Source organism: Podarcis tiliguerta (assembly GCF_965153285.1).
Source record: "Podarcis tiliguerta genome assembly, chromosome: 2".
NCBI classification, from domain to species: domain Eukaryota; kingdom Metazoa; phylum Chordata; class Lepidosauria; order Squamata; family Lacertidae; genus Podarcis; species Podarcis tiliguerta.
In genome coordinates this window covers 119,794,415-119,938,593 of record NC_139535.1, presented here as the reverse complement: position 1 = coordinate 119,938,593, position 144,179 = coordinate 119,794,415, and the positions used below count along the sequence as shown (strand labels likewise).

At 45.5% G+C, this 144,179-nt stretch overlaps 1 protein-coding gene across 6 annotated transcripts; it reads right to left on the bottom strand.

Moving 5' to 3' along the window:
- Nucleotides 1-23,220: 23,220 nt before the first annotated feature.
- COL5A3 (collagen type V alpha 3 chain) lies at nucleotides 23,221-140,383 on the bottom strand. 6 transcript variants are annotated; one of them, XR_014508261.1, is made up of 67 exons: nucleotides 140,252-140,383; nucleotides 115,267-115,434; nucleotides 114,783-114,996; nucleotides 113,077-113,239; nucleotides 108,324-108,446; nucleotides 106,109-106,240; nucleotides 102,366-102,485; nucleotides 100,441-100,632; nucleotides 97,078-97,125; nucleotides 95,775-95,816; nucleotides 94,064-94,126; nucleotides 93,746-93,820; nucleotides 92,984-93,067; nucleotides 91,515-91,571; nucleotides 88,074-88,127; nucleotides 86,842-86,895; nucleotides 86,687-86,740; nucleotides 85,684-85,737; nucleotides 85,551-85,604; nucleotides 84,116-84,160; nucleotides 82,181-82,234; nucleotides 79,722-79,766; nucleotides 77,438-77,491; nucleotides 76,624-76,668; nucleotides 76,216-76,269; nucleotides 69,803-69,847; nucleotides 69,017-69,070; nucleotides 65,614-65,658; nucleotides 64,675-64,728; nucleotides 64,339-64,446; nucleotides 63,177-63,230; nucleotides 63,034-63,087; nucleotides 61,262-61,306; nucleotides 56,654-56,707; nucleotides 55,631-55,675; nucleotides 55,281-55,334; nucleotides 53,712-53,765; nucleotides 50,579-50,632; nucleotides 49,186-49,293; nucleotides 47,106-47,195; nucleotides 46,141-46,194; nucleotides 45,720-45,827; nucleotides 43,879-43,986; nucleotides 43,573-43,626; nucleotides 43,341-43,394; nucleotides 42,508-42,615; nucleotides 41,474-41,527; nucleotides 41,328-41,381; nucleotides 39,667-39,720; nucleotides 38,441-38,494; nucleotides 38,092-38,199; nucleotides 37,247-37,300; nucleotides 36,788-36,841; nucleotides 35,641-35,694; nucleotides 33,499-33,552; nucleotides 32,863-32,970; nucleotides 31,002-31,055; nucleotides 30,374-30,427; nucleotides 30,250-30,286; nucleotides 30,034-30,087; nucleotides 29,579-29,614; nucleotides 28,888-28,941; nucleotides 28,510-28,768; nucleotides 27,661-27,773; nucleotides 27,360-27,428; nucleotides 26,919-27,155; nucleotides 23,221-24,753 (listed from the first exon to the last, which is right to left on the bottom strand). XR_014508261.1 is itself a non-coding variant. In XM_083428176.1 (67 exons), exons 1-67 carry the CDS (start codon nucleotides 140,322-140,324, stop codon nucleotides 24,607-24,609), a joined length of 5,358 nt encoding a protein of 1,785 aa, XP_083284302.1. In that variant the 5' UTR covers nucleotides 140,325-140,383; the 3' UTR covers nucleotides 23,221-24,606. The 6 variants fall into 6 exon arrangements, 5 of the variants coding, with proteins under 5 accessions (XP_083284302.1, XP_083284306.1, XP_083284303.1 ...); XM_083428176.1 differs by having other exon boundaries at nucleotides 30,179-30,286; XM_083428180.1 differs by having other exon boundaries at nucleotides 30,179-30,286; nucleotides 106,109-106,226; nucleotides 140,252-140,376.
- Between the last annotated feature and the right edge of the window lie 3,796 nt (nucleotides 140,384-144,179).

Below are 144,179 nucleotides of genomic sequence, written 5' to 3'. Positions count from 1 at the left end.
TTCTAGTGCCCTTCCCCTTACTGGCTACACCTTCCCTTCCTTTCCTCCCATTCCTCGCAGTTAAGACCAAGTTGCCTGATTCTGCTGCAATAGAAATCCAGAGGTGTTTGCTGGCTTCCTCCAAGGACAAACACAGCTTCTTGTGAAAGAAACCTCAGATGCTGGTTAGTGCTGTTTACATATACTGTACTTTCCCACTGATGAATCCTTAAAAAAACATAAATTGGTCCTACAAACAGATAAACTCAAGTGCATCCCTTCAGTTTAAAAACAAGCAAACACCAAAAGCCTTTATTTTTGCAGATTGTGGGTGCAAATATATAAGCAGTACAGGGATGAAGATATCTCGCTTGGAATCTCAGCCAACAAAATTGTACATAAACTTTGCCTCCTTCATGTGCATTTTTGAGATCATAGGGTTTGGATTGTTTGTCGCTTTCCTCACTCCCCAGAAAAGCTGGGTGCTTTGCTTTGAAGGAGGAGGTTTCTAGTCCTCATGGTTATAAGCGGAAGTTATTTTTCTAATATAGTCATCTAACTGGGGCTTCCCAGTTCTAGAACTTCAGTAAATATTGCTTTTGCTAGTTGAGGTTTAAGAAGTTAAGCAGAATCCTTTGCCCAAAGAAAATACTGTTTTAGTCTTCATTGGCTTTAACAAACTTAAATTTTAAGCATGTATTTGTAGCACTGAGGACTGTTTGGGTTTCCCTTTTTCTCAGACTATTCAGTTCTGCACCTGACACCAGGCTTCCTCCTTGTGCAGTGCAAATCACAGACCTGCAAACAAATATGATACAGTTGCCAGGCTTTTCATTTTCCCTCTTTGAGCACATCTGGCCCCATTAGCCAGATGTGCTATTCAGAACTGTAAAGGAGGAGCTCCTCTGGCTTTCACTTTTCATCCGAACGCCACTGCAGCCAGTGACCAGTTTATCAATCAGTAAGGGGAAAGTGACAGCCTGGAGATTAATCTCCATCCTACTAACTTTGCTGCTGCAGAAGTAATGGCCTTGGGAGTCTCTCCAGCACTGAAGATGGAGCTGTCTCTGCCGGTGGAGGCAGCAGCTGCTGGGAACTGACAAGTTGATTTGTATGGATCATAATTTGAGCCGGAGAAAACAGCTCCCCTGCTCCCCCCTCCCCATTCCTCCCCAGCTGCTCCCATGCCTTTGAAAGGGAAATTGAGGCGGGAGGGTGGGGAATACGTATGGATTTCCCAGAGGAGAGGGGGCTGGGTCGAGTACCATGGATAGCTCCTCAGTCCCAGAGTGGTGCTGTGCCCTGGATGGAAGCAGTAAAGATGTCGTGGTGAGGAAAAGGTCTTTCATTTCTCGTTTTTCATTCATTTCCCAATGACTGAGATTTACAGGCAGAGCAGTGTATGTGCACCCTGTGCCAAATAAAACACAAGTTCCACACCAAGGTGACCCATATTCTGTGACTGGAATACATAATGCAGAGCAAGGTGGTCTGTGTATGTGCTTATTTTGCAAAAGTTAGTCTGTTCCCTGAAAGTTGAACTTCAAGGCATTGAGAACAATGGGGATCTGGTCCCATTAGTTGGGATTAGAGGGCGCTCCTCTCAGCTGTCCATATGATGCTTCCTACAGGCTACAGAGACCTGCCCTTTCTGCCCAATTGCCTCTCCTTCCAGCCCCTCTTCACCAACCGCCTAGCAGTTTCCAGGCAAGTATGCATGCAGTTGTTGTTGTTTAGTCGTTCAGTCGTGTCCGACTCTTCATGACCCCATGGACCAGAGCACACCAGGCACTCCTGTCTTCCACTGCTTCCCGCAGTTTGGTCAAACTCATGCTGGTAGCTTCGAGAACACTGTCCCACCATCTCGTCCTCTGTTGTCCCCTTCTCCCTGTGCCCTCCATCTTTCCCAACATCAGGATCTTTTCCAGGGAGTCTTCTCTTCTTATGAGGTGGCCAAAGTATTGGAGCCTCAGCTTCACGATCTGTCCTTCCACTGAGAACTCAGGGCTGATTTCTTTAAGAATGGATCAGTTTGATCTTCTTGCAGTCCATAGGACTCTCAAAAGTCTCCTCCAGCACCATAATTCAAAAGCATCCATTCTTCGGCGATCAGCCTTCTTTATGGTCCAGCTCTCACTTCCATACATCACTACTGGGAAAACCATAGCTTTAACTATACGGGCCTTTGTTGGCAAGGTGATGTCTCTGCTTTTTAAGATGCTGTCTAGGTTTGTCATTGCTTTTCTCCCAAGAAGCAGGCGCCTTTTAATTTCGTGACTGCTGTCGCCATCTGCAGTGATCATGGAGCCCAAGAAAGTAATATCTCTCACTGCCTCCATTTCCTCCCCTTCTATTTGCCAGGAGGTGATGGGACCAGTGGCCATGATCTTTTTTCTTCATTTCAATTGTTCCTAACCCGTGTTTTTCGTCCTTCATTTCCAGTCCTTCTAGCAAAGGCAGCCACACCATACAAGACTAGAACCAGCTAGCATGCCGTAGGGCAGGAGTGGGGGAGATTTCTCCAGGTGGTGTCCACAGTCCCACAGGGGTCATCAATCGGTTCAGGAGTGCATGCAGAAAATGAAGCACATTTGAAACACACTCCCCCCGCCTAATAAGTCTGGCTGTGGTAGTTTGTTAAGGGTTGCTGGGAATCATAACTGTGAGGAGTAAACTACAGTGTCCAGAAAGAATGTGTTTCAAATGTGCTTTAAAAGTACAGTGTGTATCCAGCTCAGGGGTACCAGTGTGGTGTAGTGGTTAGAGTGTTGGACTAGGCCTTGGGAGACCTGGGTTCAAATCCCCATTCAGCCATGAAGCTCACTGGAGCATACATCTCTCCCTGCCAACCGCCTGCCCCCCCCCCCATGTCTGCATGGAGGAACCCGGTTTCTTTTCATTTCTTAAGGAAGGACAAAGCATGTGCTTTTTAAATAGAAGGTTTTAAAAATTCTCTGCACGTTAGGAACTCAGGTGGTGTCACTTTGGGAAGCTCCTGAGTGAATTTATAACCTTGCTGATGCCTGAAGGCAGGGGGAAGGGAAGCCCTGCAGAGATGGCAGGAAGAGCTGCATGTCATCTGTTCCCCCCAATGTTTTGTGCAAAGGGAAACCCTGGAGGTTGGGGAATGAATAGTCCACATACATTTGCATAAGTAACAAAACATTGGGACTCTGGGCTGCTATCAGTACAATCATTTTATTTCATGGAGGAATACTATGTGTGGAATGGCAAAAATAAAAAATCTGTATGATTTTCTTGGCGGGGGCAGTCTGCAAGCAAAACACTGAAGATACTTCAAGCTTTTTACTAGAGCGCTTTATTTATTTACAGGGACCATCTGCCATTTTTATAAGGTGATAGAAATACATCAAGGACATTTTAACCACATCAGCATCGCAGTCAAACTTTTGTTTGATTTATTTAAGCAATGGGATATGAACACTTGACACAGGATGGGGCCACCATGGGATTCTGTCTTGCCTGTGCACGGAGAAGAAACTGCCATGGGTAGTGTGCTTAGCACACTTGCAGAATTGTCCTCAATCCACTTCCACGTACATCAGCAGCAGCCACACTGGTGATATGCCAGCTTCCTGCTCAGAGGCAGAATGCCACAGAATAATACCAGTTGGTGGGAAGCAGCAATGGCAAAGTGCTGTGCACTCAGGTCCTGCTTGTGAGCTTCTCGTAGGCATCTGGGCTCCCATCTGCACTTTACATTTAAAGCAGTATCATGCCACTTTAAACAGTCATGGTTTCCCCCCAAACTACCTTGGGGCTGTCGTTTGTTAAGGGTGCTGTTAGGAAGCCTCCTATTCCCGTCAGAGAGTTTTCAGAAGGAGTCCCAAGGGACTCTGGGAAAGATAGCTGCCCCAGGTTCCTTCTTTCTCACCCCTCCTCCATCCTGGGGCTTCAGACAGAGAAAGAACCCACAGTGATCACTCCGTAACTAAAATAAAATTCCATCATCTCTCTTTGGGTCATACTAGGGCTTATAGCTCTAGGGCTAGGGCTTATATGACACTAGGGCTTATAGGAGCCGGCTCCTAGGGGCTGTGGGGGCTTCGACTCCCACAATAAAATATTTCAGGGGGCTGAGCCCCCACAAAGTTTATGGGCATTCCCATTCAAATCATGTGTGTGCACTGCATCATAGCTTACCTGGGCTCCCACAATATATTATTCAAGTTGGCACCCCTACTAGGGGTAGATTTCAATGCTGTGACAAGACAATTGTTCCAGTGACAGAGACATTTCTGCTTGCCAAATGTAACAAACTCTCCTCCCCTCCTGTGCTATTTTGGGGGTCCTCCCAACCCCCAAGAGATGATTCCACAGGCTGGTGCACATGGGGGGAGGAGAGGGCAGAAAACTTCATCGCGCTAGTGGGACCCTTTGCTCTGGCATTTACTAGCACAACTATGTGTTTGAATCCCCACCCCCACCCCCCATTTGCTGCTACACCTTTGTAATGCCTCCAGGTTCTCTGATCAGAAGGGGGAGGGGCAGGCTGGCAAGCATGCAGGAGTCAAGTGGATGCAGCAGTAATTATTGAACTCATTAACTTTAGAATTATTAACATAACTAGTTAATGAACAATTATCACAAATCAAACACAACCCATCCCAAACCTCTCTTGAATACTTGGCAACAGTGAGTTTGTTGAATGGATGAATAAATATTGACAGTCAGCTGTTGTTAGTTAGTGGCAGTTTCTGTCACAGGTTCTTCCATCAGTTCATTTTTCCTCATTTCCTCTCTTTTCTCCGCTTTCCTCTCTTATTTACTTTCTTCCTCAGATCTCCATCTTCAGTTTTTTCTGAAGCACATGGAAGGTACACACAGGTAATACGCATGCAAAGCAACAATGGCAACCTTCCGTCCTCCCAGTGCTGTTGGACTCCAATTCCCAAATTCCCAGCAGCCCCCTCCCAGCACAGCGAAAGGTCAGGGGCAGTAGGAGCTGGAGTCCAGCAACATCTGGAGGGTCAAAGGTTCACTGTCCCTGTTTTAAAGAAGCGCAGCAGGGGTGGAAAGTGCCTGACAGGAAAACTAAGAAGGAATTATTCAGGTAAACTCAGAAATGAAGCTTCTTCAGCAGGATATCTGCAGGTGCCCAAGAAGTTTCTGCCAAATATTATTTCTCCCAAGTATTATTTATTTACAAATCTATAATCAGCACCTGCATAAAAAGTATAGCAAGGTGGGGTACAACATATAAGGATAAAATCAACAAAAGATCCATAGGAGTATAAACAAGAACATTAATAAATATCAGTTCATCAGCTGTCAGGCCCTCCTTCCATTTTTTTTGAGTAGGAAGTGAAGGTGGTTCCTTTCACTGTTGCTTTTCCACTTTCTCCCACTTTGTACCCTAACCATCTATTTAAGAGTCATGGTGACAGTTCACCTTCTGAAGAAGCCAATTATTTAAAAAGCCCTTTCAGCTTTTACAAATGTAACTGCTCTCCTTGACCCATTTTCCTCACAGCTGCAGATGCTTGCTGTCCCCCTCCCTCCTAGATCAAACGGGATGTTTCTCTCTCTTTCTCTCTTTCTCTTTCTCTCTCTCTTTCTTTCTTTCCATATCCCCTTCCCATCCCCACTGACCAGGGTTTCTCTTTATTGCAAAGGGGCTGATTTGTAAGATCTGATTCAGAAGGATCATCTGGACAATCCTAGTTCAGCCTAGAGCTGCCACCTGCCCCCATAATGCCCCTGTGGGATGGCGCTGGCCAATGTGGTGCCTCCATGCTGGCCAGGGCAGATCAGAGTTGGAGTGCAACAGCCTCTTGAGGGCACCACATTGGCTACCGCTGCTCTGGGATCACAACCCAGGAGCGTTCTTCAAATTCTGGTTTATTTACTCCTGGAGGAAGGAATCACAAGTGAAATATTGTGGTGCAAATATTTCTCTGAGTGGAATAGGGGTTTTCTAGCAACTCTCAGAACCCTTAACAAACTATACGACCCATGATTAGGGGAAAGCCAGGACTGTTTGTTTCTAGAGATATCCAAGAGCTCTAAATGTGTGACTTGTGGACAAAACACAGAAAGTTATAGGATAAGCGTGGAGTGTCTCCTTTTTCCAAAGCTGTGAGAGTATTTTCCCTTATACTAAAACTGCACACACAAGCTTTCCTTGCACCTCTCTTAAAAACGCAGGCTGGCCAAATAACTGCCGCATGTACTGGGATTTGGCCCATGGAGTATCTGCTAACCATCACTGTCAGAAATATTAGGCTGGTGTGGGTGAAGTTCACAGTTCTCTAGAGAAATGCTGTGATCATGAATGGCACAGTGTCTCGACTGAAATATCCTGGGAGTCAGATAAATAGGATGCTGGTCAGTCTCTCTTCTCACATATACACACCCCGAGCAATCAAATATTGTTTCAAGATCTTGACAAAATGAGACTCCAGGGCTGATCCAGGGCGCTTGGCTACCTGAGGTGAGAGGCAAATGGCACCCCCACCTCCAACTCAAGGGGCAAAGTAAGCAAGGCCAGCCCATCTGATCTGAGACAGAAAATCACCACAAAGACCTCTCCCTGACACAATACTAAGAAGGAACACAGCTGACAGTCAGCTACCTGTGGCTGCAACCCACTTTGCCTAATAGCAGAGCTGACCCTGCAAGAGTCAAGGATTTATCAGAGGCTTGAAGCACTAAAAGAAAGATGGAAGCAACACTCTTGGTAAGTGGCTCCATTGTCAAACTGAACATTCCATGATGATGTTTCTCCTAATATTCCACACAAATCCTCTAGATCCAGCCCTTCAGAAGCTCAAGGCCACCAACTTAATGGCATAGAACAATAGAATTGTGCAGTTGGGGGGGGACCCCCAGGGTCATTTATTCCAACCCCCTGCAATGCAGGAATCTCAACTAAAGCATCCATGACAGATGGCCACCCAACCTCAGAATGGAAGAGAAGTGAAGTCCCACATGTTCCATCAGGCATGAAAGGAAGGTGGAATGCAGCTGCTGGATCTTCTGCAGCCTTTTTACTTTTAAATGGAAATGCAACATCTCCAGACTGCAATTGAGAAACGTTTCTTCTATCTATTTGCCCTTTTTAAACAATATATGATCAAGCTGCTAGGGACTATGTTTGCATTAAAGTTTTAGCCTCCATGAAAATTTGTATACGCTTCATTATTTTTGTAACATGCCATGGTGTCTGGTTATTGTTGACAAGTGATTGCACTGGAGTGTTTATTGGATCTGACATTAATCTAGTGAATGATTGTTTTATGATAACTTTAAAATGTTATAGTGGTTATATAATCAAACTGAACCATTTGTTGGGTTGTCATGTTATGTTTTGAAATGATGCATTGCTTTGCTTTTTTGTACTGTTGGGTGAGCCTCTTTGAGCATATTTATTTGGAAAGGTGGCATATAAATATACTTATATAATAGATAAATAAATTCTATCTGTTGTGATTGGATTTGAAATGACTCTCCCCTGCATGGAAGTCATCATGGTTTGTTGAAGTCAATGAATAATGAACGTGCATGCATGAACCAGCCCTTACTTGGTTTCTATCCAAGTCCCCCAAACACAGGAGTTTATCCCAGGTCATTGGATTTCCTTAAAACAGGAATAGGGAACCTGTGGCCCTCTAGATGTTACCACTCTGCAACTCCCATCTTCCCTGACTATTGACCATTCCAGCTGGAGCTGATGGGAGTTGAAGTCCAACATCTAGAGCAGGGTGGCCCAGCTTTTCATACCAAGTGGGCTGCAAGAGTACTTCAACACAGAACCTGCAGGTGGCACACTGCCTTGTCACGTGGGTGGAGGGAGTGAGGCTAAAAATTGACACCCCTCCAGCCAACTAAGCCAACTAAGTGAGGCACTGGGTTTTGGAAAAGAGGTACGAGGCTCTTGCAGGGTTCTAGAGTCCTCCCACCTCTGTCCAAAGCTGGGAAAGCCCTAACCTGGCTTTGGGAAGGAGTCAGGACTCTAGGACCCTGTCAGAGCCCTCATGCTTTCTTCCAAAAGCCCAGTGCCCCACTTACCTGCCTTTGGGAAGGCAGTACGACAGTGTCAGATGTTGCTGAGGGCCACCCAAAAAGGCCTCAAGGGACATATGTGGTTCTCAGGCCACGTGCTGGACCACCCTGATCTAGAGGGCCACAGTTTCCCCACCCCTGACTTAAAAGAACAGCCAGCCCTGCAACAGTAGAGCTGCTGGTGCCTTTAGTGGTTGGTGCCTTCAAGCATTTTATAGAGTGAGAGAACAACAGCAGGCGCCAGGGATTTGAAAAGGGACACCTTGTAAGTAGGTAAAGCAATATAAGAAGTGTCCCTAGGTCAAAGGACCTTGAGAAAGGTCTGCTTTTCTCCTCCTTGTGTGCTGCTAGGTTGGGAAGGTTTCCTTTTAATGGGTTGTCATGACTCTGACTGAAGCCTGATGGACTCTGGCCTGCTGCTGAAATATCTGCTGCCACTTCCAATCTGTCTGCCCATTACTCAAGTGTCATGGCAATCACAGGAGATCTCCTGTCTGGGGCAGAGGTCTGAATCATTGTGTCTGGGATTGACGGAAATGCAGGTTTAGCCAGGGTGTCAAAGGAATAAACTGTGATGTCTGAAGAAGAAACAACCATGATAAGAGTGCAAAAGCAAGAAAAGAAATGGGCTTTTGATTATTCCAGAATGACATATTTTCATGCAGCACTGCATCAGATTTGGGGGGCTTCAACTCTCCATTGCGATCTTCCTGAAGAGAGATCACCATGTGTGTCCTCAGGGCTAACAATTCTTGGGCAGCTTGTGACTGGCAGCTTGGAACTGTCTTCAAGCTATGTGACTTTTTCTGTGCTTTTTTAAGGGAATGCACTGTAGCTTAGCGGTAGGGACCACAATATTTGCATGCAAAAGGTCCCTGGTTCAATTCATGGCATCTCCCAGTACAGCTGGTAAAGGCCCCAGGACGAACCTAGAAGAGTCACTGCCAGTCAGATGGACTAATGGGCTGACTTAGTATCAGTCAGATGCAGATGTTCTGATAGGTATGGACCTGTTCATTTGCAAGCTGCAGAGCCCCCTCCATTCCCCTCTGCTTGCAAAAGCATGGCAAATGCTTAATTGCTCCCATTCCCACAGCCTAATTTTTATTTTATTTAAACAATTCACAAGGATACAATACACAAAATAAATATCAGTTAAAACTATAAAATAAAGCTTCAATTAAAACGTCTGCTGGAATAATAATAAAAAAGTCTTCAGGGGACAACGGAAGCTCAGTATATAGCAGACCTGTCTGACCTCAGCTGGAAGGGAGTTCCATACGGTTGGGCCCATAATACTAAATGGCCCCTGCTGGAGGAGCCATGCATCTGAGCCGTGGGGGACCACTACAGTGAATCCTGCCAAGACCTCAGTGATCAGGCAGGGATATAGGGGCTTAGGCAGTCCTTGATCAATACAAGAATATTGACATGACCCAGTTGCATAGGGGTAGCTGGAACAAACATTTGAGCACCCGAGTTATGTGCTGGTGATAGTCTGCTGCCATCAGCAGTACAGCCACAGTTCTTTGAACCAGCTGAAGCCTCTGCATTGAGGATATTTAATGTAGAGTTGGCATGCATCCATAATTTCTCATACATATCTGGAGTAGTGCAGGTGGCAGCAGTGTTTGGCAGAAATCGGCAAAAATGTCCAGGAAAATCTGGACGTATGGCAACCCATGTCGGTTCCATAAAAATAGCTCAAAAACATAAATTTACTTTTCTGTTGTTCCTGGTGGTGGAAGGAAAGCAATCTGTACATGCTCACCAAATATATTCTTCTGTAGCCAGCTTTAAGGGGAGCAGGAAGAAGGAAGAGCCCCAGCCAGAAAATATTTTATGGGAAACTGAAGTTCTGGGGCCTGAAGATGAAACTCTGAAGCTAATTCTTGTTGTGTTCTGAAGGCAAAAGTGACTTAACTAAAGAACGTTGTTCTATGCCTTCTCCCAAACAGTGGAATATACTGAGCAGCCTTTTAATTTCTTTTGGAAGAGAGAACACAAGAGCTATAAATAATCTGTATACTGTTACAACATTTATGTAAAGGTTGGGGGGGTTGCCCCTCCAGCAGACATCATACACACCACACCAACTACCAAAATCAACACAATCACTCCTGCAAATGTCCCCGCAAAACACTTCATCACAGTTTTTTCCTATGTCTATTCAAAGGGCCTCTGCTGCACATTACCAAATCCAACAATTCACTGATAAATGTATCTATGCACTGGCTCACTGGGAAAACTTTAGAAAGTCATATAAAATCACTCCAATATAGATTTGCGCCATTCCAACTTTGTTCTGTTCAGGAAGTGAATGGCTACCAAAGGGGGAGTCTGGGATGTGAGCAGCCATAATCCCTCAAGCCTGAGACCAGGTACTCAGCAGCCTCTTGCACAAGAGATCATCACTGGCATCCTGGCAGATGGGTGGCAGACAGGCAGTCATCCCACAGACAATAGTCAGGACAAAGGAGTGTGATTATCTTGACCAAGAAAACAGAAACTTGTAAATATTCTTTTGTATCACTTAATGGGTATGAGGTGGGGGACAAGGGAGGGTTGGGGGCAAAACCTGATGAACCGGTTTCTGCCAGAGACCCCTCCCTGTTCGTGACATATGTATGATGTATCTATGATGTATGCATGATGCTTCACCAGAGGTGTTTATGGGGGAAAGGGAATACTTATAAAAGAGGGAGCAGGATTTCTTCCTGCTTCTTCCATGTGGTGGGTGGAAGTCCTGTTGCAACAGTCCTTGAATAAAGACCAGGCCTACAGGCTGCTGTTTTGCTCCTCTATTCCTGGCTGGTGTCTTTGTCTGGCAATCCAAGTGAGCCCAAGGATTTTTCTATAACAGTACAGGTATTTGAACAATGTATAACATATGAAAAGGTTAAAGTCCACAAAGGTTTTTTGAATCATGTGGTAAGAAAATCGCTATACATGGTGTGGGCGAAATATAAGGACTTGTTAGAGCCTAAAACACCATGGTGGCTATCCTCGATAGAAGCATTCTCAGTCAAGGGGGGGGGGGCATGAGAGGAAATTGGGCAACTTACAAAGTTTTATTGGAAGAGAAGGAAAATAGGCTAAAACTTTAAAAAATTGAAGAAATTCAAACCCACTTAACAGACTGGCTACAATATTTCCAGCTAAATCAGACATTTTAAAAAGACAAACAGAAGGGCTTCTCCACAGAATTATCAAGATTCAGGAAAGAATTAATTCAAGCTAAAGAAAAGTCACTCTCTAAAATGTACAGACTCCTCCTAGCCTGGGAAGTCAAGGAGGAAGAAGTAAAATCAGTAATGGTCCAATGGGCCATAAAGATTTGGGCTACAACATCCAATTGGAAGCATGGAAAAGATTATGGAGGGAGGACTTGAAATTCACTGTGTACTACAATCTGAAAGAGAATTTCATGAAAATGCTTTACCATTGGTACCTTATACCTTCAAAACTGGCCAAAATGTATAAAACTAGGTCAAGCATTTGTTGGAGATGCAGAGAGGCAGAAGGCACGATGATCCACATGTGGGTGGACTTGTAAAAAAATAAGATAATTTTGGGATATAATATATAATGAGCTTAAGAAAATGTTTAAATTTTCTTTCCAAAAAAAAGCCAGAAGCCTTTCTGCTGGGTATAATGAGTAATGATATTCCAAAAAGTCTAAGGAGAATTTGTATGTATGCAATAGCTGCAGCAAGAATCATAATAGCAAAAGAATGAAAAGGGGAATCCATTCCTACTAAGTTGGACTGGCAGACGAAAATGCTAGAATACGCAGAGCTAGCAAGAATGACAGGAAGACTTAGAGATGTTACAGAACAAACATTTAATAGAGAATGGGATACTTACAGAGTATACCTAAAAGAACATTGTAAAAATTTAAATTCTTTGGCAGGTTTGAATCGACCCCTGCATGACGGTAGGAAATTTTACAAAACCTATATAATTGAGACAATTTAGGAGAGACAATGGAAACTGCACAGTCGAAAATGTAACTTAGGAACCACATTGGGGTGATTGGAAGTCATAATGGAATCTGTCCCCCCCCTTGGTAATATGTATCAAATTTGGATTGTTTTTGTCGATTATTTTTCTTTGTAAAATTAATAAATCATTAAACAGAACAATGTATAGGTGGGGTGGGGGAAACCACCATGGCCCGTGGGAAGAGCCTGAGCTCCAGATCTCCTTCCCTTCTCCACCCCCACCTTTTAAAAAACCACATAAAAATGCTTGCAGAGCATATTGCCAAAGGCAGTGCCAGTAAGATCCCAGACACCCAACACTTTAATTTATTCAGAGATCTGCATTTCTACCTATAGAGTGGTACCTCGGGTTACATATGCTTCAGGTTACATACACTTCAGGTTACAGACTCCGCAAACCCAGAAATAGTACCTCGGGTTAAGAACTTTGCTTCAGGATGAGAACAGAAACAGTGCCCCGGCGGTGCGGCGGCAGCAGGAGGCCCCATTAGCTAAAGTGGTGCTTCAGGGTAAGAATAGTTTCAGGTTAAGAACGGACCTCCGGAACAAATTAAGTACTTAACCCGAGGTACCACTGTACGGATACATCTTCATATGCAAGTTTGTGCCAATAGACCCTGAGTCATTTTGGTACCCCCAACACTCATGCCATGAGGGCACAGGAGCAAGAACACAGACTGCACTAGTCATAGAAGAGCAGCATCTTCTGTGCCATCAAACTGCACTCAAAGACCCTTCTTCAGCCAACAGGCTCCAGCCTCCCTAGGATGGAATGCAACTTGCGCCCCATATCTTTGGAATAACCAACTGCCAATTCATGACCTTTTTTGCCCCATCAACAAGAAGATTGGCTGTCCCAAACCTAGAGAGGGTCATTCATCTCCATTTTGCACAAAAGAAGAGTGTGCCATAGGCCTCTTGGGTGAGAAAAAAACATGGAGGATAAGTAAACCCTGTATCTCACTTTGTCTCTACAGAATAGGATTAGTGCAGTCTCGTAAAGATTTTAGCAGAAGCTGTAAGATTATCCCCCTTTAGCAGGAGTTATCAGTGTGGAAGCATTAATATTTTTTTTACACAAATCCAGAGTTGGCTGCAGAGTCTGGCTCACATTAACCATTTGCTAGCAAGCCTGTTCCCTGGCAGTCAAGGGGAGGGGTGGCAAACCTTGTGGTCTCCAGATGCAGAAGAGCTACAGCTCTCATCATCCCTGACCACTGTCCATGCTGCCAAAGGCTAGTGGGAAATGGAGCTCAACAACATCTCGAGGACCACAGGTGCCTCATCCCTGGTCTGGAAGAACAGCTCATGACTAACACCCCCTTGTTCCAGGCGCTTCCAAAAGAAGTTCATACAGGATAGAGGGAAGAGCTACATATTACAGCAAATTTCGCAGATTGGATGAATGTCAACATTAACCCATTTTGGACATTCATGGTTACATATATATAGTTGGATTTTTAAGGGGAAACAGACCCCACCCCAAATCCCCCAGAAAATTCCCTGAAAATCTTCCAGATTTGCATTCACTGAAACCAAATACCCTTCGATGAGATGAAAAACAGCACCTTAAAGGCTAACAGATTTATGATAGCATAAACTTTCATGGACTAGAATCCATCAGATTGAGTGGGCTCCAGTCCACAAAAAGCTCATGCTATAATAAATCTGTTCATTCTGCTGTGACAGACTAAGGCTGCACTCCTAACCCCACTCAGCTGGGAGTAAGCCCCACTGAATTCAATGACTAATTTCAGAGTAGACATGGTTAGGACTGCAGCCTAAGGCAACTACTCCTCCAGAGGGTGATTTTTAAATTTATTAGCAAATGTTTCCACCTGGTTTCTGAGTGAGGAGGGTTTGCTCCCAGATTTATTTTTTTTAATATAAGGCTGAGGAAACTTTTTCAGCCCAAGTCCACATTCTATTGTGGCAAACTCTGCAGGGTTTGGGAACAGGCAAGTGGCAGCTGGGGCCACAGCCAAAAGTGGGGAGAGCAACAGAAGTGTCTTTTGCCTTCATACAGGAAGCTAGTGATGCAAAAGGCAGAGGCACACACACACACACACACACACACACACATTTTCCCTTTCTTGAGAATCTAGCCATTGATCTGTATGAAGAATAAGCAGCCTCCCCACACACTGCTCCTTGCCTTTTCATCCATGCAAAAGAATCACTTTGCCCATTTCCAATTCCTTGCTAAGTAGCAGAAGCACTGCCATCAGGTGTACAGAGAGGCAGTGGTATGGGTATGTGTGTGGATGTCTTTAACACACACACACACACACACACACACACAGTTTCCTTCCCTTTTTGTTTAATTCTGCAAAGAATCACACCATGGCCTTTTCCTTTTAGATTTTGATTGCCCCAATGATTTCTCTATGTTCTTCCTACATAGGCTGGGACCAGGAACAGAGAGATTCGTTTCCTGTGCCCATAACCGGTGGGGCTGAATCTCCAGGACTCCAGCAGGGATAAAGACACCCAAAAGAACTATGATGATCATTCTGACTGAATAAAATACAGTATAACCTGCACAGTTCTGATTTAAGCTCCAGGTGGATTTCATCCCAGTTGGAGTAGAACACTACTTGGGTACTTGATCTAAAATTAGATTCTGAGCAACAGGAAATCCACATCTACCTTGTGAAGAACCGACATTGTTTAATGTTTCTTCCTGCTAGGAACTTGCTCATCTTCCCTTTGCGTTTTGGGTCTCTAATCTGAAAGGAGTCTCTGGGTCTTAACAATGGATATATTCAAGAAGGTCTGGTATTTTTGCTTTCCTTCTTCAAGGCTTTAATATCCCCAGACAATAAGCTAGTGCCTGTTCCTGCCATTGGACCACAGGAAGCTTAGAAGAGGAAGAGACCCTTCTGCATATTCATCGGGCCCCCAACAGTGGGTATGGGTCAGAGCTTGTTGGTCATCATCATCAGATTTCCTCCTCTGCACAAGGCTTCAAAATTCCATTTCGGGAACAAATCTGGTCTTTCAGGTTTAGGCTAAGGTGGGGGGGGGGGGACAAAATTTAGGCACTTGATTTGTAAGAAAACACACAGACAGAAAATGACCACCTGCAAGCCTTGGTGCAGGTTAGTCATGGCACACCTGCCTACCTTGTTAGTGCCTTGTTAGTGTCTGAGCAAATTCTAGGCATTGTGCATGTGTGAGAGAGGGAGGGTGGGAGGGAGAGAAGGGAACCATAATGCACTGTAAAGTTTTCACAAAATGTTTTTGGGATCCACTATGTACATAAAGGAATAGGTGCAGAACACCTGGATACCTGATAGCCACAGCAGGGGAAGGAGAAGATCGCTCTAGAGAAACCTCCTCTTTTTTTTTACTGCTTCAACAGAAGTTATATAGAGCACTTTTCAAAATCTGCACGGGCTAATTTATAAGTACCAATGCAAGTGTAGAACTGAAACGTCCCAGAAGGCAAGCTAACAAACTTCCCACCCAGATCAGCCCAGATAAATGCTTCCATTAGTTTGAATCGCACCGTAAGTCACCCTGTGCCAACACTTCCTCTTCATTTTCCAATAGATCCTGTTTCAGATTAATTGAAGTCTCTTTCAGTCATGACCATTCAACTACCCACTATACAACTCTAGATAAAAGTAATCTTAAATTCATTTATTTTCCCCAAATTAATACTCTACCCAGTAACCCAGAGCACCCACAAATTTAGTTTCTCCTCGCATTCATCAACCACCCAGAAGCATTTCAGTTACTTCAAAAAGAAAAATAATTGGGGACTAGACCCCACAAGCCCATCCTTAGCCCATTCTTGTACTCCACATCCCACCCAATTCCTTATATACTTTCAAGCATATCTTTATCGCCACAATAAGATCTGGTTTGGTCTCCTTTTTATTGCTTGTATTCTCCTGGGTCCATCTGCAGCAGAGCAAAAGCATTCAGTCCAGGGGCCCAGGGGCAGAGCAAGCGAGCGGGGTGGGGCAAGCCGGGGCAGGATGCTCCACAAAGAGTCTGCCTGCCTCCTCCCACTCAGCCGCCCTACAGCTGGGGGAGAGGCAGCGGGCGGACCGTTTGAGCAGTGCGGAGCCTGCGGGCGCCCAAGCCACCGTATCACTTCCAGGATAGACGCGTGGCTCAAGCGCTCTGCAGGCCCCGCAGTGAGTGCCACCCAGCATTTTGTCACCCCTCTCAGTGGTGACACCCAGGTCAGACTGCCCCCACCGCACCCCCTTCCTTCGCCCCTACAGGGGCCAATACAGCATCTTCACTTGCTGAAAACAGACTCTCTCTAATACAGCTCTTTATGGCCACTACTGGCCTGTCTTTATTACGTCAAGAAGATAGGCAATCTGGGCTCCAGAAACATAAAACAAGCCACTCTGGAAGTCTGAAACAATCAGATGCTGCAGGCTTGGTAGGGAAGGAGAATGAATTTGGGTTTCCTTTGGGCTGATCCGGGCAAAAGGTTCTCTTCTAAGCATGCTGCTAAACAATCCAGAAAGTCGCATCCATAAAAAAGGAGTGCAATATTTATTAAGTGAAATATTTTATTACTACAAGGGAGGAGAAAGAAAATGTAGTGCAATACTTAATAAAAGGGAGGGTAGTTTCAGCAGGTGTCAGATTCCTTTCATCATAGCTTGGTTGGTGTGGAATTACCAAAGCAGGCCGACAAATGTATTGTTCCATGAGAACCTTTGTGCAAAGAGCTCCAGAGGGCACAGACTGCATACAATCAGGGCTTTCCAAGTCTTGGGCAGTCTGAGAAGCCCATGTCTTCCCCATGTAAAGATTAGTCTAACTCAGAAGGGTATAGCCAACAAAGCTCTACTCAAAGTAGACCCATTGAAACAAATAGCAGTTCACAAATGACAGGGAGCACAAACCACAGGGGCCTTCTGGTCTTCTGCCGCTTAAGGCAGATTGGAAGGCATGGGAGCCCTGTGGTTTGTGCGTCCTGTCATTTGTGAACTGCTTCTCCTTTTCGAATCTTAAGAGAGAGTTCCTGAGAAGCTATTATTGGTGGTTGGGTGCTGGGAAGTTGTGTGCTGATGGTGATGCAGTTCTGAGTTCCCACATGGACAGAAGGCTCAGAAATCATCAGCATGCAAGAATGTTACCTGCTGCCTTCATCCTGCTCAGGAATACAAATTTCACTCGGCCCTTGGCTTTGGTTTGCACATTAATAGCCATTCCCACCCCCCACACACTTGCAGCTAGCGGAAGTTCTTGAATATTCAACGCCTGCCAGACTTTCCACTGCAAATGTTTGGGGAAGGTGATTGGCCTGTGAACTTGCACAGGTTTGGGAAAATGTGTTGAGCAAGCAACTTCTATTTTGGATGTGCGGGGGGGGGGGGGGGGAATCACCCTGAACAGTGCAGCTGAAAGATTTATGAAGGTCAGTCTTGATCTTTTCTTCCCCCATAATACAGGAACCATTCTCTGTCAGGACTGAGAATGGACACAGGTGTCTGGGTGGCTTCTCTGCTTGCTAGCCCAGAGAGAGTTTCAAAGTGATGTCAGAGTTCAGCATCAGCCCATCTGAGGGGGTGGGGAGAAGAGGAAGAAGAAGAGTTTGGATTTGATACCCCGCTTTATCACTACCCGAAGGAGTCTCAAAGCGGCTAACATTCTCCTTTCCCTTCCTCCCCCACAACAAACACTCTGTGAGGTGAGTGGGACTGAGAGACTTCAGAGAAGTGTGACTGGCCCAAGGTCACCCAGCAGCTGCATGTGGAGGAGCGGAGACGCGAACCCGGTTCCCCAGATTACGAGTCCACTGCTCTTAACCACTAAGCTACAGTTCCCAGAGTGGCTGAACCATCAATCCCTCTTCCAAGGAGCTCTGGAAATTGTAGCTCTGTGAGCAGAATAGGGGCCTCCAAACATCTCTCAGCACCCATAACAAACTACAGCTCCCAGAATTACTTTTAAAAGAGGACTCAGTATTCTACTTATTATATTTGTATTTGTTGTAGCCACTATTTTATTGTATTAAGAAAAACTTAAAATCTTATGGTAAACCCAGAATTCTTTGGGGAAGCCATGGCTGTGTAAAGTAGTGTCAAAGAGCTCTTAATGAATGGTGTGAATGAGGCCTGGGACAGAGGACTTGACCTGGTTTAAGGCAGCTTCTGTTGCTCACAGCATCACTTGTGGAAGTGTTAGAGGTGTCTCTGTAATTGCACAGAATTCCCAATGCCAAATATGGGTTCATTGAGTGGCATCTAATAGCACATCTATAACCTAACATTTAAAGCACTATTGCACCACTTTTGCAATCATGGCTTCCTAAAAACAAGCCAACATGGGAACTGTAGTTTGTCATGGTTGCTGGGAATTGTAGTTCTGTGAGAGGGTCTCCTAACAATTCTCAGCACCCTTAACTAACTACCGTTCCCAGGATTCTTTGTGGGAAGCTGTTAAGTGGTATAGGTAAAGGGACCCCTGACCATTAGGTTGTAGTCTCTGCCTGCTTCTCTGAAAAATGGGGTATCCCATTAAAGGGATCAAGGGTGATGCTTCTGTCCAGATGTCCAGGCGGGGGCAAGGATGACAGCACACCCCAGGAGCAATCCAGCGAGCGAGCCACTCCTTGATGCAGCTCAAGAACTCCCTCACTTCTGAATGACCCCAAATAAATATCCTTCCAGCAGGCCGGTCAGAAATGGTTGGTTCTACCCAATGCCTGTAGCCAATAATGTTGTCTTATTTGACCCAAATACTAGTTGTCATGTTTCATTATTTATTGGTTTTAAGGTGGTCTGTAGGATGGGGGCGCCTGGGCACGCAAGGTGTCTCCCAAGAGAAGGAATGCTGCAAAACAGTAGCTCTTGTTGCAGAAGCATGGGGGGGGGGTCCTCTGGGGACAGACTGTCATTGTATGCCCTAAAATTAAATCCAACTTTAAGAGTGAAGCATGTCACATTTCAATACAGGAAAAAAACCCAACCATTGCGTCTCTGAACTAGCAGGAATTTGGGAAATGTTGCTTTAACTACTCCGTTGTACCCATAGCCAAGGGATGGCTCATGTAGGAATTCACTGAATTTTGATATTTGGGTCAAAAGTAGCACTGCAGGGTAGAAATATTCCCCATCCCAACCTTCTTAATTTTTAAAGCATATTCACATTTTTCTGATTCTGATTGCTGCTCTCGCTTCTGTTATCTGGTCTGCCCTGACGCCATTCGCCCCCTGCTTTCTCTTTACTGCTTCTTTATTCTTTTTGCATGAGTCCTGGTTCCATCATGTGAATGGGACATGTGGCAACAGACACATCTAATCAGATCTAGTTAGGGGACAACTTCACTGAGGACAAAGTCAGTTGAAGAGCTAGTGAGGACAATCTAAATGAAGGCAAATATTTTCTCCTCGAGCGTTGGGTGTGGGGGAGCAGTATCCGCTGCTGCTGGAAGTGTTAATGAAATAGAGCGAGCACTTCCAGTTCAGATCTAGGAAGAATCCCATATGTGAATCAGCTGCTTCAGCAGCTCCTTCAAACATTCCTGGTTATTGATAGCTGATAAAATGGTGATTCCCTCCCCTTCTCTTTCTGTGAATGCCTATGTGGAATCAAAGTAGTACAGTGGATGGAGTGTTGCATTTGGACCAAAGATTTGTGTTCAAATCCACTCCCAATCCTGATGCTCAACCTGTGTGAGCCTGAGTAAGTCATCTCTCAGATTAGCCTGCTTTATATGATTGTTGCAGAGATGAATAGGGTGACCTCCATGTCCAATTCTCTTGTGACAGAAGATAATAATGGGTGCAATTATGGAAAATTATTCATATTAATGAGTGTAGGGCTAGAGCAACCTCCCCCAAAGTATTGCCCTCCAGATATTGATGGACTACAACACCCATCAATGCCAGCCAGCATAGCCAGTAGCCAGGGATGATGGGAACTGCAGTCCAACAATGCCTGAAAAGCCACAGGTTCTTTATCCCTGCACTAAGCCTCAGTAACTAAGAGGAGTCCTTGTGTGAGTGGATGTGGAAGTCAGATCATGCTGCAGTCAAGAATTATTTAAAATTTCAAGGGGGAAAGTGTCAGATTAGTTGCACAATGACAGTCCTCTGCTTTGGAAAGACTGTTTTAAAACATCCTTGTTCTATGCATGACTGGAGTGATCAGACACACAATTTAAAATGCCCCTGATGTGCTTAGGGTCAGGTGTCATTTTTTAAAGGGAAGCATGTCATTATAAGTCAGGATTTGATAGCACAGAAAGAGTCTGGTTTTTAAAGGCTTGAAAGGGAATCTCTCTCAGACAGCCTTTGTCATACATGGCCAGGGTCACTTTGGATTGTGAATGGCAGGAGTAACCAGGTATCCTGAATGGAAACACTGGATGTTTTACCAGTTTCCTTACCGCTGATTTCCCCCTCTTCCCACCTGCATGAAAAGTTGAAGCTTATAGTCCTCTTCCAATGTCATATAAATGAGGCTTTTTCTTAACTAGATGCCATTAGGGGTTATGTATTGATGGACTGGACTTAGAACCCACACCACCCCCAAGCGGGCAAGTAGGCGGTGACCATTTTAGACTTATCCAATTGACATCTGATCACCTCTGCAGGGGTCCTTTTGGACCCAAAAGAGGGCGTAATGAGGCATAATGGGGGGTGGGATGAGGCATAATGGGGCACTCTTATGCACACTTCGCTGACCAGGACCAGGAACAGAACCCCTGTGTGGAATGGTTGCTGCCTGTATATATAGCAGTTTGGGGTTGTTCAACTGGCAAGAGGAACCTGGGAAGGTAGAAACTGGAAAGAGGAACCTTGAGATGTAACTTGGAGGAAAAGATTGAACCCCCCTCCTGCAGACCTGATCCAAATGGGTCACCCACAGATGCATCTGCTATTAACAAACACAAACTGTGGATAACATGAATCAACAGTGTGATGCAGCAGCGAAAAAGCTAATGCTATTCTAGGCTGAATCAACAGCAGTCTAGTGACTGGGAAGTAATAGTACTGTTCTGCCTTCGTCAGACCACACCTGGAATACTGTGTCCAATTCTGGGCACCACAATTTAAGATGGATGTTGACAAGCTGGAAGGTGTGCAGAATAGGAGCACTTGAAGGAGCTGGGTATGTTTAGCCTGGATAAGAGGAAACTGAGAGGAGATAGGAAAGCCATCTTCCAATATCTCAAGGGCTGTCACATGGAAGATGGAGCCAGCTTGTTTTCTCTTGCTCTGGAGGGTAGGACGCAAACCAATGGCTTCAAGTTACAAGATAGGAAATTCTGACTAAACATCAGGAAGAACTTTCTGACAGTAAGAGCTGTTTGACAGGGGAATGGCATCCCTGGAGGTTGTCGACTCTCCTTCTTTGGAGATTTTAAGCAGAGGTTGGATGGCCATCTGTCATGGATGCTTTAGTGGATTTTCCTGCATTGCAGGTGGTCAGACTAGATGATCCTTGGGATCCCTTTCAACTCTACCATTCTATGATTCTATGCCCATAAGCCTCACTCCCAATTCCCTCACACATGATATCCACATACACACATTGTCCTGGCCAATCCCTGTGTTGAAAAGGGAAGATCTGCAAGTCCCTTCAATCCATATTGCTTATATGCCAGAAGAACATTATGTTCAGTGAAGAATCCTGATTTTGTAAGTGTCCCAGATCACCTGGAAATTTCTACCTGTATTCAAGGAAATGCAAATACAGGGCTGTTTGGGGATGCGCAAGGGCACTGGGGGTGGGCGCACCTCATCCGCAAATACAATGTTCATGTGCTCAGGAAGATGACTGAACACAACTGCCTCTGCCTCTGACTGGAAGCACTGCCGTCGTCTCTCTCTTTAAAAAAAATTACACTTTGTAAGGTCATGTCCTGGTGTTAAAAAGAAAAATGAGCTCTTCTGAATCCTGATTGCAATTAAGCCCCAAGAATTGCCAAAAATGAATAAAATGAGTAAGTTCAGGAAAGTGAAGGAAGTGACAGAAAAGAAATACTAGAATTTAGGCCTCTATCTACTGAAATATTCATGTCACAGTTAACTGCTAAAACTAACATAGAAAGCCAAGCTTGGAGAGATGGATTTGTCCTACATCACATCTTTTGTAAGAGAGGCATTCTGCAGTGAAGCTTGCCATGGGGAGGGTGGGAATCGGGGAGAATCCTAAGTTTTAGCATGTTTGTTCTTGCCTGCTCATAGCCACTGTTCCCCATATGCTGCTTCCTCCCACTGCTTTCGCTGCCAATAGGGAATCCTGCCACAAATATGACATTGACCTCACAGTGCTATTTAGCCAATCAGATCTGGCCATGGACTGACATCACAGAGAGCATATAAAGCCCTCAATTTACCTCCCGCTGAATAGGAGAAGGACAGACAGAATTTAACTCTCTTCCTAACAGCGCTCCCTGCTGTGACATTTGTCTACTGGCATTTCACTTCTCCTAAATCCTCTCTGGTTGTGCATAGTTACCCATGGGGGGGGGGACTGAAAAAAGGAGCAGGTGCATTGTTTGTGTAAATAACTCCGAGGTGTACTTTGGTAATTTTTGGTAATATGGCACCCTGAGCGAGGCCAAAATTTGGCACCCCCAAGTGGATCTTTTCAATTATGGATCTTCTCAATTTTGCACCCACCTCAGCTTGGTGCCCTGGAGGGTGGGAACTACCCACACCACCCTAAATCTTGCACCGTCCTGTTCCATTTTAGTTCAGCACTTGCGCTCATCTCCCAAGGAAGCTATTTTAGCCATGGACTTAAACTTATCTGTCAAGTCCCGCCAAGACAAGTGGTGCTGATGCAGCAAGTATAGCCACCCTCTGAACTCTGGGAGGGAAAAGCCCAGGGGCACGGGATCTTTGGTCCTCCAGGTATGGTTGCACTTCACCCCCATCAGCCCTAGCCGCTGTGGCCAATGAGCAAGGAGGGTCAGAGTTGGAGTCTAGCAATATCTGGAGGAAAAAAGGTTCCCTATCCCTGACTTAGAAAATAGCCCCGCGTCTTGAGAAAGGAAAACACATCTGCTTTTAATCAAACAGAATCCTTGTTACCAAGCAAAAGAAGAGGGAAGCCATGAGGTCACCTGCGATGTTTTTGTCATTCCAGAAAGCCAACAGGCAAGGAAACCATCCTGGAAGCCTTTCTATCTAGCTTTGAGTTCTGTTTTTGCACCTAGGCAGTCTTGGCTTGGCTGGTGTCTCTTGAATAGCCAGCTGGCACAAAAACAGTGGGGCAGTCACACGCTCTGAGGATTTTAATACAGATTGTTAGATGATACAATAACACACACGCACACACGCTCACAGATAAACACACATATCCACTTGGCGCCACAGCCTGAGATACAAAGAAAAAGCATACAAATAAAGGCTTTTAGCACCAGAGTTTGAAGGGAGGTCAGTGCCAAGGGATGAATGTGGGACAGCACAGAAAACAAACATTTCAGACTTTTGTCCTGCGTCCACTCTCAGGAGCTTTGGTCAACAGGAAGCTGGCAGACATTCAGGTTCTTTGATAGTTGGGAACTAACTAGCACCATATCGTCACCCTTCCGCAGAAGGACAGGAATGTCAGAATCGCTAGCCATATCTTTCAGGCATCTGTCAAAAATGGGGAGAGGGAACAGAACCCAGAATTCTTCACTCTCTGCCCAGCATGGACGGAATGATAGACAAGGGTGATAAAGGGATGGAGAGCTTCCTCTTATTTCCTATTCCCAGCATGGAAGTTTACAGCTGGGATTATTAGTGGGGGTGGGGAATCCTCAGCCCCGTCTCAGCTCCCCGGACTTTGTGTTGTGTGCTACATGGGTACCATCTGGCACCAGAGCAGAAATAGACAAGAGTTAATAATGGTCAAATTGGGGCACAGACTCCAAGCGTCTAGGCATTTCTTGGTTGGGGGGCTGGGCCCCTCCCTGTCCCACTAGTCCCTAGAAGATCTTAAGAGGTTCTTTTGGGCCCAAATTATCCAATCAAAGTTGGATACCATTGTCATGCCCAGACACATATCTTTCAGTTAAACTGAGCTCAAAAGGGACAGCATAGAAGCTCTGGATCACCTATGATCAGTCCTTAAGTCTTGGGTAAAATTCGAACCTGAATCCTGTTCTGTGATCACCCAAGGAAGTCTTCCTTTCCCCCTATTCAGTTTGCACTGTGCCCATGTCCATTCACGGGAAGCTGTACAGATAGAATGGTCCTGAAGTCCCAGGTTACAAGATACTTTGGGAAGGTCTTAATGCCCCTGGGAACTTTATTTGGGAGGCAGGGGCAGGAGGTCAGCAGTGTGGGATGTGGTCTCCATTGCCCTCATCCCTGCAGGTGACCAGTGCTGAGCAGTCAGTCCAGTGCTTCACTAAGGCGGCATAATAGCACCATTTGTCGGGGCCGCAGAAAGGGAGGGCCCTGGCTCAGTCTGGGCCCTGCTTTGCTCCCCAAGAGTCACAGCCCCAAGGGGACCTTGGCCGCATAAATAGGAGGCTGTCATCTGGTTAAATACAACGGCAGGTCTTTCCGGGGCTGACTCATCTCCCACGCCCAACTTCAGGGAGAATGGAGCATTTTAGCTCTCTCTTTCCCCAGGGGTGGTTCCACAGTCTAGAGGGAGCTGTCCATCTTCAGGCTCAGCCGCTGAAGCAGACAGGCCCAAGCTCAAAGCCAAACTTCTGGTTGGTGTCCCCAAAATCCTGAACAGCCACATCAGCCAATGGAAGCTGCTCCACGCGTTGTGTCACAACCTGCAGAACTGTCCGCTCCTGGCCTTTGCGTACCTGGAGGAGTAGAGAAGAGAACGTCAGAAGCCAAATCTTGGGGGAGGCAGGGGGTGAGAAGCCTGTGTAGAAGCCCTGAGACAGGAGTAAGGAAATCACATGACAAGGCTGGAAGAGCACATCGGTGGGCAAAGTAGCCACATTGTGGGTGCTTGTGGAACAGAGCATGACATGGTTTCACTGGAGGTTTTGGGAAAGGCAAAAGAATTCTCTTAGTCAGAGAGCCATAAGATCACTGAGTTAAGGCGGGGGGGGGGGCAAGCAGGCAATGGCCTTGAACCCACAAAGACAAGGTGGTCTACTCAGAGAGGCAAGGGAGAAAGCTATCTAACTATGGAAATAACCAGTGCCAACACACATGCCAGGGCGTGTATCTCTCACTGAGAAGGATGAATTGTAGAATTGTAGAGGGGGAATATGTGAGCCTTTTCCTGGGAGACAGAGCAGGCACATCTCCATGAGGAAGAACACTAACAAGCAACCTTTCCATACAGAGCAAAGGACAGTTTGTGACATCACAAGGAGTCCACCAATCATCTCCTTCTGCTATATTTGCAGGCCCAGGAATTCCAGGCAACAACTGCCAGCTGGCTGAGGTTTCAGAATACAAAACAGATCTGTTAAATCTCAGGCTGTCAGGAAGCTTTAAAAAACCCAGGACACCTGCCAGATGAGGAGTTGACAAGCCTCTAGACAAGGCAGCAGCAGAGAGAAAAGAAAGGTGTGGCCTTTGCCTTGATTTTATCCCAGGTGAGATAAACCAACCTGCAGAGAAATTAAGGCTAGATACAACGGTGGTAACTGAACCCTGTGTCTTGACGGTACTGCTTCAGACAGCAGGAGAGGGTCATGTCTTCCTCGCTCTTTCCATCTATTTATCTTGCAGGGTTTCTCCAGAGCTAAGCCCTCTGACAAACGCTTTGAGTCTGCCATCAAGCAGAGAACAATAGAAGTTGCAGGCAGTGGGTGGGGTGGGGGGGGTGACTTCCTGCTCACCTCAAGCAGCAAAGGTTGTTTGGCCAGACGGTAGTCTCACTTTGCCTTCGTTGTTCAAGGTGTGCGTGCAATTAAGGAAGAGACTGACTAGAGCCCTATTTATAGGAATCCCTGGGTGTTTCAGCCACCCCACTCTGCTAATTACCATGGGCCATTCACAGATCACTTTGTTGCTCTAGACCAGGGGTCAGCAAACTTTTTCAGCAGGGGGCCAGTCCACTGTCCCTCAGACCTTGTGGGGGGCCGGACTATTTTTTTTGGGGGGTGGGGATGAACAAATTCCTATGCCCCACAAAAAACCCAGAGATGCATTTTAAATAAAAGGACACCTTCTATTCATGTAAAAATTCTGGGACTATCCGTGGGCCAGATTAAGAAGGCGATTGGGTGATTGAGCCGGATCTGGCCCCCCGAGCCTTATTTTGCCTACCCATGCTCTAGAGAACTGTGCACTTCACCCCCATTGCCTAATGATGCTTAAAGGTAAAGGTACCCCTAACCGTTAGATCCAGTCGCGGACGACTCTGGGGTTGCACGCTCATCTCGCTCTATATGCTGAGGGAGCCAGCGTTTGTCCACAGACAGCTTCCAGGTCATGTAGCATGACTAAGCCGCTTCTGGTGAACCAGAGCAGCGCACGGAAACGCTGTTTACCTTCCCGCTGGAGCGGTACCTATTTATCTACTTGCACTTTGACGTGCTTTCAAACTGCTAGGTGGGCACGATCTGGGACTGAGCAACGGGAGCTCACCCCAACGCGGGGATTCGAACCGCCAACCTTCTGATCAGCAAGCCCTAGGCTCTGTGGTTTAGACCACAGCACCACTCAAATGCTTAATGATATGTTATTCTAACCTGTGGCTCTGCAGCTCTCATCCAGCACCAACCAGCAGAGCCAATCTATCATACTGAAATACATGTTTAAACATTAATTTTCATGCAGATATTTATAATTACTGGAGAAATGAGATGGAAGAGACACATGCAAAAGTGAGATGGACCAGAAAGTGAGCTGCCCATCCATAAGAGTGACCCTCCCTTTGCAAGTCATGGAGCTCCTCCCAAATCCTGGGGTGAACATCAGGAGGCCCTGAGACAGTCTCCAGAGATATATAGGGAAAGGCAAGCCTGACGTAAAGACATGGTCACAGTGAAGGCCAACAACTTACCTGGCAGCCATCATATAAGGCTTGTACAAGGCCTTCTGTGCTGTTGTGCATCAGCTCCACACCATTGAAGGCAAGAAAATGCAAAGCCCGAGTGTGGCTGTTGGTGTCGGCCTCATACCAGGCAGCCACATTTTGGCAGAGGAGGGTGAAGTTTTGGTGTGCAATGGCACTAAGCAGGCGCAGAAATGTGAGCTGGGTAACCTGCATGGGGTTGCCATCTGCATCCACATAGGAGAACTGGTAACAGAAAGAAGGAGATATAGGGGTGGCCTGATTAGGCCAAATGGTGGAAAGCCACTGGGTACTCTTCCTGCTATGATTATCCCCCCCCCCAAGCACACCTTGTGGGGATCCACTTGGGGATTGATCATGGGAGATGGGGAGAAGCACTGCATGCCCTTCCCAGACTGCTTCCAGGAGTCATCAGGGGAAAAGCCCTACCTTCTTGCCCCTCTTGAATGTGCTGAACCAGCTTCCTGGTTGCTCCTTGCTCCAGGCAGCGAGTCGCACCTAGGGGCACAGGTTGCATATTGGTTTCTCATTTTAGGACTTTGAATTCAGGTTCCTGAGCCATGCATGTATATAAAACCAACCCTTTGCATAGACTTTTCAATGAACAAACTACTTTACAATCCTTATTATATTCATCTAGTCCTCATTCTACTTGTTCACAACACACTATGACCACAGCTTCTGTCCTTTCCCTCCGCCATCCCTAATGATACTGAGCACAACTACTTACTGCCTCAACTTTCTTGTCAGGAAATAAGCAAGTTTCCCCCCCAGCTGTGAAGTTGCAGAAAACTCTGAAGGCATCTCGGCTGCAGCCTTGGTTTGGGTCAATCCAATATTCACCTGAAGAACAACAAATGGACATGTGTCAGTGCAGGAGAGGCCAGGGAATCCTTAGGGGATGATTATGTTCCCACTGCAACTAGGAGAAGTCAGAGGCCTAAATGAATGCTTGGAGATTGCTAAACCTCTTCCCTTGAAGCTGGATTTAAACAGCTTGTTTTTTTAAAAAAAAGTTTAAGGACATGCGACTACCGCTAAGGCAAGCACCATGCTCCCAAACCTACTTGGAGTGGGGTTGGGATTGCACCCACTTGGAGAAATCAGCCTTGAAGCTGAGCCAATGTTTCCTAGCCAAAATACCTTCCCTAGCCCTGAGGCACCTCATTTCTTGAAAATATCCGAGATGTCACAGTGGTTTCAGATGTGAGCCTTTGCAGGAGAAACCACCCACAGAGTTTTCAGAATCAGCCTTCTCTCTGATATGTAGGTGTAGGGATTTTTCTCCTGCCCCGCTCTTCCTCTCCCGTGGGGATATTTTTCAATCAGGCAATTCCCCCCTGAGTCTGAAATGGGATTACTTATATAGCACAATCAAAGTGCACACTTTGCAGACTAATGAGAAGAAGGTCCCTGCCCCCACGGCACTTGTAATCTAGCGTTCACCACGGGGAGGCAAGATAAGAAGGCAGGAACAATTTCCTCCTCCTTCCTGCCAGGCTGGAACTGCAACAGGTACAGACCCACTCCCTGCTCCCTGTTTAGCCCTGGTTATGCCCCGGACTATTCTTCATCTCACCATCTGTGAGGTGGGGGTGGCAAAACTGAAGCTCCTTGCAAACCCGGGCTGGGCTCTCCTGAGTGCCCAGTGGACACCGCATTTGCTCCACTTCGTCACGCAAGGAGCTCAGGGCTGCCAGGACCTCTGCCATCCCTTCAGCATCGGGGTCGGCATCCATCTCCCCGGGTGCATCTCCCTGATCCCCGAGCTCCCAGTCGCGGCGGCTCTTGCGGCCGCTCTCCAAAGGCAGGGGCTCCCGCAGCTCAGCAGGTCGACCCTAGGAGTGGGGGAACCAGAAGCAGGGAAGGTGTGACGTGAGGGACAATGGGAGGGGGGAGGAAGTGGGGGGGTGGTCCCAGGATAATCCCTTCCTCCTGATTCTCTACCGTCACTCACTGGTGGCCCTGGGGGTCCTGCAGATCCTGGATCACCTTTTGGTCCAATAGGCCCCTGCAGGACAACAGAACAGAGCCTGAGCACAAATTCAGAACCCCTTCATCTCAGTACACATAGGCAACGCCTAATGGAAATTGTAGGGGGAGGACCACTAAGGCCCTGTTCCTGAACACTAAAAACCCCACTTGGCTCCCAAACTTTGGATTTTGTGCCTTTGTTCTCATAAGGTGACAGACCTGCATCTAGGCTGTACTCATGTGGCAATTCTAGCCATTCCCAAGACTGAATGCTCTTGCATACAACAGTATTCTTTCCACAGAGAAAACTAGACTGGAATCCTTCCAGCCAATATCCAGTTTTCCTGGTGAAGGGTCTCTTCATCTGCAATCATGGCAGCTTCAACCAACAGTGAATAGTGAAAACTAGCCTTTAGAAGCTGGGGAGGGGAACTAAGCAGCATTCCCATGAGTAAGGATTTCAGTGTCCCCGCCCACTGTTTAGATTTTTAGTCCCTTCCTATGGCTACTTGAAGCATAATAAATTATATACCAGCCAACCTATGCAATGTGGGCACATTTACTACCATTATGTAGGCTGAAGAAGCCAGCTCTTTCTACTAGTATATGCAGCCCTGGGGCAAGTTCCCACCTTCCTCTGGCCCACAAGACCTGTTGGAACTGGAGCCACTCACCGGTGAGCCTTTGCTGCCTTTTTGTCCCAGAGGTCCCTGAGGAGATAGAAAAGGGGGGGGGTGAGTGAAAGGGAGCTTGCAGGGCCCCCTGTGTCTGGTGAGATGGCCCCAGAAGCAAGGAGGGGGTTGTGCATCAAGGGGGATTAGGAAATGCAGAGGGGTCAGGGAGGAAGCATGTTTTAATGTGGCGGCGGAGCAGAAATGTTGCAAGGGAAATGCATCTGTATGAATAGAGAGGGACACTGGAACAAAGAAGAGGCGCCTGGGAACCCATAAGAATGTGAAGGCTGGCAGACATGCATTGCCCTGGGGAAGAGGATCTGGGTACCCAACAGGGCCTCATTTCAGGCATCACTCTGGTGTGGTTCTCTTGCGGAACGCGTACAGAGATCTGAACTGTCACGCACTGGACACTGACAAGAATCCAGGATGAAGTGGTTGGTGGTGGTACTTACTGAGAGGCCAGGAGATCCAGGTGGGCCTGGGGGCCCAAAGGGTCCAATGATTCCCTGTTGAGGAGGAGACAGCATCAGCCAGAGTCCCTTTTTCCAGCCTTGCTCCCAACCCCCCTCCATCTCAACAGAGCTCCCATCTACTCACAGGGTCGCCCTTGGGGCCTGGTGTTCCCTGGTTCCCTGGCAGCCCCTGGTCACCTTTCTCACCCATCTCACCTGGGGGCCCAATCAACCCAATGAGTCCTGCATGACCCTAGAAGGAAAGAGGAGAGATTTGGGAAGTTAGGGGGAGGAGCCAGTTGCTTGTTCCCACCAGGAAGCAGGTGCTACTCACACTCACCTTCTCTCCTTTGTAGCCGGGATCACCTTTAAGGCCTGGGAGCCCCGTGGGACCCTGTGAACAGAAGAAGGGCTGCATCAAGAGCTCATCTGAGCTTCCGGACTCAGCGCAGGCCACAATCCAGTCAGGAATCAGTAGGAGGGTTTCAGATCATTTTGCCTTTTTATCAAATTGATGTGACTGAAATTTGACTCACTTGCTTGACATGATTTTTCATCCATGATGGCTGCTTCACATGCACAAGTCATCAGCTCACAGCTGCCCATGGCTATGGGAATTCAGCCCAACTCGGTCCTGGGCTGTAGCCTTATTAGCTGCTCAATCTGAATGAGCAGCTGCTTTCCTCCCTTGCTTTTTTCACCACAGATGCCCAATGCTCATAATATACAAAGCAAACTTGGGAAACCTATTCCACTGCCAGGCTGCTCTTTATTGTAGTTCCAGGAATATGCTTCTAGCACTGCTCTCCCCCCACACAAATAAATACCCGTGAAAGACCCTTTCTATGGTGGATGGGGCTTAGTAAAGGAGTAGCATGGAATGAACAGTTTCCATTTTAAGTGTTCCAGAAGAAGGGAAGCTGTTGTCTGATTGTCCTGCCCTGGACCCTCCATTTCCTGCCACTCACCACAGGCCCCGGTGGCCCTGCCTGGCCAGGCGCTCCTAGGAGACCTTGTTCACCCTAGGGGAGAAAGAAGTGCAAATTGAGAGACCACAGAAGGAAGCATTATGCAAAGAAAGACACTTACACAGCTTCGAGCCCAGCTGAAGGTGGGGAGGGAGAGACTACAGAAAGCACGCCTATGAAGTCAAGGCAGATACAGTGGGGTTGACATGGGGATGGATGGATGGAGGAGACTATTTCTAGTCTGTGCCCTTTCCGCATGTGTCTACTATTTCCACATTAATCTGCAATTCTTAAAAAACAACACTTCTCTATATACGTACATTAAAATATGTATTTAAACACATAATGTTAAACTCCCCCCTTGAAATATACATTTTGAACTGCATATTTACGTATATGTTTTAAAGCCAAGAACTAAGCTGGGACATTCAGGAAGTGTGAAAGCCGATAACTGCATTCTGATCCACACATTAGTCTGGCAGTTGCAGATCAGGTCAATTTGTATCGGGATTTGCAAAGATTGTCAATTAGGGATGACTGAAGAATTGAAACACACAAACTGAATATACAGTGGTACCTCGGGTTACATACACTTCAGGTTACAGCCGCTTCAGGTTACAGACTCTGCTAACCCAGAAATAGTACCTTGGGTTAAGAACTTTGCTTTAGGATGAGAACAGAAATCGTGCAGCAGCAGCGCAATGGCAGTGGGAGGCCCCGTTAGCTAAAGTGGTGCTTTAGGTTAAGAACAGTTTCAGGTTAAGAACGGACCTCCAGAATGAATTAAGTACTTAACCCGAGGTACCACTGTATCTCTAAATAGGCTGAAATCTAAAGAAGCTCTGTGTGTTTGTTTGTTTGTGTGTGTGTGTGTGTGTGTGTGTGTGTGTAAGGCAACTACGTGCACAGCTGGAGCTTCCTTTGCCATTTTTTCACTGCTTCAGTTTCGTCAAGCTGACAAAATGAACTGCTTTAAAAAGAGAACATGGTTTCCTTATTCGTGCATCAACATCTCTGTTGAATCACTGCCATGCATCTGAAAGGGATCTAACAAACTACAGTGGTGCCTCGCAAGACGAAAAGAATCCGTTCCGCCAGTCTCTTCGTCTTGCGGTTTTTTTCGTCTTGTGAAGCAAGCCCATTAGCGGATTAGCGCTATTAGCGCTATTAGCGGTTTAGCGGCTATTAGCGGCTATTAAAGGCTTAAGGGATTAGCGGATTAGCTGCTAAAAGGCTATTAGCGGCTATTAAAGGCTTAAGGGATTAGCGGATTAGCTGCTAAAAGGCTATTAGCAGCTTAGATCAGCTGATAAGCGGCTTAGATCAGCTGTTAGGCGGCTTAGCCATCAGCTGTCAAGCGGCTTAGCTAACAGCTGTTAAGTGGTTTAGGGGCTTGGGAAAAAGGGGGGGAGGGGGGGGGAAAACCAGGAATCGCAAGACATTTTCGTCTTGCGAAGCAAGCCCATAGCAAATTCGTTCTGCGAAGCACCTCCAAAACGGAAAACCCTTTCGTCTAGCGGGTTTTCCGTCTTGCGAGGCATTCGTCTTGCGGGGCACCACTGTACCTAGTCTTTTTCACTCCTGAAGACTAGGATTGTCCCAAAGTCAGGGTTCTTTCCTCACCCTTCCCAAGGCTCATTGGCATTAGGGAAATGCTGCTTTTTCTTTTTTTAAAAAGAAGGTAACTTAACTTCACCTGCTGCCTGGAGTTTAAATATAATGGCTTCTGGTCCTCTCTGAAGTGAAAATGTTGAAGAATAGTTGTCCACTCTCTTTGTTGAAAAAATGTTTGGGGTCTGGTTTTCTAACTACTTTCATCCTTTTCCCAGACATTTGTTATCAAGTGAAGGAAAATACTCACAGCAGGACCCGGAATTCCACGTAGACCTTCTGAGCCAGGTCGGCCGGGGGGTCCTTGCGGACCCACAGGCCCCATCTTCCCCAGGGGTCCATCTGTGCCAGGCTCCCCCTGTAGACGGACAGAAAGGGAAATATATCAGCATTGTTTTCCGTTCTGCCCAGTATTGGATGCATGCAGGCAGCACTGTTTTCATTCCCCTGCAGTTTCTCTTCTGCCCAAAGCTGTTACTTGTCTCACTGTCTGTTGTGGCAAAATTACATAACTGATGTAAATTAAATAAATATTCTGCTCCAGTCACGTCAGTGCAAATGGAGAAAAAATGAAAACGATTACATGTCACTTGCAGACTGAAGGCAACAACAGTGAATATCCATTGTATTCACTGGAGTGATTTCCATTCCATGCAGTAAGTGGTCACCAGCAATTCCTACTCCCATTTCCAATCTTTGTCAGAATTCTCCAACATCCCTAATAAAAACCTAGAGGAGGGATGCTCAATTAATCCAAGACTGATTCAGGTTTCCAGCAGATGCAAGATGCACCATACAGCAGGGGCTGGTTTTGCACTATTATTTGAATATTTATGCATCTTGAGTTGAGGGACTGAATTCCACCCAGGACAGTGTTCTCTCTTACCTTGGCTCCTTTCTCACCCTGTCGACCTTCACGGCCAGCTGGCCCAAAAGGTCCCTGGAACAGAGAAAGAGAATCACTCCATAAAATGGTTTGATGAGCAACTTTCCTCTCCTCCTTCTAGAGAAAGATTGAAGTCCTATTCATTCTCAAAGCCCTCTTAAATCCACTTATGTTCTGAACATATCCTTTTTCAAAAATTAAAACATATTGTCAATTAAAAACAAACAAACAGGTCAAATGGAGCGCCATCTAAACCTTAGTGGAAACACAGAGCCCAGGGAATAGATACAGGAATACAAGTAAGAAAAAACAATGATGGAATTGTAATGATAGAAATATAATTAGTGATGGAATTATAGTGACTGTCCACACATCTATTTCTCTTGAATACATTTCCTAACTGAATTCCTGGGGTCTGCTAGTTTCTAGAACTACTCAAGTGATACTAGTTCCTGCCCTGCCCTTGGATCATTTGGGCTCTGTTACTGGGTTCTAGTGCATGGGAAATCAGGATGGGGGATGAGCTAAAGTTGCCAAGCAGCAAGGGGACCAACCTGAATAAAATATTGGGGGGGGGGACAGGTAAGCCTTGCCCCACATAATCGATCCCATGACATGGTGCATGCATACCATTTGATTGGTAATATTTTATTGGGCAGTCAAAGGAGCCTCAGCCCCTAGGAGCTGACTCCTATGCCAAACAGGCACCTTTGCTTTTTGACTGGCAGTCCCCCTACTCCTGGTTAGATAACCACAAGCTCATGAGAGTCTTGCAAGTCCTGAATTAGGTGACAAATAAGTAAGTAATGTCAAGCAGAGAGCAACCTAATGGCACCCCTATTGCCAGTGGGCTATTCAAGAAAGTTGGCACTATTTGGATTAGGAATCCTTAAATGCAGGTTGACCCTGAGGAGACAGGTCAACCTTCTAGTTCTTCACATGACGAGTTGGTACCAGAGACCAGAAGGCTCCCAAGCAGTCTGGGAGATGCAAACAGCTACATAAAAAGGTAAGTGATCTTTAACTGGACAAATGTAGCATGCAGGGCTTGGGACTTTAATCTTGACTATCTAGCCCAGACCATCGAGCTCTAACAGCTGCTCTGGGCCAGCACTTCCTCCTTGCCTTTGCTGGATAACCAAGCATGGTCCTGAACCCACCAACCTCTAAATCAACACCACAGTCCTTGTCCAGGGTCTCTTGACCTTAAGTTTTCCATCTATTCTGGAACCTACTGGTCTCAGTCTTACTTGGAGCATCAACTCCTCTCAGATGTATGAAATGCAAAGGATCAGGGCACAGATTGTGTGGAAGTATATGACACAGGCTCCCCTTTGTGGATGTGGCAGGAGAGAAAGAATGAGCACACACATCAGAGGCATGGCCAATAGCCCTGCTCCCTCTTCCCTGCATTAGTGGGCACTACGCATGGCAGGGAAGAACTGAAGAGGGCTCTTGTTTTGGATCTATGTACGTAAGTATTATTTAATCTACTCTCAAATTCTGTTTTAGCTGCCTTACAACAGACACCCAAAAAGTAATTAAATGAAAATGCAAACCAATGTATCGTCTGAACAGTCTTTTGGTAACAAACTTTAGAAGAAGACCAAATGTACCAGAGACATTAGCAAGGGCCAAGGGCTCATTCCAAGCCTGGATCCATGACCTGTTTCAGCAAGAAGCTCTGGAGCTCTGCATTGGAACTGGAACACCTTTTTTTGCAAAGTTTGTTTAGAAACATGTATTTATTAGGCCAGGATTCTTTTTTATGTTTTGTTTTGTTTTTGTTATGGACTAGATCAAATTCTTTATGCAGGCATGCACCTGCTGTGCAACAGATCCACACATCTACACAAGATGAAATTGTCCGCCATTGTGCAGGTTTCCTCTAAAACCATGAGATGTAGGAGCATGCTGTTAAACAACACAGAAAACTGACAGCCCAAATATCACGAGTGATTCCTTCGAAATCATGCTCCTGAGTTCAATGGAGCAGCCTCCCAAGTATTTATACATATAATTTCAACCAAAAATTTAAATCCTTTGGCATTTGTTTTGAAGGTGTGATCTATGTAAGCAACGTAAATGAGAATGCGCAGCTTCTTAGACTTCCCTCTCACTGGAAAGGCAGCCCCAACGTACCCTCTTTCCTGGTGATCCAGGAGGACCTGGCTCCCCAGAAGCTCCAGGGGGTCCCTGAAAATAAAACAGAGCGGATTATTATTTCAACCACCACACCATTCAGGTGAGGGATTTCTGGTGGCAGAGACAGAAAATCTCTTGTAAAATCAGCACAATCCTCTACATGTCAAGTCAGAAGTAAACTCTATTGAGCTCAGTGGGACTGACTCTCCAGCAAGTCCCACTGCCAGTGTCTATGGGAGTGCCACTGTGTGTAAGGGTACCAGAATGTTGAACTTGGACTTGGCAGAGCAGGGTTCAAATCCCCCCTCAGCCATGAAGCTCACAGGGTGACCTTGGGTCAGTCACCATCTCTTAGCTTAATCCAGGGGTAGTCAATCTTTTTATCCCTACTGCCCACTAACACATCTTTCTTGATGGTAACATTTCCTTACCGCCCACCAGTGCTCAATGGAAGGAGGATTCAGCTTGTTCAGTAGAACCCCCTACCGCCCTAGAATCCTGAAACGCCCACTAGTGGGTGGTAGGGACCAGGCTGTCAACCCCTGGCTTAATCTACCTCACAGGGCTGTTGTGAAGATGAAATGAGGAGGAGGAGGAGAACCATATACACCACCTTGAGATCCTTGGACAATAAAGGTGGTACATGCATGTAATAATAAAAAAATTAAAAAGAATGACAGTCAGTTACCACATGAAATGATATTATTTGCCTTTATATTTGCACCAGCCCTAGGTAACAGTATCAAGCAGGTGTGGGAAAACTTTGGACCTCCAGATGTTGCTGAACTACAGTTCTCATCATCTCCAGCAAGCATAGCCAAGGGATGATGGGTATTGTAGTTCATCCACACATGGAAGGCCAAAGTATCTCCACACCTCGTATAGAGTGAGAAGAATTGCAAAGAGTGACAGCTTCCTACATCACAGATGTTTAAACTCTTTGATGAATGTCAACTCATTGTGTTTCTTTGGGTAGAGTACCTATGAGGCAAACCAGTTTAACTATGCAGTGAAGCAATATTCAATGTATGCCACAAACTACAGACAGGTGCTGTTTGGCTACTGACCATAGGGATTTTTAAAGAAGCCAAACAACAACATAACCAATGTAGGGCAATGATAAACTTATGTCTGCCATACTCACTGGAAGTCCAGGATCCCCTATATCACCTTTCTCACCAGAAACTCCATCCAGACCCTGAGCAGAAGAAGACAGAAGCAAATCAGAACCTATCAATTCTCACCTGGGAACAAGTTGCTTTGACTACAGAGAACTGCAACAAAATGTTGCAGCATTAAGTGCTCTAGTTCAGGGTTCCAGCCAGAGGTTTGGCCAGTCATGCCTTCTGTCAGGATGCACCATTCCCTCATCCCTCAGTTTTCCATTTTGGTTCCAACCAGCCAGCGTTTTGTGGTCACCAAGCATGCTCAGATCTCCCCAAATGCTCCCCCGCAATCATTTTGATATTTAAGTTTTCATCCAGTGCTGGAAACTGAGAAGTAATGTCTTCAAGACTTTTCTCATTCTCCCAGCAAACTGGGACCCATCATCCAAAGCCAGATATCAAGCATGCAGTGGCCCCTTTCCTATTCAGATACTCACTGGAGGACCAGGGTCTCCGGATGGGCCTGGGTCACCTGGGAATCCTATTGGACCCTGCAATGGAGGGAGAGGAAGGGTGAATACCAGGCTCCAAAAAGCACCAGTTCTCTAGAGAGGAAACCTAGAGAAGTCCAGATGGCTCACAGGGGTGAATCTACTATGAAACTAATGGAGCTTAAGCTTTAGGGGCCCCAGAAACAACTATAGTCCACATTGCTTTAAAAGTGTATCATGCATGTATATTATTCTGTGAACCACCCTGAGATCTTGTGATGAAGTGGTATATAAATTTGATAGGTAAATAAAAATAAAATACATAACATTTCCCCAATTTTCATCCCCTCCATAACATGAAATTTATAATGCATAGGAATTTTTTATCCACATCAGTGACTTTGACATGTAAGATAATCCAGTACAGCAATTTTAATCAAAATCTGAAGCGTAGTCATTAATTAAAAAAACAAAACCCTGTGGTGATCTGTTGTTGAACAACCTAACAGTGGTTACCCAGTCCTCGTTGCTGGTTTCAAAGGGGCCCCCATGACAGTTCAAGTTTCAGGGCCCCAGAAATGTAGGTCTGTCACTGGGTGATGGGTAAACCTACATTCCTGCCTTGGATTGTTCTGCCTTGTGCCAGAGGTAAGAACAAACGGTTCTTTTGTCTCTTCTAGTATTGTTCCATGGCTCTTCTCTGAGTGTCTTTTGAAGCTATAACTCTGCTCAATGGGCCTCTGTGGAATCTGTTATGATCATAGGACTGGGTGATCAGCAGGGCCAGGGAGTTTCTTTGCAGCTCTTTGGGAGCTAAACTGACACATCACTGAAGAAAGCCAACGACTCACCAGGTTCCCCTTGGCTCCATCCTCTCCTGGGGGGCCCTTTTTGCCAGGGGGCCCTGCAGCTCCGGATTGGCCAGAATCTCCTTTTTCACCAACATCACCCTTTACCCCCTGCAAATTCACACAGAGAGATGCCAATCAGATGGTGGTGGGATTTAGGATGGGAACAGACTTTGCAAAAGCAGCTTCTCATGCTGCTCTTTTAATCTTAGTAAAGAGAGTCAAATCTCTGCTTAGTGACTCAGCCACAGTGATTTGTCCAGCCTTAACAGAAGTTGGGTCGGAGCAGACATACTCCAGGAGAGCTCTGGGGAGGGGTATGGCATCCCCCCAGTTTCTCCCCCAAACTCACTTGCCGGCCTGGCTCCCCGGGAGGTCCAGGGTCTCCTGCTTCCCCTGCTTCCCCCTAGAAGAGGAGAAAGAAATGGAAATCTCAGTCCAGTCATGCTGCTCTCCAGTTCCAACCTGGAACGGCTTTTCAGAAAATGTGCACTGACATATTAAAATACCTCCATCAACACAATTTTAAAAAAATGAAAAGACCCAAGGACCTATTGACACCTTTTCTGGATACTCCTTTTCCTATCTGATAGGGTTGTAAAGAAATATAGTCACAGAGCTAGCTATTCTATGAGCTGGTCTCTGCTAAGAGAAGGATGCGTCTCTCAGGACTCATCCAGGGCTTACCTTGTCCAGCTAAAGCTGCTCCTGAGCACTCAATTGGAGCAAGCAGCAATTCGGATTTTTCCCAGATTGCCATTAGTTCTGATATTTCGCTAAAGAGCAGGTTTTTCTTTGGAAAGGAGCAGGGCAAGGGGGGAAACCACTCAGACTCATGCCCAGAAAGTGAAGGTCAAGCGGGAAATGGCTCAGTTCCCATTTCTAGCCAGAATGACATGGAAGGAGATGTGATTTCTCTTATCTGTTTCAGATGCATGATTTGGAAGGAGATTGCACTTGCATTCATACAAAGGGGGCTTCTTGTGTGACTCTGCAAACACAGCCTTCCGTCTCCAAACAAACATTCAAGAGTTGGGACTCTGGGATCAGGAGGACTATATCCTGAAGCAAGTTTCAGCCCCAGCGCCTCTCACTTTGTAAACTGAGCGTGGCTCTTCTGAGATAGCTTTCCCTATCTCCCAGTTTAATTATGCACCTCGTGACCCCCAGTTTGCTCTATGATTTTCTCTCCGCATGCCAGCATCTAATGCACACACATAAACAACACTTACAGCCCCTTTAACACCTCCAGCTTTCAAACAGCTCCCATTTTGTGCCTTCCTAAAACTTTCTGCATTTTCTCTGTCCTATTTAGCCCACAGTTCCCTGCACCTGGCAAAATACTCTGCTGCTGGAGAGAAGAGCATATCTGCATGTGCTGCTGGTGAAAAATCCAGTCATCTCCTTCCCTTACATATTGAAGGATGCCTTTCTTGTTGCTTCTACCCCCACTATGCAAGCACCCTAGAGAAAAACCCCATGGCTCTTCCAATGCTCTGCATCCTGCTTCCAATCCCTGAACTCACCACAAAGTGCAGAGAGCAGCTCTCATCCCCTAATATCTTGGCTTGGACTCACCTTTTCACCAACAGCACCTGGCTGTCCCAGCCCACCAGGTTGCCCCTGTGGGCCCTGGAATGAAAAGAGACACATTAAGACAAAAGCACACCTTAGACCACCACAGTGGCCTCCCTTGTCAAATCTTATCACCTGTTTGAACAGTTCAGGGCTTTCCCCACCCACTAATATTTAACCAAATATCTTCCATCCTGCAACTTAACTCATTCACTGTTAGCTTCCCCCTCGGACTCAGAGAAAATAACCAACACTTATTATCTTTAGGCCTGTTTCAATGTGATGATCACTATATGCAAAATATTTCCTAACCCTGATACTCCTCCCTATGCATACAGGTTGTGGTATAGAAGTTAGAATCATTTCCTTCTTTGCAGACACTTCTGAATCTGGGCACTTGCCTAAATGCTCTTGGAGGTCCTCGTGAGGTTACTTTACATGCTATTTTATCCTATTTATCCTCAACAGTTGCCGCTAATGAGATCTACTGGGTTTACTCTTCTGGTGGTATCATCTGTCCATCAAATGAGTACAGCATAGGCATGTGAAAAGACATTCTTGGTGGTAGCACCACAGGGAGTGGATTTTTATTTTTATTTATTAAATTTGCTTAGCAGTGCTACTGATAAAGGGGAAGACTGATTTTTTAAAATAATTAATTATTACTATTAATTAATGATTATAACTATTACCTTGGCTATCATTTTAGTTATATGCTGGGTTTATTGGCAAAGTTCACTAATCTGATTTCTACCTTTAGATCCAGAGAACCTCCAAGAACCCGTGTTTTATGGTTCTGTTTATATTGCAGCTAGAGCTATTAGAATGATGGCATAAAAACCCAATCAGTAAATACCATGGTAGCCACCCACCACTTGATAATGGTTTGAAGTGGTCGTTATAACTTCATTTAATAGTCAATTTCCACACATCATTATCATGTAGAGGATTACTCATGCTGTGATAAGTATATCATAACTATTATGTAAGCAGAATGTGTGACTTCACCCAAGGAATCAATGAGATTCAGAGACTTGTGCTCTCCCAACTGAGCTATCCACATCTCTGGCATGTGACACAACAGGGGTAGATTGAGGTGGATACGCGCTATGTTTTGCTTTATTATCTGTCCTGCCATTTTATGCAATCTATGTGGTTTTCGTTTTTTGTTTTTAAATCATATAATCAATTCATAATATTCCAACCACAGTGGTATCAGAAATCCTCACATCCTTCTCCTCAGGCCCTGAGCTCAGCCTCTACAGAAAATCATAAACAACAGAGTTCCATCCATCCAGCAAATTCTGGTCCATATGCTGGTGCTCCCACCATTCCCCAGGGGAGGAACGAGTCCAGGAAGTGTCTATCCAGGGTGTTTCGATTGATGAAGAGGCCCTTTTCCATTCCAGCTGGTCATTAAGAACTACAGTGTAATTTTTAAGAATGCCTGCCTGAGTTCCCTTGTTTTCCTCTGCTCTCCTCATCCCCCTTTCCTTTTACGTTGGGTCTTTTAGATTGCAAGCCTGGGGGGCTAGGACTGCTTTATTTTTAACTACTCTTATGCAAGCGGTTGTAGGAGTCTTATAGGCTAAAGAGTGGTGTCATAATGAATAAATAAATTCTGCCCCATCTTGCTTTATATAGATGAAAAAAATGTTACTCACATCGCCCCCACTGGGACCCTGGGGGCCTCGGGGCCCTGGAGCTCCTGGTGGGCCCTAAAGAGAGGAGAGAGGGGGGGGATGAGATTCACAACGAGGCACAGGCAGATGACTCGTGGGCAGGTTTAGGGGAAGCAAATGACTCTTACCATTGGGCCAACATCGCCACTCTCGCCCTTCTCCCCTGGGGGCCCTGGCATCCCCTGTGAAGAAAGGACCCCCCCAACAAAGTAAGCAAGTGCAAAGCATTCCCAGCATTCTGCTGATATTCCTCTAGTCTGGCTAGCAGGCACATATGAGAGTTCAAAAGCCATAATCTAAGTACTCAGAATTCAAATGTGAATGCTTAGTTTTAAATTTCAGAATTTATATCAGGGTTTTTCAATCTGGGGAGAAATTTCAAATTTGGTGGAGAGATTTGTGTGCCTGTGAATAGTTAAGGCCCTTGTGGTAAGATTCAACTGACTGAAATACTTTTTTTAAATATAGAAATTCAAATAAGAAATTTTGAATTTTTACTATTGCAAATATATTTTTTTCAGAAATCCACAGTTGTGAAACCATTTATTTAACCCTCAACATTTAGAAAAACAAAATATTTAGAATTTCATGGAATTCACTGAATTTAAAATTTCATACAGAAGTTTGCCTTAGCTTTAGTCACAGTCCCAAGTTCCCTACAAACCATTTCTAGATAGCCTTGAAACCTACTGAACGATATGGGATACAGAACTCATCTTGCAGAAATACAAAATACAAGAAATACAAGAATTAAATGTGCCAATTCGAATGGAAGTCAAAAACTCTGTAGCTGCTGATAAGGGATTAAGATCAAGACCGAATGTAATTAAGACTTCGGAAGCAGGATGAAATAAAATCATCTCACCTTGAAATCTAACACACGGAAGTCATACAAAATGTATAATTGGCTTTATAATTGATATATATTTGAATCTGAATTGTAATTTGAGATTGATAAAATGTGGTTTATATTGGATTTTAATAATCAAAAATTAATAAAAATTATTTACAAAAAAAGAGAAAGAAACCTACTGAACAAAGCTGGGGAAATCACTGGCTTTCATTCTCACTGCAGGAGCTTGCTTAAGAAGAAGCCCAGTTATTCCAAGGTACCCCCAATGAAATAGTTTCATGTTGTCTAACCCCTGGCTCCGGCACTCACTTGTAAACCAGATGGGCCACTAACACCTGGGAATCCACGGGCTCCTTCATCTCCTTTCTGGCCAAACATGCCCTGCTGCCCTCGGCGCCCAGGCTCTCCATCCGCTCCCTGTTAGCAAGACACCATGTCAGGATTCCCACTGAAACAGAAACACCCTCCACCTCTCTTTAGTAGAGCCAAAAAGTTGGGATTACAAAAGTGGGAGGCATCACATTCAGCCAAGCCTCTAGTCTTGAAGCATATGGTGAGGTCCACTAACATCAATCAGAGCTGCTTAGAGGTCCTCTGTTGAGTAAGAAGTATTTTCATTTTGTTAAAAATACAGTGGTGCCCCGCAAGACGAATGCCTCGCAAGACGGAAAACCCGCTAGACGAAAGCGTTTTCCGTTTTGGAGGTACTTCGCAAAACGAATTTGCTATGGGCTTGCTTCGCAAGACGGAAATGTCTTGCGAGTTCCTGCGATTTTTTTCCGCTCCCCACCCCCTTTTTCTAAGGCACTAAGCCGCTAATAGCCTTTTAGCAGCTAATCCGCTAATCCCTTAAGCCTTTAATAGCCGCTAATAGCTGCTAAACCGCTAATAGCACTAATCCGCTAATGGGGTTGCTTCGCAAGACGAAAAAAACGCTAGACGAAGAGACTCGCGGAACGGATTCTTTTCGTCTTGCGAGGCACCACTGTAATTTTAAAAACTCTGTGGCAGATGAAAGAAAATGGTGATATGGGAGGGTAGTTGAGCTGTGCCCAGAGGACTGTGAGAGGAGACAATCCTTTCTATGAAAGCTTTGGGAGTATATAGGCCAGTACAGATTTTGGCATGGAGTCAATACTTACTGCAGGGCCCGGATGTCCAATAGGACCCTGGATCCCAGTAGGTCCTGGGGGACCCTATAAAAAGAGAAAGAACATGAAACAGCAATGCTCTCCCTAGTTATTCATTCTCTCTCTTCTAGTTTCTTTCAAAAGATCTCCTTGGTCCAGCTAATAAAGAATCTATAAGCAATCATGGCAACACAGTTTAAGGGATAATACCCTGATGTCTGCCAGCCATCTGCCTCAAACTCACCGCTTCTCCTTTGTCGCCCTTGCTTCCCTTTTGTCCTGGGCCACCCATCTCTCCCTGCAGAAAGAGGGAGAGCAGCATGAGAACCTAGAGCATCACCATGGGAACCATAGCTGCAGAAAGCATTGTCAAGCAAAACACATGCCCACTGAGTCAAGTCTTGGCTGGAGAAACCAAGGCTGTGGAAATCATTGCCAGGGATAGCCAAGAATCTGTTGTCTGGGAAACAAAACTGGTCTTTGTAGCTGTATGAACCCTGTGCAAGTTTCCCCCCTTTCTCCAAATTCAGGTGGAGTGCAGGCTGCCTACCTTATCACCATCTTCTCCAGCAAGTCCTGGTGGTCCAGCTGGGCCCGGCAGACCCAATGGGCCTGGGATTCCATCATGGCCAGATGGGCCCATTGGGCCTCGCTCACCCTGGGAAAGGGGAGATACAAATGAGGGCCGGAGGGGGGTAGGACAGAGAATGGCACCGGGGTAAGTACATGAACAGTCTTCTTCTTTTCTTCTTTGGTGATCACTTGTGGCCGAGTAAGATTGTCTTCCATGAACAGTCCTAACAGTGAGTCTGTAAGTGACCGTGGAAGCCAATTCTGCACCCACATGTCCTTCCACCATGGGGACATAGGTTTCCGGGCGGGAGCTGATCACAGTGAGGGTTTGCCTTTACCTTTATGAACAGTATCAGTAATATCACGCAGAGGGCATGGAGACTAGTAGTTTACAGGGACCTTAAAACATCTTGGGCTATGTCTGCTTCATCCGACTTTTTCATTACTTGCTCTAGTGAGCTTATGTAATTCACAGGGAATTGCTTGTCCTGTCCTGATGAGCATTCCACTTTGGCTTCTTTTTAAAAGTGCTGATGTTAGCAACCCATACAAGCAAATATTAACCTAAATGCACCTGTTTACCAATATAATTGGCCATTTGGACAACTGTTTTACAACACCTTTCCCACTTTTTGACTTTGGCACACACCTTTGCCTATAACCCCTTTTCCTTTCTTATTAACATTTTCCATTGGTAGCAGTGTGACACATCAAATCTCCATCACTGAACCTTGTTTCCTGTTTTCTTCCCCTTTGACACAACACTCAGATACACACTGAAACATCTTAATGCTGTCTTGAACTTATTTCTTCCTTTCTCCTTTTTCTGTTTTACACAGCTCAGTCAGATTTGGAGTGGCTATCAAAGAAGTCTGTGTGCACATTTGTTGTTGCCTAAGAAACCCTAAACTCCCCATCCAAAAATTCAAACAATAGCCTATTCAATGTGAGAGGAAGGAATGCATTTATGTCCAATCTTAGTCTTACTCAGACTGGCTGAAACTGATGGGCACAACTTACTTGAGTCCATTAATTTCAATGGATTTATTATGGGTAGGACTTAACTGGATATTAATTGATCACATGAAATGCTGCATATAACAAAAAGATGGGGGGATCTTTTTGAGAACTATCACAGGTGGCACTGGATAGGAACATTAACTATTTCAGATGGAAGAAGGCATGATAGGGAAAAGGATTACAGGAGGAGGAGCTGGCTGAAAGATTCCTTTATGCTGCAAATAAAAAGCAGAGCTTAAGGTTCATCCCTGGAACCTGTGAAGCAGTAATAAAGACATGTGCCTATACAGAATGGCTTTTCTCTACCAATGCATGGCCAAAGACAACCTGAGATTGGGGGGTGAGGGGTGGCTAGGCTACAATATCATGGGGTCAGGCAGAGGAGCCGAGTTCCACCCAACGTTGGGGGGGGGGGGCTGTCATGTGCATGTATGACATCAAACGTGTTGCGACACACACACAAGGCCTGGCGAGGCTTGTCGCTATTGCTGCGAGGCCCAAGCCCTCAATATTGGGGAGGGCTCAGCCCCATCCCAACAGACTTTGGGGGCTGAATACACTTCAGCCCTATCAAGTTGGCAGGGTCAGGTGTGTGGCCTCCTGAATCGGTTGAGGCATGGGCATAGCCAAGGGGGAGTAGGGAGGGGGAGCTACTCCCCTAAATCAATAAAAATGCATAGCTAACTGAGGTTCTGCCCACCCCCCAAAAAAATCCTGACTATGCCCATGGGTTGAATCATGAACTTTTCTTTTTCAGTGACTGGTCACTGATGGCATAGGAGTGTGACTAATACATACCGGTGCCCCTTTCTCCCCTGCTGGGCCAGGAGGTCCTTGGTTGCCCCCTCGCCCGGGTAGCCCAATACCCCCAGCTGCTCCTGAGGGGCCACGTTCACCAGGGGAACCCTGTTGGAAGAGAACAAATATATATACCCATCTCCTTTTTTGGAGTCCTCACTACTCTAGGTCTCTTTCTGGAGGCAACGGTCATCATTACCAAACCAACACAGGCTGCAATGTCACTTCCAAGCATTCCAGGTGAGACTCCTTTGTGCTGCAACAAATGCTTCCCTATCACAGCCCTCCCCAGCCTAGATGGTACCGTGTCAGGAAGGCTGCTCTACCTCATCAACAGTCGACACTACTGTGCCCCACAGACCACATATTTGAGGACTCCTGTCTTCCTTGTAAGCCCCAGAGGAAATGCCAGTCTACTTACTGTGGGACCTTGAGGACCAGGGGGTCCTTCAGCCCCCTTCAACCCAGTTGGTCCCTGTGGAGGAAACAAAACAATCATTTAGGGAGGGTTCAGAACTGTTCATCTTTTTGAGACCTGAAGTGAATGGATGTAGCTTCAGTGGAAGAGCACGTCCTCTGTACACAGAACGTCCCAGATTCCATCCCCAGCCATTTCCATTTAGGGCTGGGAACAATCAATATAAACAATACTTAGTTAGATGGGTCCATGACCTGAATCAGTCTAAAGCAGCTTCCTTTGTTTTGGTTTCTTGCAAAAATTGATTTAGGATGAAAAGTCAGATTGGTTGCAGGAAGTCTTGGGCAAGGGAGTTCCTCCTCTAGGGTGAGAGGGAAAGAATAACTAACAGACCCAAGCCAAGGTTTAGCTAACTTCACCCCAATTGTGAAAGCAGGAATGTGCCTCTAGCAGAGTAAAAACAAAACAACGCATTTGTATTTGTGCTTTTGCTTCATTTCTAGGTTCATACTCTATGGCAGGTGTTCTCCAGATGTTGTTGAGACTCCAGCTTCCACCAGTTCCAGTCAGCATGGCCAGCAGTGAAGGGGGATGGGTGCTGTAGTCCAGCAACATCTGGAGGGCATTATATTGGCTATTTCTGCACTATAGGGTAAGTCTCTCACCAGAGGGTGCAGTATGCCAAAAAGGGTGACTGAAGGGTGATAGGAAAGTAGCTCTAAGAAATAAAGGAAGCTGGTGGGCTAAGTGGTACATCTTCCTCAAATGTGGGCATGATCTCTATGTGTGCAGATTGCTTGAGCTTGATTTGGGGAGAGGTGTGTAGGCAGCATTTAGAAGGGGGGAGGGAAAACTTCATAATTTTGCAAGATATGCCAAAGCTGCAGCTTCTGCTCCATATCCAATGGAGTAAGACCCCCCCCCCACACACACACCAGTCCCTTCTCACCCATGTGACAAACACTTACGGTCTCCCCAGCAGGACCTCGAGCCCCAGTGAAGCCTTTCATTCCAGGAGGGCCATTTTTGCCTGGGATGCCACTAGGTCCAGGATCACCCTAGAAAAAAAAAAACTTGGTTACTATGCAGGGAGAAGGAAAGAGGTACAAAATCTTGGGAGAAAAATTATGCCCTCTTTGTCCATCTGCATGGGAAATACTTCTGTCCATATTGATATGGGCTGGTTTAGTTTTCCCTCCTGTACTTTAGACCATAAAGGATATCAGATGTCTTCATGCATGTGTACTTTGCACACAGTCTCATTGCATTGGATTTTGAAGATTTCAGGCTGCAGAAATAAATTGTTAGTTCCTATGTAGGCTATTACCAAAATGGTGAAACTATATATATAAAAAACCCAGATGCAGCACTTTTGCAACATACATGAAATAGATCCATTGACATTAACATGGATGTTCATGTTGGCACTACATGAAAGAACTCTGCATGAATGAACAATCCAAATTTCAACAGGGATTCTATTACAGACAGAATTTGGCAGTGTGACAATTCCTGTATTATGATGAAAACCAGCAGCTCCCTCTTGAGTGTCTGTGATTTGATACCCCTCTGGTGGTCCCTGAGTAGATATACACCCTTGTCTTTATCTTCATTGCACATTTTCATCTTCAATTCCTTGTTTACAATAATGTATTAAAGAGGCAGAAGCATTCTCTGTGTAATTTTTGTATGGATGCTTGCATGAGAGATGGAGATTTCCTAGTTGTTGATCCAAACACCAATCCAACTCTGTAAAAAGATCAACTTTTACTGGTTTCAGTTTTCCATAAATATGCAAGCTTCACCCTCACTCCCCCTTGGAACCATCTCAGAACCTCTCTTCTCCAAGGAATTCTGTACATAATATGAAACCAAATATTTTGCTCAAGAGGTTACATTTAACTAACTAAATTATAATATTTTTAGATTTGCAAGTGTGTGCATGTGATTGTTGACTTTTCTTTTCCTTACTTTTCCTCTTTCTCTAAATAAGCCTTCTTTAAATGCATTGACCTTGGTGCTGAAATGATTTTCTCTGGAATTCCTTACTAAAATCTTCCCCACATGCTGCTCTGTGCAGCAGTTGTAAGGCAACCTTCCCATGCTGTAAATATATTTCACACTCTTTTATGTTCTGTGTCCTCTGAATTTTGGGATGGTAAATCCAAAGCTCCTTACAGTTTAGTATTTCTAGAGCTGGACCTAAAGTGAGAGGTTCCTATCAGTTTGGGATAGAAATCCTCCAAAATAGCTGGCAGCTGAGCTATCTTCAGGCTAGGATCAGAGTTTGGTGGCATCTTTGCCCAGATTCATCTTTCTCTTTTTGGTGGGTGGTATTCAAAAGTCCCCCCCCCCATTTGTCACGAGCAGAAAGACATTACTCCAACCCGACAGAGGGGAGAGATGGCGGGGAGCTGCCCTCCCTGTTCTTGAAGAAATTATCTTTTGCACCATGACAGGAGCTTCCTGTGTAATGTCTTTGATTAACAATTGAAAAGATGAAAAGATGAAGGTAATAATATGTACATTCAATATTAGAAATTTTAAATGCATGGGAGTTGGTGGGAAGACTATCACACATTAGAAAGAACGTTGAACAAAAGAGACTGTATAAGAATGAGTCTATTTTTATTTGTATATTTACATAAGATTACTTAAACAACTTCATTTTTTGTTTATATGTTTGTTTTTGTTATGTATGAAACTTAATAAAGCATGGAAAACTTTAAAAAAAAATAGGAAGAACTTTCTGACAGTAAGAGCTGTTCAACAGTGGATTGAGAGGTTGTGGACTCTCCTTCCTTGGAGGTTTTTAAGCAGAGGTTGGATGGCCATCTCCCATGGATGCTTCAGTCGAGAATCCTGCATTGCAGGGGGTTGGACTGGGTACAATTCTATGATTCTATGAAATCCCAGCCTTCATAAATTAATTCAAATTAGCAGTAGGCATTAAAAGCCTATTTCTTGTTTGTGTCAGATCTGATGTGTTAATTCACAAGTTTCTTACAGTTTGTTATTATGACACACATTTCCTGGGTGAGCACTCACCTTGGCACCTTCCCTTCCAGCGGCACCTGGCAACCCTTGTTCTCCAGGGGGACCGGGGGAGCCCGGGTGGCCTCTCTCTCCCATGGGACCAGTTTCTCCAGAGTTTCCCTGTGGTACGGAGAAGGTATACCACTTGAGAGCAGTTTGGGAGCAAAAACCAGCAGAGACTGCCTGGTTGCACTGGGACAACTGGCGACGGATTTTGCTGGTTCCTAGTTCCCGGTAGGCCTCATGAGACACCAGAGTGAGAATGTATTGCACAATGCAGCAACAAGCAGGGCATGATAAAAGATTGCCCCTTCCCACCCAACCACCTCTTTCCTGAATCCGTGATTATGACGGCTGTGCATGGAGGGTTTTGCTGCTGCTGCTGCTGCTATTGTTGAAAATTATCATGGTTGACAGCCTTGGATAATTCAGTTCCTACATGAATTCTCTTACCTGTCCCCCAGCCCAAGTCATGTACATTAGTGTCCATCATCACATTTTGTGGGTATTGCTGTTAACTATGAGCTGCCTGAAGAAGTATTTCTGTTCCTGTATGCTGAACCTATTTCCAGTCAATGACTATGAGTATTGATAGAGCAAGGGAGTGTGCAATTTCTCTCTAATCACTATAAATCTTGATTGTGTCTTTCACATTTTTTCTTCTGAACTAAAAAGCCTTGACCCCTTAAAAGGAAAACAGGGAATAAATAGTTCTACCACACTCTGTTTGCAAACATCTTGTGGGGTATCTAACTATCCCCTGGTGGGGATTGATTGTTGAACTGGATAGATCTGCAGCCTACTTTATTCCAATCAAGCAAGACAATTATTATTCTCTTACAGTTGTGAGAAGCTACAAGGCACTGGTGTGTATGTGTGTGTGTCAAACCAGAGTCTCCAACACCTTTCCTCTTGCACCTGCCAGATTCCAGTTCCTCAGACCAGGCCTTATGAATAAAGAAAGTCAGCTGACCTCCCAACTTGAATATCTTCAGGTGATTTAACAAGACTATTGGGACACACTGACCCCTGCAGTAAACCAGTTGCTCAGTTTGAGCAACTTGTCCTTGAACAGCCAGCAGATTCCTAGCCTCCTTCAACTGATGGCTGATACCTGATCCTTCCCTGTCATGGATCAGCTTTCTAACATTCAGCCCTTTTTATCCTTATCTGCCTGTGCCTCAACTGGACCCAGCTGCAGCCTGACTCAGAGCAAGGCCAAGGCCTGACAGAATCTGCCCTGTGCACAGGATCACACAAAGGAGGTTCTAGACCCCACAGTGAAGTTCTGAACCCCTCATCTCTAGTCAGGCACCACCACCTATTCTTCATCTGGTGGCTACTGACTCTGATATCTTTTGTTGTTTTGACTGTGATCATGAGAACTGAAGCTTTTCTTCCTTACCTGTGGTCCCACAACTCCAGCAGGTCCTGGTGGGCCAGTTTTGCCATGAAATCCCTAAATAATAATAATAATAATAATAATAATAATAATAATAATAATTTATATCCCACCCATCTGGCTGGGTTTCTCCCGCCACTCTGGGTGGGTCCCAACAGAATATTAAAAACACAATAAAACATCAAACACTAAAAACTTCCCTAAACAGCGCTGCCTTCAGATGTCTTCTAAAAGTCAGATAGTTGTTTATTTCCTTGACATCTGATGGGAGGGCATTCCACGGGGCAGGCGCCACTACCAAGAAGGCTCTCTGCCTTGTTCCCTGTAACCTCACTTCTCGTAGCGAGGGAACTGCCAGAAGGCCCTCAGAGCTGGACCTCAGTGTCCAGGCTGAACAATGAGGGTGGAGACGCTCCTTCAGCTATACCGGGCCAAGGCCTTTTAGGGCTTTAAAGGTCAGCACCGACACTTTGAATTGTGCTCAGAAATGTACTGGGAGCCAATGTAGGTCTTCCAGGACCAATGTTATATGGTCTCGGTGGCCACTCCCAGTCACCAGTCTAGCTGCCACATTCTGGATTAGTTGTAGTTTCCGGGTTACCTTCAAAGGTAGCCCCACACAGAGCGCATTGCAGTAGCCTAAGCGGGAGATATCTAGAGCATGCACCACTCTGTTGAGACACTCTGTAGGCAGGTACCCACAGCCTGTGTACCAGATGGAGCTGGTAGACAGCTGCCTGGACACACGCTTCCACTGATAGCTGTGAGTTCAAAATGACTTCCAGGCTGCGCACCTGGTCCTTCAGGGGCACAGTTACCCAATTCAGGACCAAGGAGTCCTAGACACCTACCCACCCCATCTCCCCAAAAGAGTACAGTGGTGCCTCGCAAGACGAAAAGAATCCGTTCCGCGAGTCTCTTTGTCTTGCGGTTTTTTTCGTCTTGCGAAGCAAGCCCTTTGGGGATTAGCGCTATTAGCGGTTTAGCGGCTATTAGCGGCTATTAAAGGCTTAAGGGATTAGCGGATTAGCTGCTAAAAGGCTATTAGCGGCTATTAAAGGCTTAAGGGATTAGCGGATTAGCTGCTAAAAGGCTATTAGCGGCTTAGATCAGCTGATAAGCGGCTTTGATCAGCTGTTAAGCGGCTTAGCGATCAGCTGTTAAGCGGCTTAGCGAACAGCTGTTAAGCGGCTTAGGGGCTTGGGGAAAAGGGGGGGAGGGGGGAGGGGGAAAAAACCCCAGGAATCGCAAGGCATTTTCGTCTTGCGAAGCAAGCCCATAGCAAATTTGTCCTGCGAAGCACCTCCAAAACGGAAAACCCTTTCGTCTAGCGGGTTTTCCGTCTTGTGAGGCATTCGTCTTGCGGGGCACCACTGTACTTCTGTCTTGTCAGGATTCAACCTCAATCCATTAGCCGCCATCCATCCTCCAACTGCCTCCAGGCACTCACACAGGACCTTCACCGCCTTCACTGATTCTGATGTAAAAGAGAGGTAGAGCTGGGTATCATCCGCATACTGATGAACACCCAGCCCAAACCCCCTGATGATCTCTCCCAGCAGCTTCATATAGATGTTAAAAAGCATGGGGTCAGAACCCTGAGGCACTCCACAAGTTCAGCCCAGGGGTCTGAACACTCACCCCCCAACACCACTTTCTGTACATGGCCCTGGAGGGAATGGAGCCACTGTATAACAGTGCCCCCAGCTCCCAGCCCCTCGGTACAGTCCAGAAAGATGTCATAGCCGATGGTATCAAAGCCCGTCAGAGATCATCAACCAGCATGACCAAGGCAGTTTCAGTCCCATGGTGAGGCCTGAATCCTGATTGGAAGGGATCCAAATGGTCCGCATCCTGCAGACATGCCTGGAGTTGTTCAGCAACCACCCGCTCAATCACCTTGCCCAAGAATGACCACCTCTTTCAGTGGGTCTGGGAAGGCTCCTTCACAGAGGGAAGTATTCACCACCCGGCAGAGCCCATCGCCCAGCCCTTCCCGGCTCACTTTTATGAGCCAGGATGAGCAAGGATCAAGGAGACAGGTGGTCGGTTTCACTTGTCCAAGCAGCCTGTCCACATCCTCAGAGGAAACAGATTGGAATTGATCCCATGCAACCGACTAGACAGGACTCTAGCATTCTCCCACCCCGGTCCTGCTCCCATGATGGAGTCTACCTCTTTCCGAATCTGAGTGACTTTATCTGCAAAAAAAACTTTGCAAAATCATTGCAGGAGATCTTGGGGTCCTTTCTAGGCCCCGAGGGCAAAGGTGGTTCTGTTAAATTGTGAACCACCTGAAAGAGTCTCCTGCTGCTGTTTTCTGTAGATGCAACTGAGGCAGTAAAGAAGGTCCTCTTTGCTGTCGCTATCGCCACTTGGTAGGCTTGTGTGCGGTCCAATTCAGAATGAGTTTTCTGCCACCGGCACTCTAGCCGTCTCAGCAATTGATTCATCACCCTCAGCCCTGGAGAAAACCATGGGGTTGTCTGGGCTCCATGTACTCAGAGAGTGCACTTCAGAGCCAGACTGTTGATAGCCCTGGTTAACTCCGCATTCCAACGGGTCACTAGGAAATCAGCTGAAAGGCCATCAACGTGGGATAAAACATCCCCTGCCACTCTCTGGAAACCATTTGGATACATTAAGTGGCAGGGGCGGGCCATCTGAATCAGTCCGCCTAAGGGGAGGGGAAATGAAGGTCAGGATCCAAAGAAATGGCATCAAGCAAGGAGTCCCAGGTGGATCTCAATCATGGCCACTCATCCATTCAAAAAATGGAACATTTGCTGAGTTTGTTAAGGCACTGCCAAACAACTGCTTGATGTGCCCAGCACTACAGTTGCCTCACCATTTCCATTACTAAACAGAGGGTCAGCTGTTGCCCGATCTGTTCTGTTCACTTGGAAACTGTATCTTGTTTTCCTCTGCTCCAGCAAGAAAGTGGAAGGCACTGTGGAGAGCCAGCAGTGGCATGCAAAGCCCATTAAGAGAAAAGGGTGGAGGCTCCCGTGCTGGTATAGGCAGGCCAAGAAGAGCGTTTGAGGTTACAGGGAAAGAACACTTGGATGTATGGCCTTTGCCTAGAGCCCCCAAATGACTAGAACCAACTTTGCACTGTGCTCGAAATGATACTCACCGGCTCACCACGCTGACCTGGATGCCCCGGTAAACCATCCTTCCCAGCAGGGCCCTACAAGCAGCAGGAGTTAAAAGAAAACTCTCAGATGGCCAGGAGGGAACCTTTACCCAAGAATCCCTCCTTAGACAGCTGCAGGCACACTCCAAACACACATCAGAAAGCTTGAATAAGTGTGCAAAAGGTTTATGTCATAGGACTCAGTCTGGTCTACAACTGCCCTTCATGGTCCTGTCTACAATACTTTTTGTCTTTTGGTATGAGATTGTTGTGAAACTATGTACCCATTTCACAACGCAACACATGTTGGGCAGCCTGTGCTGAGGCAGATTAATAAAACCAATGCAATAAAATAATAAAAACCTGTGAGAAAGATTAGCAGTTGGGAAACATTTCAAGCCTATGAAAACCAGATCATGGGTCCTCCTCTTTCAAGTGCTCTGATCAAGAACATGGGAGGAGAGGGGAAGGCAGACAACCCTGCTGGACAGCTCCCCAGTCTAAACACCAGAGAGCAGAGAGGGGGATAAGACAGCTCGGGCCGTGCTCTTTTAAATGAGATCTAATATGATCAGCCACCTGGTACTCTCCAGGAATCTTCAAAATGAACATTGCAATTTTGTGATAGAAGCATGCCTCACAATTTATGTTGGTTCCCCCTCCCCCATCTCTTTCATGCAGTTAGAAGTTGCAGGTAAAATTCATTTTGTCAGAATGTATCGCCTGTGGCAACAACAAACGGGGGTGGAGGTAGATTTCAATTTGAACAAATTTCTTCAGAACTGTTGAACAAAAATTCACCTTCAAACAAATACTGTCCAGAAATCAGAAGCTTAGATATCAAAAGGTAGCACTGCCGTGACCATGAACAGACACAAACCCCTGTGTTGCAATATGTGACAATCTACAAAAATGCAAACACAACACGCTGGCTAATAACCGTTAGTAAATATATAATCAGTATGATGTCATTCAAAATATAAGAATAAGTCACTTAAATATATATATATATATATATATATATATATATATATATATATATATATACCATACAACACATCTCGCAAAATATACAAGTAACTGCAAGTTGTTATATGTATCAGAGTCAAACAAAGACTAGATAGATAGATAGATAGATAGATAGACTGGCTTTAAAAGCATTTTTCCTATAGGAGAAGTGAGGCAGGGACTGGCTTCTTAAGATTCTTGAGGAGTACCTCCAAGAAAGAATTAGTTTCCCCTTCCCAATACTACAGTCAAAACCGCAAAGGCAAAAGGGAGTCATTCTGCCTGCCACCACAGGCTCCTCCTCCCTTTGCCCTCACATACTTGGGTCCTATCTTGTAAAGGACACAATATTATCTCAGGCTGTTTCCATAGCAAATGCTTAAACTGGGTTTTGCTTTCTTTGCTCTTCTAATTCAAGTGTCGGCCTAAAACAGCTAGACTGTACATTTTTCTTCCACAAGGCACTCTTGTGTTTGAATGCCTCATGGGACGACTGTCCCCTACCAACACCATGTTTCTAGACAAGTAGGAACTTGGGCCGGAGGTCCATGGGATACTTACAGGTGGGCCCTTGGGGCCTGGGAATCCATTAGGGCCCTGTGGACCGGAGGGACCCTGAGGAAAGAGAAGGGGGAAACGTGATTGTGAGAGGTTTTCTCCATCTTCCTTGCCTTGCCTTTGACCTCCTCCGGCCCATCTCTGTCACTTAACCTCTTAGACCTCATAGGTGGCATTCGTTCTTCCCACCCACTGCAGCATGGGTCTGTTACCTAGAGTAAAACCTCACCCTCCACAACTCTGGTGGCATCTAAGACATCCTAGCTTCTTCGGCCAAAGCAGGAAACTGGACTCTGCTGATATCACCCTCCCCAAGGTTCCTTCCCTTGCACTGACCTGATTCCTCAGCTTACCTTTTCCCCAACAATTCCTGGGGCTCCATCGTGGCCTGAATCACCCTGTGGGAAGAAAGCATTGTTGAGGGGTGGCAGAAAAGGATCCCAGCTTTTGATTGCAATAAATGTTGGGGACTAGCATGTAAAGCGGTCTTAGAGGAATAAGGTTGAAGAGGCAGCATTAAGAAGCTCTCATTCAGTGGGGGCACAATAAGGACTAGAAATTCATGTGAGTCAAGTAATTCATTCAGATGGCTGACTTGGTGCACAGTTCCTGCGACTATTCGATTTTGAATAGCACGTTTGAATGTTCTTCCATATCAAAATCTTACTCCCTGAGGGAAAAGCAGCAAGTTGGGGAGAGGATTGTGGTAACTGAGAGTATGGTCTAATATTCTTGTTTTCTTTGTTCATAAATAACCTATAGAATCATAGAATTGTAGAGTTGGAAGGGCTCCCCAGGGTCATCTAGTCCAACCCCCTGCAATGCAGGAATCTCAGCTAAAGCATCCAGAACAGGCGGCCAGCCGACACCTGCTTTAAAAACCTCCGTTGAAGGAGAGTCCACCACCTTCCATCCCATGGTCAAACAGCTCTTACCGTCAAAAAGTTCTTCATTTAAATTAACATCATTTAAAACGAAACTGCACTGAAAGCAAGAAACTGACACAGCAAAAAGAAGCATGGCTAAACCACCCAAAGGATGTACAAGTGATTTCTGCAATAGCCTGTAGTGAAACAGTACTCTCTAGTGAACAGCCCTGCCTCTTAGTAGTAGTGAAATTACATAACTTAGAGATAGGGCGGGGGGGGGGGGTGGAGGGGAGAACAAAAGGTTTGAAGACAGCTTGGCCTCAGGGCTGTTCCTTAGAAAATATTCTAGGCAGAGTAAAAAGGTCCTGTTATGAGATCAGTGGAAGCCAACACATAAATTATGTAGATGAGAATAGTGTTGTGCTCCAATGGAGAGCGCTGGGTACAGGTGAACAAACAGAGGTCACAGAGAAATGTACAACATGCACAGCATAAAGGCAGACATACCTTTGGTCCTGGTTTTCCTGTGGGTCCTGGCAAACCACGTTCACCTGGAAGACCCTAGAAAGGGAGAAATGACACTAATTTCATAGCCTGGTAAATGCCACGTGGGGGCTGCTCCAGACTTTGGAGGTCCCACATGATTTAGAGTGATGAAATTGAGCGACCAGACTGGGTACTTCCAGAAGACAATATCTCTCACTGTCATTACAGCACTTGCATGCTAAACTAGGAATGCAGGAGGATAACTGAGTGAATTGCAACTTTTTGGGGGGGAGGGTATAGCATGTCACGTGACCATGACTTCATGCACAAGCCCCTGCCTGAATTATGGACCAAAGTGACAGAAATAGGCGACTTGCTGCAGGATGAGAGGTGTTAGAGCAGGGGTCAGCAAGGTTTACCTTGCCTGGGCCGGTTCACTGCAGCGGAGATCCCTCCGTGCGCTCACGCATGCGCCCACACTTTCCAGAGTCTGCGCAGACGTGTTTTTCAGAGTCTGCACATGTGCAGGTGCAATTTTTGGCACCACGGAAGCGAGTCCCCACACCATGCTGCACCAGTTTAGCGCCGCAAGCTGGGACTCACTGAGTGGGCGGCTCGTGGGTTAAACGACTCCCGTGGGCTGCTTGTGGCCCATGGGCCTTAGGTTGCCTGTGTTAGAGTGTAAGGATTGCAGGCAGATGTGCACGAAAGGCATGGTTTCTCCTTTCAGAACTGGTATCTGCACCAGAACAGAAATGAAATGACATCCAAATCCAAAGTGAAGTAACATTTCAAGATTTTAAAGTAATCTTTTTGAATGTCATGTTTGTGTGTTCAAATTTCACACTGAAAGTAGACTTAGAAGTTCTTTTAAAGAATCATAGAGGGTTTTAAGGTAATAATGGTATTAACTCACTAAATTCAACTTTACTTAGAGTCAATTTGGAGGAAGCTGGAGGAAGTACCAATTAATTTGATAAATCAAATATTTTACACACTATCACTTACCTCCCCCCCCCAAAAAAAAAAACCACTCTAAAAGCTTCCATAATTGAAAAAATGAAGACTGGGAAGAAAATTCAAATGAGAATATAAATTCAAATACTCATGAGCAAATTCAAACCAGGAGGATTTGATTTAGAATTTCAGCTCTATAGTGGACAGCCCCCGATAACATCTACATTCATTAGAACACTATGGCTCCAAGTGGATGGATGGATGAGAAATGTTGACTGGTTATGTTAGTGCAATTTTAGATGAGCATCAAACTTTAGAACAGGGTGAAAAATGACAGCAAAGTAATTTTTTGTTAGTGTCTATGTATTTGAAATTACGGTAAGCAGCTGGCTCCTCCACCCCCAGCTCCACATCAGCACAGGGAAGTGGTGTCTGAGTCAATCCTACCCAGCCCCTGAGTTCTTGGTTGCAGAGACCTATGCTAAGCTTACAGGATGAAGTTGTTCTGCCTATTCTTGAACCTGGTGGTCCCCTCAGCTCTCTGCCATGTGGGCATTGTAAGGTCCCCAATTCAGAGGAGGCAGCTCGGGCAATCTGTCTTTCCTCCATCCTCCTTGTACTGAGCTCTCAGGAATTCTAAGACTAGGGCAAAGAAAGATGGTATAAGTATCTGATATGATATATGAGGGCTGGAAAGGGTGCTGAAGGCCCCTGAACTTGAAAGAGGCAGTGGGGCAGCCACTCCTGAAACAACTCTTCCTGGATTCAGAGGTTTATTCCATGTCCTGCCTGGCTGGCCACTCTCCTTCTGGGGGCAAGGGGCTTGAGAAAAGTGCAGGCAGTCCAGCTGCAGGCCTTTTTCAGGGAAACTGATTATCAGAACTCATTTCAATCTGGATTCAGGTCTGTTTTTTACCCTGATGACCTTCTCCAGGAAAGATGGCAGGGGTGTCCCTGTCAAGACTCCTAACTCAGCTGCTTTTGATACTGTTGGTAAGGTATTCTCCTGGATTGTATCCATGGGCTGCAACACAGAAGCACTGTCTCCCATTGGCTTGACTCTCGCTTGCCAGAGATGCCAGGCAGTTGCAGAGTCACGTTCAGCGATGGTGCCTCAGTCCCTTGGCAGCTGAACTGAGGGCGCTGTAAGCCACTATCTTATCCTGAAGGCTGTTCAACAGCTATATGGCCACTTGAGAAGGTCACCCTGCTATCCTGTTCAGTTGCCTGCACTGTTTTAAATGAGGAATTGTAATTGTATTTTTCTTATTCTATCTTTATTTGTAGCAGTATATTTATTGCATTTTGATTCTGTAATTTCTGTAAATTGCTGGGGGTTACACAGGATATTCATTTTTTCTGAATAAATATCACAGAAGATGGCAGCAACCATATTTAGCTCTGGTCCTTGCCACTACCCATCACATTTTAAAAAGTTCATTTTATTTTAATGATTTCTAGGCCACCCTCCTACCAAAAGCCCTCTCATGGCAGCTTACATTAGTAAAATAAAACAAAAGATCAGTGCTATAGTATTAAAGTTAAAACATTTCATAAGACAGCTTTTATAAAATTAATTGAAACAGGCAATAAGAACAATGTGAAACCAACAGTTTAAAACCAGCAGCAATATAAAACACTAATAAAGCTTAGCATCTTAATTAAAAGCAGCTCAGAATAAATGGCTTTTCAAGACCAATTTAAAAGCCAGCATTGAAGGGGCCCAACATATTTCTGTCCCACTTTTCTTATCAGTATTTTCACATCATTGTACTTGGTTTCTTCAGTAATTGTATGTTCAGGTGGCATGGTGCTTAAATATAGAAAATTGGCCAACTTGGATCTGTATCAATCAAATGATCGATCAATTAGAGATAGAGATAGAGATAGAGATAAAGATAGAGACAGAGCGCTCCAGTGCAGTAAAATGACAGGCCTTTGGGGTGGTGTCCCACCCTTGCCCCCCTTTGGGGAATGCTCTCCGGGGGGAAACTTGCCTGGCACCACAATATGTATTTAGGCATTAGTCCAATACATTTTTATTCCCTCAGGCATTCAGTAGCTTAGTTGGTCTCTGCTGTGGTGCTCATCTTTTTTTTTTTTTAATGTATTTTTATTAAAGATTTTCTTGATTTACAAAGGTATGTGCAATTTCTCTCTTTCGTATTCCCCCCCCCCATGTATTTTTTTTTTTTACCAATCGGTTTCATTTGTTGGGAAGAATAAGGGGAAAGAGGTGGAGGGCAGGAAAGATGGGTGGGGGTGGGGTCGGGTGGCAATGTTTCTATTTTACTTAATATATGTGGGGTTTTGTGTCAGCATTGCTTGTGCAGGTTCTCTGCTGTTCGCTTGTGTTCCTTTGGTGGTGAGAGAGGTTGGGGTTGGCCTATGGTATGGCCGTTCATTTGTGGTTGGCTGTGGTGGTCTTTGTTTTCATGTGTGAGTGGGGTGGGTGGGTGTTTTGGATCAGGTTAGCCATATTTATTTGTATGCTGTTGGTGGATTTTTGTCATTGTCTTGTTGGGCTGTGTATGTGATAAAGGGGAGGATGTGAAGGCTGTTAGTTTCTGTTTGTGCCACTGTGCAGTGCTTTGAGTCACAAGACTCTGTTTACATTCCAGAGACATTCCAGACTGTTGGAAGTCTCACAGAAGACAGGAGACGGGTGTGATGTTTACTGGTTTCCTGTTCCTTTGTGTTCCAGTTGCTCTCTGCTTTCACAGAGAGAGCATGTTTATTCCTTTCCTGTCTGCGTAGTTAGAAATAAAATGCTCTTTGCAATGTAGCTCATACTATCTCTGCTCCTTCCCCGCGTGCTAGATATTCTGCGTAATGGGGGAGTGTGCTTGGAGCCTCATCAAAGGCTCAGGTCTTTAATCACGTTGGAGGACTTGACCGGAAGAGTCACTCGGTCGAACAGAAGTCCGACAAAGGCGTCTTCTTCTATTTGTCCCCGTGTCAGTTTCAGTTTATTGGTTAATTTTTCTAGTAAGGCTATTTCCCATACTCGGAGCACCAATGGGTTGTGTGGGGGGGGGGGAGGAAGGCTGTGGCTCCCTCAGTAGGTGCGCCAGATGCCCCGGTTTCCCTCTGGCGGTGGTGCTGGCAGCAGTGGAGGCAGAAGTGGTGGGGTCTGGGCTCCTTTCTCTCCTTCCCCTCCTGCTTCTGTGCTGGCTCCGAGGTCCTCCTGAACTCGGAGCTCCGGGTGGCTGGGTGCCCTTGGTCCCGGTTTGGTCAAGGTCATGGGGGGGGGCTTGCTGTTTGCTCCGGGTGCCCCCAGTTCCTCTCTGGTATTGGTGCTGGTAACAACACCAGTGGTGCTGGCAGCAGCAGTTTCAGCAGCCCAGGAGCCAGCCAGGTAGCTTTGTAGGTTCTGGCTGGCTTCAGGAGCTGCCCGTTGCCGTGGCGTCTGCCATGCTGCCTTAACCGGAAGTTCCCTGGCGCTCATCTTTTAGTGAGGTGGGGTAGGTCTTGTTCAATGCATTGTGTTGTTGGATGAACATATTATGATTTTTGAATTGTTCACGGTTTCAAATTGTCTGGTTTTAAAGCTATTTTTTCTGTTTGTATTTTATCTTGTTATGTTACTTTGAGAACTTTTTGTACAAAGCAACTAAAAGAGGTTGATAACAATAAAAATAAGCTGTGCTGTGACATTGGGTAAAAGCTCACCGGGGGACCCCGTTGTCCCGTCTGCCCAGCCTGGCCAGCTTTGCCCTGTGAAACATAAAGAGAAACAGAAGATGAGACAGAAAAGTAGGGCACCCAGACATGCTCTCATTACGGAGATGGCACCGTGCCTCAGCACTTTGGTCATCCAGAGGCCTCTGTCACTCTAGGACGCTCCACTCACCAGAGTTAATAAGGCAAAGGAGTCCTGTCTTGCCCAGAGATGCTGTCTTCCTTTCATAGAATCATAGAATCATAGAGTTGGAAGAGACCACAAGGGTCATCGAGTCCAACCCCCTGCCAAGCAGGAAACACCATCAGAGCACTCCTGACATATGGTTGTCAAGCCTCTGCTTAAAGACCTCCAAAGAAGGAGACTCCACCACACTCCTTGGCAGCAAATTCCACTGTCGAACAGCTCTTACTGTCAGGAAGTTCTTCCTAATGTTTAGGTGGAATCTTCTTTCTTGTAGTTTGGATCCATTGCTCCGTGTCCGCTTCTCTGGAGCAGCAGAAAACAACCTTTCTCCCTCCTCTATGTGACATCCTTTAATATATTTGAACATGGCTATCATATCACCCCTTAACCTCCTCTTCTCCAGGCTAAACATGCCCAGCTCCCTTAGCCGATCCTCATAAGGCATTGTTTCCAGGCCTTTGACCATTTTGGTTGCCCTCCTCTGTACACGTTCTAGTTTGTCAGTGTCCTTCTTGAACTGTGGTGCCCAGAACTGGACACAGTACTCCAGGTGAGGTCTGACCAGAGCAGAATACAGTGGCACTATAACTTCCCTTGATCTAGATGCTATACTCCTATTGATGCAGCCCAGAATTGCATTGGCTTTTTTAGCTGCCGCGTCACACTGTTGGCTCATGTCAAGTTTGTGGTCAACCAAGACTCCTAGATCCTTTTCACATGTACTGCTCTCAAGCCAGGTGTCACCCATCTTGTATTTGTGCCTCTCATTTTTTTTGCCCAAGTGCAATACTTTACATTTCTCCCTGTTAAAATTCATCTTGTTTGTTTTGGCCCAGTTCTCTAATCTGTCAAGGTCGTTTTGAAGTGTGATCCTGTCTTCTGGGGTGTTAGCCACCCCTCCCAGTTTGGTGTCATCTGCAAATTTGATCAGGATGCCCTTGAGTCCATCATCCAAGTCGTTGATAAAGATGTTGAATAAGACCGGGCCCAAGACAGATCCAATTCATCTCTTGATTACGCAAACTAGAGATGGAGACCCTATTGTCCTGCAGATGTTGTCAGTCTGCAACTCGCATCATCCCTCGCCAATGTGAGGGATGATGGGAGGCCAAGTTTGGAAGGGGTGAGTTAGCTCAGATGCAGACTTGCACCTGAAAATCTTGACGCAGTAGTACCTCGGGTTAAGAACTTTACCTCAGGATGAGAACAGAAATCACACGCCAGCGGCAGCGGGAGGCCCCATTAGCTAAAGTGGTACCTCAGGCTAAGAACGGTTTCAGGTTAAGAATGGACCTCCGGAACGAATTAAGTTCGTAACCAGAGGTACTAATGTAATGGTCTTTCCTTCATCTGGCTCTGCCATGCCACTCTCTTAATCTCATTGGCTTCTCTTTTCTTTGCTATCTCACAACTTCTCATGAGGCAAGTCAATCGAAAAATCAAGTTTCCCTAAAGAAAGCTCAGGAACTTACTTTTTGAAATATGGCAGCCCTACCATACCTACAAACCCTGGATGTATCTTCCATTCACATGGCGCTTTCCAGATGTGGCCCCCGTTTCCCATGGCTGCACTCACCCGTTTGCCTTTTTCTCCAATGAGGCCCAGAGGCCCTGGAAATCCAGTTGAGCCCTGCAGGAAAACCACAGCGTCTCAGTAAAGCAGATGACGAGCGGGGACATGTCATCCTTCCTTTACCTCAGAAATCTCCTCATACTCACCTTAGGTCCCTGGCGTCCAGGGTATCCTGGTAGGCCTGGCACCCCCAATTTGCCCTGCAAAAATAGAAGATCAAAGTCTTAAAGTGCCCCCCAAAACAGTGGCATAGCATGTGGGGGGCCACGGGGATGGTGACTTCCAGGAGCAAAATTATGAGAGGGCCACAACCAGGCACCCCACAACAGGTTCCCGATGGAGCTCCTGCCACCTTCTGGAGCCACACGGAAGCAAGCCATGCCTGGGCCGGGCCCTCAACCTTCATCCTTTGGGGCTGGGGCAGTGCCTCCTTCTTGGACGCCTGTGTGCGCCCTGCCCCTGGACTGGCCAGAGGCACTGACTCTCCTGGCCTGTGAGGCGGCAAGGTCCAGGGAACGCTGGATGCCAGTGGGAACAGTGGCCCAGGCCCAGACCAGGGAGGAGGAGGCTGCGGTGGGGGCTGAGCCATGGTAGCTGCAGAAGGAGCAGTGGCAGCTCCACTTGGCGCTCCTGGCACTGGCCTCCCCAGCAGAGAGGGGTCATGGCCAGCAGGCAACAGTGGGCCATGCAAGGGCAGCCCTGAGTTCTCCTAGCATGGATGCCCACCAGTGTGCCCCCCACATGCCTTGCCACTGCCACCTACATGCCACCCAGCCGGGTCAAGGGGGAGGGGGCCATGGCTGACCACCCAGGAGGGAGGGAGGCAGGAAAGGGCCCAAGGGGGGAAAGGGCCCCCTGGTGTGCACCTCCATCCCAGCTGCCCCCCAGGGGGCTCAACACTTTCCCCACCCCAGGCACCGGGAACCCATGCTACACCACTGCAAAAAAGGACTAGACAAGTACTTGAAAGTGGGTAGAGAAGAGAACTGGGTGCAAAGTAGTGTGAACCCAGCGTAAAGCAGCTAGCTACCAATTCCCAGGTAAGATCCTCCCCCTATTGTGTGGGCAGGTGGTCCCTCCCCCTACCTGGCCTGATCACCTTGGCAACGCCTCCCCAGGTGGGATTGGGCAACTGGCTGAGGTAGGCGGAGACCTCCAGGTATCCCACCTGGGGAAAGTGAAGCCATGCCTATGCTAATGGTGCCCCAGGGGGTTGAGCGCGATCAAGCAAAGGGTGCCCCCAATTTAATGTGGGGAGCGGTCACTCCTAAAATTAGGCACAGGGAGGGTGATGGGGCAATGACTCACCTTCTCACCAGCTGGCCCAGAAGAACCAGCTTCCCCCACAGGTCCTGCCTGACCTTTCAGCCCCTCAGGGCCATCCTCACCACGTACACCCAATGGGCCAGCATCACCCTGTCAGAAATAAAAAGAAAAGGGTGGTTGTAGCAGAATCCGGGGGTAAAAATATTGGGAGGTCAGAGATTTACAGATTCCCCAGTACAAGAACTGGAGTCATTTAGGAAAATGATGCAGGTAAGCATACATTAGCTTGCTTTACAAATGTGTTAAACTGTGTGATTAGCACACTCAAAGTTCTCAAAGGTACAGAACCATTAGCATATGGGGAAGGGTATCACTCACCCGGTCACCTTTTGGCCCCATGTCACCCTTGAAACCAGGAAATCCATCTTCTCCCTATAAAGAGACAACAGGTAGCTGGAGCAGTAGAAGTGCCCAGGTCTCTAACTTTGACACGGAGGTGTGGCATCAAGAAGCATAAATATTCACACTACCAGTGCCCACAGCTTCTCTGCTGTACTAGCTGCCCAATTTGGGTGACGTTCAGAGAGCCTTCCCTTTTACCTTTTACCAAAACCTCCCCTTACAATCCTTGCCAACACCACAAACCCTCCAAAGGACCCAAATGGAACTCCTGCAAGAGCAGAAGTGGAGGGCTGAGCCACACAACTGGTCCTGGAGGAGGACTGGGAAGTGTTGGGATATTCCACTTTTCTGAGAGGGTGAGGGGTCCCTCTCAGGATCTGAGTAGCCAGAGACTGGTACAAATGGCCTGTATTAGGCCAATTAGCTGGCAAACCTGCAAGCAGAAGTACTAACTCAAATTTACTTGCAAAATTTTGAATGCAGATTCTCCTGAACATCTTCACTTTTCCCAGTTACAAATTGTTGGCAATTATAAGAATTTTAGAAAACAAAGAAGATGTTAAATTTGGCAGGTAGATACTTAACACCATCACTTTATAATTCATCAGGAAGAAATAAAATCTCAGCTTGTTTAAAAAAGAACACTCCAGTGAGCAACCTGGCTGCTGAATTCTGCACTAGCTGAAGTTTCCAAACTGTCTTCAGAGGCAGCCCTACATATAACACACTGCAGTAATCTAACCTTGAGGTTACCAGAGCATAGACAACCCAGATTATTCCCCAGATTAAACTTCCATAATTTGTTACATGGTGTACAACAAGTAGAGAAAGCAGGAACAGACAAGTCGTATCCAGAGATTAGAAGAAATCCATGAGATCTGTTGTCTGAAATAGATCCCTCACCTAACAACTCACCTTCTCACCTTTGCTACCTTTGAGGCCCCTCATGCCAAATGCCCCCTGAGGAAACATGGAAAGGTGCAACAGTGTTAGCCAGAAGAATTAACAAATAGCATCAAGCGTTAAAAATTTATTTATTTATTTGATAATAGATGCATATTGTTAAAGAAAAAACCATTTGAATGATTTGACACATTTGATTAAAAAATAGAAATAGCTGCTATTCACAAGCCTTAGTCCAATAATCCACTAACCTTAGTCTAAAAATAAAGTACCAGTATTCCTGACAAAACATGTAAATTAGATTTTCCGTATATCTTACTACACCAGTACATGATTTAACAACAAAAATTATTTCAGCCAAAGAGTCATAAATCTGTCAACCCGCTCTGATCTGAAACAAATTGGTTAATTTAACCATACAGACTGTGCCCCAGCCTTAGTGAACCAGTCATGCACATTGGCATGTGCCAATGGCATGTGTTGTAAGCAATAGGTATACAGGCTGCACTTAGAGTACCAACTCTCTGACATCTGTCAGTATTGCATCCTTACTAGGTAAAAAAAGGATGGTTAAGCCCAGTCAAAGGTGACTATGGGATTGTGGCACTCCTCCTGCTTCAGGCCAAGGGAGCTGGCGTTTGTCCACAGACAGCTTTCCGGGTCATGTGGCCAGCAGGACTAAACCGCTTCTGGCACAACAGGACACCGTGACGGAAACCAGAGCACATGGAAACATTTACCTTCCCGCTGCAGTGGTATCTATTTATCTACTCACACTGGTGTGCTTTCGAACTGCTAGGTTGACAGAAGCTGGGACAGAGCAATGAGAGCTCACTGATCAGCAAGCCGAAGAGGCTCAGTGGTTTAGACCACAGCACCACCCATGTCTCTGCATCCTTATTACAACCAAATAAGAAGACTGGTGGATCTACTGGCAGAATATATGCCATAATTGTTTCAATTTCTTTAACAATATCAATCCAGAAATTTGTTTTATTTTAAGACAGTACCAGAAAATATTTAAGATGTGTGTGTTAGGCATCTTACATCTCCAACACTAACCATTTTATACATACAGTGAAGATGTTTTGATGTTAAATAAGATCTAAAAATCATTTTATAGAATCTTCCTTCAAGGTTAACAACGACCCATTCTGCCACACCCATCTCCATTTATTTGTTGACATTTCAAATTCACTGAGTCTTCCTAAAGAGCCACACTCAGTAATTAAGGTATGAATACTGTTTCTAAGTTGCAAATATTGGATGAGCAGTTTTTACAGCTTCAGAGATGATAGAGATATTAAAACAGCTGATCAATTCTTAACAAAAAAATCCACTATCATCTTATACAAATGTTTATTAGCAGCAAACCAGTTTGATACACAGATTATTAAAGGAGGAGTGGAATAAAGATTTGAGATTTCGGTCTCGACCAAGCAATGGGAAAATGTATTAAGTTCTATAACAAGGATGTCTCTGGACTTTAAACTAAGAGTCAAGCAACAAACAGTATTGTTCAGAACTTACTGGACTCCATTATGTCTGGCAGAGGTAATAAAGAAATGATCAGCATGACTGTACAGAATAATAATAATAATAATAATTTTTTATTTATACCCCGCCCTCCCCAGCCAAGGCCAGGCTCAGAGCAGCTTACAAGCAATAATAAAAACAAGATGAATGATTACAACTTAAAAACAAAAGTAAAATACAACATTAAAATAATGGAACATTAAAATATTAAAATGTAGCCTCATCGCAGGAGGAGAAGGAAAAGAAAAAAGAAAGAGAGGGAGGGAGGGAGGGAGGGAATCAAATTGGCTCCAAGCCAAAGGCCAGGCGGAACAACTCTGTCTTACAGGCCCTGCGGAAAGAAATCAGATCCTGCAGGGCCCTGGTCTCAGGAGGCTGGAGCCAGAGTTGAAAAGGCCCTGGCTCTGGTTGAAGCCAATCTAACTTCCTTAGGGCCTGGGACCACTAGGGTGTTGTTATTTATGGACCTTGAGGCTCTCCGTGGGGCATACCAGGAGAGGCGGTCCCGTAGGTACGAGGGTCCTAGGCCGCGAAGGGCTTTAAAGGTCAAAAGCAGCACCTTAAATCTGACCCTGTACTCCACCGGGAGCCAGTGCAGCTTGAAAAGCACTGGGTGAATATGCTCCCATGGCAGAGACCCCGTGAGGAGCCTCGCTGCAGCATTCTGCACCCACTGGAGTTTCTGGGACAGCTTCAAGGGCAGCCCCGCGTAGAGCGAATTACAGTAGTCAAGCCTGGAGATGACCGTCGCATGGATCACTGTGGCCAGGTCGGGGCGGGAAAGGTAAGGGACCAACTGCTTGATGCGGCGAAGGTGGAAAAATGTCGCCTTGGCTGTTGCTGTAACTTGCGCCTCCATGGAAAGGGAAGCGTCAAGAATTACACCCAAACTCTTAACGGAAGGCAATGGCACTAATTGGGCCCCCGCAAGAGAAGGGGGTTGGTAATCTTAAATTTGCAGAGGAAAATATCACTTTGAATTATATACCCAATTATTTTCCCAGTACATGGAATCTAACAAAGGGGCAACTCTACATTAAATAGAGATTTTTGAACTACTCTGGGCCTTTCACCAAAAACATCTACAAAAACCTTTAACCAGTTGTAGAAGATTTAAGTAAATTCCCAAAGGTAAATTCAAAAATAAAATTATTATTTTTGACATCATCATTTTTAGACTGCTGTTTCCCCAACAATTCCCCCAACTATGAAGTAATTAATTGTGACCAATACACAATTTCCCCCTTAAACTACTTGCTTATGTTCAAGGCTAGCTTTTCAGATTTTGCATGGTTGCTCTATTTGTTTACAAATAGTGTGACATCATCTGTATATGAGCTAATTTAAAATTCTTCTGACCAATTTTAGCTACATTATTTGTAGCATTTGATGTAATAATTTCCACTAAAGGTTCAATAAATAATGCAAACTAAATAGTGGGGATAGTGGCTTGTATTAAAGATGCAGTGCCAATGGATGCTCTTGTACCTCTTTTAAAACAAAATAAGTGCAAATTAACTCAATTTATGGAACGTGCGCAGAGAGAGCTCAAGAGAGCTCTATGCTAGATAAGGCTACAAGAGCACTGTGTTGATAATGCCAAGGTTGCAGGTTTGATCCCCATATGGCCAGCTGCATATTCCTGCATTGTAGCGGGTTGGACTAGATGATCCGCAGGTTCCCTTCCAACTCTACAATTCTATGATGATTCAGTAATTCTTGCTTGTAATGGCTTTGGTTTTCGTTAGCTTTACTTCCAAGGCTGCAGCTGTAAGTTGAGGATCCAGTAGCATGTGGCAGTGTGGTGGGGGGAGAAAACCCAGCCGTGATTCTCATTCTGGGTTAAAGAACTTGGTAAAAGGAGGCAACAAGGACCTACCTTGACTCCACGGGGACCTGGGTAGCCTATTGGACCTGCTGCACCAGACAGACCCTGGAGGAAAAAAGGTTGCTCTTTTTTTCAATCAGTCTCTCTTATTGGCATACAGAGGACACAAAAATTTATAAGTCAAAGCATTAAATTGGATATTCATAAAAGGAGATACTTTAAGATAGAACTAATACATGCTAAGATTTAAGTCTTATAGTGATATCATTTCATGGTATATCTCAGAAACTTTGCGACAGAAATTTTGATGTCATGCCTCAACTGTTCAGAAGAGAGGAAACTGGAGAAATCAGAGCAATTTAACCTTAAATATTTGTCACAAATTTTTGTGTAAAACAGGCAGTAAAATAAGACATGCAATGGTTTTGACTTGTGTTTTACCACAAGGACAAGGACTTTCTGAATATGGAATTTCTGAGAATCTTCCCTGCAGGACTGCAGTTGGCATGTTGCAAGGGAGAAAGCTCTGTGCTGGTGGGGAACAAACAGGTGATGTAAATATGGAGTGGCCTCAACAGAGAGCAAGATTTTTTTGCTGCACTACTGAGATTTTGGAATTCAGTCTCTAGAAATCTGTGCTTAATTGTTTGAAATGCTTCTAACAGCGGGAGCATAAGCAATGAGATAGATTTTTTAAAAGATGCATCCCAAAACATTCCTTGGAGACACTAATATTAAAATGACCTAGTTTATACTACGTCTGAGTTTTTAGCATGGAGGAAGAGACCAAGGGACAATCTTCAGGTCCCTCCTTAGCATGTAGACTCAGGCTTTTACCTGTGCTCCTTTCTCCCCAGCTGGCCCTTCTCTTCCAGGATGACCCTGAAAAGAAACACAGAAGACACCCATGAAAGATACAGCTGCTTGAAGAGGTGATGCCTGATTAAAGATACTGCAGCCCTCAACAAAGAGCCATTGAACATGGAATATGCTCCCCCCCCCCCCACAAAAAATAGCTTTCCCTCCTGGCTGTTCCTGCTTTTGCTTATGAACACATGTAAGCAGGGGGCAGGTGGGGTGGGCATCAGCAATCGTCTACTTTTAGTTGGCTGGTTTTTCTTCCATGGCCTGTTAAAGAAATACTGGGAAATGTGGAAAAAGAAATGGAATCTATTAATACTTAAGAAAATGTATAATACTTCAGAAAACCTACTTCTCGAAGGAAGGAAAGAAGATTCCACCTAAACATTAGGAAGAACTTCCTGACAGTAAGAGCTGTTTGACAGTGGAATTTGCTGCCAAGGAGTGTGGTGGAGTCTCCTTCTTTGGAGGTCTTTAAGCAGAGGCTTGACAACCATATGTCAGGAGTGCTCTGACGGTGTTTCCTGCTTGGCAGGGGGTTGGACTCGATGGCCCTTGTGGTCTCTTCCAACTCTATGATTCTATGATTCTATGTGTGGGTATGGTAAGAGCTTGAACCAGGTTCGATAAAAGGTAAAAAGATAAAGGACGCCTGGATGGTTTAATCAAAGGCAACTATGGGGTGCAGCGCTCATCACGCTTTTCAGGCCGAGGGAGCTGGTGTTTGTCCACAGACAGTTTTCTGGGTCATGTGGCCAGCATGACTAACCCACTTCTGGTGCGACGAAACACTGTGATGGAAGCAAGAGCATATGGAAATGTTGTTTACCTTTCTGCTGCAGTGGTACCTATTTACCGTACAGTGGTGCCTCGCAAGACGAAATTAATTCGTTCCGCGAGTCTCTTCGTCTAGCGGTTTTTTCGTCTTGCGAAGCAACCCTATTAGCGGCTTAGCGGATTAGCGCTATTAGCGGCTATTAAAGGCTTAAGGGGTTAGCGGATTAGCTGCTAAAAGGCAATTAGCGGTTTAGCGGCTTAGAAAAAGGGGGTGGGGAGTGAAAAAAAATCTCAAGACTCGCAAGACATTTTCGTCTTGCGAAGCAAGCCCATAGGGAAATTCGTCCTGCGAAGTGCATTGAAAAACGGAAAACCCTTTCATCTAGCGGGTTTTCCGTCTTGCGAGGCATTCGTCTTGCGGGGCACCACTGTATTTTTCGCTCTATAACACGCACCCAACCATAACAAGCACATAGTTTTTAGAGGAGGAAAACAAGAAAAAAATATTCTAAACGAAACAGTGGATGTATGATTTTTGTGGTTCATGCTGTGGCCACAAACATGTGATCTGACAGTGAGTTTGGAGTAGCCCAATGCAAAAATCCTGAGGATCCATGTGGATCCATGCTTTGTAACCACGTTTTTGCACCACTGCAGCCCCAGGCAACAGTGGGTGCGTGATTTTTTTGGTGCAAGATGTAGCCATGGACATGCTATGTGATCTGATGGTGAATTTGGGGTGACCCAGTGCAAAAATCCTGAGGATCCATGTGGATCCGTGCTTTGTAACCACGTTTTAAGTGGGGAGGGAAGGAAAAGCACTCAGGGGACAAGGAGCACGCATGGGGTGTGTGGAGAAGGATGCTGCTAATAATGCAGGAGAGGGGTTTAAGGGGAGAAGGAACGTGGGGTGTGTGGAGAAGGATGCTGCTAATAATGCAGAAGAGGGGTTTAAGGGGACAAGAAGCACACGTGGGGTGTGTGGAGAAGGATGCTGCTAATAATGCAGAAGAGGGGTTTAAGGGGACAAGAAGCACACGTGGGGTGGGTGGAGAAGGATGCTCCTAATAATGAAGAAGAGGGGTATAATGGGAGAAGGCTCCTCTCCTCTCCCACTTTGCTCCTTTAAAGAAGCAGGCTCTCTGTCCCTCTCTCCTCCCCACTCAGCGGCTCTTCTCCCGCTTTGCTGTTTCAAAGCGAGCCACGGAGGAGGTAAGGAAGGGGACCATGGATCCTCTGCTCATGACTGCAGCAGATCCCCCCCGTCACCCATAGGCATTCGCTCCATAACACGCACAGACATTTCCCCTTACTTTCTGGGGGGGGGGAGTGAGTGTTATGGTGCAAAAAATACGGTATCTACTTACACTGGTATGCTTTCAAACTGCTAGGCTGGCAGAAGCTTGGACAGAGCAACGGGAGCTCACCCCCTCACTCAGATTCGTACCGCCGACCTTCTGATCAGCAAGTCAGTGGTTTAGACCACAGCGTCCCTACCAGGTTCAGTGCTGATAGTTCAACCCTGATTTCCCCCCACCCCACAGCATTAACATAGATCTCTCTGTGGGTTTCTTTCCATCCCGATCAATGCAGGTTGGTTTTCTTCTTTAGTGATCACTCGTAGCCGAGTAAGATTGTCTTCCATAAACACGGTTTTAAAAGTGATTCTGTAAGTGACTGTGGAGGCCAATTCTGGATCCACATGTCCTTCCACAGTGGGGACATAGGTTTCTGGGTGGGAGGTGGTCATGGTGAGGGTTTGCCAAGCGTGCCTTCCTCTTAACGTGTTTCTCCCTTTTGTCCTGAGTTTGAGCGTCTTCAAAACCCATGACCATCTCCAGTTGGAGCGCTCGCAGGCCATTGTTTCCCAGTTCATAGAATCATAGAATCATAGAATCATAGAGTTGGAAGAGACCACAAGGGCCATCGAGTCCAACCCCCTGCCAAGCAGGAAACGAACAGTTGTCAGTGTTTATACTACATTTTTAAAGATTTGCCTTGAGAGAGTCTTGGAACCTCTTTTGTTGGCCACCAGCATTACGTTTACCATTTTTAAGTTCAGAATAGAGTAGTTGCTTTGGAAGACTATAATCAGGTATCCACACAACATGACCAGTCCAACGAAGTTGATGTTGAAGAATCATTGCTTCAACACTGCTGATCTTTTCTTCTTTCAGTACACTGGCATTAGTTTGCCTGTCTTCCCAAGTGATGTGTAAAAATTTCTGGAGACATTGTTGATGGAATCTTTCGAGGAGTTGGAGATGGCGTTTATAAGTGGTCCACATTTCACAAGCATACAATAGGCCTGGAAACGATGCCTTATGAGGAACGGCTAAGGGAGCTGGGCATGTTTAGCCTGGAGAAGAGGAGGTTAAGGGGTGATATGATAGCCATGTTCAAATATATAAAAGGATGTCACATAGAGGAGGGAGAAAGGTTGTTTTCTGCTGCTCCAGAGAAGCGGACACGGAGCAATGGATCCAAACTACAAGAAAGAAGATTCCACCTAAACATTAGGAAGAACTTCCTGACAGTAAGAGCTGTTCGACAGTGGAATTTGCTGCCAAGGAGTGTGGTGGAGTCTCCTTCTTTGGAGGTCTTTAAGCAGAGGCTTGACAACCATATGTCAGGAGTGCTCTGATGGTGTTTCCTGCTTGGCAGGGGGTTGGACTCGATGGCCCTTGTGGTCTCTTCCAACTCTATGATTCTATGATTCAATAAGGTTGGTAGTACACTAGCTTTGTAAACAAGCATTTTGGTTTTCCTGCGAATGTCCCAGTCCTCAAACACTCTGCACTTCAATTGGGAGAAAGCCGTACTCACAGAGCTCAGGCGATGCTGGATTTCGGCATCAGTGTCGGCCCTTGTGGAAGGATAACTGCCCAGATAGGAGAAGTGACCAACATTTCCCAACGTTACACCATTGAGTTGGATTTGTGGTGCTGCGGAAGGGTTGTTTTGTGCTTGTTGGTGCAGCACTTTGGTTTTTTGAATATTGAGCAATAGGCCAAGCTTTTCGTAAGCTTCTGCAAAGATATTTAGGATGGTTTGGAGGTCATCTTCTGAGCATGCACACACTACGTTGTCATCAGCATATTGAAGCTCTATGACAGAAGTTACAGTAACCTTACTCTTTGCTTTCAGCTTGCTCAGATTAAAGAACTTTCCAGCTGTTCCATACACGATTTCTACTCCAGAGGGGAGTTTCCCTTCGGCAAAGTGTAGGATCATGGCAATGAAAATAATGAATAGAGTTGGGGCAATAAAACAACCTTGTTTAACACCTGATCGCACGGTGAATTGTTTACTTTGAGAGCCATTGTTATCTGCGATTGTTGCTGTCATATTATCATGGAGGAAGTGGATGATGTTCACAAATTTATCTGAGCAGCCAATTTTCAGAAGGAGAGTCCACAGGGCATTACAATTTACAGTGTCAAATGCCTTAGTCAGGTCGTATACAGGGGTTGGTTTTGCTTTCTGCATTTTATTTTATTTTAAATAATATTTATTCCAATTTTCAAAAATACAGAAAAAAATGAAAAAGACAATATACAATAAAATAAGAAGAGAAAAAAAAACAAAAATAAAGATTAACAATACGTAAAAAACACCATCCCTCCACTCCACCAACAAGAGAAAAAAGCAAAAGACAAAAACATTTAAAAAAGAAAACACTTCCATTTTTCAAGATTCCTTCCTTCAATAACTTATTTCCTCGACTTTCTCCCACCTCCCTTTTTGTATTCCAATTTATTAATTAGATCAGCAATTTCTTCCCATCTTTCACTGCTTACTCGATTAATTATCATTAATGCATTTAAACCTTATTCTCCTATCAGCATCTAGAAAGTTATCCAAATTCCAATCTAATAAACAGAGAAAAGAGAAAAAGCTTAACTTATACCCTTAAATCCTTAAATCTTAAACCTTATATCTTGTACCCTTAAATCCTAATATCTCAAATCCTTGTCATATTGCCACTAAAGTCCAATATGTTCATTCCACCATCTCCCAACATTCCTTAATTATACAATTTTATGCTAAATGCTGTTTTTTTTAAAAAAAAATCCAAGGAATTTTCTACTAATTATCAGTCTTTTCTGTCATTTCCAATAATTCCCTCAACCCGGTGCTCTTATGTCCGAGGCTCTTAACTCTTCTCCCTGGTCTGCCTGCAAGTTTCTTTCAAAACCTAAAATTAAATCCCGAAGGACTTTTTTCTTGACGGCTCCTTTACTCAATTTCAACCTGCTTGCCCAAGCTCCATGTTCAAATTTATAATTCAAAAGATATTCCAAAGCATACTCCACAGTCTCTTTGGGGTTACGGAAATCCATTTTTCCAAGCTTTCCCGCAGTGCCACCCTCCAGCAAAAAATCCATCCATCTTGCCTTGCTCAGTCCAAGTGGGGCACTGCCTCTCCAGCTCTGAATTTCAACGTCCATAACCTCAAACTTCAATTTATGTCCATCAATTTGAAACACTAATGCTAGGGCTTTCACATGAAATTCGTCTTGCAGAGGCAAAACAGGTTGTTTTGGTTGTCCCATCCTCTTCTCCAATACTTGCTCTTTCAAAGTTGGCTCCACATCAGAGCAGGTCCGAGCAGCACCTGTTGAATTACTCACTTTCTGTACCAAAACAGAAACATTTTGTTTCAAGCCAGCGATACTCTGTTCAAGAGTACCCACTGTCTTTGTCAATTGTTCCAACAGAGCTGTTTTTCTATCAGCCATGTTCCCAGGAACTTCTTGTTTTTCCAGTGTTATCTTAAAGTTCTTCAAGGCCGCTTATTTCACAGCCTCCATGTAATGGAATTTTCCGCCTCAGAGATGTAACAGTCACAACCGTTTCTGAAGCTCCCTCTATTGGCAATTTACTATTTTTTGTTATTTTCTGTTCATAATTCAGTTACAAGATTACAAACCAGCTCTTCTTCTTTTTAAAATATCACAAAGTCAAATCAAGATGTGCTCCATTCCCCGTTGTTGTTGTTATTATTATTATTATTATTATTATTATTTAAATCATAAGACCTTTGACAGCCCGATCCCAGGCTCGAGACAGTAGTAAATCAGGTCGTCTTCTTTGCTGTCCGCTTTCTGCATTTTTCTTGAAGCTGTCGGATGCTAAAATCATGTCCACTGACCCCCTAGAAGGTCTAAAACCATTTTGGGATTCAGGAAGGGTCCACCTCAGATATTGTTAATAGATGGTTTGCTAAGATCCTTGCAAGAATTTTTCTGGCTGCAGCTAATAAAGAGATGACTTGATAGTTTCCACAATCCATTCTGTTACCTTTTTTAAAGAGATTGAGAATTTTGGCATCCCTAAAGTCTGCTGGGATCTCCTCTCTCTCTGATTTTTTTGCTGAGCTTGTGAAGTTGTTGTGCAAGTTCGATTCCGCCCACTTTGAAGACTTTGGCAGGTATCCCATCAGGTCTGCTGGCTTTGTTGTTTTTCATTTGGTTAATTTCTTTCATTTGGTCCCTAATGTCTACCCTGCCAGTCACAATGGGCACCAGCCACCACTGATCCAGATGTTGCAGCAACTACAGAAGGAAACACCCATTGTCATGTACGGTTTGTGGATCCTTGGCACTTACCGGAGGTCCATCCACCCCAGGCATTCCTGGTATCCCTGGTTTTCCTTGTGGGCCCTGCAAGGAAGAAAAGGGATGGTCAACAAGGCACTATTTGAATCCTGTCTTGCTCAAGACAGAGCAGGAAAATAGGGACTGCGATGTAAATGTGTTTGTGTTGATATTGCCCCATAAGTTGTCCTTTTAAATGTGAATGGCAAAGGAGGTGTGAATCCTGACAATAGCAAGAAATGCTTTGTGAACAGGGATTTTCTAGTACAGCTCAGAGATCTCCCAGACCGAAAAGCATCTATCTGGACACATTGCAACAGGCCAACCAGTACATTCCAAAGCAGGCCTCTAAAACACACCCACCCACCCCATAAGCAATATTTTCATGCTGAGGCTCAAAACATCCATGCTCCAACTCACCTTTTCGCCTGGAAGCCCAACAGGACCCTGGGGACCAGGCAGACCCTATGAGAAAGAAGCAAATTAGAGGGGATGAGGCAAATATTAATTAAAAGAGGGGGGGGACAGTCCTACATTCCTGATGCTTCTACAGGTGAAGACAGATTTCAGAGCACTTAGGCTGCTCTGTTCAATTTTAAACATACAGTCTCTCCTCCAGAGTTAAGCTTGGGGCAGCGGAGCAGGTTTTAAGTAGATCAGCTGTGCACAGCACTGACTTGAAGACCCCCAAGATATCAGAAAGGTGCTCCCCCATGATGAGAATATTCAGGTAATACTTTTAAAAATAAGTAGGTGCACTGTGCATCTGAAATGTGAGTGGGGGGACTGATGGCTGAACCAGCATTCAATTTGCTGGTGTGCCTGCCTGTCATTTCACCTGTAAAGGAGGGACCAAAGCAGACTCTTATCACATCTTAAGAGTTGTTTATGTTTCCATATGTTTTATGTTCCCCAGTATTTACCCAATGAAGCCCAACCCTAGTACCCTTGGCTATCACTCTCAGGACTGAAGTAGATACTAAGGGGACCTTCAACCCTGGGGCTAACAGCAGCTGTGTGCAGAGAACATTTTTGCCGAGACCACAGTTGGGAGTAAAGAGTTAGCTGCCCCTGGCCAGAGCATGCCACAGTCCCTCCAAAATTACCCCCCCCAACACATACAGTATCAACTGTCTGTTGCTGTTTTAAGAAAGGTTCAGTATGTTTCTATCACATCTAATTTGCCCTCCCCACATCACATGCATGTATGTATGCTGTAGTGCAAAACACACACCTGAGATCCAGGGTTTCCCTGCTGCCCAGGGGGGCCTGGTTCACCTTGAATGCCCTGGGGACATAAAATCCTGCAGTCAATCAGTATTCTGTGCATATACAGCTACAGCTACATAGGTAGCATAGAGCAAAAGAGACAACACACAAAGTGCTACAAAATTGTGGCTAAATTTGCTGGAGGAATTTGAAAAATGAAAAGTCTGAAAAGGGGAAGGTTTGTGTCTTTGACCATCTGGGATATTGGCACTATGATGCTGGGCTGCATTTACCACTTCTAAACCTTCCTCAGCAGTTATCTGATTGAGCTGGGGTCTGATTTCATATAAAGGTAAGTAGAAGCACCTCAGTGTAGTTACAAAATTCTGCACAGAGACTAGGAACCGGCTCGTCTAACCTCACTGAGCTAACCTGAGCTAACCTATTTATTGCTCCAGTCCAAATAATTAAACTGCATGATAGGCAAAGAACATGAGTGCTTATGATCTATCAGATGGAAACAAATCAACAAAAGCACCGTCTTGTACAGTAATTACTATATGTTGCTTCTAGGCTTTTCTGGACATTTAGGCCACAATCCAGCAATGGATTTAAATATGCTGGAGGAGCACACCTAATTCTGTGGTAATATTGTAGCCTTCATCTTCAGAATGAGTGATCTTGTTTACAATGTCCTTCCAAGTGCACAGAAAGCAAAACAAGACATCCATTATTTCACAATTGACTCTCTTGTCTCTAAGGAGACATAATTCTGCAGTGCAAAAGGATGTGGGCCACATGAATAAAGATTTTGGATTATGCTCCTCAGTAGCATAAAGGCTGCATTTAGTTGCAAATCAGCATGTGCTAATTGTTACAGCAGAAAGTTAGCATGTACTTTGTTTAGGAAATATATGAATTACAAAATTGAAAGCTTGATTGAAAACTATGGGTTGGATCCAACAAAATTGTCCCAGTTATGCAAGGACTTTTTGTGCAACAGAACCTCTTCTTCCTCTCCTCCCTACGCGTGCCCCCCAAATTTGTTCTGGGGATTCCCCCAACGCACTGGAGCAGATCAGGGGGCCGGGAGAAGAGGGGAGGGGAGGGGAGGGGAGGGGAGAAGAGAGGGAGGGGAGGGGAGGGGAGGTTCCGATGCGCAAGTGGAAGTCCTTACACAAATGGAATGACTTCATTGCATACTCCCTCTTTGTGTGATTTTAGTTACTGAATTAAATTGCCTTGTAATAAAATAAAAAAAAATACCACCCTGCAGAAATCTCAGTATTCATATAGTGTGAATTGGCACTATAAATGCAGCCACCTCCCCATGACTTCACACATAATGAAAGCACCTAAATGCTCTATTTCAGCTGGATCTTATGTTTTTCTGGATATTCATCGTCCAATTAAGCAACTAATTCAGAGGCTAAAATCTGAGATAGGCCAAAAGAATTCTGACTGGGTTAGAATCCCATTGGTATCATGCAAAGACTCCTTTAAAATTAGATTACTAAATCAAAATGGCGGGACTAGTTTGTAGGTTGCCCTTCTTGGTGCATCTTTTGTGATGATCTCAAACTTTGTACTGTAGATTAGGTTACAATGTTTGAAATCAAAATGAATGCTTGAAATTTGAGTGTTTCCAAAGCTTAAGCCCATTGGAAGACCTTCTAAGCACAGATCTATGGAGGAGACCTTAAGAAAATGCACTCTGCTGCACATACTCAATGGACCAATTTCCTTTATTATTCCTTTACATATTCCAGATCTCATTCCAGTAAATAGCATATTCCACAGCATCGTAGGAATTAAATTCTAGGTGAACAGGGGCATTTGCAAGGGTGCTATGAAAGGGAGGCCCAGAGCGCTGTCTCATGGCGTACATGGGACCAAGAGACATGGATGGTGAGGGAGCTGCTGCCATGACCACAACACCTGTGACACGTTTGTTTTCCTGCCAGGAATGTGCAAAACTACATCTGCAGCAAGTGCAGGCTGGTTGCCTTGCTGGAAGAGAAGATGCAGCAAACTGAGGCCTGTCTATCTACATTTTGAGCTACTGGGCAAGACGAGAAATTTCTTGACAGAACAGGGTGGACTGTCCTGGAACAGCAACACAGGCGGGGTCCGCCTAGGGAGGAGGAAGATTACCCATTGCAGAAGATGAACCCTCGGTTGGAGGAATGTGACACACAAAAGCCGGACTGTCAGGAGCCATGCTGTGTCTCTGCCTTATCACATGAGCATAGTCAACATTTCCCTTTACCATAAACCAGGGAAATTCACAACTGTTTGTGCTCTCTTACCAAGTTCCCTTTGTGTCCAGGGGCCCCATCAATACCACTGATACCCTATAGGATGGGAACACACAACAGAAAACAAACTCAAAAGACGTGCCAAGAATGAAACTGTATCAGAATCTAGGGTTGCCATACGTCCAGAATTTCCTGGACATATCCAGGAATGTCAGAAGTAGTGTCTGGGTAGAAATCGCTAAACTCAACAACTTTGCCCCATCCCCAAAAGCTCAACAACTTCTCTGCCCGGATTTTCACTGTTTGAAATATGGCACCCCTATCAGAGTCTTATGAACTACTTCTTGTTTTTCAGTTTCAAAACAGGTAGCTCCAAATTCTAACTTCAAGATTCTCAGATTTAGTCTCCATTTGGGCTTTTTGTTTTGTTTTCGGCTGCTACTCTGAGAAGTCATTGGTATTTTGCCACTGAAATGTGAGTTCTGCCTTTCAGACCCAATGCAGATGTAATATTTCCAATCTCCTGGTCACAGTTATAAAATTATGAGTTTGCTGATCACTCACATGATTCTTCACTCCTCCAATCTCCCATGTGAATGCCCTTCTCCCTTCCATTATCTAATTTAACTATAGGGTATTGTTGTGTCTGCTGTGAGGCTCATGCTTGCAAATTCTCTCTAAACCCCTTTATTAGCACAATCCTGGCTCATGCTAACTATAGGCCATTCCACACAGCAGTTTATTGTGGACTTTGTGCTGCTCATGCCTGGAAGCTTTTCACATCATCCACATGACGTCGTCCTCCTCAAAATGCCAGCCTCCTTCAATTCAGAATTTTCAAAATGCCAGCCTCCTTCAATTCAGAATTTTCCTTACTGTAGAAAATCCAGTCATAAAAAATATCCCATCATGCTCCTTGTGTGTGTGTGTCTGTGTCTCACCTTCACTGAGTGGTGTCTATTGCCATACCCCTACTTCTGTTTGCTCCTTGCATGAGCAGACTTGCACAAGTTCTCTAAAAATAAATGCTTGGGTCCAGTTAGTCCTCTGAATAGAGAGGGACAGCAAGCGTGTGCCAGTCTTCTTGTAAACTAGGGTAATTCTTCTTTCCCAGCCATCTCCAACTGACCTTCACCTTAAAGCACCTTGGGAATAGTGTTGCTGAGAGGGGGGTGGAAGCCTCTTGCTGTTTTCTAAGAGCCTTTGCAGCTGTAGGAGGAAGTTCTAGGGCAGTGGATCCCAATTGGTGGTCCGCGGATGCCAGGGGGTCCATGTAACGCACCCAGGGGGTCTGCGGCACCATTCACATAACAAAAACTACCACAGAGATTTCATACCCCTCAATTGTCCTGAAAACGGAACATCCCATTTTTGGGTGCCATACTCTGATGGCACCCCAAAGCATGCATCCTGGTTTTTTACTGGGACATGTTGGAGGGTATGTAGAAATATGAAAATTTTCAAGAGTATGGGGGGTTAAGGCTACGCTTTTGAAAAACAGGAGGTCTGCAGTACTTAGCTAATTAGGAACCACTGCCCTAGGGCATAGAGCTGTCAGAGACTTTTTTAAGGAAACAGCTGGAAATGGCAAACGTGAATGCCCCCAAACTTCTGAAATGCTGCAGGAGACTTTTGGAGAGCTTTGAGAAAACAGTGCAACTGATTCATCTCTCTCCCAGCAACATGATCAGATCTTGGAAGACAGTTGTAGAGGCCTGGGAGAGGAATTTTCTAAATTTACAGGAAGCTTGGCACACGCACGCACCCACTCTAAGCACTAAAGCACTCCCTATTTGTTTTTATTATTACAGATCTTGCACAATCCTATTACATCAGAAGTGTACAAAAATACTTTTCTTTTATAAAAAAACAACAAACAAGTTTAGTTGCGTAAACTAACTTGGGGAAGGGTGACTGAGGAGAGAGGCAAAACAACAACATACTCAGCACAGAGCTGGGGGATGGCAAGCGGAGGAACAGAAATTTATATGAGTGAAAAAACATGGAGAATGACCCATTTGCGAGATAATGCACCCATCTGGGCATAGCCTATGGCTAGCACTTGTGCAGGGTGATGCTAAACTGTGGTTAAAACAAACCATGAAAGAGTAGACAATGTTCATTTGGAAGAGAAGAGGGAAGGGAGAAAGCAAATCTGCAGCACATGCCTAATTTCCTAAATGAGGATTGGGAGATGTTATATCTGCACTGGGCCTTAAATACATACATAAATACCACAACATCAAAAGCAAATCTCAAAACCGAACTCAAAATTCGAAAGTTAAACAATGCCCCAAATTCAAATGGTAAGGTCAAGTTTTGAGTTGCAAATAGCAGAGCAGGAATTCAGATGTGTTAAACGTTGCCTCTTAATGTTATTCTTCCCATTCACTGAACCATGGAATAATTACAGAATTGGAAGGACGAAGAAGCCCCCTAGTCCAACCCTCCCCTTGAATTCATTTCTGTTTTCTCCAAGCGCAGGAAGGGGGAGGAAAAGGGATTCATACCATCTGGCCTGGGGGACCAGGAGCACCTCGTGAGCCAGCCAAACCACGGATACCCTAGGAAAAAAGAGGGGCATGTTAGTGATGCCTAAATAATGTGCACTGCATGTTCTTCTGAAGGCCTTTCTGCATTCTCTGACAAGTGTGCCCCAACCGTTATTTTATTTTCAGTGGAGCCTCCTTTTGCAAACCTTTATCCATCCCAGAAGTGCATGCTAGAAAACTTGCAGCAAAGACTATACTTGCAATGAATACACAGACTCAAATTGATGGAAAATTGTGGTGTTCCTATAATGGAATGCAACCCCAAAGTGGTAGACATTACAGTAAAGGTCCTCCCTTCTCTCCACTTCTGCAATGTCTGTCATGCCTCACTTTGCATTATGTTGTCACAATGTTCTGTTCCCTGCCCTCTGCCAGCAGCTGCCAATAAGAAGGTCCCACCACCTGAGCAGGTGCTTCATCCCGCCTCAGTATAAATGCCCTTAAAAATGCATCAGACAGATTCAGGAAGAATGCCTTTAGGGTAGCCAGGGCCAGATTTAGGTTTGATGTGTCCCTAAGCTACTGAAGGGCCCTTTATATAGCAGGCGGGGCCCATTACTTACATCACAGGAGCCGACACAACACAAAACACTGTTGCTGTATGTCAGCTTGATTTTGTTTTTTATCTTATATTTTGGAAATGTACATCCAGTTTTTTTCCTTTGATTTTTTTGGGGCCCCCAAGAGAGTGGGGCCCTAAGCTGTAGCTTATTTAGCTTACACATAAATCCGGCACTGAGGGCAGCCCAGTATGGAATCTTGGGCAGAGGGGAGGAGAATCTTCTCTTGGACTGTACCACTATAGGCAGTAGGTGGCAATGTTGCACATTTGAGTGCTTCCCCACCAAAACATTCCCTGTGCATAAAAAATGAACATGTTAAGAAGAAGGCTCCTTCCCAGAAAAAAACATAGCTTTTTCTTTTTTATGTGGGAGCACTTGAACATCCAACTTCACTACGGCAGCCTAAAGTTCTTCAGTCCAGAAACAGTTTTACCCCTTGGGTCCACCAGTCTTCCACACTTCCCTTTGTCCAGAGATTTCCAGGCACAAATTCAAGAAGCTTTTATTTTGTCCTGCCAGTTTCCCTGAGAAAACCCACAGTTTACTGTTGAGTTTGTTCTGACTGAGCAGTAAACCCCAGGTTTTCCCAGGGAAATCAGTGGGACAAAAGAAAAACCTCTCAAACCCGTGCCTGGATAGCTCAGGCCAAACTGAAGTGTGGATGAGTGCAGAGAAAGAGTGCAGGATTAAGAGGGACATTTGATCTAGCCTGGCCTAGTCATTGTTTTTATTTCTTTTTATTTTAAAATGTAGTTTTAGATATAATATAATATTTTTGCAACATTAACATGGAAATTAGAAAGCACCGTTGGACTGATTCAATAAATTATAAAATTATTTCCCCCGCAGCCATGGTATTTCAAAAAAGACAGCAAACAACACATTAAAGCCTTGCATTATCTGGCTTTCCTGTATCTTTCATTTTCCAAAATGAGACTTATGATGGTTATTACTTGAGCATAACAGCTGGTTATTACTTTAAGGTGGTAAGGCATTAATAACAATATTTCATTCGTTTTTCAGAAACAAATGCTTTAGAAAGGCAGGAAAATTGTTGAAAGCATGCAGTTTGTGCCATCTCCTTGAATTATGTTTTTTTAAAAAAAAGGAAAAGGAAAAATAAGCCAGCATGGCAGTTGTTAGGTTGTTTATGATACCCCCACTTGTACCTGTCATTTCACATTCCAGGCTACAGCAAGACTGCATGTTTCCCCGAAGGTCCCTGGTTTCCATTCCTGCTTCCCACCCCCACGGAAGTGGCATAGGCCAACTTCATCCCAGAGCACCCAGGCATCCTGAGCAGTCCTGCATCTGGTGGGCAGATACTCACAGCTTCCCCAGGCTGTCCTCTGGGGCCTTGCGCGCCATCAGAGCCCTGTGAAAAGAAGGAGGTGGAGTGAGAGCTTCACCCGGGTATTGAGCTGTGTCCACCCCAGCTGCTGGTTTCCCCAACTTTCACAAACTCATTCACAGAGAAAACCCAAGGAGGAAACACACAATAACAACTTAATGTGCACTCACAACCCTACCCTCAATTTCTCCATATTTCTGGTGGTGTGTTTTGCTCCTAAGGGCTCCTATGTATTAAGCAGCTTCCGCCCCCCACCAAATCGACCCCTTTCTGTCTTCAGAGAATACTTTTGAGACTGACCTGTCTGCTGAGGATCGCCAGTCTCCTGTGGCATCCCTCTGTGTGCAGGGGATTCTGGGACATGTTCCAAGGTGCACCCAGTTCATGGTGGGCACTAAACAGGCTCTAATCAACTGCCATAAGCGTCTAATAACCTCCCTACATTTGTACATTGCAAGAGAAGGCTGGCAGTGGTGGGGAAGCCATCTTTCATAAAAGCTGGTCTGCTCTATGACTGATCTCACTGCAGAATCCCTGAGAAGCAATACCATGGAACACCATTTGAAAACCCACAGAGAAGGGGCAATGTTATGGGGTGGCACTTGGAGCTTGAGCTCCAAAGCTTTGCAGCAAGCCCAAGATTTCCTGCACCTACACTTTCTTTACATTTTATTTCATGCTGTCATTTCACTTACAGAGCAGCTGGGTGCACTGCAAAAAGCACAGTGCTAGTGAAATCCATCATACTAATTTCTCATAGCATTCTATATATATAAATTAGCAAATTGTATGCAAATTTGTATCATAGACCTGAACCTTGTTTGCATTGCAGTGGCCCTGCCACAAATATAAATTGTGATAATGTCTGCTTCGAGCACACCAGCTCCTATGTACCAAGGCAGTTTCAGGCCCCCTGAAGTATTTTTGGAGGAGGCCACGCCCCCTCAATATTCAGGGGCGTTCAGCTCCGCCCCTGGCATTGCACATACAATGTCAGGGCATTGCGTGGCATCATGCGATGTTGCACACATGACATCATGATGTCACACACATGATGTCATGGCATTGCATGCACAGGCCCCATCAATCTTCTCAAGAAGATGGCGCCTCTGGTCTGCTTTGAAACTGATCGAGTATCTCCTCTTTCCATAGATCTGTGAGATGATCCCACATATTGATCCAATCCTTTTCCACCTTTTCCCTTGAGCTTTAATGCACTGGGCCACCCTAGTGATGCTACAGCAGCCTTAACCACGCATTTCTCTGCTCATTGTCACAATAATTTGGGCCAATGCAATTCATTTTAGAGCAATTGCAGTATTTTTCTAAAGAACAACACTCTTTGCATCTTCTAAAAGAAAACAGCACTTCCCAGCTCTCAGTTTTCATCCCCATGCCTTGGATCAGTGCTTACCTTGGGGCCATTCTCACCAGGAGCTCCAGGGGGGCCTGGCTTGCCCACATCTCCCTGTAAAAAGCAAAGCAAGAATTAGAGATGATACCAAAAATAGGCAGCCCTGGTATTACACATATTTGGAGATACTTACTCGGTTTCCCTTTTCTCCAGGAAGTCCTGGGAGCCCATCAAAGCCCCTGTCACCCTATGAGAAAGAAGCATTAGCAGCACAAGGAGAGCCCAATATTTGGGCCAGTGAGCATGTCTGCCTATATTGAAAATGCTTCCTTTTTAAAATCCCCCAAGATCTTTGTTTCTCATTCCTACAATCCTTTTAATTGTGCAAAAAAGCTTTGTTGTAATGATCAAATCCATCCTGACAACCCAGCAAGGTCTGTGGGGGGATATTCCATATATGTATTCCCAGTAGAGTGAAGTGTATGTGTAATATCTATATCTGTCTGTCTGTCTGTCTAAACTGGTGTTTGGTTGGGTTTCCCCCCTTTTTTTGGCAGATGAATTCTGCAATATGTAATTGCTGCAATAATGGTCCATGGGTGGATTTATACTGATGTGCTGACACATGATTCTGCTTTAGCAGGTGTTCTGCAATGCTTCCCCAATATTACCATGTGCCTGCTCTCTGGAGGAGCACTCTTGCACTATAGTGCTCATCCCATTAATTCCTGCTAAAAAATTTATAAGTTCTAGGGGTTTTGTTTTGTTTTTGTAGTCAGATGCTAACGACAGGTGATGGAGAAGGACTGTTCCCCTCCTGCCCTGTTTGTGGGCTGAGTGGAAGCTTCTGGCCAGCCAGTATTGAAAGGAGGGGAATAGGCCCTGGATCTGTTCCATCAGAAGGGCTCTTCTCATGTCCCTGCACAACCTTTGTTTTGTTTCCGGGACTTGGACAAAATACAGAGGAAACAGTTTTGATTTGAAGAAAGAAAGAAAGAAAGAAAGAAAGAAAGAAAGAAAGAAAGAAAGAATATGATCCCATGTCAACATACCAATTGAAAACATTTGTCTTAGCTCTACTTGCACTCTACTAGTTGTGCCAACTGCAGGAAATGTCAACCCACAGTGGGACAGGTCATCTTGGAATTCACTCCCTCCCCTCCACCAATTCCATCCCTCAAGAAAGATCTAGAGACCTTAGGTCCAGTTTCTCCTGGAAGTCCTCTGGCACCATCTGCTCCTGAGCGACCCTTTTTTGAGAAAAGAAAGGAAAGGGTGAGAGAAAGGGGTGGCAGGATTATTACGGAATGTCACTCAGCCATGGATGGGATCCTGGAGCAAAGGTGCTTACCCGCTTGCCAATTTTCCCTGGGGGCCCTACTGATCCCTGGATCCCAGGTGAGCCCTGTAACAAGAAGGGAAACAGTTCAGATTAAGAGTGGCTTCACATGTCACCTCTCCTAACACCTCAAGATTTTTCTCCATGTTAGAAGAAGAATGGAGCCCTTTGTAATGATTGACATGTGGAAGCTTTTGCCATCAATGGAAACTTATGATTTGACTTGTAACATTTATCTTACAAAGTTGCATTTCCCCAGATGTTGCAGAGGGTCCAGAATGCAATGGCAAGATTGCTTACTTGTGCCGGCTGTAGTGAACACACTGCATTGGCCATCAGTGAGATTATACAGGCCCAATTCAAAGTAGGAGAGGATCTGCTTTGGGATCCCCTGCCAGACAGAAGGCCTCCTCTAGTGCAGTCCCTGATTTTGGGATCCCTTGCTGAGGGAAGCTAGGCTGGCAAATTCCCAGCCTGCAATGAGAAGGTTGGTAAGACGTTGCTTACTTAGGAAGCAATCTTATTGTCTCCCTGGAGCTCTGCTTTGTTTTATGTATTACTGCTTCAATGGTTTGAATGAATTCCATCATTGCTTTTACCATAAGCTGCTGTGAAAGCCTTTTTTTGGCCTGGAAGCAGGATATTACTGCCTGGAAGCAGTAACTATTTTTTAAAAAAAGGAAAATAAGAGAAGGAAATTGTCAGTATGGGATGAAGAGATTAGGCAAAGCACAAGGAAAAAAATCGAAAGGGATGTACATGGAAGATCCAAAAGGGGAGAGGTGTACATGATCCTGAGGAGGTGGGATCTTTTCACCCCTGCCTACTTGGGGGAAAGGAGGAGGAGAACAGACTGATGGGCTTCATAACTCATTTGCAAGTAATTCCAGAGCCCTGCAGTGCAAGGGCTTCCCCACCACAGCAGGAAATGCCTGCAAGTTTAAATTGCTAAGTCAGGGATGGGGAACCTGTGGTCCTCTGGCTGTTGCTGGATTCCAGCTCCCACCAGCCCCAGACTGGACAAGGATGCAGGGGAGCCGTGAGCAACCAACATCTGGAGGGCCTCCAGCTTCTCCTCCCTCAGCTGTGGGAATCCCCCAAATCCAAGCACAAGGCCAGCAAGCAGGACACCCTCAGAGAAGGTGGCGGGGAAAGAGCTTTCCTGTCTATTCAACGTGGGTAGCATTTCTCTGCTCCATCCCATAGCAGTTAAAGACCCTGCCTACTCATCTCCAGCAACCTACCTGTGGACCAGGTTCACCTGAGTCTCCTTTCAGACCAGAATTCCCTGGAAGACCCTACCAAAACAAAAATGTTATAAGCAGGTTTTGGGTTTTGGGGGAAATCATTTTTGTTACATTACAAGAAGAATTAAAATCCTGGAAATGTTTCCATCTGCTCACAGTGGTCTCCTAAATAACTTATAATTTCCCCCATTCTTTTATGAAGCCATTCCAAGAGCAAACTGTACATTTTCGACAATAATTTGTTATTGTTTTCTAACAGATCTTTTTGAATTCTTGATATCTCACGATTAGAACCTTTCTTTTGATCTGTCTTAAAAAAATAATTTAGTTGATGAAACTGTAACCAATCTCAAAACAAAATAAAATATAAAAAGTATTTAAAAAAACCTTCCAGTAGCACCTTAGAGACCAACGAAGTTAGTTATTGGTATGAGCTTTTGTGTGCATACACAATTCTTCAGATACACACGAAAGCTCATACCAATAACTATCATTGGTCTCTAAGGTGCTACTGGAAGGAATATTTTATTTTATTTTATTTTATTTGTTTTGTTTTGTTTTGTTTTGTTTTGACTACAGCAGACCAACACGGCTACCTACCTGTAACTGTAACCAATCTGTTAATAAATCCCTTATAGTCTTTTAGTTTCACCTGGTGTTCTGCTTTAGTTAACAGCTCTGTATATGTTGGCCAATTACTTCTCATATTCATTTTTTTCAGAGATATTGCTTCTAAAGGGGAAAGCCACCAAGGTGTTTTTTTGTTCTAATAAGTTTTTATATTTTCCCCATACCATAAAAAAATGATTTTCTTATTAAAATATTCTGAAAACCTTTGTGCACCTTTGCTTTTTCATACCATAAATATGCATGCCATCCAAAACTATTATCATGCCCTTCTAAATCTAAAATATCTGCATTTTTCAATGTTATCCATTCCGGGATATAGCAAATGCAGGACACCTCATAGTATAATTTTAAATCTGGCAGCATCTGTTAGCAATTTATATTTTATCCTTGGTTTCTTCCCCTGCCAGATAAACCTAGACATATCTTTTTGCCATTCCTTGAAGTGTACTGCACTGCTGCTCTGCACTGCTTCCTTGAAGTGTACTGCACCGGTATTGACTGAAATAAAAATAACATTCTTGGCGATACATTCATTTTTATCACTGATACTTTCTCCAAAAATATAAATTCATCCTACCCCAAATCTCTAAATTTCTCTATTTCTTTCCAAGTATTTATGTAATTTTCTTTAAATACATTTACAGTCATACCTCGGGTTAAATATGCTTCAGGTTGAGCGTTTTCAGGTTACGCTCCACGGTGACCTGGAAGTAACGGAATGCGTTACTTCCAGGTTTTGCAGCTCGCGCATGCGCAGACGCTCAAAATGACATCACGTGCATGTGCAGATGCAGCGAATCGCGACCCACACATGAACAGACGTGCAGTCGCAGGTTGCATTCTACTCAGGATGTGAACAGGGCTCTGGAACAGATCCCGTTCGCATCCAGAGGTACCACTGTATATTCTTAGCTGTCAGCCATACCCTCGGGTATTTAAGTTTTTAATGTATGCATAAATCTGCAACTTGTTGTAAGTCCTTTTTATATTGCTCTGTCATGTTTTTCACCAAGATCTTAGTTTTATTTTTATTTAATTTAAAACCTGCTACCTGTCCAGATTCCTGAATCCTCTCTAAAACCTTTTGTAAACTATTCTTGGGATCTTCTACAGTTATCACAAGGTCATCTCCAAAAGCTTTTAATTTATATGCTTTACTTTCTACCGTTATTCCTTTAATTGTCTCATCCACTTGTATCTTTTTTGCCAGGGTCTCTAACACTAAAATAAATAATAATGGTTGCGGGACACCCCTGGCTTGTCCCCTTCGTTATTTTACATTTTTCCTTAATCACATTGTTCACAATAGCCCGTTGGTCTGAGTATATTGCCTCTACCGAAAGCCTCTCCAAAGTTCATCATTTCTATTGTCCTCTTCATGAAGGCCCATGAAATATTATCAAAGGCCTTTTCTGCGTCTATAAACATTAAAGCTGCTTGTTTCTCATACCTGACCTCTAGATATTCTATAACATCGATTATATTTCTTATATTATCCTTCATCTGGTGGGCTGGTAAGTAAAATGTTATAAGCAGTTTTGATTCCTTAATGTCTCACCAAATATCAAGAATGTAAGCCTGGGTGTAGCCAGGATTTTTGTTGGGAGGAGGCAGAACCTCAGATTTTTATTAATTTTCATTGATTTGGGGGAGAAAGCTGCCCCCACCCCACACCTTGGCTATGTCCATGAATGCAAGTAGAGCTGGCAGCCCCATAAATAGGGGGGTGGAATCTCTTCCCCCTTATATCCTTTATTATAATATAATATAATATAATATAATATAATATAAATAAATTTTATTTATATCCCGGCCAGAGCCAGGCTCAGGGCACCTAACACCAGTGAAATTACAGTAAAAACATAATAGGAAAAGAAACCAATTTAAAATACAGCTTAAAATGCAATTTAAAATGCAGGCTCATTTTAAAAGTAGCCCATAGATCAAAACCATAAGGGGAGGGAAACATAAGTCAGACTGAGTCCAAACCAAAGGCCAGGAGGAACAGCTCTGTCTTGCAGGCCCTGCGGAAAGATGTCAAATCCCGTCCCGCAGGGCCCTAGTCTCCTGTGACAGAGCGTTACACCAAGTCAGGGCCAGTACTGAAAAGGCCCTGGCCCTAGTTGAGATCAATCTAACCACCTTGCAACTTGGGGCCTCCAAAATGTTGTCATTTGTGGACCTTAAGGTCCTCCGCGGGGCATACCAGGAGAAGCAGTGCATTTCTGGAAGCAATGTAGATGAAACAGTAATAGATGCCCATCTGCCTCTGAAAACAGCAACCCCCTCTGTAACTCTAGGAGAACTTTGCTTGTCTTACTAGGCAGCACAATGATCCACATCTCCATACATTGCATGTTGCCAACAGCAGGAGGTGGAGGGGAGGGGAGCAATGTGATGTCATAATATCAGTAGTGTGGGGGAGGGGGCATGGCCCCAGGTGCAGAATCTTGGAGAGGCATGAACCAGGCACCCCCCTCATGCACCCAGCGCACGACCCTCAGCCATCAGCTGACGGGTGCTAGGTGAGCATGTTCTTCACCCTCCATGCCCCAATCTTCTAATAGAGGTAGAAACACCTGGGTGCCATGTTCCACATTACTCCAGTGAAGCATTTTCCATGCAGAAATGCAAACTTCAAAATTTGGCCCCATCCCCTCCTCTGACACCAGCCCAGATGCACAGTGCACTTCTCAGCCAAGCCTCTTGCATGGTGTGAAAGAAAGGGCAAATGTCCAAATCTTCCCTCCACAAAAAAGACACTCCCCAGACTATACAAGGTAGCTCCAAACAATGTCAGCTACTCACCAGTGGGCCTGGCCGCCCTGTTAGTCCCATGGGGCCAGGGGGACCTTTCATGGATAGCTGAGGAGGAGAGAAATACAGCAGTGAATCTCAGGGAGGCAATTTAAAACAGAACCAAAGACAAACTGAGGTGCAGCAAGCAAGGAGGTTTGTGGGAAGAAGCTGGACAACAGGGCAGAACTGAAGTAGGGAAGAAAGAAGGGAATAAAGAGATTTCTGTAATTGTTGCTGCATTCTACCACAATTGTGTGCATGCGAGACCAAACTGGGATTGGGAGCATGGGGGTTGGGGTTGGGGTTGGGGGGAATAGGTTTATTTGTTTTAACCTCTGGATTGATTGGTAATTTTTATATATATTGCCCATCTGCCCAGGTTGCCCCAGCCACTCTGGGCAGATCCCAACAAATTAAAGCACTGTAAGTCATCAAACAGGAAAGCAATACTGCTGCCAGCCTTTCAGAGGCTTGGATGATTAGGCAGTATATACAATCCTATTAAATCAAGAGGCTGGCATGGCAGGGTGCTATTAGGAGTGGCCCAGATTCTGAATCTCTTATGCCTTCACCCTTTTAAACCTTTCTTAAAACTTTGCTTATGGTGCCTATTTCCACTCTGAATGTTGGCCCGAATTTGCAGCTATACATCAAATTAGCAGGTGCAAACTGCGTCTGTCTCCTGTGCCCTGAATCTTTTAAGGAACTAGCAGCACCCCAGAGATTAGTGTTAACTAAGGAAGTTCTCTCATCTGTTAAAAACAGGGATGATTCTAATCTACCTGACATAAGTCAAGTGATAAAACAGAAATTGCCTCCTCACTTAAGACTTATGGCAGGAGTAGTCAACCTTGTGCCCACCACCCACAATCCCTGGCCATTAGCTGTGCTGCCCTTGACTTAGGATACAGCTGCAGGGTAAGCATCAAGCAAACCTTCGTATGGTGGCCTCTTCTTCAGATGATCTCTCAGCCTAGTCATCAACCTTGTCTGTGTTCAGTAAGAAACATTTTGCCCCAGATCAAGTGGGCTAGCAACCCTACAGGGTGTGGGTCTTCTTCCTGGTTTCCTATATCATGTTCTCTCACTTGCCTAAGTGACTTGAACATTTCTACTAGCTTATTCCTTGAGCTGGGATACAACTTTCTGCCTGGGGCGCCTTTTCTATTACTGTGGGAATAAGAATGGTGTGGGTTAATAAGAGCCTTGCTATAGCTTGAGAGGGACGTTCTTTCACAATGTGCAGACGAAGTTGGATTATGTGGCAAATATTTTGTGATGGGCCACACTTGGAAGCTTGCAGTTTATTATCTGGACTGAGATGAGGGGGTGGGGAAGAGAATGTGTAACATGCCAAGTGGCTAGACACATAGAAAAGAGCAAGGAAGCTATATTGACTGCATGACAAAAAGAAAAGGAGCCATTCAAAGAGTTTAAGCCCCACGACAAGAAGAGGATCAGGGGATACCCGCACGTACCTTGGCTTGCTGCAAAATAGCCTGGGCCTGGGCCTCTTGGAAGGACACAGATGGACCTTTAGCTGAGTCACCACCAAACTGGAACTAGAAATGGGTCAATGAGACAAAGCCAGGGAAGGAAATGATGGGATTGTGAGGTCATGGCTAGATTAACCAAAGCACATGTCAGAGTCACCAGGCAGATGCTGCCAAAAACGGCCTCTGTGGCAGGCAAGCCACCGCCCTGCCCACTTTGGGCAGCATCCTCCTTGATGAAAGCACCGCGTGATCAAGCTTCAAGCTGACTTTCTATTTTGGTTGCTGAACCCCTAATTTTATTGCCTGTCAAATTGGCAGGATGGGAGAATGAGACATTTAAATTGCGGAAAGGCTAATATGTGCCTTTTTCTTTGTTAATCAATTTTTAATCTATTTATTTGGTGGTTGCAAGGCTTCTTAATCCCAGTGTTCAGCAAGGCTACCACAGCAGTTTACAGATTAATAAAAACAATGCAGTCCTTGCCCTCAGACATAGTCTGGGTACACACTCCCGTTACTCTGGATCCAGTGGGCTCCCACCACTGGTTTGGGAAGAGCTGTACACTGAGGCTCCCATGCTCTGGAGTAGAGCTCAGACTTTGTTTTAAATCCCAGCCAGCCCAAAAGATGGTGTTCCTCCGGAATCTGCTTTCCAAAGGGACTGGATGTTCAAGCTTCCTGCTAAAGATCTCCCCTGATCTCAGCTCCACAAACCCGCTTCACCCATCATCCTGCATCACCTACCGGTAACATAATCATTGTCCCAGGAGGCCCACGGATGCCATCAGCTCCTGGAAGGCCTGGGAGTCCGGGGGGTCCCTGTACAGAAAAAAAGCAAGAAAAGACCCATCAATCATTCCCAGGAAGTGTTGAGCTAGAAGAAATCTGCATCAAGCTAGGACCTGTCTCCAAGCACTGAGGTACACTGAAAGGGGCGCATGCCGGTGATTCCTCACCTTCTCCTCCCCGCCCCCACCAGCTTCTGAGAAGATTAAGAATCCCCAGGCTGGAGAAGGGGGAGGCTACCCTTCTGCCTCTTGAACTGCACAGAGATTTCCTTACCTGCTCACCGGGATCTCCTGGCAATCCTGCTGGCCCTCCCTGTCCCATTGGACCCGTCTCACCCTGGGAAGAGACAAACAGAAAATGAAGATAAGCATCTCACTGACCCAAATCCAACACCCAGTTCCCCTTTCAACCAGAAACCCTGTGGCACCAGAAAACCCCAAGCCAGCATTGCGACCACTGTGCCTTCAGTGCCAACATTGTACCTGATCCTGGTTCTAGCAGATTCTAGTACCAAAGATTTTAAGTACAGTGGTACCTTGGTTTGCAACCACTTTGGATTACAACAGTTTTGGATTACAACCACATCAAACCTGGAAGTGCATGTCCCCTTTTTTGGATTACAACCCATTTTTTTGGATTGCAACCCATTTTGGGGGAGAGGCCCCATTGGCGAAAGCGCTCTTTGGGTTACAACCTGTTTTGGTTTACAACCGGACCTCCAGAACGGATTATGGTTGTAAACCAAGGTACCACTGTACTCAGGGGGTGAAGCATCAATGCTCTACAGAGCTCCTCATTCCTCCCCACAACTAGCCAGAACAGAATACTAGCAGAATACTAGATACAAATGTCCATCATTATGGGCTTATCCACACTTATCCTTTCTTCTGCTCTTTCCAGGTACGGTCTGCACTTTAAAGCTCCATGTCCAAGCACCCCCTTTTTTCTTTTTCCTCTGAAGCTTTCCCCATGAAAACTCACCCTTTAATGCTCAATCAAAGAAAATGGCAATCTGTAGAAATCCCAAATCGATGTTGAGTCCAACTGAGTGCTAAAAAGTGGGTTTTCATGGAGAAAAACAAACAAACGCTTGGACTGTTAAGCATGGACCTGTGCCTTATTCTGCTTCTGCCAACGTGTTTAATTTATACAGGTTGCAGGTTTCAGAACCTTTGAGGAAATTCTTTTGGCTAAAAATGGGAATATGTTTTCCCATTGTTTCCCTCCCCTAGAAGTGCAAATTAGGTTGCTGCCAGGCAAGTGCTCATTGTGGGATCAGTGTTCCTCACGCAAGCAAGTTTTTCACAGAACCGACATGACACCATCAACAGCAAAATGCCAACCAATACCATTTCTCCTGTTGGATCTGGATGTACCCTTTGGGGGGAAATCCAATGAGAAAACAACAACCCTGTTGCCAACTATGTGTTTGTAGTATCTCTACAAGACATTTGCAAATTCTGGAAATACCCACAGTCCATGATATACTTTTGTGTGTCACTTTTTGAATGGTAGAGGCTAGCATAAATTGGGGGGGGGGGGCAGAGGGAGAATGGAATTTGAACTCTGGTTCCCCACACCTTAGCTCAACTCTTTTGAAACTGGCACTCAGTTTATAAGATGCCCATTGTTCTCACTTGGAGACAGGCTGGAGGCCTAATATGGGAGAGGTGACTGGGGAGAAATGACTTACAACATCCAATTCCAGGCTGAATCCCATGGCTCCAAAGAGAATCTTAGAAACCATGAAGGTGGAACAATTCACTCAGGAACCCATGCAATATGATATCAATATTTTATGGGTACTGCCCAAAACATCAGTACAGAACATGCCCAACAAATACAGTCAGGGCACAAGGTACAATTATTCCACAGAGGAACAAGTGAATCGTGGGACCAGGTGACACATCCACTTTGGAATCCTCTGGTGTGTCAGACTAACACCAGCTCTCCTCCTACGGCCTGAATTTATTACTTTCCTTACCTGTGGACCTGGGTAACCAGCTGGCCCCTCAAAACGCCTGCCCTGCAATTAAAAGAAAAAGATTGAATACAGCTGTTAACACAGATGGCATGGACAAGGAATGAAATGTACTCTAAGTTACATTATATAGATTAGTTCACTCTTAAACACACTTAAAACCTCATTTCGGTACCTGTAAAGATACCAGAAATACCAGTGATTTTGCAGTTCCAAGGAAATAAACATATATGCACTTACTTTATTTATAAAAGTATTTATGGACTGCTTTTTCATTAAAAAAATCAAAGAGGTTAACAACAAAAATGCACAAAACCATATAATAAAAATATTTAAAAATTAAAAATAGATATCAATTAACCATTGTGGGAAAATGTATTACTAATTGTCTGCATAGGCCTGGCAGAATAGAAAAGTCTTCTGCAGACATTTAAAAGTTAAAGCAGAAAATGTCTGCTGAATCTTTATTGGCAAAGTATTCCACAATACCGGGCCACGAAAGACTCTATGTTCTATTGTTATGAAGTTATGGATAGGTGTCTTGTGCAGACAGTAAACTTGTGAATATTACTATTCAGTTGAAGAAGAGGGTTAATTGTCCCAGCTGTTGAACACTGAGGCCAACTGCATATTTGATATGCAACAATGACACAAATCTACGAGGTGATGTCTCCTAGGGCCTGTGCTTTTGAATGGCATCAACAATTGTGCATGTGACGCAGACTTGTACAGCTGCAAGCACTTTTATTTGGAAAACATGATGCACAACTGTAGTATACACAAAATACACAACTGTGCTTCAGATCTACACTGTGGCCAAAATAATATGCACACATGCACAAGGTTGCTTCAGATCTGTCTTGTGAAAAAGGCATATCTACTTTTATGATGCTAGTGTGCAAGAAGATGGCAAAAAAATCCAAGAAAATAAAGAAAAAGGTTTTGCACAGCCACATTTGCAAGCAAACATTTTGCCAAAGGGAATTGCCAGCAGAATTGGGTCATTGTTCGGGGCCTAACAGCAGGGTTCAACTTCTGCCGCACAGCTTGCATCACTTCTACACTGTCTCCCATATTTACTACAGCCTGCCACACACCCAAAAACCTTCCCATAATTTATTGCTGGTATCTTCTCTACTGTTTGGAAATCTCTAGGTCTGGAAATGTGTTTCCTTCCAATATTAAAATTGGAGTGACCAAAAGCCACCCTCCACCCCCTTCCACCCCCATCACCAAGTGGCTTTCAGCCCCATGTCATACTGATGGAGGAGCACCAGTGCCACTACAGAACATGTACCATACTCACTGGCTCTATGATGGCTGGCTCCCCTTTCTCTCCTTTCAGGTTCTTTTCCTGGTAAAGACACAAAGGAAACATATAATAACAGCAATGGCCAACCTGCATGAGTCACTCATACCATTGAGAAAGCTGCCTTTCCCCTAAACGGGTGGGTGGGATCTCTCCCTGATGAACAGAAAGGAGTCAGGTAAATTAAATGGGAATCATGAATGGACAAGGAGCCCTTTATAGCCTGCTGTTCAGCTACATGGAATAGAAACAAAGCATAGCAGCTTAAAAGGGGATGGAGGCAGGGGGGTTCTCCAGCCGGAACCCACAGGAACTCAGTTCTGGCACCTCTCGGGTGGGCACCATTGCCATTATAAGAGAACTCATTATGAGTTCCGGCACCTCTTTTTCTAGAAAAATAGCACTGGGTGGAGGTCTATTAACATAAGAACATTCAAAGAATCTGATGGACCAGGCCAAAGGCCCTTCTAGCACAACATCCTGTTCTCACAGTGGTCAACTAGATGCCCCAGTGGGAAAAACGTCAAGCAGGATTCAAGCGCAAGAGCACTCTGCCCACCTGCAATTCCCAGCAACTGATCTACTGCCTCTGAGAGTGGAGGTGCAACATTGTCATCATGGCTAGTAACTGCTGAGAGTCCTTTCCCCCATGGATTTGTTTATTCCTCTTTCAAAGCCATCCAATTTGGTGTCATCACTGCCTCCTGTAGGAGTTAAGTTCCATAGTTTAACTATGAACTGCAAGAAGAACTACCGTATTTTTCGCTCCATAAGACACACTTTTTTCTTCTTAAAAGTAAGGGAAAATGTCTGTGCATCTTATGGAGCAAACGTGGGGCCAAATTGCCGGAGTGCGGCATGCTCCTGAGCTGCTCTTTGGGGGGGGGGAGCCGCACTGCTCTGCCGGCAGCCGGGGCTTCCCCCTGCAGCCCTGGGAAGGTCTGGGAGCAGTGGGCAAGCAAGAGGGATTGCTGCTGGCTTCAGGGATAGCTGCTCAAAGCCTCTTCAGTGAAGCGGGAGCGTTCCCGCTTCGCTGAAGGGGCTTTGCGCTGCTCTGCTGAACCCAGCACAGCAAGAGGGAGAGCTGTGCAGCGCCTCTTGTTGTGATGCCTTAGCCTGACCCTCCCTCCTCCTTCCTCTTCAACAACATTTGATTCAGTATATTTTTTCCTTGTTTTCCTCCTCTAATAACTAGGTGCCTCTTATGGTCGGGTGTGTCTTATAGAGCAAAAATACAGTACTTTCTTTTCTCTGCCCTTAATCTTCCAACATTCAGTTTCACTGAATGCACATGAATTCTAGTGTTATGACAATGAGAAAAACTTTTCTCTATCCACTTTCTCCATGGCATCATAATTTTATAAACTTAGCTACCATGTCACCTCTTCCCTCTCTAAACCTAAAACTCTCAAATGCTGCAATCTTTCCTCATAGGGGGTCATTTGAGTTGCCCTTTTCTGAACCTTTTCCAATGCTGCAATATCCTTTTTGAGGCAAGGTGATCAGAACTGTACATACTATTCCAAATGAAGTCATACCATAGATTTGTATGATGTCATTACAATATCAGAAGTTTTATTTTCAGTTCCTTTCCTGATGGAAGCGCCCCTCATCTGTCACCACCAGTTTAGACCCCATTACCATATATGTTAAATTAAGATATATATATATATATTGCCCTGACATGTATCCACACTCACTTATATTGACCTGCATTTGCCATTTTACAACCCATTCACTTGGTATGGAGGGGTCCTGGTTGGAGCTTAGCCTAATCAGGAACATGTTGCAGTTCTTCTTCAAAAAGCTGCTCAGGCTTAGGCAGGTCCACAGAATGCCAGTTTTAATGTCCTCTGTGCCAGAATCTAGACAGTTCTGCAAGTGACACAACTCCTGTAGCTTGGAACATTTGCTGCTCCTCCCTGATGTGCTGGTTTAAATGCCAACACTCCAGCACAGGCCAGTTGACTAACAAATTGGTGAGGTGGGCCGAGAGGGAGAGAACAGCAACAAGCTGTTCTGCAGAAAAATATTTTAAGTAGACATCTGTCATTAACATTATAGCTGTCTACTTGCTCCTAAATTCTTCACCCTTCCCTCATAAAAGGAGGGGATTCTTGGCGATTCTCAGGGTGAAGACAGATGCAGTGGTCTAAGAAATAGCAGAGGTCGCTTCATAGCACCTCTGCTCCACTGCAAACAAACATAGCTGTTTCTTTCTGGAGGGAAGCTGTGGAGTTAAAAACAGCTGTTTTCAGAATGGTTCCACTTGAGCAGGGAGGCGGAAGATGGCTTTTGGCTAATGCCCATGCCATCACCAGCACACATCCCTTTGCAGTTCCCAAAGGACTCAAACACATCTTTAAAACACATTGCAATTATTGTTTCCAATAAAGGAAGGGGCACAACTCAGTGGTAGGGCCTCTGCTTTGCATAGAGAAGGTCCCAGGTTCAGTCCCTGACAGCTTTAGGTAGGGTTGGGACTTGGGAGAGAGACCCATGCCTGAAACCCTGGAGAGCCACTACTAGACAGTGTAAACAATACTGACCTTCCTATGCTCCTAATAAAGGGTGAATACATAAATCTTAACATATATTTTTTAAGGCAAATCCCTTCCTGACACGTGATGAGAAGGAAACAAGACTGATAGCTGACCCAGCATTTGACTGCTGGCATGTAGATCCACAGCACACGTTGCAAAACTAAGTTCATGCTGTTGTTGGTATCTGTCTGTCTTGAGAGACAATGGAGTAGGCATCTGGGGGTGAAGTAAAGCACTGTGTTAGCAGCACTGAAGTGACTTCCCTGGGATGCAAGCCTAGGCAATGTGTCTGGAGGTCCTGGGAAGCCCAGGTAAAAAGACCCCCCCCCCCAGCCTCACTGATGTGGACCAAAGGAAAGCACATTGGGCTGCAGGAGTTGCCAGAAGGAGGTGTACAATGTGTCATCTGACTGTATTAATAACTCCATTCTGGATTTGTGTAGGGTTTATTCCTTAACCTTCTCTTTTCCTGAAGATGTCCCACAAGGCAACAGAGGTTTAGGATCAGAGTTTTCCATCTCCTAGATGGGCTACCTTCTCAAGTTGACTCTGCTTACTTTAGATTGAGACTGCAATGCAAGGGGGAAAGACTTGCAGCCCTCCAGGTGTCATTGGACTACAACTCCCATCAGCACCAGCCAGCATAGTCAGTGATCAGGGATGATGAAAGTTGTGGTCCAACATCTGGAGGGTAACAGGTTCCCCAATTCTGCCATAATGGGGCACATGGCAGGTGGCCAAATGCTATGGTATGTTGGGGGCTCAACCAGGGATGGGGAATTAGTAGACCTCAGAAGTGTGTCTCTGTGGTCATTACCGGGGGGAGCTGGAGGGTGTCTTCACTGCGCTCAGCTGGATCATACCGCTCTTCCTCATTCGCATCCCTTCGGTCATAGTAGTCCTCATATTCCCTGTCTCTGTAGTCAAGTCTCTCCTCGTATGCTCTGTAAGTGCCATTGGCATCCAGGTCTGAGTCCTCACCAATCTCGTACTGTTCTCCAAAAAGGTCCTGTCAGGATAGGAGAAATTAAGCACAGCAGAGACTGCCTGTTTCCTGCAGCCACTTTGCTTCCTTTGCAAAGGAAGCAAAGGACCTCCCACCACCAAATGATTACATTCTATTGCCCTTTCAAAGAAAGTAAAGAGCATTTGTTCATCCATTCCTGGGAGGGCCAGCACAGACACTGTAAAGTTCTAGATGATTCTACACATGAGTATCAGTCTCAATACTTCCTTTAAAAAAGTTATTAAGGTATTTATATACCATCTATTACTCTACCAAATAACCTTGCTGCAGCATTCTGCATCAGCTGCAGCTCTGAACCAACCTCAAGGGAAGCCCCAGAAGAGCACATTACAGTGATCCAATCGAGAGCATCCAATCACAGTGGCCTTTGGGGAGCCCCTCCTTTGTATGGAATATTTGGCATGACCAAGGACTACAAGTATGCATCTGCATGTGTACAGTCCCTAGTTCCATGGCTGTTGTGTGGGGTAGCACTTGAGCACAAGGCTTGCTCAAGCATTTTGGGTAGAATGACAGGGCCATGTGTGAAACAGCCTGGGGAATAAGAGAAGAAACAATGGTTTTTAATTACAGGAATGTAAATTGAGGTTAAATGTTAGAGGGAAATGTCATGTTTTCAAACAGCAGGGGTTTACTCCCACATTAATTTCTACAGTAAGCAGTAGTTTACACTGCCAGTCTGCGAGGATTAAACTCCTGCTGTCCCTCTTTGTTTTACCCACATGCTGAGAAAGAAATTTAACAGCTCTCCTTTCCTTCTATTGAATAATGCTGCCCTTGAAAAGGACACAATATCCCATTATTTCTGCCCCAGACAGTAATAGTTATACCGTACTCTCTACCCTAGAACCATCCACATCTTCTCTTTCAATTATCCCTGGGGAAACTGCAGTAAACTACAGCTGCATTTCCCCAGTAGTAATTTAATCACTCAACTATGACTGGTCATGTGCAAACCCTACTGTGATGGAGACACATCCAACTCAGGTTCCAGCGGTGGATTGGAACTCTAATCACCTGTCAGTGAAAGCAAATTCTATAAGGCTCATTCAGGAGTAGAATATGGATTGTTGTGGAATCTCCTCCTGAGGTTTCTCAAAGAAAGTTCAGGTATCTGTCATGGATGTTATAGTATGAATGAAAAGCAGCAGACTGCAGGGACTGCTGAGGTAGAGAAACTATGTTTAATTACTGCTCAGCATCATGGGGCCTGTAGACAGCCTTTTTAACCTCTGTGATTCACAGAAGCTGATCGACATTAGGCAAAAGCAAGTGGGACAGTGTCTGTGAAACTAGAGGATTTCAAAACATAGGTAGGCAAATAAACATCTGAAAGTTCCCCTAACATCAAAGTATATCGGCATGTCAAAACTAGACTGACAAAATGAATAGACCAAAAGATTCCTTCTCTCTAACATGTTCTTCTCCATGTGCCTAGAGGTGTGGGTTAAAATAATAATAATAATAATAATAATAATAATAATAATAATAATAATACAACAATACAAAACAAAGGTAAGCATTCAAATGTGTGGTGATCCATTTGTAATTTAATAATTACAGAGAGGCTGAACCACATGTTTTTTTCATAGATTAGACCAAAGTAATCCCTTTCTAAAATACTCATGGAAATTGTATCAGACTTTCTATGGCCACTGGGAAAGAGAGAACACTTGTCCCAAGATTGGCATAGTCCTTCCCCCAAGCCCTCTTACCTCATAGTTGTCTGTGAGGTTAAAGCCAACTGCGACGGTGGTTGCAGTAATAACTCCAGGACTCTCTTCCCAGGACTCAGTGGCTGCCTTTGTAGGTGTAGCTCCAGTTGGAATCTCATACTTGAGGGTGGCAGAAGGTAAATAAGATGTTAAATACAGAATTTTTGGGGTGTGCTGTTATGTATTTGTTACTCTATATCTAACAGTGAGCGCATGGTGGTGTACAATTTGTCCAGGAGTTAGAAATATGCCATCAGCCAAAAGCCAACCAGGGCAGTCATGGTGAAAGGAAAACACCAGGGCTAATGGAGCGCAGCCCGTTAAAGGTTACAGCAACTAGAGCCAGCCATGCTTCTGAGCCAATAGGGTTTGGTTGGGGCGGAAATGTAAAATAATAAGCTACCATTCCCTAAAGCCTCCTAGCATTAAGGCAGCCAGGTTTCCTGGGGGCTCAAGCACTGGCATTCCAGAGGGTGGAGCCTGAGAGCTAAAGGCCACTTGCTAGCAGATATGGGGATAAAGTTTGGTAGGGCAGTTCCAGGTGCTGCTAGCACCAGGTAAGGGAAGAGCATGGCTTTGCATAATGTCTGCAGGGAAGAGCCCAGTGGGCACAGAGGCAGTATGAACAGCAGAAGCTCTCAAGCCAAGCACAAAATAGTCTGTCACTTTCAACACTCTGAGATCTGCAACCTCCCCTGGAGACCCTGAAGGCTGGTGAAATTCAAAGCCAAACCTCAAGACACAGCGACCCTAACAGTTCTTGACATCAGGCATATTCCATATCAGCAAAACCTACATATCTGGAAATCCAAGTACAGCTGCTACATGAGGGGGAGGCAAAATCGCTTCTGTGCATCTGCTTCACATGCCAGCTATGACTGCCCATCCTATGGATCACTGCTCACCCAGAGCGTGATTTTTGCATGGGACATGAGTGCATCAGTGAATGCTGGTTCACACTGAGCTGTCATTCCTCAGTCAAATCAATAAACATGGCCAGTCCATTCTTACTCCTGCTGAGGCCCACTGCCATCAAGGAGTGAAAGAGGCTGCAGCAGAATGGAATAGCACATGCGATTTGTGGTGAGTCTATCAGGCTAGGCTAAAGCAATGGAAGAGAAAGAAACCAAGGCCATTCCATCAGCTCTGCTGAGAAATCTATTCATTTTGGTCCCTCTTCTCCTTGAACTGTTTCCATTCCAACTGGTCATTATAAGAACTACTTTGTAACTTTGAGAATTCTGGTCCAAATTTGCTTTCCTCGCTGTTTCCTCCCCATCCTTTTGTGTTGCACCTTTCAGGTTGAAAGTCTGCAAGCAGAGATTGTCTTGTTCACTATTGATTATATGTAAGCTGCTCTAGGAATCTTTTCAGCTGGGGAAAAATGGTTTAATTAATGAATTCACCCAGTGTTTGACCTGAGAAAGCAGGAGGAAAAGAAGGGAAACAGAACCCAAGAGCACTACTTACAAAGGGCACGCAGTCGCGTATTTCATCTCCCATGTATTTATTTCCTGGGAGTGTTTAAACTTTGGGTCATTATGAGGCATAAGTAAATAATCACAAAAAATTATTTTAAAATTCACTGCTGTTATGCAATTTAATCTCAGACAGATCCCAAAATTGGCCGGGGGGGAGGGAGGGGGGTAGAATTTTCCCTTCCAGCATCCAACATGCATTAGCTCCCCCCCCCACAACACCTGATATTCAGACCTCCAAAACAGTACTGCTACCTCTCCAACTCCAAGTCACAGTATGTCTTTATAGGTTTACACGAGCAGTTTTTAATTTGAATTAGTTGATTCTGGAATGACAAACAAGATTTGGAAGCCCTCTGGCAGGCTCAATGAGCCAAGATGTCTCAAGATGAAGCAGGGTGTGATCTCTACATATGTGCCACAGCCTTTGTAAGACTAGGTGACCTTGCCAAAATCCAAATGATCCATTTTTGTTGACCATGCTAAATGGGGGGGGGGGTGTTAAAAGGTTGTGTAAAAGTATCCAATGCCTATTTGTGATCAACTGCCCGGCAGTCCTGAACTTTGCTCATAGACAAGCGTCTGGGGATAGTGAAAGGGAGGGATAAGCCCACGCCAAGGCGAAAGGCAAGGGCAGGTGGGTGGCAGCTCGTTCCTGGGAAGAAGTTGGGAAAGGGAAGAGAGGGAAAGATGCTTTTTCTCTGCCAGTACTGAGCAGTCCAGCAGCTGGAGTTCTGATCCCAGAGGGAGGAACTCCTCCAACCGCTCCATTTGGCAGGGAAATGGTTCTCCCTGGCCAAGCCAACAGTGACTCACTGGCAGGATGAGCTCAGCAGCCCCCTGACCCATATTTCACAAGTTTCTGGATACTGCCCTGACATAAAAGGGCCAGTAATGGGAGGAAGGAAGGAGGGCAGCAAAATGCAGGAAGATAATACAATGGGCACAGGAAGACATACCTATGTCATAAGGATAGGATAGAGGGGAGGCATGATGCTCTTTTCTCTCCCCTAAGCATGGTAGGGAGGAATCAAAGCTTTGGGGTTCTAACCGACCTTAAACACTTCTGTAGGCTGTTTCACACATGACAGAGTTGCAACCTCAGGTTTTCCACTCAGGAAGGAAACTGGAACTGCAGTGAATTCTATGAGGAGTGTCCTTGTTGTTGGACTCCAAAACTCCCATCAGCCCCAGCCAGCATGACCAATGACTAAGGCTGGTGGGAGTTACATCTGCCACAACATCTGCAGGGCCACAGGCTCCCACCCCTAATATTGCAAATGAAAAGCTGGTCTAAGTTCAAGGGCAGACCAAAAATTGATGATGTATCTCTTTTGACATTGTCATATTACGCAGCCTTGATTTCTGAACATTTTTATTTTTACAACAAAGTACAAGGGATATGGGGGAAGCACCATAAAGAAAGGGACACAAAGAATATCAACACCATGTTCTGAATTAAGCTGATATTCTTTATGTCCCTTTACTTACTGCACTTTTTTCTATACTGTGTTGTATAAGTTAAACCTTTAGGAAATATACCTTTTAAAAATCCAGGCTGCCTAACAGGAGAGTGTCTTACGAGATACTGATTACTGATTCAAAATATCAAGGTCCAAAGCAATCCATTTTCTTCAGCCTACATTTCTTTATTTACATTTCAACCTGCCTGCCTTGTTCACACCATGATGAAGCCAGCCATAAATCTATGTGAACACTCTCTGTTATTTACCAAGAGGCTACTGTAGTTTCCCACCAATGCAAAAGCCCTGTGTTACTCCAGTTTTCTGGGGAAATTTGGCTGATCAAGCTCATCTCGACTTTGAAAATGGCTGATGGTTGAACATCAGGAGAAGACCCGTAGGAGACATGACCTGGCACACAGGTGAGGAGAATGTGTCCTCAGGCATGTAAACTCACCTGCGCGTCTGAAGAAAAAGCTTTGTGGCCAACTGGCACCAGTGGAATCAGAAGCATGGAGGTGAGCCCAGAACTCCCGGCTGTCCTAGAGTTCATGACCCCCGAGGCCAGCGGTTGCTGAACATGGTTTTCATGGTTGCCCCTAAGGGGCAGCAACAGCAAGTGGACAGAGGAGGCAAGCACTGAGCAGGCAGTTCTGCCTGAAGAACTGCTTGGGACAAAGCAGGAGAAAAGCTGCGAGTTAGGCAGGTTAGGCAGGACAGCTCAGTTAGGCGGGCAGAGGGTTAGGCCAGGAGAGGCTGTGTGTTATTAGGCCAGCAGAGGGCAGTTAGTTGCACTCTCTACCTGGCCGGGGGCCGGAGTGAGTGAGGACATCTCCGGCGACTCCTTGTTCCTCTTCTTCTTGCCTCTCCCTTTCCTCTTGCCCTTGCCCTTTCTCTTGCCCTTGCCCTTCTTGCCCTTCCTGCGGGGAATGTTCTGCACAGGATTGGGGGGAGGGAGAGGACAGAAAAAGGATGGGGAGAGGGAAAGAGAGAGAAAGCAGACACTTGAGAAAGAAGAGAGGCACTCCACTATTCCCATGGAGCACCAAGAGATGCCACCCCCCACCCCCAGCCCCCAGGAGCCCATTCCCAAGAGACAGGTAGGCAGAGGGGAACAGGGCACACAGAAGAGAGACCCTTCACCCAATAGTCTAGCCCCTGCTTGCTTTGGGGCCAAGATGGCTCGATCCAGGAACAGTTTATATCTGTCCCTTCTGCCCACATACTCACGTTCTGCCTCCATTCCATCATGCCCAGGGCTCTGCTGGATGCCTTTGCGGTCAACCCCATTTTGCCCACTACATCCCACAGGCTGCAGAAGCAATCTCCATCAACCCTCAAGTGAACGATCCAGGCTCATGGCTGGCCCTATTAGATGTGGGCTTACCAAATGGAACTAAAAGCAGTTCCTGCAAGAGGGATTTCCACACAGGCAGAGGAGGGCACTGAGACCTTTCAGTAATTCCACAGGCAGCAGCAGAGTGATGGATGCCATTCTGATCATGATGGGAAGGGTGTAGCCTGGTTCTGGAGATCCACTTTCCCCAGACGAAAGATTAATAACTCAGAATAGCTCAGCTGGTCAAGCATGAGACTCTTAATCTCAGGGTTGTGGGTTTGGGCCTCATTTTGGACAAATGATTCATGCAGTGCAGGGGGTTGGACTAGATGACCCTCAGGGTGCACCTTCCAACTCTACAGGTCTATGATTCTATTATCTCTCCCACATCCCTGAAGTTAGCAGGCTCTGCTCCGTGTTTTGACTGACATTTCAAAGCATGCTGCCATAACGCCCTTCAATCAATTCCCCTGCCCTGCCCCCATGAGCCCTCTTCAAAGGTCAGGCTGCATGAATCCTTCCGTCCATTTAGTGATGCTTATATACGCTCATGCTGTGAAGCTGAGAGCCTGGGGATTTCCATGGTTGATAACACAAAAATATGTGGCTCTATATTTCCTGACCATGACCCCATCCCATACTGCTTCCACCCCCACAACCCTTGTCAGTGTGTAATAAACACAGAAGACAAGCAATATCTGGGGAATACATCAGAGGCCCCCACATTAAGCAGGTCCAGGGCCAGGTTTCAGTAAGGCATGATGATGTACAAAAAAAAAAAAAAAAAAGCCAGTCTCCACATCTCTACCACAGGCTGAATATGCCTTTGCTGTAGCATTCCCAAGTCCTGGCATGGGCTTCTCCTAGCAGGACTCATTGGATGAATCCAGCTCTGTATGTGTATGAAGGCTTTCTGAATCAGCCTAGCATCTCTGGAATTCTGCCACCTCAAGTACCAATATTGCCCCTATGGAACCAGCAGTGCCGGCCCTACCATTCGCCAGAGTGGGGCAACTGCCTCAGAAAGCAGGTGCTGATGATGGAGGGGAGTCAGTTAGACAAAAACTTAGAGTGCGAGCAAATCTTGACTTTTAAGAATGGGGGAGGGAAGCATCCATAATACTGAGAAGCCTAATACGTCACATAAGTCACATTCCATGGTCGGGAAAGGTCTTCTTCACTGACTAGGCCAGGGAGCATCGGCGGATGGGTGAATCTGCTGATTCAAATTTCTCCCTGTTTCTTGCTTTTCAGATCTTAAGTTCAGTTCTCCACATTTCCATATCAGTTTGAGAATTATTCTCAAAAAAGGTTCATGAAAATTTAGCAGCATTTTAAGTGCAGATTTTTCCTACTACACACACTTTTGCATGCAATTTTCCCTAACATAAAGCATTTTGTATGTTACATTCATCAATATAGACGTCTATATGCACACTTTACCTTAGTATATGCATTTCTGTACATTGCAGAATTCAGAAGAGGGTGGAGTTCACAGAATGGCTGTTTTTCAGTCCATGTACTATTCCAGAAAGTGTGAATTAAGTAGGCTTGCCTTTAAATGCTGACTTAAACAAACATCTCCCCCAGCCCTAGCTCCTATATAGGCCTCCAAATTTGGCTCAGCTCTGGGGTAATAGTCACGAAAACAGGGAACCCCTGTACTTTGCTCTCCTACCTCTTCGGGATCCTGGGCGTGTAACACGTAGGTGAGCTGTCTGTCGCAATCAGGCATGTAATGCTGACAATAGTGGGCTGCAGCTGCTGGATCCGGCACAATCAGCAGCTGCTGGAGATCACCCTGAAAGGAAGACAGGAGTGGGGGAGTGAACACAGCATGTCAGAATCTTGTTGCAAACATGTGCCCATGTGTACAAACACACACACACTGAAAGAACAGGCAGTCGTTGTCAGGGTGTATACGTTTGCATGTACCATCTGCGACATGTCTGTGTGTATGTTTCTACTGCAGTGAGAAGAGAGTGTTGTAAGACTGTGGAGACAATTAAATGAGACAAATGTGTGTATTTTCTTGGACTGTCTCCTCCTACAACAACTAGTAACTATGTTATATAACTTGCCCTAAATGCTCAAAGCACTCCATGGGCATTCACTCAATAATCTTTACAACAGCCTTCAAGATCAGAATAACTATCACTCTGTTACAAAATTGGGAGAGGGGAGCCTGAAGCCTTACTAGTTACAAAAGGTCATCCTGTGAGTTGGAACTTGGTGAGGTGGGAGAACCATTCCTGCTCTTAACCACAATACCACATCATCTCTTAGGAGGAGGTTGCTCTCTCTCTGCTATGCAAGGATAAGAACTCATAACTTTTCTCCCAAGAACTGTGCTGTTTTTAGGTACCACACCTCACAGAACTCTAACCCAGATCCTCCCATTCCAGAAGCCATAGCTTCAGCCAGTTAGCCAGGATTGGCGAACGCTGACCTTCTCTATTGTTTGCTGCCCATTCGGGCACTCCCAAGCCTTGTCTGGTCCTCAGCCCAACCTTCAAATTGGCTAGAAGCCCTGTGTCCATCTGTCCAGATCAATTCAACCTTGGTCTTGGATATTGTCTTAGCAGGCCTCCTTGCCAGTGTTCATACAGAATTGGCTTCATGAATATCAGACTCTTCTTCCATTTGCCTGACTGCTGATCTCATCCTTTCCTAAATGGACTTTGTAAGGATGCAGCACAACAATCCAAATAATCTCCTGTCCACTCTTGGATTCACTATCTTTGGACCATGCTCCAGACAGCAAACATTTAGGCAACACAGAACTTTGCACCCAGCCAATGATGGAGCCTGGCAAAGAGCTCTGTATAGTCTGAAAGTCTGCATACTCATATGCCAGTAGAACTTAGAGTGCACTAAAAGAAGTCAATCATCCCTTTTTCCCTTCTTTCTTTTCGTCTCTCTTGCCTGGGACCACAATGCCAACAGCACAGTATGCCAAATTGTTATGACTGTGCATGTACACAAACATGCTTTGAGTTGCAGCTGGACATGCCCCCCTCTCCCTCCGCTGGGCCTGTGTGATCCCAGCCAGCCCTGGTGCACAAGCAACATATGCTCCCAATAAATCATCTCATAAAGTATGTCCATTGGGCCTGTTTCCAGCACAGCCCCCGGAACCGCCTGCTCCCACCTGCTCAGCTGGGACCCACAATTACTGTGCTCCCAACATTCATTTGGAGATGGAAAGGAAAAGAAATCGAGCAGCAAGATGGAGAGCACAGGGGTAGGGAGTGAATCATGGCCCAAGGGTCAGGTAGGGACAGAGAGGGCTGGATCAAGCAAAGGAAGCCCCTCTGTCAAAAAGGAAGTCACAGGGAGGGAGGAGCCGCCAGGACTGGGAGAGTGTCCAGATTCCCAGACACATAAACAAATAGAATCGCATATGCACACATACACACAGAGAGAGAGAACATCTGCATACCCAGCTTTGTAAACATATACACTGAAGACCCTGTGAGTGCATATTTACGAAGGCACACTTCTAAAATACCTCCTAGCATTCTGTTCCCATTCACTGATGTCACAGCTCATTCAATCTACTTCCAGCCAAATTGCAGAGTATCACATTTTCATATACTACTGTCTAGCAAAAAGCATGCTGTGAACCCTCTGTGCATAACCCCCTCCCAGATTTATTCTGTGGGGAGAATAGCCAGTTAGGGTGGGCTTGGGGATAGGGAGGGTTACAGAGATATCCAAGAATTTTAATCACCCAAATTGCATCACCAAAAGTCGAACAAGGAGACCCTACTCTCTCACACATTCAGGCCGTCTGCTTGCAGAAAGGTGGTTAATATTGCAAATGGGTCATTCAAGTATTACAAGCAGGTCTTTAGCAACAGAGGCTTTTAAAAAACCATTTTTTCCTTAGAAAGTATAAATTATGAGTAAGCACCCCGAAACAGGCAGCGAACACATGCTGAGGAGCCTCGATTGGCCAAGGATCTCTGGCCTTCATCCACCACACATCCAGGGATGTGTACCTGCCCTTCATACTTTCTGTTTGCTATGGGAAAATGCCAGTGTTGCAGCCCTGAGCATGATTGCTGTGTGGAGTGGTTTTCACTGAAGGGCTGGAGCAAGGAATGAGAGTCCCAGAGTCCCCTCTCACCTAGCTAGAATGGAATTTGACAGAAGGCAGAATAGTGACTGCTCGTGAAACTATAGTTCCTGCACTTCTTGCCCTGTTGTTCCTCTCCAGCCCACCCCTCACTGCAGGCTCCCTGGTGCCTTTGCCTGGAGCACTCTGTTCTGCTTCAGGAGGATTAGCTGCATTCCTTGCAGGAGGTAGGAGAGAGGATTATGAGAGAAGTGTGACAGAACAGGCATACAATGTAGCTTTGGAGCATTCCTCCTGGTTCCTTACACACACACACACACACACACACACACACACACACACACACAGTTTCAGTGAGCCCTCCCACCACATTGCTACCCAACAGACAGCTGCCCCACAGTCCAAAATGGCCACATCCAAACCTTCCAGGCACTCCGTCGCTGCCGCCCAACTCCCCAGAGGCTAATGGCTCTGGGCCAAGGTTTCCTGAGAGCCACTACAAGAAGTGCTTGTTCTTGGCCACCCCCAGGACCGGGCCTAGATGCCTTCAAAGACCTTCTGCCCTCTGACATTTTGTGCTTGGGGGAAGAATGTAGGAGGCGGCTGGGGTTTTTCTCTGCTTCTGGAGACCACTGGAAAAGGGCCAGCGTTGTTCCGCCCAGATTTGGGAATCCCTGGGGCGAGGTCGGGGATTTTCTCTTCTGATGAAAAACCTCTGTAGCACTTGAAATATTATTATTATTATTATTATTATTATTATTATTATTATTCCCCACCCATCTGACTGGATTTCCCCAATCAGTCTGGGCGGCTTACAGCATATCTAAAAGCATAATAAAAAAAAATCAAACATTAAAAATTTCCCGATACCAGGCTGCCTTCACATGTCTTCTAAAAGTTGTGTAATTCTTTAACTCCTTGACATCTGACAGGAGGGCGTTCTACAGGGAGGACGTCACTAACAAGAAGGCCCTCTGCCTTCTTGGTTTTCCTTTTAAAACTTTATTTCCACTTCTGTTTGGAAAAGGTAAAATATATGGGCACTCATTCCACAAAAGTGCAGAATCTCCTCACTGCAGACAGATACAGCTTCCTCTTCTCTGCCTTCTCCTCATGCCTTCTTCCCCTACCCCTTTTAGGTTCCTGTTTCTGCCTTTCCACAGTGGCTCACTTCGTGGGATGGAGGCACCTTAATGGCCCCCCACCAGAAGTGTTGCTGCCATTTACTGGGAGGAGGACGGGTGAAGCAACAGCCAGATTGGGAATATGCAGTCACATCACTAGAGTCAACCCAGTGCTCCCACCTGTTTGCCCACACAGCCCTGATCTTGTTGCTGCCTTACTCCTCCTCCTCTTTGTAAGCAGCCATGACACTACTGCCCGGAGGCTTTTGCTGCAGCTCTGCCCTACCAGACAAGCCATTTTTGCTGCCTATTGTGCACCCTTCCATCACTTACATTATCTCCGGGCTCCCTCTCCTTTAGCTTCACTGCCTCTTGGGACCTCTTTCCAGTCATAAGGCCTATGTGAGGTTTTAATCCCAGCCAAACTGACAACTGTCCCCTTTCTTCATTTGATCCTGACAGCAAACATTCCTGAGTAGCTGAAATGTTTGCAGACAATATTCTGTGTCATCTCATGAGCTCAGGCAACCCATACCAGAAGTTTCACTGTCACAGTCACAATAGGACCATGGCATGATGATCTAACTTTCTCATTGTGACTCCAAGGCCATAAAAGGACAGCCCACTCAGTTCTGTGTCTGCAGTCCCTGCCTGAAATTAAGTGAAGCTCCATAAGAAAGATCCTAACATAAATCCGGCAGCCAGTGCAGGCATACAAAGGCAGGCTCTGCTGAACTCCCTCAGCCATACAGGCAGCAAGCTTCAGAGAGTGAAGGGTGGAAATGGGAGGCGGGGGGACCTGTGCGCGAGTCATTGGTTTTCCATGCTCCAACATCAATTTACATTTCAGAGGGTGCCAAGGTGGCTGTTAGGGCAGAAAGGGGCATCTGGATTCTATAAGATTTGTGGCACTATAAAATATCTGGCCCTGTGAGCCCAAAGTCCACGCAGCCTCCCAGATTCCTGCCAGACCCACGGAAGAAGGTGGCATGACTGGAATTGGGTACACAGAGTTCTGGATTCAGTAACTCCCATAAGAAACAAAGTTGGCACATTGGTAAGGCCAGATGTTTGGTGGGTCATGCATCCCAACTAGAGTTTTGTTTGTGAAGACATCTGTAGGCAAATATAGACTATCTAACTGACTGGTACACTCTTTGGCGGCAGTTAGAGGTGCATGAAAGGATCAAAGAAAGCATTTGAGACTTCTGAACAATATTTCCTACCTCAAAAACATCTTCATCCGGCCGGCGAGCTGCAAGCAAGGTGGCACCATCAACACTGACAATTGGCTGCATGCCTCGCTTCAGGGGAAGTATTGCAGGGTCTTCACAGTCAATACTCAAAGATACATTCCCACCTTCCACACTCAGAGCAATGCGATGCCACCTGCCAAGGGAGGGCACAGGTCAGAAAGGTGGGATAAATAAGGTGCCTGGAAACAGGGCACTGGGGACCTAGATCATACTCTCATCTGACAGTGGAGTGGCCTGACTTTCACCATGTATAGTGAAACAGGGGGTGTGAAACAGACCCAGAGAGGCCAAGAGAATGAGACTGGAAACAGTGCTATTTGCTGTTGGCATAAAAAAAGCTGCGGTAATATGATCCAGGAGGAGAAAAGAGGCAACACTGAATTTTCACATTAATAATGATTGTTTCCCACATCTTAAAATTCACTTTATTTGTATCCCACCCTGTTCCCAAGGAACTCAGGAAAGCACATGTGCGGTTATCTGTTTTATCCTATAAGGTAGACTAGGATGAGAGAGAGTGACTTGCCCAAGACCACACAGCGAGTTTTTGAATATGTACAACTGGGGATTTGAACCCAGCTCTTCACAGTCCAAAATCTATCCAATACACCAACCCTTTGATATATGGATTTGAACTACTCAGCTAAATCTTGGACTGAAGATCTCCACTGATAATCGCTTCCATATCATTTAAAAGTTCACATCTCATTTATCCTCACAACATCCCCAAGAGGTAGGCTGGGTTGACAGAGTATGTGATAAGGAACTCGCTAAGACCATCCAGTAAAATTAATGGCCCTGGAATAATGTGAACAAATGTCTGGCATGATCAGACCCAATACTTTATTCACTACTTCACACATACCAAAAGGAATGGTGTAATTGGAGAAGACCACAGGAACAGACATGGGATACGAGAATCATGGGATGGAGATGAGCAGAAATGTCTCACCACAATTCAATGGCATTTAATAAGGAATTATCAAAGCAAAGAGTTAAAGCAGACATGGGGAACATTTGACCCCCCCAGACGTTGCTAGATGACAACTCTCATCAGCCGTGACCATCAACCATACTGACTATAGCTGATGGAAGCTGAAGACCAGCAACAGCTAGAGGACCACAGGTTCCCCATCTTTAGAAAGTGGAATATTAGGGCTGGGGTACCACCTTAGGAAAAATCTGTGTATGTGTGTGCCTGGGGTGTGTCCACAGGGGTGGGGAGTGTCCACTCATTCTTCTTATCTCTGTTCAAGGATTTTAAAAAGGTTTGGTTTACTGGCAAAATCTATTTGACCGGAGAGGCCGATGGGAAGGTGTGCACAAGGGAATATGATAGAAGCATACAGAAGCTGTCTTTACTGAGTCAGACCACTGGTCCATCTAGCTCAGTACTGTCTGCACGGACTGGCAGTGGCTCTCCATGTTTCAAACAGGGGACACTCCTCACCCTGGGGATGCTGGGGGTTGAACCAAGAGCTTTCTTTGTGCAAGGCAGATGCTCTACCCACTGAGCTGTGGCCCTTCCCCCTGAGACTTTCATTGTACAACCATCAGCTCTTTGAAAATATGTAAGACACTGTAGACCTAAACTGGTCTTTCAGTTGCGTGCATGTGTGCCCAAATCAGATAACAACTTTCAGTGGCTTCTTCCCACCCCACCGATCCCAACTCACTTGCCATCAGCCAAGTTGACTCGGCGAAAGTGAGGATAGTCCTCAGGCACTGGGTGGCCAAGCTGGTCTTCATAGAGGAAGACCGGAGACCGTCCGATCTCTACACCAAGTTGCTGTACTCCCCGCTCATCATATACAGAGAGCAAGAATGACTGGCTTCCTTTGACAGCTCGCAGAGTAGCCAGTATTGAGAAGTCCACTGGGAAGGAGCCATCTGCAAGGGAGGAAGGCAATGCATCATGACAGTGAGAACTGGGAAGGAATTAGAGAAAACATTACTGAAATGATGGTATAAGAAATAGAAGGCATTGTGCAGCAGATGGGGAGAAAATGGGATGGGAAGTTGGAAAAATACAAATTCATGTACTGAAATATATGTTAAACTTTTGAAAATGTAAACAAAAAATATTACAAAATATTACAAAAAAGCCCATCAGCTTTGATGCAATACACAATCCAATGAGCTTTCATGCTCCACCATTACCAGGAAAGAGCTGCTTGGTTGGGGCGCTGAAATATGTCTGGTTCTCTAGGCGGAAGGCAAGATCACTTTCATCAGAGCCATTTCTCTGGGTGCAGATACCAGCAGCGATAGAGACCCCATTTTTGCCCTCTCGCACACCAAACGCCTGGAGCACATCCACAAGGCCATCTGGAAGGGAAGAACAGGACACAGTTACCCCTTGCCCACAATACAAAGTCATACCTGGGGGGGGGGAGTAAGGGCCGTCCCCACTTCTGTGCCCAGACAGGTCACCTTTCTTCTATGAGACGAGAAAGCCTTGCCACACACCATAAAGATGATGTGTTTGTTGAAAACAATAGCACCTGCTTAGCTAGAGGTAGATGTGGGATCAAAAAGGAAGTGTTTGGACACCATGGGAACTGAAACCCTTTCCGTGCCTCTCTTACATTTCATACTTCTCCCATCATCCTTGACCACTGGCCATGCTGTCTCGGGCTAAAGGGAGCTAAACTCCAAAAACCTCTGGGTGCACCTGAAACATTTTGGGCTTTTGATTTGGTGATGGAAAAACAGGAGATCCCTCCCCTCCACCTTAAGAGTCCTTAAGCACCCACACTAACTTTATAAAAACACATCTTGTCTTTATAAAAACACATCTTTGCATTTATTTACACATAGGCATTTAGAGATACGGAAGCAAACAGACAGGCAAACAGTATTTGTCCCAAAGCAGCACCAGCATCTTTGGTATCTCTTGAATTTCCATCCAAAGTCATGATGGCCACCAAGGTGAATGGCTTTAAAAAAGAATAAGACAAAATCATGGAAGATCAGTGGCAGGAGAGGATCTTCTCAATTTTGTAACTTCGCTACTGGAGAAGTTACGCTGGTTCCCTCTTGGCTGTCCTTCCGCCAGTGGGTAAAGACCTTTCTATTCCAACAGGCCTTTGGGAACTGACTATTTTTGAGGAAAGGGCTGGTGCTGTGATGTGTGTCTTTTATTGTTGTTATTGTCTGTGATTTTAATGGCTCTTTTTATAGTATTTTAATTCTATTGGTGTTTAATTACATTTTTATGATGGTCTTTTCTGTCTTTTTAGCTTGCTCTATTTTATCTGTGTAAGCTTCCTTAAGTTTCAGACTGGGGAAGAGGCGGGATATAAATTAATATCATCATCATCCTCTACCTCCACTGTCAACGGCAGCATGCCTCTGAAGAAACTGGGAATCACGGACAAGGAGAGTGCTGTTGCATCTCAGCTTGGTCCTGCATCTCAGCTTCGCATAAACACCTGGTGGGTCACTGAGAAGAAATGGGTGGTGAACTAGATTGGCCTTTGGCCTGATCCAGGAGGGCTCTTCTTATGTTCTTAAGATGGCCTTCTTCAATAATGGCCATATTACACATTAGAGATCATCATTCCCTAACAACAACAAAGCCATGCCAAGTCTAGCAGAACGGCATGGCTCAGAGCACCATCACATTGCCATGCCAGCTCTTCCATCATCTCTGTCTGCTGTGCAGATGGGCTGATGGCTTCCATGTACTCAGCTCATGGCACATGTGACTTGCGGGAGCTGGATGAATGGGGGGAAATGCATCATATTCCTAAAATATGCCATGTGGCAACATGCCTTCAAGTTCCAATAAACTGAGGAGTCTAAACAGAATGTCATACTTTTAATATGGTTAACTTAATCTGGAACAATAATTACCACTTCTGTTCTATGCTCACCATCAATAATCATGATAGAAACCTCACTGTGCACATTAATACACACTGAATGGGAAGGGAAGGGAAGTGGGGGGAATTCTGCACCTTTTTGTCATTCTGCATCTACAAAATGAAAAAGGCAAGGGAAACTACTTCACAACCACCATTCTTGAGAATGGATTCCATAGTGAGGCTGGAAGATGTTTGAAAATCCAGAAAGAAAACAGGACTGGCCTAGGTTGAAACTTAAGCAGCACATTTACATTTATTCCTGTGCCTTCTGCTTCATCACAAACTAGTAGAAGTTGGAATTCATCATTCAAACAGACCATATAACTTTTCCCCTGGAGCTTTCCAGACCAGTGACAGCATATGGATAACTCATGGCAGCCTGGGCTCTGGCCTGATCCAGTGACTGCCTGTGGAAGCCAATCTCACCATGGCCTTAGGATACAGGTTCTGTTGAGCTATTCTTGCCATCACTGGCTACCTTCCCAACATGTAGGCATCCTCAGCATTGGCAGCGGTTAAAGGGATAACACAACATCCTGTTGGCCAGAGTGCCCTCCTGGCCAATAAAAACCAGCCTGATCCATAGGCTTGCCCCACTGTGGGTGTGGGATGAAAGGAAACTAAGAAATGTAGACCCAAGCCTTAGAAAATTTGTATATGGCAGACCATGTCAGCCCAGCAACGGTAGTGTTGGTGGCCTATTAGCTGGCACATTTAAGACTTGCATGTCCATTATCTATTATACTCAACAGAAGCGGCAGTAGCAGAGCTTCTGCAAATGGCAACATCGACTGTTTGGGCAGCATTTTGCATTCACCACAATGTCCCAGACCTAGTATCACTCTGGGGCATTGCTTGGAGGCTGGCAGCCAGTATATTTTTCCGTGTTGAAGACACCCCCATGTATAAGATGACCCCTATTTTTTGAGCCCAAAATTAAGACATAAATATTTTAAACACCAAACAGAACAACTTTGATATTTTATTAAATATTCAAAGCACCGATATATTTAGTACAGTATATTTAAACATCAAACAGTGAGGCAAGCTGTGTAATGGCGGCTGCTCCTGTCAGCTCAGTGTAACTCCAGTGTAGCTGCAGCTCTAGCTCTCCCACCTGTGTGTTGCACTTTTGACTCAGTATTTACGGTATGTACCATATTTACTCCATGAGCGCCGGCAGATGCAAAGGCTGATCGAGGAGCTGCGACTGCCAGAGCTGCCTGAGTGAGTGTGCTTGGGGAATGGGGGGTCTGGGCAGCCAGGGGGCGGCTGAGGGAACCAGGTGGATGGGACAATGTCCGGAGTGGGGGCTGCAGGGTTTGTCATGAGGCCAATAGTGAGGGGAGGCTGGGGGGAAAGAATATGGATGGTGGCATGTATTTATTTATATATTTAATTGCAACATTCTGTGTATAAGACAACCCCCAATTTAAAACTTAAAACAATTTGGGGGAATGATTGTCTTATACATGGAAAAATACAGTATTTGGATAAAATTCTACAAAGTGGTCCTCTTTTTCCAGGGACGGGATGGGCCTAAGAAAAGAAAGATCTCACAAAAGTTCTCAGAATCTTGCCTTCTTAGAAATTTTGGCTCACTTCCAGATATAACCCACCGGAACTGGCAAACCACTGACTGTGACAGACATCTTCTGGAACGCAAGAGACATTCTGCATCTTTCCTAAACTGGAAGAATCCCAGAAATCCAGTTTTCATTATTATTAAAAGTGTATCAGTTGCAGGTATTTTAAAACAATATAGGCTTGCTGAAGACCAAGATCTCTAGATGCTCAGAGAGAGAGAGATAGAGAGAGATGGTGCATCCAGACCTTTGATGGTTTTGGCTGGGATTCAGTTGCATACTGGCAAATTTAGATTGTACAATTCAAGTTGATACTGAGCTCTTGCTCAACAAATCCATTTCCTGAAAAGATGGGACTTCTGTGATGAGGAAAGCGATGGGAAATTGCATTGGAAAGCATGGCATAATGCTTGTTTTGATGTAACGTCACCTAGCCTCCCTGCGAACAAAGAAGGATGAATGCTCTATAGATAAGTCATCTGGAAGCACCCAAAGGCATTAATGGAATCCCCCTGTCACTTCCAACTAACCTTCTCCTTTTATCCTGTGTTAGGCGACCTCTTCCTTGGTGTTCTTTGGTTCCTATAGCAACCAGAGCCACTATTCGGATGGCTTCTCTTCCAACAGGTGGGCATGCTTCCTGCCTTTCAACCTTTACAGCATATATTTTTTCAATGTACTGAGAAGCAAAAAATAATGGCAGTTTCTTCCACACAAGGGGGTTCCAGCAAACTCCCACCGCAGGGGGATTTGAGTCAACCTCCCTCATTCTGACAAAGTTCTTCATAAGGTTATTTCCTCAGTTATTAGTGGGCTGCTCATAGAAGGTTTTTATTTTATTTTAAGTTTTTTAGCTTTTAAAAAGAAGCCTACCTGTGGTTTAAGCAAAGAGTTAAGGAACTAACAAATCATGTACCAAGAAGTATGTTAAGTTAATTAAGGCACCAGCTTTAACATCAACCCCACCGAGTTATTGCCACAGTATTTAATCTTTTGACCAGTGTTAGATTAAAGGCAGACCCTCCAAGCGTCCCTATTTCCCTATTTCTCCTGATTTAGAGAAGCCGTCCCAGTTTCTGATTTGATCCCGGAATGTCCTGCTTTTCTTTAGAATGTCCCTATTTTCCTTGGAGAAATGTTGGAGGGTATGGAGTTACCCAACCCCCGAGCCATCTGAAGGCAATCCTGTATAGGGAAGTTTTTAAATGCTTAATGATTTATTGTATTTTTATATATGTTGGAAGCTGCCCAGAACAGCTGGGGCAACCCAGTAAGATGTGTGGGGTATAAATAGTAAAATCATAATCATGGGATGTGACATCCCTATTTTCATCGGAGAAAAGTTGGAGGGTATGTAAAGGGAAATAACAGAAATATCTAGAAAAGTAACTTTCAGTTTATTTATTTTTCATTTGAATCAAAAGATTATACTTAAACACACACACATATTTAAAGGACTAAAGCAATGTCCAGAATGCCTGTGTGCGTGTTTCTATGGCTTCCCTTGGCCTGGATACTTTATACTAAAGGATGGCACAATTCAAAGTAATGTGTTGGTGCCACGGATCATTTGTGGGCCTATCTTTTTCTTGCGTTAGAATTCCATCCCTCAGAGCTGTGTCCATATTTGACTTTATATATTTCAACATCCCAGTAAGGCAGGCTAGTGTTGCAATTATGTTGTTGTTGTTATTTACACACTGCCTTTTTCCCTGACAGGACCTCACGGCGTCTTACAGGTAAAAACATAGAGAAGGAAGTCATTCAAATACAGTGTCAGGGAGAGGGAGAGGTGAATGTCCAGCCACCGCCGGTCCATGTAGACAGTACAGAGCTAGACAGATAAACCTGGCATGGCATGAAGCAGCTTCTAAGGCCACACCGTGAATATAGCGGATATGAATTGGAAGTGCCGACCCTCCAAGTGTCCTTATTTTCCAGGGACATCCCTGATTTAGCTTCTGATTTGATCCTGGAAGGTCCCACTTTTCCTTAGGATGTTCCTATTTTCCTTGGAGAAATGTTGGAGGGTATGGAGTTATCCGACCCCCGAGCCATCTGAAGGCAGCCCTGTATAGGGAAGGTTTTTAATGTTTGATGTTTTAGTATGTTTTTATATGTGTTGGAAGCCGCCCAGAGCAGCTGGGGCAACCCAGTAAGATGTGTGGGGTATAAATAGTAAAATTATAATCATGGAATGGGACGTCCCTATTTTCATCAGAGAAATGTTGGAGGGTATGGAAGTGAAGGATTTGAGAGCTCATAGTTCATGCTCTTAACCACTACCCTCCTTCCTCTGGGGGCCTGTATAGAGAAGGATGAGTGTTAAATTGCCCACATAACCAAAGGAAAGCAGAGCACAAGTGCATGAGGTCGGTCTAAGTCTGTGAAAACAGGAAGGTGCCCGGTGAGGAGGCCTGAGCATTTATTACAGAAGCAAATTCTGCCTGTGTTTCACACATGCATACTCCTAGGCTAGCCTATGTGTGTCCAGGGGCGAGAGAGAGCAAGGCTCTCTACCAGGGTTACAGAGCCATTTTTAAAAGACTAAGAGGGGGAGGCAAAGGAGGAGTCGTGTCCATTCTCTTCCCCTCCTCTGCAAAGAAGCCAGGGCTCAGCCAGGAAAAAGCCAAGCTGCATTAAAGGAAGGAATGCATTTGCGCATATGTGGAGTGCACTGACAATCTATGCACAGCCTCCATCCATCAGGAAAGGGCACAAGGGCTGGTCTGGCAGAGAACCATATCCTAGCTGGCAGACTTGAGCTTGGGCACCTCCCGTGGCTCTGGAACTGAACGCCACAAAGAGCCTTGTGGCTCCTTAAAAGCTAATAAATTGGTTATGGAAATTAAACACCTCCCCTCAATCGCTCACTGTGGTTGTAAAAAGCTGTCTGTGGCAGTTTCTGAAGGAGGGGGGGTCCTACCATTTATCCCCCTCCCTTCAGAATTAAGTCTGGGGCTATTGTGTGCTTCGCATACTGACAAGAAGGTCTGTTTCACTTGATTTAAGCATTTTTAATGTTTGTCTTTTTTAAGGGTCCTTGTAGCAAGAGAACTGGAGGTTTCGCACGCACCACCCCCACTTCTGAGAATACCTTCCACAATGGTTGGGATGGGTGAGGAGGCTGCAGAAAGATTTCCTTGCAGGTTAAAAAATGGTTTCTCTCCTTCTCTCCCTGAACAAATTTTCTAACCTTTGCTGGGAATTGTGTGGGGAGTTCTAACACCATAGTCTGTCCATTCCGTCCTTTTCCACCAAATTCTTTTTGCCTCCTGTGTTGGGATGAGAACATAGAACCTCTGACCTTAGAGAAGCCACAACTCTGTCCCATCTCCCATGCTCCTTTGACCTAGTTCTAAGATCCTGCTTCCAGCTGACAATGCTCCCAATGGACTTATTGTCTCCGCTCTGCTGCTCTCTGCCCACCCCCGTCACCATTCCCTGTCCAAGCAAAGCATTCAATAGGATTTCCACGTTACCTTCCCACATTAGCAGCCACATGCTGGGATGGCAACTGGGCATGATGGGGACGTGCGGGGGAGGCTTGTTTTCCTGCCATCCCATTTGCACACAGAAATTCAGTGGTGGAAAATGTGACCTTGGGAGCTGAGCATCTGCAAACAATCTCTTGTCCCTCTCTAAATGTCACCAGCAACCCACTGCCAACAAAGGCTGGTTTAAGGGAGCCCCAAGACAGGAGAATGTAGGAGTTTGGGAATCACACAGCATGCCTACATTGCAGTTAGATGTGCAAAATCAAAATAGAATCCCACCTATAGAGTGAAATTCTATAAAACAAACTGACACATGCAACAGAATGTGGCCTGGATGTACAGTTCTGTTTTATATGAAACAGATTTCACACGAGTTAGAACTGTAGAGTTGGAAGGGACCCAAGGGTCATCTACTATTTCAGTGCCCTTCCCTGTTTCTTTTTAAACTCCTTACACAGAGAAAGGTAGCCTAGACTGCTGCTGAGCAAATTTTCTACTTGCAGGGATGTTCTTTTTTTAAAGCCACACAAAACAACATAGGAAACGTTCAAAAATGTGATTTCCTCACCACCAGTCTGAAGTTGTACAACTGAGCCCATTACACAACACAGGCTACTGCCTGTTTTGAATGCAGGCTTAGCCTGAGCCCAGTGGGAACTGATTGGCCAGAGTGGAACTAAGACCACATCCAGCCAGCACAAGTACTTCAACAGCAGCTTAATGCATCTGTGGTTCTGTAGCTATGCTGGGAGGAGGACAAGGGGGAAACTGGGGGAAGATGAATACCTTTCCCTGCTCCTGCAAACACACTCCTTTCCTAGGGATCTGCTGCCTACAATAGAAGGAACAGCTTCACAGCTAGCATGCAGAACAAGAAAGAACTCTGCAGTGCCCTCCCACAGTCTCCTTTGAGGTGGAAAAAAGTAGGGAATGGATTTCTGCACAAAACCAATAACTTTGTACAGGCATCTACTCCAGAATAATTGATTTGCTGCTCTTCTCCTCCATCCTTTAACAACCACCATGCATTAACCGGCAGCTGCAGCTGTTACATCTCCTGACTCCTTCCATGAATGAAGCTCATTCTTTCCCCCATCTCTTGTGACCAGCAGGACTTTTAAGTTTGTCCCACAGTCGGCAGTGGGGGAAGGTAAGCCAGCAGAGGAACAGGGGCAAAACAGGGATGGAATTCGAGGGAGGCCCAGCCTACCTGGCTATTTTAAAGAGGGGGTACAGCCTACCTAGCAATTTTTATTTGGGGGTCTCAGAGAGGAATTCATCACGCTAAACCTATTGCTCCATCAGTGCAAGAATTTCTGCTTGCCTGATGGAACAACCTGCCCTGTTCTCCCATGTGTGCTATTCCAGGGGTTACCCTGAACCTCTGCAGAGCCAATTTGGGAGGGTGCGGGGCAAGGAGAGGAAGAGGTCTTGGTGCACTAACAGAAGTCTTTGCATAGGCTTCTGCTGGCAGAGCTCGTGAGTTGAATCCCACCCATATTTTCCACTCCTGGAGCAGAAAGTGTTCTGGCTGCAGCCTCATCACATACAGTGGCAGGTATAGGAACTGCCCATTAATGAGAGGCTGCCCCACCCCAGCCTTGAGACTACAAAACCCATGATTCAGTGCAACTGTGTGTGATGCACACGTGCACAAAAACAATGAGGGTGGTTCAACAGAAACAAGCAATTGACATTATTGAAAGAATGACAGTGTGCTTACACGGCTAACTAAAATTTGAACAGGCAGATAGATTTCCCACGGAAATCCGTTTCTTAGAGCCAGCAAAGGGGGATTGAAAATGGAATTCTGCCCATAAAGTTTCACACATGCCTTCTGAATTAATCCCTAATGCGGTTTGCCTTTGTTCATGTTAAAGTAAGCTGAGATGGATACATTCTGTGTGCCAGTGTTCCAAACACAAAGAGATGTGAACAAGATTTTTTGTTTCCATCTAATAAACAAGAGTTGTACAAAATCTCACATCAGAAGCCAAAGGGGAGAAAAAACTGAGGGCTAGTTCAGCAGCTCAGGAGTGCGTGCTCATGTGAGCAAGCATGCAATATAAGCCAAGAGTTCATGGATCTTGGCTGCAACAACATCTGCAATCTGGAAAGCACATTTTTCCAAAGTTCTCAGATTGAAGAAGTTGCCATGGTTAAGATCTATGAGCTTCTGACTCACATGACACAGTTTCTCATGCAAGTACACACCCAGAGACAATGAGAAGGGCTCACACAAGCATGCGAGACAAATATCACCCAACCCGACTATGTGTCTGAGGCCACAAGAGAAATGAGATTGTGGTTCAGAGCAACCTGCCATTTAGATCAGGAATATTCTAGGATGATTGGTGGGAAATCAAAACCACAGATACCAGCCAGGCTCCATTCTGAGTTGGCTGCAAATGTCATTGACTGCCTCTGCTGAGAGCATCTGAAATATTGAACTAAAAAAGGCTCCAATTTTTAAATAAACAAAACCTGTAACAAAATATATTTTTAAAATCTGAAATAAGTTCAATAAAACATTTTGTTGCAGCTCTCACTGCTATAGCCCAAATAAATAGCCCAAACCTGAACCTCCATGTCTATGCTACTCCTCAGACTACCAGATGCTGAGTTTCATGCTATTAGCTTCTAGCTAACAGATGTCGATGTTGCTTACGGGTAGCATAACTTTGAATGGCATCTGCCCTTTCCAAATGGAGTTCCAGGGAAGTTTATCAGGATCCCATGGCAAGATGATCTTTAAAAGAGGTCCAACCTTCTCCAGGGAAGCACAGAGTATGCCTGCATGGAGCCACTAGCCACTTAGTCTTCAGCTGCCTCCAACCAAATCTCCTGCAATGACACGTGCAAAGAGTCCTTGGCTGGCAAATCGAGGAAACGTTTCCCAGTGGGTAGGGAGTTTGAAAACCATAGGGCTAAAGTGGACCCAGCATCGCTTATTCTGTGTCTTTATCATTCCCCCACAATGTTTTTGGATAACATCAGGCAGCAAAAAGCTCTGAATTGGATTTGAATGCAAAAGTACATGTGACATGGGAGGTCCATGACTGGATCTCCAGACATCTTTTTAAGCTGGAAAGAAGGCATAGGAGAATGCAAAAACTGGATCTGGGCCATCACACTGAGGAAAGGTGGCTTAACCCTTCCTCCAGTGCCATTTCCCTGATCAAAATTGTCCCCCAAGCTCACTTCTAGGCCCAGCAGGAACACAAGTACCTATACTGTGCCCATTGCCTTCCCCTCCTGGGGCTAACAGCAGTTCAGGAAAATGGCAAGGGGGGCAGGATTAAATTCCCTCTCCTCATGGCTGTGTTTTTACCTATTAAAAAAGATGTTGGAAGGCTAAATAAGGGATCTCCCACTTCATCTGCAATTTGCCCTGGTGTGCATCAAAAATGTGGAGAAGGGACAGGGCTAGAGTCAGGATGGAATGAAGGATACTAGGAAAGCTTGGGTGGGAAGGAGGAGGCTTATTCACAAAGCTGCAGCCTGGGAGGTGAGGAGGAAACGATGAACCGCAAGTGGCTTGGAAAAAATGCACTGTGGGTGGTCTCTGGCTGCTTGTAGGCTCCAGCCCTGACCTGCTCTGCCCCAAACTGAGATGATCCCAGGCCCCGCCTCATGTAGTCAGGATCTGATCCCAAGGAACATAATGTGCTGGTACCAAAGAGAGGAATGCAGGCAGAAAACCCCACCAGGCTTCAAGTCTGAGGCCTAGCTCTCAGGGAAATAATAAACCTGTGTCATCTAGGCTGGGCTGCTTCACAGTGCAGATACGGGAGGAGACATATATTTCTCCTCTGTACAGAAGCAGGGAACAAGGGAGATGAAAGTTATTGCTTACTCTTCTCACCAATGGTTTGGGGTTCTTGCTCTTCTGCAAGGAATTTTTGCTAGTATGGAAGGCCAGATAATCAATAAAGATTCCTCCCTCACCTGCAGGTTGAAGTGGCTCAGCGCAAACTAGGCTTGAATGGAAGGGACGGGTGATAAATTTAGATTCCCAGTAGACTAACTGTGAAGAAAGGGTGTGCACATACCGTATTTTTCGCCCCATAAGGCGCACCGGCCCATAGGATGCACCTAGTTTTTTGGGGGGAGAAATAAAGAAAAAAAATTATCCCCCCCCCCAGGCGCGGGGCTGGGGCGGGAAGCTGTCCCCCGAGCTTGTGGGGCTGGCGACGGGGAGGAGCAGGCTTCTCCCCGCCGCCAGCCTTCTAACCAAGTTGGGGGACAGCGGGATGGCGGCGTTCTGCCTCCCCGTTGTCCCCCGAGCTTGTGGGGCTGGCGGTGGGGCTCTCCTGAAGCCTGGAGAGCGAGAGGGGCTCTCCAGGCTTCAGCGAAAGCCTGCATTCACCCCATAGGACGCACACACATTTCCCGTCATTTTTGGAGGGGAAATATGCGTCCTATAGGGCGAAAAATACGGTAAGTCAGTACTGACCGCAGGAGAAAATACCATCACTATGATGAAGAAAGATCAGTTTTAGGTGGGGAAAAGCCATCCCTCCCCACAACTCTCCCTGAACAAGATAGCTAAAACACCTTGTTTGTCTCTTATGTCTGCTCTTTGAACAACCATCGCACTTGATTTATTAATTAACTCCTATCTCTTTTTTTTTCGAACAGAAGATCTTAAGGTGGCTAATAAAATAAATATTCATGCAATACAATAGGCCAGCAGAGTAGCTGGCTTCTCCATGGACAATACAAAATGGCTGGCTGACAAGTGGAAATGGGTTTTCCTCTGCTAAGCTGCATGTAGCCCTAACTCTCTTCTCCTCATTATCCTAGGAATTTCAGCACCACTATTTCCACCCCCATCACCTCTTGTACCCAAGATCCAATTGAAGCTACAGAGTGGAGTATGCAGAGACGTAAGTCCAATTCAGGTATCACTAGTAGTTAGGGTGGCGCTGTGGGTTAAACCACAGAGCCTAGGACTTGCCGATCAGAAGGTCGGTGGTTCGAATCCCTGCGACAGGGTGAGCTCCCGTTGCTCAGTCCCTGCTCCTGCCCACCTAGCAGTTCAAAAGCACGTCAAAGTGCAAGTAGGTAAAAAGGTACCGCTCCAGCGGGAAGGTAAACGGTGTTTCCGTGCGCTGCCCTGTTCGCCAGAAGCAGCTTAGTCATGCTGGCCACATGACCCGGAAGCTGTACGCCGGCTCCATCGGCCAATAAAGTGAGATGAGCACCGCAACCCCAGAGTCGGTCACAACTGGACCTAATGGTCAGAGGTCCCTTTACCTTTAAAGCTAGATCCTATAATGTGCTGATGATAGAATCACTTGGGATATAGGTGTAGAGAATAGGAGGAAGCTGTTAGATCAGCTGTTTGCTCACAAGAAAGCTGTTCAGCCAGGTAAGGAAGGGCAGGGCTGGAGAGATGCTACAAGGTTCCAGACCCTCCTGGTGGCTTATACGCCTCAGAGGGAGCCACAGGAAAGGAGAGAGGGGAAAGCTCCCCTGTGTGTCTGGCTTCTTCCATTACTTAGCAAAGTAGCAGGATTGCCTGGTGATGGTCCCTGTAGAAGTCAGGAGCTATAGATTCCTGGCACCACAGAAATTGTGCTACTGCAGACCCCTCGGGTAGAGGAGTGCCAATGAGGATGATTCCGTTATCCAAGCATTCCTAGTGTGATGAAGGATCCAGCAACAGGAAAGGAGCAAATACATAAACATCGGGGGGGGGCATGCAACAGACATAAAATGGTGCTACTTTTCAGCACACAGAAGCTTTTCAGCACTGATTAAATGAAAGAGGCCTAGGGACCATCCCTGCCCCCAGGTAATGAGTGTCCCTGGCTCAGCTTCAGGGGCTGCTAGATACACTGACAAGTTACCAGCTCAGGCAGCAACAGCTCCACTGGAGGAAAAAATATGGAAAAGGAAACAGGCCAGCCAAGTCTTCCTCCACCGGATACATGGGCCATGGAGCTCCAGCCAGAGCCCTTGCCTGCCAGATGTTCACAGCTGGGCGTATGTCCCCATTGGCTCATCTACATGACCTGCCAAAATCTGGATTTTCCATTCCCAGCAGTAAAAGAAGATAAATTCCAGGGCAACCCCCGAGCCAATGATGTCAAACCTGTAAGCACCACCTACTGCTGCTGCATGTTATTGAATCTCCTTCTCTGAGCACAGGTGACCTCCCTGGTGACCTGTCCATGGTGCTGAACAATAAGTGGTGCAGCCCATGGGAACCATCCTAATATTAGAAGCAGGTGGAAAGCTGACTCAAAACCAGCAAGAAGCCAATTTGTCTGCAGTGGCTGCCTGGAACAACTGCACAAACAGGCACCCCAATGCAGAGAGATGTGCAAAACACAACACAGAGTCTCACCAAACACAGAATCATTCACCTCATTCCAGAGCTAGAAAATATTCCAGTTTCCTCAGAAGCCAAATACAAAAAACATTAACTTATCCATACTGTCTAAACAGATAAAACCCTCCAGTATAAAGCAATGATAACAAACTGTCCTGGGAGAATATGAAGGGGAAAGCTGGTGACATTTGGATTAGAGAATCAACCACCACTGCAGAGAAAATGAACGTTGTCCTGGTGACTACAAATGTATGAGTGGAAAGTCAAGGTCCAAGTCAGCAGCAGGAGGTCCATCTTGTCATCTGTTCTAAGCAGCAGCAAGTGCCATTATCAGGAACCTGAACAGGTATTTTCCCACCATGTTATTGTTAATAATAATAATGGAATGGAATGGGCAGGAAGCCATGTGCAAGGACTTCTGCTTATGCAAAGGGGCTTTCCCCACCCTCCTTCCCGCCATGAGCCCCAATGCCCCATGAAATTGGCTCAGAGGGGCACAGAAGAACCCCCCAGAGCAGGAGGGGGGTCATTTTATCTGACAAGCAGAAATGCTTGCACTAACAGAATGTTTGATATACCACAACACTGAACATTTCCCAGAATCACATGCATTTCAGCAAGTAGTATAAGCTAGTCTTGGTTATGATTTTGTCCATTCTGCTAAATTTTATTTTGTTTCTCTTGCTGCTTCTGCTATTTCATTTCTGTTATGCTCTGTATTTCTACTGGTTTTCATTATATGTTGCCCTGAGGGTTTTCACTGAAGGGCAGCACAGACATTTTCAAAATAAAGAAACTGCATGGGGGTGATGATAGTTAATAACAGCAGCAGCAAATTATATCCATCATGAACTTCCAATATACATGACAACTGAGGGTTTCCAAGGAGCTTACAATCTACATTTCAATAGCGAGGAAGCATCAGTAGGGGAGGAGAAGAAGAGACAAAAGCCACAAGGAAACACATATGATACCTCTTGATATTTTAGAACTTGCCTTTTGAAACATGCCTTTTCAGTCATGGCACTGCAGTGGAAAGCTATAGGCACTCACAAGCTATAGGCACACTTCATCCCAGCCACATGAGCATATTGATGCACTGAGTTACACATAGAAACGGCAAATGAAGCAGTGAAGCTTTTGTTTGGAAGCCTCTCAAGCTTACCCCCATGTGTCTGTTATACAGCTGGAAAATGCAAAACTCTGCCCAGTACAAGAAAAGCAGAATATTTGATTGCAGTGGACAACAGTTTATGAAGCACTGTTCCATATAAACACATGTCTATCCATGCCTTTCTCTCCCCCACACAAGAGAGGTTAGAAGAGCCCTGTGTGGCCAGCTAGCACATCATTTTCAATCCTTTCATCCATCTATATGATCGTTTGGCCCTGTGACTGCCAATTGAAACCCACTGCCAAGAGTGGCTAGCAACAATTAACGTATACCTGGTGTTTGACACACCTGGTTGCCTTTCTAATTGCCAGTGCCAGAAATACATAGAGATACTGGGATATGGAGCAAGACCGCTGTCTTAGTTCTTAACATTCAGCTTAGTGCTGGTTTCAGTTTAGTATTGGAAGCCCAGGCTGCGTGTCATTCTCTTAGTTCTAGGATTATGATTGTGCAAAAATCATAGAGTTATGGGGCTGGGGCTGGAGCACCTACTTTGCATGCAGAAGGTCCCAGGTTCAAACAGGTAAGGGGCTGGGAAAGACTCCCATCTGAAAACTCAGGAGAGCCACTATTAGGCAGTCTAGACAATTTTGAATGAGATGGGCCAGCAGTTTGACTAAGGTAGAAGATAGCTTCCTACATTCAGCTGAGATGGCCTAGTTTTGGCAGACCTTAGTACTGGCATTTGCAGCCACCAATGTCACCTTAAGTCTTGCCATACTGGGACATATCTGGCAGGCAGCAGTACTTGCAATCCTGTGTGGCATGGAAGTGCAGGCTACATTATATGACCTGATATCCAGTTGACCCCCTTTCAGAGAAAGTTGTGGTTGAAACTGCATGCTTCTGAGTATTAGCTGTCCAGGAATGAGGCCAAAGAACAGAATGCAAGCAGCTGTGTGCATTCTTGACTCCAAGGTATTTGCCCCAGCCCTTGTTCTCAACCATAACTTTGTATACAATGAATCAAAACAAACAAAGATTTTTAAATAAAAAACAAAATGAAATTCTGCAACAAGAAGACCCATGTTGGGTGATTTGGAATAAATTATGCAGCCTGCTTCCAGATAGATAAGATTGCAGCCATTACTAATCCTACTCAGAGTAAATTCACTGAAATTAATTAACATAACTAATTTAGGCCCGTTAATTTCAGTGAGGACTCTGAGTAGGCCTAGCATTTGATACAGCCTATAGAGGTATATGTATGTGTGTGTGTCTCTGTGTACACACGGGGGGGGGGGGGTGAAGAGGGAGAGAGCAAGAGAGTAATATGCTTTGGGATAGCAATACAGAAATCATTTAGGCTTTCTCTGCATTTCAAAACTAGAATTTGTGGGGGGAAATGGGGCAAATGTAGGTTGGCGAGTTATGAAAAATGGGGAGAGGTGAACTGTAGGACCAGTAAAACAGTAATCACCAAGGAAGAACCAAGAGATGCTGAGCAAATTTAAGTCCCACCCTGGGACCACCAAAAACCCCACTCAGCTCGGATATAGCTTGTGGTATTTCACAAAAGTTATCAGCAAACACCAAACATCAGCAAACACACTCCTATGTGTTTCTAGAAGCTGAGCCTGTCTGGATGCTAAAATCTAAGCCAGATACTCTGCTGGTATCGCAATCTTGCAAAAGTGAAATGCATGTTGAATAAAGAATCTCTCCCCTTCCCTGTAGAAATAACAACATTAACAGCAATATTCCATTTTCAAAGTGTTCCTCACAATCACAAAATGTGGTCTTTACATCAACTCTGTAAGGTAGGTCATAGCATTAAGGTAGGTCAGCGTTACCAGGCATTTTTGGCCACAACTGGAAAGAAGAAGTCCCAGCAAAGGAAGAATGGATACAAAAGCTTGTGGAATATGCAGAAATGGTGAAAGAATAAGAAATCAAGATAACAAACTTTTTATAAAAGAATGGAAATGGTTTATTTAATATTTACAGATCAATTGTAAACAGATATAAACACTGGCAGGATTATTGTAATAACCTGCAGCTACATAAGTGTGTGTGTGTGTGTGTGTGTGTGTGTGTGTGATAAATAAATGAGTAAGTTAAGTTAATTTGGATCTGCAGAAGATATTAAAAATAAATTTAAGGAATTGCAGAAAGAGGGGGAAGGAAGTCAAGTTTTAAAATGTCAAAATGATTGTAAAATCAGTGAAATGTATATATTTGAAAAGTATAAATAATTTTATTTTTTTAAGGTAGGTCAGCATTACTGTTCCCATGTTATAAAACCAAACAAGTCCATGGCAGAGGCAAAATATGAACTGGGTCTTCCTGTTTCACAGCTCAGTCTTTTAGCCGTTATGTGCCACTTTCTCTCCCTAAAAGCCCTTCTCGGTTTCCTCCACCTGCACTTCTTGACTGCCTATTTATTTTCATGTTCTTCTCTGCAATCACAAGAGCTAGAAACTTATGCTTTTTAAAACTCAAAACCAAACATTCTCAGGGTGCTGTATCCTGCATCAATCGCCATGTCTAATCATTAGAGGGCTTCCAGATGATTTATTCCCATGAGTCTCTATGGCATGAGTGCTGAAGTGAAACAAGCATTGCTTTTCCAGTGCCAATTTGTGTGTGCAGATCAGTGAGTTTGAGTAACATCAGCCCATCATTATTTTTTCCTTTCTTTTTAAATAAAAGTGGGCAGGTTCTAGAAAAACTGAAGTGTGCTCTACACCCACTTTCTCTGTCCCTCAAGAGATGTGTCAATACATCCGTGACATTCCTACTAGTCACAACAGAAAAGAAAGCAGTGCCTCAAAAAAAGGGGTACCTTGAACAACTCCTTTTAAGGCATAGGCTATACACACATTGCCTGGGCTTTTGAGCAACTTAAACATTTTTTATGAATTTAGTTACTGTTTTATTTTAAATAGTATTTTAATTTTATTGTTTTTAGTTGTTGAAACTTCTCTGGAAACAATAATGGAGACTGGTATAAATATCTTCAAATAAATAAATAAAGGATGCAAAAACAGCTTCCTCCTCTCTCTCCCCTGCCCACGATCCTGCTACTCCATGTGGACTAGCAGGATTTGTGGGTGATCTATACTCTGATTCAGTTGGTTGTGAACACACAAGCTGCAAGAACCAAAGAAGTATTTCCTTATCATTCTCATGAAGTTAACACTATGGAGAATCAGAAGCAAAATGCATCTTCCAAATAACATCTTCTCCCAAAATCTTAGCTAATACAGTGGTACCTCGGGTTAAGTACTTAATTCATTCCGGAGGTCCGTTCTTAATCTGAAACTGTTCTTAACCTGAAGCACCACTTTAGTTAATGGGGCCTCCTGCTGCTGCCGTGCCGCCGGAGCCCAATTTCTGTTCTTATCCTGAAGCAAAGTTCATAACCTGAAGCACTATTTCTGGGTTAGCAGAGTGTGTAATCTGAAGCGTATGTAACCTGCAGCATATGTAACCCGAGGTACCACTGTAGTCATTCAGGAAATCTGCACATAACCTACTTGCACAGGATAAGAGGTTACAGTCTAGAAAGGAGACCCTGGGCTGGGGACATGTTGCTCTTCCTACCCTTTGAGACAAAACAGAAAGGCCAATTGATCACGTCCCTACATTGCAACATTACCCCATCAAATGGACACCGTGGCGGGGGGGGGGGGGTCAGCATTTTGCTGTTGCACCAAAGCAGCTGGGGTGGTGACAGAGGTTGTGGGGGATGTGAACTATATTTGGAGAGCAAGTCACCTGTGTGGAGCAAGGGGCGGCTGTGGATGGGGGTCACCAGTTGTTGTAGGGGGGCAGCAACAGACACACACAAGGAGGGAAAACTGGACTGAAGGGTTTCAGCTGCTCCCAGCCGTTGGTGATAGGAGCAATGATAATGGGAAACAAAATGCCTTGCCGTAGAAGTGCTCCCTGTTATTAGGGCTACTATTTTGAACTATGATAGACTTTTAGGCATAGTAATAGCCCTCCCTTTCTCCCACCCTCACATACTTGCACTGCTGGCCCACAGAACAAGGATAACCCCCCACTCCCCTGCCTGAACATGTGGTTTGTGAGAGACACATGCACAGTGAGCAAGAGGTTGGGTGAGACAAGACAGGGAAGGGGAGCCTGTGGGCCTTTCAGATGTTGCTGGACTCACACACCCCTGACCACTGGACATGCAGGCTGGGGTGGATGGGAGTTGCAGTCCAGCAACATCTGGAGGGCACCACACAGTGTGCCCTGAACAAGATGATCTCAAGGTCCCTTCCTGCTCTATCATTCTTTGATTAAAAGTCCTGGCAGCACTGCCAGTCCTCTGCAAAATGTTCCTATATATAGCGCTTGAGACAGTGGAAATTAGAAGGAGGTGGAATAAGCAGCATCAGTCCTCAGTGATTATATGTTTGGTGGAAATCAAATGGCGATTGACAAAAAGAGATACATTCATCCAAATCGCACAGAGACCAAGCACGTATGGCTATCTATCTCTGCTCTTGACCACTATTTGATGCCCGCAAGCTTGTTGCTACATGCATGCAGACAAAGCACATCTCCTGGCAACTGTCATCTAGAGCCGTCCCTCAATCCCTGTGGCACTTCAGGTGCAGACGTTGAGCTCATCTGCCTGAAAGGCCTCTCATTTTTTCTTCATCATGTCTAAACAAGTCTCTGACGAGCTTGGAATGAAGCTGTAGATGTTTCTTGGGCTCAAATGTCTTGGGCCTTTCTGCTTTTGATGCCCTCATTCAGCTCTGGTTAAAGAGAACAGAGCTGTTTTGTCCAGCTCTGGGTCCAGCTGCCAAGCCATTATAAAGCATCAAGATCTCATACTATCAGTCTTCTCTTCCCCTGCTGTAGTTGTCCTAGACCCATGCTAGAACTTACTCAAGGGGCCAGGAGTATCTTGCATTCCCCTAGCAAATGTTTGACATGATGATGTTAACACTACCGAGCATCAACAATGGCCATGAGGGTGATCAAACGCATTTGCCAGCTCTTTGCTGCATTTCCAGACATCTGTGACATGAATGAGAGACTGTTTGTTTAATACTCACTGCACAGACAGACATCCGATGTCACATACATCAGTGCCTGAGTGGCGGGGGATGCAGGTCAGTGTGTGCATGCTCTGAACAGTGGCACGGGTGGTGCTGTGGTCTAAACCACTGAGCCTCTTGGGCTTGCCAATCGGAAGGTTGGCAGTTCAAATCCCTGTGATGGGGTGAGCTCCCATTGCTCTGTCCCAGCTCCTGCCAACCTAGCAGTTTGAAAGCATGCCAGAACAAGTAGACAAATAGATACCGCTGCGGCAGGAAGGTAAATGGCGTTTCTGTGCACTCGTCACGGTCCTCTGTGCACCAGTAGCAGTTTAGTCATGCTGGCCACATGACCCGGAAAACTGTCTGTGGACAAACGCCGGCTCCCTCGGCCTGAAAGCAAGATGAGCACTGCAACCCCAGAGTCGCCTTTGACTGGACTTAACCGTCCAGGGGTCCTTTACCTTTACTTTTTTAATATGTATATGCACTCACTTGTTGGAGAGAGAGAGAGAGTTATTGGGTCACAGTAAAGTGATTTTTTTTGAGGGGGGCACTGAAACAGTTCCTTGCCAAGGCCACAAAGGACTCTACACCTCTTTGTAAACATCAATTTCTCTACGGCACCACAAGCTATTATCTTGGCAGTTTGCATGGACAGGGCAGAAACTTGTGCCATGTGCTGCATCCCACATGGAGTGATAGTTAAGCTTAGAATTTTACTGCTGATGCAGTGAAAATCCAGCCCTATCCTAAAAGCAGTAAAAGATCATCATTTGGTGGATCACTACCATTTTCTCTTCTCTGAGCATGCTCAGTTACGCTCACCAGACAGGCTTTGTCTTCACCACTCACTGTCAATGAAGGCAAGGGCAGAACCAACAGAGCCTTTTCTTCAGGCAGATCAAGATAACAAAGTGACAGCAAAAAATGCAAACATTTTAGCAGGGGCAATTAGAATAAGATATATTACTTGATTACAGGTATTGATGAAAACCTCTAGAATGTATTTTGTACAGCTAAGCCTTTATCTGTCTCTTCGGTTCATTGTATTTTATTTTATTGCTATGGCTAGTGGCTGATACAACTAAAGATTCTTCTGATCTGATCTGAACCAGCAGGGACTCAGTCAGCACCAGGCATCCCGTGGTGAAACACACCAGCCCTTCCAGAACAGGCCACACAAAAGTAGCCTGAAACATGTTCCAGCATCCATGTGCGGGTGAAAAGAACTTTTTTTGTATTTGCCACAGCAGTTTGGCACAAGGGTACAATAAGCTTCTGAGCTGCACAAGCCACCGTTGCTCATTGAAGATCTTGCTCAAAAGCTTGCATGCACTTCTAGTCACAGAAGGCTGTTATGTAAAAACGATCACCTTGCCCTTGGCCTTGCCCAAGATTTCCTTCTTTTTTCTTTTGCATTGCTTAGTGTTTGTATACCTGGAGGTATCTTGCAATTTACAAGATTGCATAGATCCCCATGCTGATCCCTGCAGGTGTCATATCAAGCCTTGTGCAAAATCAGCACAGGTTGCAGCAAACCTGTTTTCTAGATGGTACTGCTGCTACTTGTTTCACACCAGGAATAACACTTAGTATTTGCACAAAGCTTCTGTTTTCAAAGTGTTTTACATTTACTACCTGAATGAATATTACAATAGTTCAGAATACAGATGCTAGACTGCATACAGGGAAAGGGGCATGGCAAGCACATTGTGGTGGAGCTTTTTCAGCTGCACTGGCTTCTGCTGCATTTCTGAGCCCAGTTTCAAGGGCTGCTCCTAACTTTCAAAGCTCTTTAAGGGGTCAAAGAATGTGAAAGTGGCCAGACTCCACCAGTGCCTGTCCAGACTCAGAAGCCCTTTTCCAGGTTACCATGTCGTCTGAGGTGTGGTGGGTGGCTACCAGGAAAAGGGCTTTTCAGCGGTGACAACACCCTCCCCCCAAGTTTTGGAATGTTCTCCACAGCAAGGCTGCCAGGGAACAATATTCTTCACCCCAAACAGGTTTTTAAAGTTTTGTTTATCTGCTTTATATGGATACTGTCTTTATAGAGTGGCTATGTTACTTAAGGCATAATCACAATGGTGTATCTAAAGGGCAAAATATAAATTTAAACAAGAGGTGTGGAACCTCCAGTCCGTGGGACAATTTGGGACACCAGAGGGTCCAAGTTGGTCCACAAGACCATTTCCCCCAAACCACAGGGTGCAATCAGCTGATGGGTGAAGGGCAGGGTTCAGTCCTATTGGATGCCACTTTGCCAGAGAGTTCCCTGTGGGGAACATGCTGATGAAGTAGATCCCTCCCCCCACAAGTCAACTTTGACAGGTGAGTTGGCCCACAGGAGCTGGTGGGGAGATAAAGATCTATGGCCAACAAGGTACCCCACCCCTGATCTAAACAAACTAACAAGCATAGTTTGTAAGGTAGGTCTCCTTAGATAGCTAGTCTAAGGAGACTTACACTGGAGTAAGCAGATGCCATAAAACTCCTTTTCTAGGAGAAACTGGTGCAAAAACAATGTGATCGTAGCATTGCTTGTCACTCTGAGGTTTGGCTGGGTTGTTTCAAGGAGAAAAGTAGTTGCTCTAAATAAGCAATGAAAATAAGTAAGTAAGTAAATAAATATCAAGAAATATACACTTGAATATTTGTGTGTGCATGTGTGTGAGAGAGATACAGAGAGAACATTATTCAAATGTGTCCACTTCCCATCTGTATTTGCCCATCTCTTTGTGTGTGAGGGTCGCCTTCTACGCAGGGAGGATACAAGAGTGTGCACTTTGCTGCACAGTGTTTCTCTAAGCCCCTCGCTGTGGGCGCCTGTCTGCGTTATTCATCTTCATGGGTGGCTGTGAGAAAGGCAAACTGCACAGCTTGCCCCACACACCCTGGAGCCCCATCCAATCTCCCTTGCAAGCCTTCTTCCTCCAGCCCATCTATAAGTAAGATCTTAGGAACACTGGTGGTTCTGTGGTTCATAGATTCCTGCTTATTAACTTATTTCATTTCATTAATAAACACTTCTCACCCCTCATCTTTTCTACACAGCAGTCTTCATGGCAGCTGACATAAGAATTAAGAAATGCAATTTGGGGGGAAATATAACACATTTTTAAAAACATACACATAAGGCTGGCCTTAAACAACAAATATATATATAGATAGATAGATAAAGTGGGAGCAGAACTATGCAGCAGGTAGAAATAATAGGGCAGGGACACAATTTCTGTGCGATCACCCACCAAACACTCATGCAATCAAAATATATTTGAAGTTGATGCTACTAGAAAGAAGAGTAAGCAACCAGCCTAATACCTCCAAGGAAGGCATTTCACAAGAGGGAATACCCTGCAGTTGGTAACTACCTGCCTCACTCCCCAAGGCAGGGGTACGCAGAGAGCAGGGTCTTAGACAGTGAACACAGCAAACAGGCTGGTTCATGCAGGAGAACAAGCTCAGTCCTCGGCTGTGTGGGTCTTTACAGATCAACACCAGCAATTTAAATGGAACCAACAAACAAACCGGGGGCAATTGAGGATCAGGGAAGAACTTGGTCGGGGGCAGAAGTCCAGGGCCCTACTCACGCCACCCCCAAACACAGCAGGGCTGACTTACTGCATCATCTAAAGGGGAATCCCAACCCACCTGCCCACACACATAGCCCACAGAAAACCATTAAGTCCAGAATCTAAAACTACCAAACTTTGCACGAGTGGTGAAGATATTTAACAAGATATTTTAAGATATTTAACAAGTCTCATTTTGTAACCTGCCCCCTGTATTCTGAACAACTTTAAATTTATGGACCTTGCTATATCCAATACAATCCTGCAGCCATTTGCATGATAGCTGCAAAAGTTCTCCATGGGATGCATGTGTACCAACATATATATTTTAAAGTGTGCATTCTAGGTGCTACAAGTCATATTTTAAGCATGAATTGCATAAGAACAATGTAGCTTAACACAATGAAGCTTAAGGTGTGGCCTTGTTAAAGTGATCCAATTTATATGGAAATGGCTGGAATGATGAGCACGAGCACTTCACAACTACAACAGTTTGTTGCAGGCACCATCTGTATGTACTAATAACGATCTGTTCACAATGTGCTGGTCCTTCTGTAGCCACACCAGTGCCATCCATGCACAAGTAGGAGCTAACAACAGGCTTGAGAGAACCACACTGTTTGCAGAAGCACAAAAAGGGATGCTGCTCTTTGGAGCAGAAGATGGAGCAGGCTCTGCAGGCTCAGAATGCTAAATGAGTGTTTGGGATCAAGGTATTTTAAGTATATGTTACTACCGAGAAGGTCTAGAGGTCCACAGTGATGGGATAAGGATTAGGACTGCAACTCTATTAAATACATTTTAATCAAACAATAGTATGCAATATGTTAAATTAAGGTTGGTTAATCCATCAATTATATTTGTATGTATTAACATGTGGATAGTTTCTGAAGCAAGAATCACACTTTCTTTGTATTTAGACACAAATGCATATGCCAGCATCAGGCAGCAGCTTAGAAGAGGCATTCATAAGCACTTGTACTAAAAATGATAATATGTTCATTAAAAATCCACTGGCCCTATTAATTGTGGCACCTTTAAAGTCAAATTGTATTTTCTTTTTTAACCAACCAAATTTTCTAACTGAATACTTTGAACACTAAAAAGTGATATATAAATATTTACCATCATCATACTGTGGGCAAGCACCCTGGGTGCGCCCTGGGATTAAGTGCATGGACCCTTGGAAAGGGTCGCAAACACGGAGGTAGGAATTGGATCCATACTGGCAGGTGGCGCCTCCCTCCTTTGCACCAGCCAAAACATGACGGAGATAAGCCTCCCTCGACAGAGGACCCTCCCGAATGCATATTGGATGTGCGCGGGATAAATGGCCCTCGCTGCGGTTCCTCCGACATCTCGGTGGGGCTTGGGAGGGGGTGCTTCTGCTTTACTCCGAGACGTTTTCCCCTGCATGGATTTTCGGAGGGAGGCGTCCTGGGTCTCCGATGCGTGTGAATACCTAAAGTCCACACATCCTCACATGTCTGCGGGAACCCGTCAAACGGCGCAGGGCTCTCTGCTCGCTCACCTGTGGAACAGGTGGCTGGTGATGGGGTGGAAGGAGGCGCCAGGGAATAGGGGGATAATAGAATAATATATCGTAGAGTTGGAAGGGAGGGACCACGAGGGTCATCTAGTCCACCCCCTGCAATGCAGGGGCTCGAACCCAGGACCCTGAAATGAAGTGTCTCCTGCTCTCAGCTTGAGCTATCAGACTCAAACAGTGTGACAAACGCACTGGCACAGGTAGCCCTCAAAAACCTGGGCTGCCCCAAGGCGTTGCTGGAAGCCATTCTTTTAAATGGCACATCCATTCTTCAAACTGAAGGGGCTCGGTGGATGAGCGCCTGTTTTCCACGCAGGACGTGCCGCGTTCAATGCCCGGCTTCTCCGCATCGCGCTGGGAACGTCCCTTGCCTGAAACCCCGGGGAGAGCTGCTGGCTGCCTGGGTGGACAATACGGAGCTGGAGGGGCCACTTCGGTCCGGCTCGTTTACATCGCGTTGTCCGACGCGCGCTCGGCGCTGCGCGTAAGAGGCCCCCGGACCGCAGCCCAGACGACCTCCCGCGAAGCCTCCCTCTAGCGCCCGGCGCCCCTTACCTGCCCCCGTCCGGGGAAGTCCGCGCCACAGGAGGGCCAGCAAGCAGACCAGGCGCCTCGCCAGCTGCGCCATCCTCGCTCGGCGCCGGGATCGCACAGGGCGCTTCCCTGCTCCGCTCGCAGACTCCGCGGGGAGGCGCGCAGGCAGCGCCGCGGCCAGAATGGGGCGGGAGAGACGCGCCGGCCCCGCCTCGCGCCCGCCCCCGATCGCGCCCGCCAGGCGCCCCGGCCGCCCCGGCGGGAGGGGACGCGAAGGGGCTTCCCTGAGCCGGACGCAGCGCGCTCCCGTGGGCGGCTAAGAGTTGAGGAGCGGGCTGCCCCAGAGCGGCGAAGGGAGCGCGCCCTGACTTTCCTCAGGGTTCTCAGCCGGAACAGCATGTTAACGCTGCCTCTGCCTCTCTCTCACACGCACATACAAATGCCCCTTCACTCAGCACACACACACCTGATAATTCCCACTTTATTATTAGTATCCTTTACTGGATTTCTATACTGCAGCTGGGTGGTGTTCAGATTGAGGCTATGTACAGGGAGGTCAGGCTGGCTCTAGAGGGTGTCAGGTTGGGCATTTGCGAGGACCGGAGGCCAGCAAAGGGCGCGTCACTCCCCCAGCAGTGCTTGCATTCCCACTTAGAACGAGCGCCCAGAAACAGGAACACTCGCAGTGTGCGCGCCTGCTTCTTCCAGGTCAGGGTAGTGGAGGTGGTAAAGTTGAATGCCTTTATTGGGGGTGGGGGTGGGATACTGGTGGAGGTGCAAGTGCCAGCATTCAACTTGCAGATGGAGAAGGCTAGAAAAGCGCCTGGGAGCCCAGGCATGTTAGGACGCAGGGCCAGGGAAGCTGGGGAATGAGAGCTATGCAATGCAGCCCTCTCCTCCTTATTCTGTTCCCTCAGGATGAGGCACCCAAAGGGAGATGCCAGCAGGAAGATTTGCAGCATCAGGCAGTTTTCCAGTCAGGAGCCTGTGCTGAGTTATGGGGCCTGAGCTCGGAAGTCATGGGGACCTCCTCTTCCTCCACCTACCCCACCTCTCAATCAACAACTCAGAATACTTCTTGGCTCCTTCTATCCATCACACACAACTCCTAATATCGCTGTGTTGATGAATATGTTATCAAGTGATTTCATGTCATATCATTTCAGCTGCAGTAGCTCGGGGCAGTTGCAGCTCAGCCCTGCTCATATATCTTCGGCTCTGCTCATATTCCTTTAAGGCAAACAAACATGACACATAATCCCACACAATCACTCTTGCATTGGCCTCAGTCCCAGCAGCGTCAGGGCAGATGAAGAGTCCTGCTGGTTCAGACCAACGTTCAGTGCAGCATGGTGTTCAGGTGGCTTTAGAGAAACCCACAATCAGGACGTGAGTGCGCAAGGCATCGAATCACTGCTGCATTTGCCACAGGGTGAATGCTTCACCAACGGCCAATAAAACAGCCCCCCCCCCCCGTGGGAATAAGATTATGAGATTAGAAGACCCCAGTAGGATTCCTACCACAGACAGACCCTGCTCCTGTGTTTTTAAGCAGCAGTCTCCTAAAATAGAAATTTTGTACAGAAAGCTTTTCCCGCCAATTATTCCAGTTTCAGGCTACTCTTCAAGGCACAGGATCAGAGGAACACAGTGTCCCTTGAAGCCACAGGGCTGTCCTGTCCAATGTCCCTGTTGCCAAACAGGCCCAGTCACAAGTCACCTCTCTTCCGACCAGCGAGGGAGAGCATGTGTCCTAGATGGAGGGTTGCAACCAATCCCAGTTACTTCTGCTCTGATTTCCTGAGTGCGTTTTCAGAATCCAGCAATGTGAGCAGCCCTGCAGGAGTCACGAAATGTTTATTTATTATTTAATTTTTATACCACTTATGGTAATATATTAAAAATATATCTAAGGTGTGTACAGAAAACAGAAGCAACAACAGACAACTTAAGCAAAATATTAGAATCATAGAATCATAGAGTTGGAAGAGACCACAAGGCCCATCGAGTCCAACCCCCTGCCAAGCAGGAAACACCATCAGAGCACTCCTGACATATGGTTGTCAAGCCTCTGCTTAAAGACCTCCAAAGAAGGAGACTCCACCACACTCCTTGGCAGCAAATTCCACTGTCAAACAGCTCTTACTGTCAGGAAGTTCTTCCTAATGTTTAGGTGGAATCTTCTTTCTTGTAGTTTGGATCCATTGCTCCGTGTCCGCTTCTCTGGAGCAGCAGAAAACAACCTTTCTCCCTCCTCTATGTGACATCCTTTTATATATTTGAACATGGCTATCATATCCCCCCTTAACCTCCTCTTCTCCAGGCTAAACATGCCCAGCTCCCTTAGCCGTTCCTCATAAGGCATTACAAAAGTACATTGTTACATATAAAAATGTTACATTAATACAAAGTTACTAATTTATATAAATCAATAACAATTCATTTTCCTTCTAACACACCCTCCCCTCAGCCTCTGGGTTCTCACCCAGGGACCAAACCAACTCAGCTCACCCACAGAAAGCAGACAATGAGAAGAGTTCCTGGACACAGTGGACATCACCCAAGTCTCTCACTCTGGACTTTTATGGGCAGGCCCAAGGTGGGTGGTCCTTCCTCAGGCTGCCCACAGGTGTGCCCCATTCAGCTGCATTATCCACACACAGGTCTAGGTACAGCAGTTTGTGGTGTTTTCAAGGGGGTTCAAAGGATGGGGAAAGCACTCACAGCTCTTTCTTCACCCTCTGTCCTTTCTTCCTCCTCCTCCAGCTCCAAAGATAGCCCAGGTGGTCTGTGCTGCTGTTGTTGCCAATCCTGCCAATGGTAGTTCATGTCAGTCATGTGGAAGCTGAGGCTCAGTTACCTGGGTCTGCACTAAGAGACAGCCAAGATGGTCTTCTGTAGCTGAGGGGAAAGGCCTGCAAGGCGGGTCTTCCAGGATTCAAGGCCAAGATGGTATCTGCCATGGAAAATAGAAATGCTGTGTCAAGTTCCCTAGCATGCTCTCTTAGTCTTTAGTCGAGTTTACCCCGTGCCCTGTTGTCATTACATGTTGTGTTTTCCCACCCCAGCAGCAGCAGGCGTACTGGGAGTGAGGTGGCACCTGCAGTAAGCTGGCACATGCTCCCTCCCCTTTCTCTGCCTGGGCAAAAAAAATGGCACATGCTCCTTTATTTTATTATTTTGTGCTGCCTATCCTGATCAATACATCACAGCTGACTGTTCGCTGCCTTCAGTCCTGTGATGAAACCTGGACACACAAGCTTGACAAAGCTGCTTTCCTTCCCAGACAGAGGCCCCACTAAGCTCTTGCATGCAGAGGCAGCCATAAAGGCAGGGCCAGCAGGAAGACTGGGCTGGTTCCAGCCTGGGGGCTGAGGGATGTTACTCCAGATACAGCTGTAAATATTTGCTGGGAACTTAACAATCTGGGTCAACAATTTCGGAGCTGAGCCAGTGATTCATACCATGAGGCAACAGGATGACTCAGTCTCATTCTCCCACCCCAAGGACTTGTGGGGGGGGGGTGAGAAGGAAGGGGGTGTGCAAAGGAACAGCCACAACAAACCCTAGAGATAAGGCAGATCCACTTGCCCTCTCATCCTCTCCCCTCACGGTAAACTTATAGTCAAGTCCCTTCTCAAAAATATGTGGGACTCTACATCTCTGTAGGATGGGAGGAAGGTCATCAATGGAAAACAGGTACACCCATTGTCTGGTGAAAGAGTTGGGGGAAACGTGGAGAGGCAATCCTAATGTGGAAAGATGAGGGGGCAGCTCAGACAGTGGATTTTGTGCAGCAGGATACGCAGACTGGACACAGTCTGGGGTAGTATGAGACCTCCTGGGGTAGGGTGGTATATAAATTCTAATGATGATTATGTTTCCCCACAAAAATGAGTGGAAGGGATGCAAAAGCAATGGGAAGAAATTCCCATGGGATTGTATACTA

Coding starts and splice junctions, on each gene's coding strand:
- COL5A3 (XM_083428176.1), bottom strand. CDS start 140,324: ATGGCGCAGCTGGCGAGGCGCCTGGTCTGCTTGCTGGCCCTCCTGTGG. Junction 100,633..102,365: donor ACCTCACAGACAACTATGAG/GTAAGAGGGCTT, acceptor CTATCCTGACAG/GACCTTTTTGGAGAACAGTA. Junction 77,492..79,721: donor CTGGACACAAAGGGAACTTG/GTAAGAGAGCAC, acceptor TTATGTCCCCAG/GGCATTCAAGGTGAACCAGG.